The sequence below is a fragment of the Elgaria multicarinata genome, chromosome 1, assembly GCF_023053635.1.
Source record: "Elgaria multicarinata webbii isolate HBS135686 ecotype San Diego chromosome 1, rElgMul1.1.pri, whole genome shotgun sequence".
NCBI classification, from domain to species: Eukaryota; Metazoa; Chordata; class Lepidosauria; order Squamata; family Anguidae; genus Elgaria; species Elgaria multicarinata.
This window is the reverse complement of record NC_086171.1, coordinates 94,314,942-94,459,120: the sequence shown is the minus strand read 5'-3', so window position 1 is coordinate 94,459,120 and position 144,179 is coordinate 94,314,942. Positions and strand designations below refer to the sequence as shown.

The 144,179-nt window shown below is 41.9% G+C and overlaps 1 protein-coding gene across 3 annotated transcripts; it reads left to right on the top strand.

Moving 5' to 3' along the window:
- Positions 1-45,607: 45,607 nt before the first annotated feature.
- Positions 45,608-121,666, top strand: GJC1 (gap junction protein gamma 1). 3 transcript variants are annotated; one of them, XM_063133017.1, is made up of 4 exons: positions 45,608-45,623; positions 55,510-55,656; positions 77,905-77,990; positions 120,338-121,665. In XM_063133017.1, exon 4 carries the CDS (start codon positions 120,357-120,359, stop codon positions 121,536-121,538), a length of 1,182 nt encoding a protein of 393 aa, XP_062989087.1. In that variant the 5' UTR covers positions 45,608-45,623; positions 55,510-55,656; positions 77,905-77,990; positions 120,338-120,356; the 3' UTR covers positions 121,539-121,665. The 3 variants fall into 3 exon arrangements, 2 of the variants coding, with proteins under 2 accessions (XP_062989087.1, XP_062989079.1); XR_010025738.1 differs by lacking the exons at positions 45,608-45,623; positions 120,338-121,665 and adding an exon at positions 78,169-78,224 and having other exon boundaries at positions 55,503-55,656; positions 77,905-78,035; XM_063133009.1 differs by lacking the exon at positions 45,608-45,623 and having other exon boundaries at positions 55,503-55,656; positions 77,905-78,005; positions 120,338-121,666.
- Positions 121,667-144,179: the final 22,513 nt, after the last annotated feature.

The following is a 144,179-nucleotide window of genomic DNA, read 5'->3' as shown; positions in this document are numbered from 1 at the left end:
TCCACAATAAAACAGTGTCATTTGTAAGTCTCACACCACCAAGTGGGGATGGTGGGTGGGTTGTGTGAATGCATAGATGACCACTCGAAGAACTACAGTTACAGGTAAGCAACCTGCATTTCTTCTTCGTGGTCTCTATGCATCACACATATGGGCGAGTAGCAAGCTGACATACCTTTGGAGGTGGGTTGGTGCATCATCTGAAGATCTCTGAAAGCACAGTCCTCCCAAATGAGCAGTCCTGCCTCGCACGGGTGTCCAAACTGTAGTGCTTGACAAACGTGGATGGAGTGGACCACGTTGCGGCTCTACAGACTTCAGTCAGTGGAACACCTCTGGTGAAAGCCACCGACGTTGAAACAGCTCTGGTGGAATGAGCTGTTACAGGTTTCACTAACTCTAATTTAGCAATAGAGTAGGCCAATTCTATTGTCTCCACTATCCAGCGTGACAGTCGTTGGCAGGAGACAGGGAGTCCCTTAGAAGGCTCACCATAACAAATAAACAGTTGCTTTGTTTTTCTAAATGTCTCTGTCCTGTCTTTATAAAAAGCAAGAGCCCTTCTTACATCGAGAGTATGCAAGGAAGACTCAAGAGGTGTAGATGGATTAGGAAAGAAAGCAGGCAAAGTAATGTGCTGGGACAGATGAAAAGTTGACACTACCTTAGGTAGGAAGGCTGGGTCCGTGCGTAGCACAACCTTGTCCTTATGAAAAATAGTATACGGGACATCTATCCTAAGAGCTTTAAGCTCACTTGCACGTCTTGCCGATGTGATGGCTACTAAAAAGACAGTCTTTAACGTAAGCAGCCTAAGATCTGTCGAAGCCATGGGCTCGAAGGGCTTGCGTGTCAATGCTTGCAGCACAACTGACAGGCTCCAAGGCGGCACGATAGTCTTCACAGTCGGTATCGTGTTCTTCAGACCTTTCAGAAATTTCTTGGTTGTTGGATGGGTAAAAGGTGTAAAACCATCCACACCCCGATGAAAAGATGTAATCGCAGCAAGGTGAACCCTGATGGATGCGAGCTTAAGTCCCTGCTGGAAAAGTGTCAATAAATAATTGAGGATGAAGGATAAGTGGCAAGATTCTGGTATTTTGTCCTTTTCCAATGCAAAATTCTGAAATCTTTGCCACTTTGCCGCATAAGCCTTTCTTGTGGAAGGCTTTAGTGCTGCCAATATAATGTGGTCCACAGTCAAAACTCTGGTTCCAGAGGAGGAGTGGTTGCTATCCTCCATGCAGTCATCTTGAGGGTCGACAGATCTGAGTGTCGAACCCTGCCCTGATGTCGAGACAGGAGCTTCGGTATCGACGGAAGCCTGATGTAATCCCCTCTCGATAACCGAAGAGCGTGGGAGAACCACGTCTGTCGAGGCCACCACGGCGTGATCAGGATGCAATCGGAGTTGTCCATCTGGATCTTGGCTATCACTCTTGTCAAAAGTGGAAAGGGAGGAAACATGTACAGGAGATTTCCTCTCCAAGTCCTGGTGAAAGCGTCTCCTAGAGAGCGCCTTCCTTTTCCTGCCCTGCTGCAAAACTTGGCGCAGACTGCGTTGTCCTCGGTAGCGAAGACATCGACAACAGGGCGGCCCCAGTACCGAAAAAGGCTTTCCCGCACTTCGACGTCGAGCTCCCACTTGTGGTCGACATGGAAGGATCTGCTGAGAGAGTCCGCAATGACGTTTTCCTTGCCGGCTACATGGATCGCAGTCAGGTAAGTCCTTCTCTTTATGCACCAGTTCCATATCCTGAGTGCAGAACGGTTCAGAGGGTGTGATCTTGTTCCACCCTGCCTGTTGATGTATGCCACTACAGTAGTATTGTCTGTCGCGATCAAGACATTCTTGCCCTCGATCATCTGTGCAAATGCTTTTACTGCATTTTCTACTGCCAGGAGTTCGAGATGGTTGATGTGACGCTCCCTCTGTGATCGAGACCAACGACCCTGAGAGGTTAAGGAGCTGCAATGGGCTCCCCATCCTTCTAAGGATGCATCCGTCGTGATCGTTACCGAAGGCGCCTGTTGTTGGAATGGAACGCCTTCGAGAAGAGTCGACATCGAGAACCACCATTTCAGCGATGCCCTGACTTGCTTCGGTAACGAAAGGTAAGTTCGTCGAGCATTGAGCCTGAGATCGAAAGTTCTTAAAAACCAGGCCTGCAATACCCTCATTCTGAGTCTTGCAAACCTGATGACTGCCGTAGTGGCTGCCATCAGGCCTAATAGTCTCTGGACTGTCCAAGCCGATACTTTCCGCCGGCTCTCGATGTCGATGGCTAACTGCTGCAAGGTGTTTGCCCTGGTTGAAGGTAAGTATGCTCTCCCGTCTCGAGAGGATAGGGTTACCCCTATGAAGTCCAATCTCTGCTGTGGAGTCAAAATGGACTTTTCGTGGTTGACCCACAGCCCCAACGAGTCCAACAGGTTGAGGGTGGTTAGTATATCCGACTGGAGCGCCTCGCTGCTGTCCGCTACGAGAAGCCAATCGTCCAGGTACGGATAAACATAAATGCCTTTCTGCCTTAGATGGGCGCAAACCACCGCCATGACCTTCGTGAAGACTCTCGGTGCCGTGGCCAACCCGAACGGAAGAACGGTGAACTGGTACTGGGACGCTCCGATCGAAAACCGAAGGTAAGCTTGATGCGACTTCCTGATGGAAATGTGGAAGTACGCATCCTTCAGATCCACCACTGCAAACCAAACTCCTTTCTGTAGAAGCTGCAGAATTGAAGTAACCGTTGTCATACGGAACTTCCTCGGGGTGATGAACTTGTTCAGTTGTCTTAAGTCCATGATCGGTCGAAGACCTCCATCTTTCTTCGGGACCGTGAAGTAACGAGAGAAAAATCCCTGATTGAGTTCCTCTGTAGGTACGGGAGAGATGGCTCCTTTCGATAGCAAGGTCTGTACCTCGAGTAGCAGAGGAGGGGATGGAGTCGTTACTTTCACGCCGGAAAAAGGAGGAAGGGCATCGAGCTCGATGGCATAGCCCGAGTTGATGATAGTGAGCACCCAGGAGTCTGATGTTATTGACTCCCATTGATGGTAATGGGGTGCTAGGCGGTTCGCAAAAGGGGGTGGATCTGGAGCCGAGGAGTCAAACCCGCTGCTTCTTAGAGAAGTCGGGCTGACGTTTTTCCTGTTGGAAACGGCTCTGATAAGGCCGTTTCCTTTGAAGTTGTTGCTGCTGCTGCCTTGGTTGCTGGTATTGGGGCCGTTGTTGTTGTGGAGGAGGTCTTATCCATCTTTTCTGTCTGTATTGAGTCTGTGGAGGAGGAGCAGTAAACCCCATCTTTTTGGCTGTTGTTCTCGCCTTGTAGATAGAGTCCAGCGTCTCGTCGGTCTTTGTATTAAATAGACCTTCGCCATCGAATGGCATGCTCTCTGTCCTCCATTTCGTTTCTTGAGTAAGATTGGCTGATCTGAGCCAAGCGTGCCTCCTCAAAGAAATGGCCCCCATCATCGACTTTGAGTGGCAATCCACCTGGTGTCGAGCGGTAGACAATTGCTGCCTTGCTATGGCTGTCGCTTCATTCTGAAATACTCTTGCGAGCTCCTTCTTATCCTCCGGAAGATGTTCGCATAGAGAACCCATCTTTTCCCAAAGGAAAATCTGATATCTCGCCATAGTTGCCTCGTACGCCGATGCTCTGATGCCCAACGATGAGGACGAGTAAACTCTCCTGCCAGTTTGGTCCAATTTCCTCCCCTCTCTGTCGACAGGTGCAGAATGAGTCTTTTGTGACTGTCCCTGTGCCGATTCCACTACAATGGAATTCGGCTTAGGATGCTGAAGCAAAAATTGTGCATCCTCTTCCTTAACTTTATAGAGTGTTTCCAATCTCTTTGATGTTGCCTGTGTCACTGCAGGGGTTTTCCATGACAGTTGAGCCGTTTGTTTCAAGGCTTGAGGAACAGGAATGGCCAAACGTTGGTTCGTTGTCGACTGAAACACATCATAGATTGGGTCGACTACCGATTCATCTGTTTCCTGTATGTCAAGTCCCAATGCTTTGGACATCCTAAGCATATGGTCCGAAAAACGTACCATATCGTCCGAAGGCGAGGATGGATCGGCATCTTCGATTGCATCGTCTGGTGAAGGAGCAGCTGGGGCAACTGAATGTTGAGATTCAGAATCAGAAGGATAGCTATCCTCTGGTGATGATAACGTCACCACTTGCAGACCATGTTGTTCGTCTTGCGGCAGCACAGTAGCGGATGCAGCAGATGGTATTGCTTGCTGTGCACGGTGTCGAGGCGTCGATACCGTCGACATTAACTGAGCGGATGGAGAAGGCAGAGGCAACTGGCAGACTCTTGTTGTTGGAGGAGGTTGTGCATAATAACCTTCCTGCTGGTAGTAACCTTGATCCCCTTGAAAATATTGTTGAGGACGGTATCTTTCCCAGTCATAATATCTAGGCTGGGAATCAGAGTACTGCGATGCTCTGTCCCAATCTGTTCTTGAGGTCCGTCTCGGGGAAGGCTGTACGAGTTCTTGCGGCCTCATAGGTTGCCGAGCGGACGTTACCGACACTGAATCCCGAATTTCACCCTCTGATAAACTTGGAGGACATGTCGGTACCGTGGCCGTCGGTACTGACATAGATCTTGGAAACCGAAGGTGACCTCGGTATCGAAGTTGTCGGTACGGCAGGAGGCGTGGAATGGCTCTTGGCCGATTCCCGATGTCGAGGTGACGATACGGTGGATTTCTCCACATCCCTCTTTTTCTTCTTCTTCTTTTTCTTCTCCGGCTCAGAAGAAGATATCAGAGTTCTGGCTGTTTTAGAGATTGTCTTAGCCATAGAACTCGATAAAGACCGACCAGGCGTGAGGGGTATCTCAGCCCTATTTGCTCTGGTCTGCACTTCAGTGCTATGGTCTGACGGTTTCTCCACAACAGTCTTTGTAACTGCCGTTTTACGGGCAACAGACTTATGAACCGCCGTTCTTTCCATCGAAGGGGCCTCTGTGGCCTTGAGAGCCTTCTCCCAAAGTACGGAGCGGAGTCGGTCTGCTCGGTGTTTTCTGGTTTGTTTGGTAAAAGACATACAATGGTGGCAGGTCTCTACCACATGTCCCTCTCCCAAACAGATAATGCACAAAGAATGGCCGTCAGACGGAGGGAGCTTAGCTCCGCACTTGACGCACTTTCTAAATGGTGCTTTAATTGCCATAAAGGCCTCCCACAACCGAAGTCGCTGAGGAGAAATCTAACTACAAAAATCTTTTTTTTTTTATATATATAGATAAAGAGAGAAAAAGGACGAAAAAGAAGAAAGCTGAAGAAAAGGTAAGCTAGAAAAGTATTTTAAACAGATCAACAGAGAAAACGCTAGAGGTAAAGTTTTTCGGTCTAGGCACAACGGCGGACGACGAAGAACTGAGGTAAGGGCGGGAACCCCATGGACATGCGCGGTAGCGTGGGGGAGGGGTTCCCGCCAAAAACGTTCCACTCAGCTAGAGAAGGTTCCGGTCTGGTCTCTGCGCAGGCGCAAAGCCCATATGTGTGATGCATAGAGACCACGAAGAAGAACTAGTCCTTTTCTAATTACCTAATAGGGTTTATATTAGCCAATTCCATGTCTTATGAAATAAACTGATATATAAATTAGGCAAACAACGAGTACTAAAAAATCAGGGTATGTATAAAAGTACGTGAACCCCTGGTTGCCTCAGCTCAATTAAAGGGAATAATTAGAATCAAGTTTTTAAGTAATTAGAGAGATCTTCAGGAGTGAGTTTGGGAGGACACACTCTATAAAACTTTGTGAGTTTGGGCTTCACCATACGGTTGTGTGCAAACGCATCATGCCACAATCAAAAGACATCTCTGAGGACCTCAGAAAAGCAGATATTGCTGCTCATCAGTCTAGATAGGGTTACAAAACCAGTTCGAAGGATTTGGGGATCCACCAGTCCACTGTCAGACTAGGGCTGTGATCTGCTTCTCTTCGGTTCGGAGAAGCAATAGTGAATCGGGGGGCTTCACCTCCGTTATAGGGGAAGGAGAAGCGAGTCGGGGGCTAGCAAAGCATAGCGAAGAGAAGCGACCACAAGCAGATCATTCCGCTTTTCGCGAAGCGCTCCGCCGGCCATTTTGGATATTTTTCCCTATAGGATTGCATTCTGGAAAAGATTTGCATATAACTTTTTTGTTTTGAAACCCACATCTCTGAAACTTGCTGTGCTTAGAGAGTGGTGGTTGGGGGTCATTTGTGGAGATGTTCAGACATTTTCGTCCTGTGGTATGTTTGCTATTAATTTGTTTAGAATGGCTAAAAGCGGGAGGGGGTAACTTTTTTTAAAGCAATGACAGGCAAATTCAATTCCCAATTGTGATGAGAAGTGATCACCTTATGTGAAGCATCCTCCAATCCCACCCAGAGACCCTTTTCCTTTCTGTCTCTTTATAGGGTTGGACTTAGTGGAGAGAGGACTTAGTTCTGTGCTGCAGCTGTGTTTTGGAGGAGATATAAGATTATTAGGATTAGGATTTAGCTTGGGTTATGTGTGTTTGTTTGTTTCTGAGTGCTTGCTCTGTGCTTTTCCCTTACTTTGATTTATATAAACTTTTCATTTTTCATTTTTGGAATGTTCGTTTGTTTCGTTGGTTTTCCACCACACCACCCCTTCCCCCTCTTTTAAACCCTGTGTTCTTTGACTGTGTTTCATCTTCCTTCTTTCTTCTACATAAAAAAAGTTTACAAAAAATACCAATATATATATATAAATTATCCTCTCTTTCTGTCTCTTACTCTCTCTGTGTGTGTTTCTTTGGACTATTTGTGATTGTATGAGTGTGTTTGCCATGCACTGCTATTGGGTGGTATAGAAATGAAATAAATAAATAAATAAATAAATACACACTTGTCCCATTTCCCCAAATAATAAATACATTTATTATAATAATAATAATAATAATAATAATAATAATAATAATAATAATAATTCATCATGAGAAAAGGCAGCAGGCACCCGTTGGTGGCTGGGCATGCTGAAAGCCCATTTGCAAGTTTGTATCTGTAAAACTGTCGGAGTAAATCCCATTTCTGAAAATGGGGTGTAGGGTTTTCAAAAATTCCCCCAAAATCACTGGAGGCTTGAATTTCCTTTCAACTGGGCATGAATGTGGATACATGAATAAGCTCTCGTGGTGCTGATTTTGAGGTTTGTAACATTACCAGAAAAAAAGTTATAGGCATTTGGATTTCAATGCAAGTCTATGGGGAAAAGCAGAGCTACGATTTGGATCCGGAGCTCCACAGCGAAGCGGACCATAGGTGGATCGACGTGGAGTGGACCCAATCTGGAAGTTGCAGATTGGGATCCGGAGCGGATCGGGGGGTCCGTGCACAGCCCTATGTCAGGCAGTCTACAAATGGAGAAGGTTCAAGACCACAGTGATCAAGAACAGTCATCCTACCAAAATCTCTCCAAGAACAAACCAGTGCACAATCCAGGAAGTCAAAAAGAACCCCAGAGTAACATCCAAGGATCTGGAGGCCACTCTCACCTTGGCTAATTTGAGTAGGGATGTGCTCCGCTTCTAATCGGACCGGAGAAGCAGTAGCGGAGCGGGGGGCTTCGCCTGCCCTTAAGGCGGAGGCGAAGAGGATTGGGGGGCCGGCGGAGCGTGGCGAAGAGGATCGAGGTGAAGGCGGATCCTTCGCCTCGATCCGGAGCTCTGCCAGAAAGGTAAGTGGGGTTTACCGGGCCCTGCCGCTGTCACTGTCGCCCATGCAGTGACGGCAGCAGGGCCCGGTAACGCCCCCCGCCCTCCTCTCCCTTACCTGCCTCCATCCGCGGTCCGTCAGCGTCTCCAATTGAGCCCGTGGTTCCAGCAGGAAGTGGGGCCCAGACTTCCTGGTGGAACCACGGGCTCAATTGAAGACGCTGATGGACCGCGGACGGAGGCAGGTAAGGCCCCCCTCCCCCTTGGTCCCTTACCGGGCTCTGCCGCCGTCGCCGCATGGGCGGCGATGGCGGCAGGGCCCAGTAACCTCCCCGCCCTCCTCTCCCTTACCTGCCTCCGTCCGCAGTCCGTCAGCGTCTCCAATTGAGCCTGTGGTTCCAGCAGGAAGTCTGGGCCGCACTTGCAGCCCAGACTTCCTGGTGGAACCACGGGCTCAATTGAAGACGGCGACAGACCACGGACGGAGGCAGGTAAGGCCCCCCTCCTCCTTACCGGGCTCTGCCGCCGTCGCCGCATGGGCGGCGATGGCGGCAGGGCCCGGTAACCCCCCCTATGGGGGGGACCGGAGCTCCGATCCGGAGCGGAGTGGGCACAGGCGGAGTGGGGGCGGGGTGGAGCGGGCCGATCCGAAAATGGCAGATCTTAAAGTGAAGCGGAGTGGGGGGTCCGTGCACACCCCTAAATTTGAGTGTTCATGACTCAATGATCAGAAAAAGACTGAACAAGAATGGTGTTCATGGGGGGAACAGCCAGGAGGAAACCAATGCTCTCTAAAGAGTGGTTCCCCCGCCATGGAATTCGCTGCCTCTGGAGGTCAGGCAGGCACCAGCTTTGTACTCCTTCTGCACCTCGTGAAAATGTTGTTGTTCCTGGAAGCCTTCCCTTAATGACCAGATGCAGTTTATTTTGCACTTTGTATCTTTTAAAATGTACTTTTAATGTGTTTTATCCTGTTTTAATTCTATTTTATTTTGTTCACTGCTCCAAAATTTTGAATGGGGAGTGGTATATAAATATTGTAAATAAATAAAATAAAAATAAATAACAAGAACTTTGCTGCCCATTTGAAGTTCGCTAAGGATCACATAGACTTCTAGAACAATGTTCTCTGGACAGACAAGTCAACGTTAGAAAGTTGACCTCAACAAGAAACGTTCTGAATGGTGAAAAACAGACACTTAGTGCAAATAGAAGAACCTCATCCCAACTGTCAAGCATGGTGGTGGTAATGTGATAGTTTGGCCCCACTTTGCTGCCATCATTGACACAACCATAAATTCTGCAGTGTATCAGAAGATTCTAGAGGATAATGTGAGGCCATCCATCCATGAGCTGAAGCTGAACCCAAAGTGGGTCATGCAACAAGACAATGATCCTAAACATACAAGCAGATCTACAAAAGAATGGCTGTGGAAGAAGAAATTCCATGTTTTAGAATGGCCTAAAAGTCTGCACCTCAACCCTATTGAAATGTTGTGGCAGGACCTGAAGCATTTGTGTGTCATTTGTTTAATCATGTCATGTTTTTTATCTAAGATTATGAGGTTAGACCATCGACTATTTAAACCACCATTGGTTATCATGTTGTCTGAACCCAGTCTTTATTTGGAAATATGTGACAATCCTAAAGGGTTCAAAAACTTTTCCTCACCATTGTAGTGTGCCCACTTCTGATCAACAGCTTTGAGTGCATCTCAGCCTCCTGAAAGAACTTTGTATATGCATTTTATTTTTATACATTCATTGTTTTTTGTAGAAAGAGCTACAAAACTATGTTGTCATATATACAGATGGTGGACTGGAATAGATTAAAAATGTGTTTTAGCACATATCCCTTCAACAACTTTAGATAAACTTAGATCAAGCCAACAAAAGTTGGTGTTTAGGGTCTATTGAACACCCTTCAGGCTATACTGGAAAAATATCATTAGGAACCCATTTTGCTGGCATTGCAAAAGAATGGAGTACCCCGAAACATATGATGAGCAGTGGCGATTGGTCCCTACTGAGGCCAAGGGGTCACTGGAGGCAGAGCCAAGGGGCTCACCAGAGGTGGAGCAGTTTTTTGAATTTCCAACTGGAAGCAGCCCACATTACACCAACATTAAAATCACTCCACTGGCTGCCAATTAGTTTCCGGGCAAAGTACAAAGTGTTGGTCATTACCTTTAAAGCCCTAAATGGTTTGGGTCCAGGTTACCTGCGGGATCGCCTTCTCCCATATAGTCCGCCCTGCACACTCAGGTCCTCTGGGGTAAACTTACTTCAGTCAGCTAAAACTAGGCTGACATCAGTTTCCCAGAGGACCTTTTCTTCTGTCGCCCACAGATTGTGGAATGGCCTGCCGGAGGAGATTCATAAAATTAACTCTATGTGTGATTTTAAGGCAGCTTTAAAGACTAGCCTTTTCCGGCAGGCCTATCCAGATCAATGTTAAATCATGAATTTTTAAGATGTATTGATTCCTAATGTTGTTCTCCGCCTCGATCTAAAGGGAGAGGTGGGTAAGAAATAAATTTATTATTATTATTATTATATCACAGAAAGAGAAAACTGAGGCATATGAACTTTGAAATTGTAAGTGCAAAGCAATGTGTGGGAAATCACATGGCCATACAAAAGCACTCTTTTGGACCAACATTCTCCAGTTCCAGTAACAACTCCTAATTCACAAAGAACCAAGTGACTTTAAGAACATGAATACAAAGTGGGAAGTGGGCATTTCAGTTGACTGTATAGCACAGGTAACGTGGCACCCACAGGTGCACTAACATCTCTGATGCCTACAAGAACTGCAGACTTCCTGTTTCCTCACTCTGAGGTGAGCAGAAATGACAGCAGTGGTCAGTGGATGGATGTGCAGGCAGGCTCATGGGTGGGGGGAAGATGGGAGAAGTGGTGTGCAGTGGGTGTAGCCAGCCAAGTCCTTACGACTGCCTCCTAGCCACATCACCAATAGGGGAGGGGCTACAGGCGCAAATCACACCTGGGAGCAAAGAAACAACACACATGGCAAGTATTTTCAGCTGCAATTCTCCTTCTGACCACTGCATGGAGGTATTCTGCCCAGGCTTGAGTGACGTAACAGATGATGCGGGTCAATGGGATGTGAGCTAATGGTATGTAACATCTGGAGGTATATAAGCTATTGTCTTGCCTCGGTGCCGCGTGACCCTGATTCAGCAGCGTGAGTGCCAGGAAGTCACCTTATTCTTGAGAATAAAAGTTGTCAGCCCAACGCTTCGTCTGTGATCTTTCGCAAGTGTTCCAAAATTGGATTGTTGCACCTGTAGAACCAGCATATTTTTGCAATAACTTCACTGCAGTTAGGGTTTGTTCCAGTCAAAGCAGGTCACCACACATGCCAGCCCCAGCAACCTCATATGTGCTAGCCTTGTTTCTTCAATGCCTGACTCCCTGTGAACTGAGAAATCTAAAGGGGGCTTCTAATAATATTCTAGTCATGATAAAGCAGAGTTTAGGGTCACATGGAGGCTTCTACTTGTGTTCAAGTGAACAAGAAGGTAAGTCCACTGTAGACCTCCATTCAACAGCAGTTGGTCAGGGACTGAGTAGGGTGACCATATGGAAAGTTGGACAGGTCTCCTGTATCTTTAACAGTTGTATAGAAGAGGGAATTTCAGCAGATGTTATTTATATGCATGCAGCACCTGGTGAAATACCCTCTTCATCACAACAGTTAAACCTACAGGAGCCCTGCCTTCTTGAACAGATACAAAAGAGCCTTACATTCCTGGTGTGTATCTAGATGCTGCTTGGAAGAACAAATATCTAGGGCGGCTATAAAAAAAAATTATTTTGTTTATCATGTTGTTTGTCTGATCTCTATTTACCACCTCTGTGCTAACGCTAACTAAATATTTCTAAAATTGGCGCTGGATGTTTTACGTAGGAAGCTTCAAACATGGAAGCACTGAAAGATGGCATCTTGATGTCTCTCATCCTTTGGCCTATCAGAATCCACACCCTCCCCAACCTATCTTCAATTTTAAGACTCTTTCTTAAAACATGTGAAGTCATAATAAAGAAAAGTGACTTCAGACATATGCAAGATACATTCCCTCCCCACTGAGCAGTGCCACATAGCCCACCCATAAAAATATGGAATTGTGAAGGAAATCCAGGAGGCTGCCAATTCAAAGAGGCTGTGTGCTTGCCATGTGCTCCTGAGTGCTGAGTGAAGAAGGGAAGGGGGGTGGAGAGCTGCTGCAGGGCCTGAAGGAGGTGTGGCCTGATTGCTGATTGTTCTCAGCAATCAGTGGCCTGATTGCTGTTGATTGTTGTTGGCCTCCTGGTGACCTCATTCTGCTTCCTGATTAGGAGCTGAGCAGAAGCAGGGAAGAGCAGCTAGCCCAGCTGAACTAGAAGCTAGAAAAGAAAGCCAGCTCCCAGAGAGAGAGCGAACACAGACAGCAAACAGGAGTTCAGCAGGAGAGGTCAAGGGGGAGGCCTCTAAGAAAAGCAACAACAAAGAAAAAGAAAAAAGAGAATAAACCACCCCCAAAAACCTTCTTTTCTCTTAAGACATACTCATATAGTTGTGCACCTTCAGAGAGGAAAGGACAAAGCAAAGGCAATTCCACTATAATCAGAAAGGAAAAAACAAAGCAGAAATAGACAATATGGATGGAAAGGAGTCCCTAGAGGTGGTGACCTGCAAAGGGTGTGCAATGTTCGTGTTTCTGCCTGAATTCAACATGGCGTACACCTGCAACAAGTGCAAGCTGGTGGCACTTTTGGAAGAAGAAGTGAGAGGACTTGAGCGGCGAGTGTCCACCCACCAAGGAATAAGAGAAGACGAGGAGTTCTGAAACCAAACGGTGGAACTGCAACAGCAACAAGAAGCACATGAGATTGAAGAGCAACAGCCAGCTGAAGCAGAAGTGGAGTATGCTGAGGGGAGGAAAGCCAATGAAGAGGAAACTCCCTGGAAAAGAGTGACAGTTAGGAGCAGAAGAACTAGAAGGCTTTCTGCACCGGTGGAACCATTAGAGTTAAGCAACTGCTTTCAGCTACTGGAGGCTGAGACTGAAGGACAGTTTGCAGAGGAAGAAGTACAGGAGACACCGTGCAACAGTGAACAACAGGCAGAAGGTAGGTCAACCAAGAAGAAGAGAAGAGTAGTCGTTGTGGGAGACTCCCTACTGTGTGGAATTGAAACCCAAGTATGTCGTGAAGACCCATGGACTCGCCAGGTGTGCTGTCTCCCTGGAGCACAGATTAGAGATGTGACTGAAGGGTTATCGAATATCATAAAGCCCACGGACACATACCCCTTTCTCCTCATCCATGTGGGAACAAATGATGTCACCAAGCGGAGCTACGAAGAAATCATTTCAGACTTTGAAGCTCTGGGAAGGAAACTGAAGAACTTTGGGGCCCAGGTAGTTTACTTATCCATCCCCCCAGTTCTTGGAAGAGGATTAGAAAGGGAAAGAAAAATACTCCGGATCAATGACTGGCTACGAAGGTGGTGCAAACGTGAGAATTTTGGATTCTGGGACCATGGACTATGCTACTTGGAAGATGGACTGCTGGCAAGGGATGGGTTGCACCTCACAAGGGCTGGAAAGAATGTGTTCGACCACAGCATGAAGAACTTGATCAGGAGGACTTTAAACTGAATCTTATGGGGGCAGGAGACGTAAACTTCGAGGCAACAATGGATGAAGGCCCATGCACCACAGTACAGAGAACAGCTCCAATAGTGCCCCAAAATAGTGTCCACAACAATATTTTGGAATAAAGCCAGACTATAAAACACATGGTCTTCAATGTCTATATACTAATGCCCAGAGCATGGGAAAAAAACAGAACGAACTTGAACTCTTATTACATGAAGGCAAATACGACTTGATAGGTATAACTGAAACTTGGTGGGATGACTCCCATGACTGGAATATAGCAATTGAAGGATATAACTTGTTCAAAAAGAACAGAAGAAATAGAAAGGGAGGCGGAGTTGCACTATATGTAAAAATACCTATCCCTGCACAAAAATACAGGCAGATTAGACTGGGAGCCTCATCGAGAGCATTTGGATTAAAATATATGGGGCAAGGAATAAAAAGAACATGATAATCGGAGTCTACTACCGACCACCCAATCAAGGAGAAGACAAGGACAAAACTTTTGAGAAACAAATTGCCAGTGTTTCAAGGAAGTGTGATGTAGTAATGATGGGGGACTTCAATTACCCCAATATCTGTTGGGAGACAAATACTGCCAAAAGTGGCCCATTTGCTGACATGGGTGGGTGATAACTTTCTCCTACAGAAAGTGGAGGGAGGAACTAGAGGATCGGCAGTCCTTGACTTGATATTGACCAATAGGGATGACTTGGCAATTACAGGAAATATGGGGGGAAAGTGACCACATCATACTTGAGTTCTTGATTATAAAGAAAGCAAAGGCTGAGTGTAGCCATACACGTACTCTGGATTTTAGGAAAGCTGAAGGGCTGGAAAGAATGTGTTCGGCCACAGCATGAAGAACTTGATCAGGAGGGCTTTAAACTGAATCTTATGGGGGCAAGATTCAGAACTATGATAAGTGAGGTCCCATGGCATGTGAGCCTAATGAGAAAAGGAGTTCAGGATGGGTGGGAGTATTTAAAAAAGGAAATTTTAAAGGCACAATTACAAACAATTCCAACAAGGAGAAAAGATAGAAGACAACAGAGGAAACCAATGTGGCTCCACAAAAAGCTTAGAGATGACCTGAAAACAAAAAAGGATACATATAGGAAGTGGAAGGAAGGCCAGGCTACAAAAGAAGAGTACAGACAGGTGGCACAGAAGTGCCGAAACGGCGTCAGGAAGGCTAAAGCTGAGAATGAGCTGAGGTTAGCGAGGGATGCTAAAAGAAATAAAAAGGCTTTCTTCAGATACATAAGTAGTAAAAGACAGAGGAAAGAAATGGTGGTTCAACTGCTTAATGAGGATGGCAAATTGATAACAGATGACAACGGAAAGGCTGAAGTGCTCAATTCCTACTTTGCCTCAGTCTTCTCCCAAAAGCGGGTCTATGACCCCCTGGAGAAAGTGAAGCAGAAGTTGAGGGAGCAGGATTGCAATTTGAGATTGATAAACAAATGGTCAAAGAACACCTACAGTAATTTCCTTGAATGAGTTCAGATCTCCAGGGCCCGATGAATTGCATCCTAGAGTAATGAAGGAGCTAGCGGAAGAACTCTCAGAACCTTTGTCTATTATCTTTGCAAAATCATGGAAGACGGGTGAGGTGCCGGACGACTGGAGGAGGGCTAACGTTGTCCCTATCTTCAAAATGGGCAAAAAGGAGGAACCTGGGAACTACAGACCGGTCAGTCTGACATCCATCCCTGGGAAAATTCTGGAGCAGATTATAAAGAAGTCAATCTGTAAACATCTTGAAATCAATGCGGTGATCACTAGAAGCCAACATGGATTTGTCAGGAACAAGTCCTGTCAGACTAATTTGATCTCATTTTTTGATCGGGTAACCTCCCTTGTCTCCAGCAAAGGAGATTGTTACCTTGTCGTGGTGCTGGAGCTTGAGCACCTCAAGGATGCCATGAGCAAAACCGTGAAGGGACACCCAAGACGGGAAGGTCATGGTAGAGAGGTCAGACTAAATACGATCCCTGGGGAAGGTAATGGCAACCCACCCCAGTATTCTTGCCATGAAAACTAAATGGATCAGTAGAACCAGAGATATGTCGGTATACCATTGGAAGATGGGACCCCCAGGTCAGAAGATGGTCAAAATGCTACTGGGGAGGAACAGAGGATAAGTTCAACTAGCCCCAGATGTGATGACATAGCTAGCTCAAAGCCGAAAGGACGGCTATCCGCCGATGGTGCTGGTGGCAAACGACGAATCCGATGTTCTAAAGATCAACACACCATAGGAACCTGGAATGTAAGATCTATGAGCCAGGGCAAATTGGACGTGGTTATTGGTGAGATGTCAAGATTAAATATAGATATATTGGGTGTCAGTGAACTGAAATGGACTGGAATGGGCCACTTCACATCAGATCACCACCAGATCTACTACTGTGGACAAGAGGATCACAGAAGAAATGGAGTAGCCTTCTTAATTAATAATAAAGTGGCTAAAGCAGTGCTTGGATACAATCCAAAAAATGATAAAATGATCTCAATTCGAATTCAGGGTAAGCCATTTAACATCACAGTGATCCAAATATATGCCCCAACCACAGATGCTGAAGAAGCAGAAGTAAATCAGTTCTATGAGGATCTGCAGCACCTACTGGATAATACATCAAAAAGAGATGTTATTTTCATTACAGGAGACTGGAACGCTAAGGTGGGCAGTCAAATGACATCTGGAATTACAGGTAAGCATGGTCTAGGAGAACAAAATGAAGCGGGACATAGGCTGATAGAATTCTGCCAGGACAACTCACTGTGCATAACAAACACTCTCTTCCAACAACCGAAAAGACGGCTTTATACATGGACTTCACCAGATGGCCAACACCGAAATCAGATTGACTACATCCTTTGCAGCCAAAGGTGGCGGACATCTATACAGACAGTAAAAACAAGACCTGGAGTTGACTGTAGTTCAGATCACAAACTTCTTATTGCACAATTTAGAATCAAACTAAAGAGAATAGGGAAGACCCACAGATCAGTTAGATATGAGCTCACTAATATTCCTAAGGAATATGCAGTGGAAGTGAAGAATAGATTTAAGGGACTAGATTTAGTAGATAGGATCCCGGAAGAACTATGGACAGAAGTTCACAACATTGTCCAAGAGGTGCAACAAAAAACATCCCAAAGAAAAAGAAAACCAAGAAGGCAAGATGGCTGTCTGCTGAGACACTGGAAGGAGCCCAAGAAAGAAGGAAAGCAAAAGGCAACAGTGATAGGGGGAGATATGCCCAATTAAATGCAAAATTCCAGAGGTTAGCCAGAAGAGATAAGGAATTATTTTTAAACAAGCAATGTGCGGAAGTGGAAGAAGACAATAGAATAGGAAGGACAAGAGACTTCTTCCAGAAAATTAGAAACATCGGAGGTAAATTCCAGGCAAAAATGGGTATGATCAAAAACAAAGATGGAAAAGGACCTAACAGAAACAGAAGAGATCAAGAAAAGGTGGCAAGAATATACGGAAGATCTGTATAGGAAGGATAATAATATTGGGGATAGCTCAGAGGGTGTGGTCAGTGAGTTAGAGCCAGACATCCTGAAGAGTGAGGTTGAATGGGCCTTAAGAAGCATTGCTAATAACAAGGCAGCAGGAGACGACGGTATCCCAGCTGAATTGTTTAAAATCTTGCAAGATGATGCTGTCAAGGTGATGCATGCCATATGCCAGCAAATTTGGAAAACACAAGAATGGCCATCAGACTGGAAAAAAATCAACTTATATCCCCATACCAAAAAAGGGAAACACTAAAGAATGTTCAAACTATCAGACAGTGGCACATATTTCACATTCCAGCAAGGTAATGCTCAAGATTCTGGTTCCTGACTTGGAGCTAAGCAGAAGCAGGGAAGAGCAGCTGGCCCAGCTCAAGTAGGAGCTATAAAAGTAAGCCAGATTCCCAGGGAGCGAGCGAACAGGGAGCGAGCTAACAGGAAGAGCAAACAGGAGTTTGACAGGGGGAGTTTGGCAGGGGAGGTCAAGGGGGAGGCCTCTTAAAAAATAAATAATATAATAAAAAAATAATAAAAAATAAAAATAAAAAAGAGGTGGGGGAAAAAAAAAAAGAAAAACATAAAGAGAAAAAAACCCCACAAAACCACCACCAAACAAAAGCAAAAAACCCCCAAAAGATTACTTTCCCTTAAGACATACTCATATAGTTGTGTACCTTCAGAGAGGACACAACAAAGCAAAGGCAATTCTACTATAATCAAAAAGGAAAAAAACCAAAGCAGAAATCGACAATATGGATGGAAAGGAGTCCCTAGAGGTGGTGACCTGCAAAGGGTGTGCAATGTTCGTGTTTCTGCCTGAGCTCAACATGGCGTATACCTGCAACAAGTGCAAGCTGGTGGCACTTTTGGAAGAAAAAGTGAGGGGACTTGAGCAGCGAGTGTCCACCCTCCAAGGAATAAGAGAAGTCGAGGAGTTCTTAGACCGAACGGTGGAACTGCAACAGCAACAAGAAGCACATGAGATTGAAGAACAACAGCCAGCTGAAGCCGAAGTGGAGTATGCTGAGGGGAGGAAAGCCAATGAAGAGGAAACTCCTTGGAAAAGAGTGACAGTTAGGAGAGGAGGAATTAGAGGGCGTTCTGCACCGGTGGGGCCATTGGAGTTAAGCAACCGCTTTCAGCTTCTGGAGAATGAGACTGAAGGACAGTTTGCAGAGGAGGAAGTACAGGAGACACCATGCAACAGTGACCAAGGGACAGAAGGTAGGTCAACCAAGAAGAAGAGAAGAGTAGTCGTTGTGGGAGACTCCCTGCTGCGTGGGATTGAAACCCAAGTATGTCGTGAAGACCCATGGACTCGCCAGGTGTGCTGTCTCCCTGGAGCACAGATTAGAGATGTGACTGAAAGGTTACCGAAGCTCATAAAGACAACGGACACATACCCCTTTCTTCTCATCCATGTGGGAACAAATGATGTCGCCAAGCAGAGCTACGAAGAATTAATTTCAGACTTTGAAGTTCTGGGAAGGAAACTGAAGAACTTTGGGGCCCAGGTAGTTTTCTCATCCATCCTCCCGGTTCTTGGAAGAGGATTAGAAAGGGAAAGAAAAATACTCCGGATGAACGACTGACTTTGAAGGTGGTGCCGTCGTGAGAGTTTTGGATTCTGGGACCACGGGCTACGCTACTTGGAACATGGACTGCTGGCAAGAGATGGGTTGCACCTCACAAGGGCTGGAAAGAATGAGTTCAGCCACAGCATGAAGAACTTCATCAGGAGGGCTTTAAACTGAATCTTACGGGGGTGGGAGACGTAAATTTTGAGGCAACAATGGATGAAGGCCAATGCACCACAGTACAGAGAACAGCTCCAACAGTGTCCCAAAATAGTGTCTGCAACAAGGTAGGAACAAAGCCAGACTATAAAACACATGGTCTTCGATGTCTCTATACTAATGCCCAGAGCATGGGAAACAAACAGAATGAACTTGAACTCTTATTACATGAAGGCAAATACGACTTGATAGGTATAACTGAAACTTGGTGGGATGACTCCCATGACTGGAATATAGCAATTGAAGGATATAACTTGTTCAAAAAGAACAGAAGAAATAGAAAGGGAGGTGGAGTTGCACTATATGTTAAAAATACCTATCCCTGCACAGAAATACAGGCGGATGAGATTGGGAGCCCCGTCGAGAGCGTCTGGATTAAAATAAATGGGGCTAGGAATAAAAAGAATATGATAATCGGAGTCTACTACCGACCACCCAATCAAGGAGAAGACGAGGACGAAACTTTTGAGAAACAAATTGCCAGTGTTTCAAGGAAGTGTGATGTAGTAGTGATGGGGGACTTCAATTACCCTGATATCTGTTGGGAGACCATTACTGCCAAAAGCGGCCCTTCCAAGAAATTCCTGACATGTATGGGTGATAACTTTCTCCTACAGAAAGTGGTGGAAGGAACTAGAGGATCGGCAATCCTTGACTTGTTATTGACCAATAGGGATGACTTAGTGGATAAAGTGGCAGTTACGGGAACTCTGGGGGAAAGTGACCACGTCATACTTGAATTCTTGATTATGAAGGAGACAAAAGTCGAGCGTAGCCATACACGTACTCTGGATTTTAGGAAAGCTGATTTTAATAAACTCAGAACTATAATAAGTAAGGTCCCGTGGCAAGGGAGCCTAAAGAGAAAAGGAGTGCAGGATGGGTGGGAGTATCTAAAAAATGAAATTTTAAAGGCACAGTTACAAACAATTCCAACAAGGAGAAAAGATAGAAGACAACAGAGGAAACCAATGTGGCTCCACAAAAAGCTTATTGATGAACTGAAAACAAAAAGGGATACATATAGGAAGTGGAAGGAAGGCCAGGCTACAAAAGAAGAGTACAGACAAGTGGCGCAGAAGTGCCGAAATGGCGTCAGGAAGGCTAAAGCTGTGAATGAGCTGAGATTAGCGAGGGATGCTAAAAGCAATAAAAAGGCTTTCTTCAGATACGTGAGTAGTAAAAGACAGAGGAAAGAAATGGTGGTTCAACTGCTTAATGAGGATGGCAAATTGATAACAGATGACAAAGAAAAGGCTGAAGTGCTCAATTCCTACTTTGCCTCGGTCTTCTCCCAAAAGCGGGTCTATGACCCCCCTGGAAAAAGTGAAGCAGAAGTTGAGGGGGCAGGATTGCAGTTTGAGATTGATAAACAAATGGTCAAAGAACACCTAATTTCCTTGAATGAGTTCAAATCTCCAGGGCCCGATGAACTGCATCCAAGAGTAATGAAGGAGCTAGCGGAAGAACTCTCAGAACCTTTGTCTATTATCTTTGCAAAATCATGGAAGACGGGTGAGGTGCCAGATGACTGGAGGAGGGCTAACGTTGTCCCTATCTTCAAAAAGGGCAAAAAGGAGGAACCTGGGAACTACAGACCAGTCAGTCTGACATCCATCCCTGGGAAAATTCTGGAGCAGATTATAAAGAAGTCAATCTGTAAACACCTTGAAATCAATGCAGTGATTACTAGAAGCCAACATGGATTTGTCAGGAACAAATCCTGTCAGACTAATTTGATCTCATTTTTTGATAGGATAACCTCCCTTGTGGACTGTGGGAATGCTGTGGACGTCATATATCTTGACTTCAGCAAAGCTTTTGACAAAGTACCACATGACATTCTGATTAACAAACTAGCTAAAAGTGGGCTAGATGGAACAACTATTAGGTGGATCCACAGTTGGCTACAGAATCGGACTCAAAGAGTACTTATCAATGGAACCTTCTCAAACTGGGGAGAGGCAACGAGTGGGGTGCCGCAGGGCTCAGTCCTGGGCCCAGTGCTCTTCAACATTTTTATTAATGATTTGGACGAGGAGGTGCAGGGAACACTGATCAAATTTGCAGATGACACAAAATTGGGTGGGATAGCTAATACCCTGGAAGACAGAAACAAACTTCAAAGTGATCTTGATAGGCTGGAGTGCTGGGCTGAAAACAACAGGATGAAATTTAATAGGGATAAATGCCAAGTTCTACATTTAGGAAATAGAAACCAAATGCACAGTTACAAGATGGGGGATACTTGGCTCAGCAATACTACAAACGAGAAGGATCTTGGAATTGTAGATCGCAAGCTGAATATGAGCCAACAGTGCGATATGGCTGCAAGAAAGGCAAATGCTATTTTGGGCTGCATTAATAGAAGTATAGCTTCCAAATCACGTGAGGTACTGGTTCCTCTCTATTCGGCCCTGGTTAGGCCTCATTTAGAGTATTGCGTCCAGTTCTGGGCTCCACAATTCAAGAAGGATGCAGACAAGCTGGAGCGTGTTCAGAAGAGGGCAACCAGGATGATCAGAGGTCTAGAAACAAAGCCCTATGAAGAGAGACTGAAAGAACTGGGCATGTTTAGCCTGGAGAAGAGAAGATTGAGGGGAGACATGATAGCAGTCTTCAAATACTTAAAAGGTTGTCACACAGAGGAGGGCCAGGATCTCTTCTCGATCCTCCCAGAGTGCAGGACACGGAATAATGGGCTCAAGTTAAAGGAAGCCAGATTCCGGCTGGACATCAGGAAAAACTTCCTGACTGTTAGAGCAGTGCGACAATGGAATCAGCTACCTAGGGAGGTTGTGGGCTCTCCCACACTAGAGGCATTCAAGAGGCAGCTGGACAACCATCTGTCAGGGATGCTTTAGGGTGGATTCCTGCATTGAGCAGGGGGTTGGACTCGATGGCCTTGTAGGCCCCTTCCAACTCTGCTATTCTATGATTCTATGATTCTAAGATCCTGCAAGGTAGACTCCAGCAATTCATGGAGCGAGAATTGCCAGATGTACAAGCTGGGTTTAGAAAAGGCAGAGGAACTAGAGACCAAATTGCCAATATCTGCTGGATAATGGAGAAAGCCAGGGAGTTCCAGAAATACATCTATTTCTGTTTTATTGACATTCTAAAGCCTTTGACTGTGCGGATCATAACAAACTGTGGCAAGTTCTTGGTGGTATGGGGATACCAAGTCATCTTGTCTGCCTCCTGAGGAATCTGTATAACGAACAAGTAGCAAAGGTAAGAACAGACCACGGAACAACGGACTGGTTTAAGATTGGGAAAGGAGTATGGCAGGGTTGTATACTCTCAGCTTACCTATTCAACTTGTATGCAGAACACATCATGCCGGGGGCGGAGCCGGACGCCATGACTGGTATGATCTCTCCTTAAGAGCTTCCGATCGGGAAGATCTGGAAAGCTAATTATCTCACTTAAAAAGGCATGGGTTGTTAATGAAAATGAAGGTTGATGATTATGAGTGCTAAGAGAGGGTGAAAATCCTGTTTTCGGAAGCAGACTCAGAAAAAGGAGGGAGGAAAGCAGCCCGTTCTTTGGCTGTAAACAGACGGAAGGAGGGGGGAGTTAGAAAACGAAACTAACTTTGCTACAGCTCTCCCGTCTCCTAAGTCTGATAAGCGGTGATTTATACTCCTAATCTGAGAGAAAGGTTTATTTGGCAGTAAATTCACCCTTTAAAAAAGCACCGAAGAAGAAGTGTTTATTTGCGTAGGAAGAGAGATGGTGTGGACTGTAAACGGGACATTGACTCAGAGTTAAAAATAGACCCATGCCGTACGTTAGAAAAATAAATTAAAAAAACCCCGGGGAAGGCTACTTGGCAAAGAGTTCATCCTTCTAATCATAATTTGGCCCGTCTTGAGAAAGTGTCTGCAGAAAAAGACTCACAAAGTAGTGGAAGTGATAGCAACGGATTTGTCAAGATGGCTGAGGGATCTGGCACGGTGCCAATTTCAACTGCATTGGAAGAATTGAAGAAACTGATTCTGGATAGCACTGCCACTTTGAGCAAGAAGATGGATGTTAATGAAAAAAACGCAGCAGCACGGATGGGGGTGCTTGCAGATAAGATCACGCAAAATGACAGAGAGATAAAGAAGCTGGATGTGGAAGTAAAAGCACTTGTGAAAAAACAGGATGTCTTTGAAAAAAGTTGTGAGGTAAAATTTCAAGATCAAGATCTAAAGTTGATCCAACTTCAAGATCAGGATCGTCGTTGTAATGTACGCATTAAACAATTTGTTGAAGAACCAGCAGAGGATTTGAGAAAAATAGTTTTGAAGTGGTTCAACGATATGATGCCAGATTTGGATATAAAAGACTGTGATATCGAAAGGATCCATAGAGTGGGAGGAGCAAATTATAGAGGATCAACCAGAGACATTCTTGTGAGATTTGGCAGTTACTACAAAAAAGAGCAAGTGATGAAGAAATTGAGGTCTATGGTCATGATTAAATATAAAGGCAAAGCCGTGCAAGTATTCAACGATCTTTGTCAGCAAACACTCCAATGGAGGCGCAGCGTTAAGCAAATAACTGAAACGCTAACAAAAAATACAGTGAGATATTCTTGGGGCTACCCTGTTTTTTTAAAGTTTTCCTATGCTGGGGGCCAACACAGAGTAACCTCTTTGGAGCAGGGCAAGGAGCTGCTGAAGAGTTTGGGGTTATTTAAGGATGCAAGTCTTGGAGCTGGAGTTGGGAATGGAGCCAAAGCTGGGGCGTCTGGGACGGGGTAAAATGGGGAATGGTATTATGAGATAATAATATGTTAAGTAGTTAAGTATAGAGATCTTGCCGTTAGGGCGGGGCCCTGCCTCCCCCCTCTCCCCTAAGTTAGATAATGGCCGGAGTAATAGACTCACGGGGATATGGGGAGGGGGAAGGTAGTGGGGGGAAGAGGGGTTGGGGGGATTAATAGGGTGGGAGGGAGATGAAGGGGGGTTCAGGGTTTATTTTTATTTTTGTTGTTGTATATGTTTATGAGTTGCAGAGCACACGGGATCGGAAGGAAAATCAAAAGGGTGATTATGAATAAGAATATTAAAGTATCAATGCTTAATGTTAAAGGTCTGGGGGCAGTTGTGAAAAGGAGGAGAATAGAACAAATGTTAAATAAAGAAAGATCTGATATTATTATGATGCAAGAAACACACCAAAAATTTGATGGCGTAAATGAAATTCGGACAAGGTGGTCTGTTTATTATGAAAAGTCATTAGGGACGTCAAAAAAAAATATGGAGTAGCAATTTTGATTTCAAAAAAAAGTGGATTCATACTGAAAACTGTAAAAAAGGATGATAATGGTAGATATCTTATGATAAAGGGGCAAATAGAAAGTGAACAATATACATTAGTAAATGTTTATGCCCCTAATGAGAGACATAGAGAGTTTTTTATGGATTTATTTAATGAAATAGAGGAGTTTAGGGAAGGATATCTTATTTTAGCTGGAGATTTTAATTTGGTAATGGATAATAGAGTGGATAGATCAAACCCCACAAATGTGGAAAAAAGAAATAATATTACTATATTGAATAAACTAGTAAAAGAAAAAGATTATGTAGATTGTTGGCGTTTACTGAATGGATCGAATTCGGGATTTTCTTACTACTCCTCAGTTCATCAGACATACTCTAGAACAGATTATATAATGGTTTCAAAAGAGTTTGCAAGTAAGGTATGTAAAATGGAAATGGGGGTAATAAAGGTAACAGACCATGCATTGTTAAGTTTAGAGTTTACAGTTAAAAAGAATTATAAGGAAGCGTTTAGGTGGAAACTAAACACAAAACTTTTGAAGTATAATAAGGTGGTAGAAAAAATGCAAAGAGAATTGACAGAGTCTTGGGAAATTAATGAGAAGGGAGGAACGTCAAGGGCAGTAGTTTGGGATACCATGAAGGCAGTATCAAGAGGGATATGTATTAGAGAAATGTGTAATTTAAGGAGGCAACAAGTAGCAGAGCAGGAACAATTGGAGGAAGAGATTAAGAAAATGGAGAAAGATTATTGGCAATATAAAAATAAATATAAATTAATAGAAATACAAGCAAAGAAAAAACAATTAGAAAATTTAAATTTAGAGGAGGTTCAAAAAAATTTAATATATATGAAAAGGGAGTATTTTGAAAACAGTAATAGGAATTCTAGATTGCTTGCCAGGCTCACACAAAAAGAAAAAGCCAGGAATGGGATAGGGATTTTGAAGGATAAACAAGGGAAGTATTGTCATACAATGAAGGATAAAGTAAAGTTTTTCAGGAGTTTTATCAAGAATTGTATAAGGGAAAGGATATTCAAAAACAAAAGTTGGAAGCTTATATAGAAAAGTATATAAAGAAGAGAATAAAAATAGAGCATAAAGAGTTAATGGAAAAGGTAATAACTCAAGGAGAAGTAGAAGAAGTAATTGAGAACTTGAAGCCGGGTAAATCACCGGGGGTAGATGGTTTAGGTCCAGAATATTATAAGGTTTTTAAAAGAATTTTAGTACCAAAATTATTAAATTTGTATAATTCCATATTGGAAGGGGATAGAACGCCAGAATCATGGGAACATTCATTAATAATTTTAATACCAAAACCAGATAAAGATTTGACTGTCCCTGATTCATATAGACCCATTTCATTAATAAACCAAGATGCTAAGATTTTTTCAACTATTTTAGCAAGGTGGTTGAATAAATTTATAGAGGAATACATAGGGGAGGACCAATGTGGATTTGTGGCTGGTAGACAGATGTCTAATTTAGTGGGAAGAATATTAAATGTAATACAGGTGATAAATAAGTCTAGGGTTAAAGCGGGAATTCTGGCATTGGATATTTTTAAGGCTTTTGATTGTTTGAGCTGGCAAGCTTTAAAGATGGTTTTAAATAAAATGGGGTTTGGAAATAAATTTAAAGCGATAATAGAACAGTTATACTCTCAAAATACAGCCGTAGTGGTAGTGAATGATGGTGTGACAGATAAGATAAGACTAGCCAGAGGGACAAGGCAAGGATGTCCGCTCTCACCAGTCCTATTTGTAATGGTAATGGAATTATTGGCGAATGCAATACGAGAAGATGAGGAGATTGAAGGAATAGGTAGTAGGAAAGAAATTCAATTGAATATGTTTGCAGACGACACGTTGTTGACGGTAAAGAATCCAATAGAGAAGATGGGGAGAATTAAACAGCAACTGAGAGAATTTGAGGATATTACGGGGTTAAAAATAAATTGGTCTAAATCAGAATTGATGTTGTTTAATTATACTAAAAAGGAAGAGAAGGATTGGGAAGAAAAGGGAAGAGAAATGAGAGTTAAGAATCAGATTAGATATTTGGGAATAAAAATTACGCAGAAGCTAGAGAGTTTAGAGAAAGAGAATTTAAATGTGTTAAAAAAAGAGATTTTAGCAAAATTGGAAAAATATAAAAGGTTAAATTTATCTTGGTTTGGAAGAATAGCATTAATAAAAATGAAGATTTTAGCAAAGATTAATTTTGTGTTCAGGATGCTACCAATAAAAAATTCAGAATTAGAGCTAAAAAGTTGGCAAAGGATTATAAATAATTATTGTAATGGTGATAAGAAAGCGAGGGTAAATAAAAGTAAATGGTATTTGAGCCAAAAAAAGGGAGGATTGGGTCTCCCGAATATTAAATTATATTATGTAGCTAATAGATTACGATATATAGTGGAGGCAATTACAGGATTAGGGGAATTAGATTGGATAGAAGAAAAAATTACGAGTAATATAGAGACTAATTTGGAAAATGTATTTTTTATGGAAGGGAAAAAAAATGGGTGGAAAGTATAAATAACCCACTTTTGAGGTCTCACTGGGAAATTTGGAGTAAATATAAAGGGGAGCTGCTTCCAAGCAGCTCTCCTTTGTCACCGGTAATAATGTTGAAGAATTTCCCGGAGGAATTAAAGAGTAGATTAAGTAAAGTTTTAATAGAAAAAAATAAAATGAAATTAAGGGATTGGTTAAGAGGAATGAGTACAAGAGAGGATATGGAAGAGGTTTTAAAGGATAAAAAATTAACTTGGTTAAATTATAGGCAATTAGAACAGTGGACTAAAAAGAGGGTAAGAGATAATGGAGATTGTAGAGAATTAACAAAGTTTGAGGAACTAATAGTTAAGAAAGATAATGAAAGGGAGAAAAGAACAGTGTTAAAAGGGTTGATGAGTGAAATATACAGAATATTGGTGGAGAAAGGGACGGTGGATAATTCGGGTAAAATGGTTTGGGAGACAGATTTGAAGGTACAAATAGGACAACAGGGTTGGGAGGGATTATGGAAACAAAGAGCGTTGAGAAATATGTCAGTAAGAATAAAAGAGAATTATTTTAAAATTGTATGGAGGTGGTACCTAACTCTGGTTAGATTGAATAAGATAAACAATCAGCAATCAGAAAATTGTTGGAGAGGTTGTGGGGTTAAAGGAACGTATCTGCATATGTGATGGGAATGTAACTATGTTCAGAAATTGTGGAAGATGGTGTTTTTGGAAATTGAAGAAATTGTGGAAATGAAGATAGAACGAACACCAAAAGTTGCATTGCTGTCACTATTTGAAGAAGATTTTAAATGTAAAAAGGAAATTAAGGAACTGATAACGAATTTGTTGACTGCAGCAAGATTGATTGTAGCTAGGAACTGGAAGATTCAAGGGGAATATTCTATTGAAGAATGGTATAAAGAAGTATGGGATATAGCTATTAATGATAAATTGACAAGTAATATTAAATGGAGAAGAGGTATAGCTAAATCAAATGATTTTGAAGGAATTTGGAAACAGTTCCTAATATTTGTGTTTTCTAAAGGAAGTGGGAAACCACCAGCAGAAGAAAGTATGAGATTCTGGAATCAGGAATGAGATCCCGAGGTGGGGGGTGCACTTGTATGTTAATCTTGATTATGTTATTAAGATAAGATATTATGTATTCAACATTTCAACATTATGTAGTATGTTGTTGTTGTTGTTTTTATGTGAAAATGTAAATGTGTATGTTTAAGTATTGTAGAAAAATAAAAATTAAAAGAAAAAAAAAGAACACATCATGCGACGTGCTGGGCTTGACGAATCCAAGGATGGAGTTAAAATTGCAGGAAGAAACATTAACAATCTCAGATATGCAGATGACACCACTTTGATGGCTGAAAGTGAAGAGGAGCTGAGGAGCCTTATGACAAAGGTGAAAGAAGAAAGTGCAAAAGCTGGGTAGCAGTTAAACCTCAAAAAAACCAAGATTATGGCAACCAGCTTGATGGATAACTGGCAAATAGAGGGAGAAAACGTGGAGGCAGTGACAGACTTTGTATTTCTGGGCGCAAAGATTACTGCAGACGCTGACTGCAGCCAGGAAATCAGAAGACGTTTACTTCTTGGGAGGAGAGCAATGACAAATCTCGATAAAATAGTTAAGAGCAGAGACACCACACTGACAACAAAGGTCCGTATAGTTAAAGCAATGGTATTCCCCGTAGTAACCTATGGCTGCGAGAGCTGGACCATAAGGAAAGCTTAGCGAAGGAAGATAGATGCTTTTGAACTGTGGTGTTGGAGGAAAATTCTGAGAGTGCCTTGGACTGCAAGAAGATCAAACCAGTCCATACTCCAGGAAATAAAGCCAGACTGCTCACTTGAGGGAATGGTATTAAAGGCAAAACTGAAGTACTTTGGCCACATAATGAGAAGACAGGATACCCTGGAGAAGAGGCTGATGCTAGGGAAAGTGGAAGGCAAAAGGAAGACGGGCCAACCAAGGGCAAGATGGATGGATGATATTCTGGAGGTGACAGACTTGGCCTTGGGGAAGCTAGGGGTGGCGACAGCCGACTATTGTTGGGTGTTTTATTGTGGTTTTAATTTTTGTGAACCGCCCAGAGAGCTTCGGCTATTGGGAGGTATAAAAATGTAATAAATAAAATAAATAAAATAAAATAATCAAATTTGCAGATGACACAAAATTGGGTGGGATAGCTAATACCCTGGAAGACAGAAACAAACTTCAAAGTGATCTTGATAGGCTGGAGTGCTGGGCTGAAAACAGCAGGATGAAATTTAATAGGAATAAATGCCAAGTTCTACATCTAGGAAATAGAAACCAAAGGCACAGTTACAAGATGGGGGATACTTGGCTCAGCAATACTATAAACGAGAAGGATCTTGGAATTGTTGTAGATCGCAAGCTGAATATGAGCCAACAGTGCAATATGGCTGCAAGAAAGGCAAATGCTATTTTGGGCTGCTTTAAAAGAAGTATAGCTTTCAAATCACGTGAGGTACTGGTTCCTCTCTATTCAGCTCTGGTTAGGCCTCATCTAGAGTATTGCGTCCAGTTCTGGGCTCCACAATTCAAGAAGGATGCAGACAAGCTGGAGCGTGTTCAGAGGAGGGCAACCAGGATGATCAGGGGTCTGGAAACAAAGCCCTATGAAGAGAGACTGAAACAACTGGGCATGTTTAGCCTGGAGAAGAGAAGACTGAGGGGAGACATAATAGCACTCTTCAAATAGTTAAAAGGTTGTCACAGTCCTCCCAGAGTGCAGGACATGGAGTAACGGGCTCAAGTTAAAGGAAGCCAGATTCCAGCTGGACATCAGGAAAAACTTCCTGACTGTTAGAGCAGTATGGCAATGGAATCAGTTACCTAGGGAGGTTGTGGGCTCTCCCACACTAGAGGCATTCAAGAGGCAACTGGACAACCACCTGTCAGGGATGCTTTCGGGTGGATTCCTCCACTGAGCAGGGGATTGGACTCGATGGCCTTGTAGGCCCCTTCCAAGTGTGCTATTCTATGATTCTATGATTAGATTTGAGGCTCTAGAAGTTAGGCAGGGCAAAGTATGATGGTACATGATGCAGCTCCTGTTGATGGACTGGATTGGTCAATGTCTGCCTGGATAGGAGATTTCCTGAGAAACTCATGTATGCTACTTTTAGTTCATGATGGAATTAGTTGGGATGTAAATGTCCTAAATCAGCTTTCTCAAATCAAATTTTTTTTAAGGCAACCCAGCATGGGTTTTAGCCAGATACAAGAGCAATGATATAAAAACATTACATTACATTACATTACAGCATTGTATTAAACATCAAATATTGAACTTTTACATATAAAACATCATATATAGTGCTGGGATTTTTACCAGCAATCTTAGTTATCATCAGGGGACACTAAGGGCGTTCCTAGATGAGGCCTTAGCGCGCCTTGAGAGCCGGTTTCCCTGCTGTGCTTCCACATGACGCACAGGGGAATCCGGCTACAGGCCGCACTGAAGCCTCCTCTAACGCGCCATAAGCGAAGTCGCTTATGGCGCGCCTTTTCCGCAGCTCCGGCCTGAGGCCGGAGCTGCGGAACGTCTAGAGACTTCCGTGGCTTTTTGCGGCTACTCGCTTACTCGCGAGTAGCTGCAAAAAGCCACGGACTGGCCACAGCGCTGAGCGCTGTGCCCATCGGGCCAGGAGGGAGGATCCCGGGGGAGAAGATGGGGGCTGGCACAGGGCGACAACGGAGAGGGTGGAGGGCGGCATGGGAGACGACGGGGGCTGGCACAGGGCGACGACGGAGGAGGGTGGAAGGCTGGCACAGGGGGCGAGGGAAAGGCAGCCGGGCACGGCACAGGGGGCGAGGGAAAAGCAGCCGGGCACACGGGGCTGACACAGGGGCGAGGGGAGGCCACGCATCGGGCACGGGGGGGGGGGGGAGGATGGGCGAGCGAGGAGGGAGGGGGTCATCAGGCATTGGGAGGGGGGAGATGGGGCGGGCAGGGGGCCTTAATTTTTTGTAAAAAAAACCCTTACCTTGCCTTCGGCTTCGGGCCGCCCGTGGCCCCTTTAACCAAAAAAAAAACCATGGCCGACGCTGCAGGGCTTTCGTCGTCCCTACGCGTCAGCCGTCTAGGAGGCTGGGCAGCGCGCTTTAAAGTTAGCGCGCCGTCGCCCCGCCTCCCTGCAGGTCTAGCAAAGCCCTCAGTCTTTCCTAATTTTTGCCGCTTTCACTGCAAAGCAAGCCAGGTTTAACAAGATGGATTTCGCAGTGTTTTTAAATAAGTAGCCAATTTTATCCAGATCTGTATAATGAGTAATTGAAGCCAGAAATCTCGCTAGATGTTTATCCCTAGGGGTGTTGTATAGTTTACAGTATAGAACATAATGAACTGTATCCTCTACTGCTTGGTCACCACAAATACATAAACGTTGTTCTCTGGGGATGTTTTTGAATCTCCCTTCTCTAAAGTTGGATGGCATTGTCTGGAATCGCAGGCTAGTAAGCGCCTTGCGAAGGCCAGGAGTGGTAATTTCTGTCAGATATTTTTCTTCCCTATGGGTTAATTTTATGAGCCGAAAGCTATCGGAAAATCTAGAGACTTTAATTGCAGCCATGTCTATTTTACAAAAATAGCTCTGCAGTGCTTGTCTTATTGCATCACGTTGATGTTGTACATCTCCACCTGAAATTACTTTAGGATCGAGGCCAAAGTTTCTTAGTCTGATTTCGCATCGGTCTTTCCAATTATTTCTGAAGGGAGAAATTCTCTGTTCATTTACACAGAGGCTTACTAATTTATTTATCGGATGTTGTATTCTAAGATAATAGAAAAACATAGTCTTCCAAATATAGTATGCTATAGGCAATACCCCAAGTTCCGCCCTTGTATAGCAGGTGGGAGTTCCTGGTGGGAGACCTAGCAGTGTCCTTAAGAAGTTATTTTGGACAACCTCAAGTGGGCGTACATTCGTGCCCCCCATATTTCAGCACCGTATGTTATTTGGGGTACCACTTTCTCTATAAATACTCTACTAGCCGGGGCTACCAGCTGACCACCTCTAACCTTAGCAAATCTTAACACAGTATGCGTTGATTTTTTGTGCTTTCAGCTTTGTTGCCACCAAATGACTGGACCACAAGCCATTTTGCTTGAAGCAAATACCTAGATAATTAAATTGGATGGTTTGTTCCAGAGGATGACCGTTTAACATCCATTTATGTTTAGGGGGGCGAGCTCTGAATACCATTACTTTAATTTTTAAATAGTTTATACACAGATGTTCCTTCCTGCAGGCCTCTCCAAAAGCTTTAAGCATTCTTCTCATTCCTATTAAATTTTGTGATAATAACACCATATCATCCGCATACATCAGTATGTTCAGTTTTCTCGAACCAACGGCTACAGGAAAGTTTGAATTACCAGACAGATAACCAATAATATCATTTACGTATATATTAAACAGGATAAGTGCTAATAGGCAACCCTGTCTAACCCCTATGGATGTTTTAACTTCCTTCGACAGTTGTCCTCCCCTTCCAGCTCTAACTTGGATGGTCGTATTTGTATATAGTTTTTTTTATCAAAATCAGAAGACGCCTATCCATCCCAAGATGACATAACTTGTACCATAATCTTTCCCTATTAATCCTATCAAAAGCTGAGGTTAGGTCTACAAATGCGGCATATAGATGTTTTTTTGGGTGCCCAGAGTATTTCTCTCTAAGATGGTTTAGAATGAAGCACTGGTCTATTGTCGATTTGCCACGACAAAAGCCCGCTTGTTCATCTCCTATGATGTTATTTTGAGCAACCCAGTCTTCAACTTTTATTAAGAGTAGCTTAGTATATAGTTTGGAGGCCACATCTAGCAGACTAATGGGTCGGTAATTGGCCGGTGATGATTTGTCGCCCTTCTTATAAATTGGTACAACTATACTTTGGGCCCAATCATTGGGAAATTTACCATGTTGGTTGATAAAAGTAAACATTTTAGCCAGAATAGGGGCCCACCAGAGCTCGTTTTCTAGAAAAATCTCTGGGGGTAACATATCTTCCCCTGGTGCTTTCCTTCTTTTTAAACTAGAGATTAACCTTTTAACCTCACTAGTGGTAACATCTGGCCATGGGTCTGTCTCTAGAATGTTGGGGAGTACTATCTGTGTCAAGTAGGTTGTTCCCTCCGGATTATACATTTTTTCAAAATATCCTTCCCATTGTTTGATCATAACCGGTGCCGACAGCTCATAGATGGGTTCCTTTAATTTACAGGCAACCAATTGCCAAAATTTAGTTGAATCCCAATCTCTGGAGGCTTGTTTGATATCAGCCCATAATTGGGCGAGAAAAGCATTTTGTTTTTGTTTAAGGAGCTTCCTATACATTCACCGATTTGTCACTAAGTCATGCAGGGCGTGGGCCTGAGTCCCGTACTTGGCCTGTCTGCTCAAGGAGCAGAGAACACGCCTAGCGTCTCTGCACTCTTGATCGAACCAACCATCTGGATGGGGTCTTAACTTAGGGGGGGAAGTGGTTGAACATATAGAGCCCAATTGCTGTGTCATGTTAAGAAATAGGGACAGAAGGTCATATTGGTCTGTTTTCAAAAAGCTGGTTCTTAGGGCTAACCACTCCCAACTGAACAAGACGTCCCATGTCTCTCCTGTAGATTAATGTCCCATCTTAATCTCCGTTTACCTTGTTGGGTGTATGACATTTCGGGGGGCTTCATTGCTTATTCCCTGCATTCCAAAGAGTTCCAGAAGCACTGGCTGGTGGTCGCTCGCAGGTTTAGTCCCTATCGCGAAGTTTTTTACATTCGGGGCAATTTTTGAATCTATCAGGAAACAGTCGATAACACTTCCCCCTTTCCAGGAGGCAAAGGTGAAATTTGCCGTTGTATCGTCTGAGCTCGTGCCGTTTAGGATAAACATGTTAAATTTATATATAAGTTTAAATAGGTTGGCGCCAGCTTCGTTGAATGTATGGTCTCTAGATTTCCTTGTGGGGAGGTGTGCCAAATCGTCCTTGGTTAATGCAAATTTCTGTTGTGCAATAGTATATCCATCACCCATCCTAGCGTTGAAATCCCCCATCACTATCATCGCGCAGGGGTGGGTGGGGTTTGTTGACTAATTGTGTCCATAAGGGATTCAAGAGTATCCCACATATCGGGGGTATAATAAATTGAGCCCCTAGGGGGGATATAAATATTTATACACACCAGCCTGATATTTCTGTATTTAGTCAATTGGATAGCCTGCAAATTTTGTGAGGGAGTGGATATTTCCTTAATTTCAACATTCAGGTTTACAGATATCCCCAGGGCTAATCCACCACAACTCCTCCCTTTCTTAGCAATCTTTCTGGTGGGTTTAATGAAAAATTGATAGCCTGGAAGCTCTAGGTTTTTTTTGTATCCATGTTTCTTGTAGCCTCACTATATGAAATTTGGATAGATATTGTTTGAATCCTATGTCCATCAGTTTATTATCCCATCCTGAGATATTCCAGGACAAAAACCTCAGTGGGGCTAAGGGTGGGCTTTTTCAAAGAGATAGGAGGAGCACTTTTCTTTATTCATTTTACTTCTAGCAGTTCTTTGTCAGTCGCTGGGGGGCCTAGGCTTTAAAGGACAAGATGGCTTAGCTGCCGCGACTTTCGCCACGGATGTTTCTGTTATTGGGCTCAATGATAGCTTCCCTGCATAGACCGCAGGGTTAGTGTTTGTCTTGGTGCATTCCCCCTCTTGATCCCTATTATCATTGACTGTAATATCTAGGGGTGTGCACGGACCCCCCGCTCCGCTTCACTTCCAGATCCGTGATTTGTGGATCGGCCCGCTTCGCTCTGCCCCCGCTCTGCCCATGTCTGCTCCACTCCGCTCGGAGCTCCGGATCCGGATCGGAGCTCCGTTTCCCCCCCATAGGCTTGCATTAAGCTAAAAAAGTATACAACTTTTTTTCTGTGAAAGTTAGAAACCTCAAGTTTGGCACCATGACACCTCATGGAGGTATACACACGCACGCCAAGACTCAAGGCAATCCCATCATCCCCTGATTTTTGGGGAATTTATGAAAATCGGGCACCCCATTCATACCCCTTTCCATAGCTCCGTCAATTTGCACGTTAGAAACCTCAAACTCACCACCATGACAGCTTATCCAGGGATACACATGCATGCCAAGACTCAAGGCAGTCCCATCATCCCCTGATTTTTGGGGAATTTATGAAAATCCAACACCCCATTCACACCCCTTTCCATAGCTCCGTCAATTTGCACGTTAGAAACCTCAAACTCACCACCATGACAGCTTATCCAGGGATACACATGCACGCCAAGACTCAAGGCAGTCCCATCATCCCCTGATTTTTGGGGAATTTATGAAAATCCAACACCCCATTCACACCCCTTTCGATAGCTCCGTCAATTTGCACGTTAGAAATCTCAAACTCGCCACCATGATAGCTTATCCAGGGATACAGATGCACACCCAGACTCAAGGCAGTCCCATCATCCCCTGTTTTTTGGCGGGGCTTAAACCTGCAGACATCTCAATGGGGCCATTTCAAAGGAAATCCCAACATGCCATGAATTGGGGAGTATGAATCTTCTTCCACACTTGAAAAATGGATTTGGAACTTCCAAAACTCCAAGTGAGTGCAGGTAGGACTTCTCCCCTGAGTCAAAGCCAGACACACACAACATTTTAAATGTTGTAAACCGCCCAGAGAGCTTCGGCTGTGGGGCGGTATATAAATGTAATTAAATAAATAAAATAAAATCCCTGCGAGGCGGGCAGGGGAGGAGAGAGGGAAGGCAGGCAGGCAGGCAGCAGACATTTCTGGGGGCATAAGGAAGTGAGCCAAGGATAAGCCAGTAATGCATATAAAATGGAATAAATAAATAAATAAACAAAGGAGGGGTGGAATTAAAAGCAGCAGTGTTGCTGAATAAACAACAAGAAGAACTTTTTTTAAAAGGCTATATCTGTCTTTTACCAGCAATAGAGGGACGTGCCCAGGGGAGGGGGAAGCAGCAGCTGCCAATCTGACTGGTCAACCAGTCTTTTAAGAAGCAAGGCTGTCAGTTCAACTCATGAAAGCCATTGCTCCACCACGAGAGCTCTGAAAAGTGGAACTGTCACTTCAACTCATGATAGGCATTGCTCCACCGGTTTACTCTCTTTGGAAGGCTCTAATGGCCCTCCAAGTACAGGAGAGAGTGGGGGCACGTCCACATGGGATGCCCTAGGGGAGCTCATCCTCTTGCACCACATCTTTTCAGTTGTTCCCCAAAGTTAGGGTGGGTAGCAGTGCTGTGTTTCTATCTCTTATTATTGGCTTAGTATATGATTTCAGGTTGTGTTTGTGCATTTGGTGGAACTACTATTTTAAAAAACACTGGGAAAAGTCCGTTCAGACTTAGAAAGAGAAGTTCCCAGAATCCCAAGTTACCCGTTTTGCCTATCCCCTCCTCCAACTTTGGGATCATGTGATCATGACCGGGAGTTGACTCTGCCCCTCAGCCCTTCGGAAAAGGTATTTTTCCCGCCGGTTTTTTAAAAAATTCTAGCGCACGACCAGCACCACGCAGAGAGGTGAGAGTAGTCTCAAAATGACCCCCATCCATGACTCTCCAAGCACAAGAATTTTTAGAAAGATAGCTTCAAAAGCAACTCAGTTATCCCCCTTTCTTTTCCGCAATGCAATCCTATGGGCGAAATGTTTCAAGATGGCAATAGAAGCGGAACGCGGAAACCGGAGCGCTCCGAAAATGGGCGCTTCTCTTCGCCTTGCTTCTAGGGGTCCGCGGTCCACTTCTACTCCGCCTCTGGGCAAGGCGGAGCAGGCCAATTCGCTCCTGCTTCTGCGCTTCTAATCGGAGCGGAGCACATGCCTAGTAATATCATATTGTCTTATCTCGGCCCCAGGTGCTACAGTTGGATTATCTGAGTGTATCAATGGGTGGCCATCAAGCGCCCTTTTGATCACACTAATGTTAGGGTATAGTATACCTGTATTGTCTGTTGGATTTAAAGGCATGACCTGGTCTCTAATAGCGCTGGTTAGATCTACCATTGGGGTGTATGGACCATTGGGGATATGACCTGTTTTTGGTTGACTTTCCTTAGGGGGGTGTATGGAAATATCGGGGGCTGAAGTATTCACTCCGCCATCCACCTCACTTGTCTTCTTTAGGGGTTGCAGGACTTGTTTATTAAGCCTATCTTTGCCAGCAGCCCTTTCTTTTTTGATTTGCGGGGTTTCAACCCGTGATTTCACCATATGTTGGGATTTTTGAGGTTTAAGTATTTCCAACAGAGCTCTTAGTCTAGAAAGGGTTTGATGTTGATATATGCTAGGTAAGGCATCAAAACTCTCTATGAGCTTTATCTCTTCTGGGTAAAGTTGTTCCAAGAAGCCACTCCTATCCTCCGTCTCAAAAAGTCTCATGTCCCTCTCTTCTTTGTTTCTGGGAAGTGTTAAAGGATTTTTGGGTTGATTAATTTCTGGTTGAAGTGCATCAAAAAGATCCCCCAGGTCCCCCAGCCTTATGGGTCCTGTTTCTCTGACTTCGCCGTGGTTGCATAGTGTTACGGAAGTCTTGGGCGAATAATCAGAAACGATTGTTGAGGCTGTATCCTCGAAGTTGATGAGATCACCAATCCTGGGATCCGATTGAGGCAAGTTACGAATATGAACATTCGTGTTGCTGGAGGATCCCAATGAGGACGTTGGGGAGATATCTTTGAAATATCTATTCACTGTCAATCCCCGTCTTAGGTATTCTTCTTTGTTTCTATATATCTTAGCCGCCAAATCCGAAGAAGCGAAGGTAACCTGGGCTCGTGCTGTTTTGTAGTTATAGTAGAGATATTCAATTTTTCGGATTGTTTCCATATTTTGCCCAAGTGGGTTTGCATCCCAGATTGATATCAACTGTAGGAAATGTAATTTTCGCTCTTGTTGCGTTAGAATGCCCCTTGGTTTGGGGTAGTTGGAAAATACCAAGGTACAATTCATTAATTGCAAATTCCATGAGGATTTCCTCCCAAACAGGAGCGTTGGTGCTGATGTTCTTTCCTTCTCAACCGAAGGCTTTTTTTTTGTTTGGGCTTCATAGCCAAGCAATGCCCACGGGTCCTGAATTTCAGTTATATTTACTACGTTGGAGTAGAAAGCCTGGTTTTCGAGCATCAGTTTCCTCTCTTCCGGATCGGTTATCTGCGTGGTCCTTTCCTTCTTTGGCATCAATGGCTGTGCTGCTCTGTTCTTGTCTTGGGCATCCAGGAATAGTTTATTATAATTCATTTTAGGCTTGTTTTTATACTTGGATGGTTGTCTCATATTTTCTGTTTTCTTTCTCCCTTTATGGTTTATAGCCTTTAATTTTTTTGATTTCAGGCCCCTATGATTGGAAGGTGGGATGTTGTCTTTCTTTCTCCTGTTAGCTTGATTGGTCTCCTCTACACTGGGGTAGGCTGTCTCTGATATATCTGTCACGGTTGTGTTCAAATCACTAGCTTTATAATTTAGTTTAATTCGTTTATGTTCCAGCTTGTCCTCTTTTGCTTGACCACTCTTGACTTCCTTTATGTTTTTGGCCAATACAAAGTTAGTGAGGGTGATTAGTAGGTCCTTACTTTCAGATAAGTAGTTCTTTATTAATGTTATATCCTCTGCCCAGCATCCAAATAGAGCTTTAATCATCTCATGCTGGGATCTAAGCAGGCTGGGCCACACCTGGGGATCGCTATTCCTGTTCGATGGAGAATTTGTATAGCCATCTAATTGGGGGAAAGATAAGTTGGGTTGCGAAGGGGATAGACTACTACCCACTGATATTTGTTCATTCATAGGAAGTATAGTCGTTATCTCTACTGTGTTGTCTTGAGATATACAATGGGGTTGTCTATTACCCATTAGACCCTCCCCAACTGTAGAAAATTCGGATGCCAAACTACGTCTGCTTTCTTTTGGGAATTCGGGTTCTGGTGGCATCATTAACATGTTTGGACCCAATGACCAGTCCAAGATCTCATTTGTTGTGGTGGTGTGGGAGTGCCTAGTGTCTTTATTTGTTGTTTTAATTCCCTCTGAGTTAACTGAAAAAAAGCTGGTTATCTTGGATTGTTTGTGCTTATGTTTCCTCCTACGGGGGACATATTCCCCTGTCATTGGAACGATACCCTGTTTTTTGTACTCTCCTCTAGTTAAAACCATTGTGTTATACACTGTGTGACTTTACAGGCTCTGCTGTCTTGTTCAAACTTCCTCCTCCACACTCCCCTTTCGGTTATCAAATGTTCAGACACGTGCTGGTGCTAGCTTTTGTAAAAGTAGGGTGTAACACTGGGAAGCTGTTGAGGCAGTTAGGAGACCCTTCGTTTCTTTCTTAACACGGTTTTCCAGTAATTAACTGCTATATTTTTGTTCATGCAGTCAGCTGTTTTGTCTTGCTAAGTTACTCCCTTCAATAGTTCAGTGATTCGCTCACCAATCAGTGCTGTTTACTGTGATTATCTTAATTGTCCTACACTTTGTCTGGCCTACTGGTTATTGGCAGCTAGCTGACGAGCAACCTAATGATTAAAGGGTTGTCTCCTGTCTTATTGCCACGATCAAAAATGACACCCCTCAGATCTTATGGTCTTAGGTTCTTTGGTTCTTCACCTCATCTGGACCTTCTCCCAATTGTTCATTCCTTGCCCTGCAACTTTTCTTTTTCTTTCCTTTCCTTTCTTTCTTTTATGATTAATTATCTGTATCTCTGTGGTCCTCTATGGTGCGGCTGTCTGACCCATTAAGCACACAGGTACAAATTGCAATTAAAATTTAAAAGATAAGTGTCAAAAGTTTAAAAGGTTAAAAAGGTTTTTTTTAAAAACCACACAACTGCTGATATCCAGAGTAAAATGGGAGAGCTTCGGCTATTGGGCGGTATAAAAATGTAATAAATAAATAAATAAATAAATAAATAGGCTTCTTTAAAAAGTCTAAAAATAAAATAAAAGAGAAAGGCTTCTCAAGCCTTGACAAACCACCAACCTTGAGAGCAGCGTTTCAGTTTGCTTCCCAAAATACACATGAGTGCAAAACAGATTCCCAGTTTGATAGTAAATGAGATAGAAATAAGTTAAAATGTCCGTATAAAATTAAAGTTAAAAACTCTTATCTTTGGGAGGCAATGTTTGGAGCTCCGTCTCTGCAGCCTCCTCAGGCTCCTCCCCCAACCTGATGTCCTTCAGACTACAACTCCAAACGTTCCTGACCTGTGACCAAGCTGGCTGGGTGTGATGGGAGTTGAAGTCCAAAACATCTGGAGGGCTGGGGAAGGCTGTCCTAAATAAATAAATAAATAAATGTAAACATATCCCCATGAGAGCTCTATCCAAGTAAAAATTCTCTCCTAGCCATACTGTGTAGTAGCAGAGAACGCAAAGAAACAAGGCCTCTGCAGTCTTTTGTTGGTAGTGCCTCTGTCTGTGCATTGCCTGACCTGAAACAGAAGAGCAAATGTTCTCAGATGCCTTAAAAAAAAACCTTTATTATGCCTTTCATGCTTCTCAGGCATAATAAAAGTTTTTTCAGACACCTGAAAATATTTTCTCTTCTGTTTTGGGACACTTAAGTTGTTTCTTTGCACATTGCCTGACCCATTTACCTTTCCCCAAAGAATAAAAACCCACCACTAAGCCCACTTCTTGCATTCTGAGGCTGTTCTCATCCATCTCCCTCATCCCACCCACCCTTTTTAAAGTTTTAATTTTGGTTAGCAACTGGTGCTCTAGGCCATGCCATTGGCTGGCATGTGTTTGTGAGTGACCCCTGCTGTGGCGGCCTAGCTTGTTGGAGCAAAGCAAACTAGCAGATCTGATAGCTGCCTGGAGCACTTGGCGCAAGCTGCGGAGCTGTGCTAAATATAGGCTTCTTGGGAACAGGCTGCTCTGTGTGTGTGTGTGTGTGTGTGTGTGTGTGAGAGAGAGAGAGAGAGAGAGAGAGAGAGAAAGTTTAAAAAATAGTGCTGTTTCAGTTTGTGTTATCATTGTTGCCAGCAATGATAGCTTATTTCAGTTAATAGAGCTTTCCCTCCTTATTTGTTGCTTGCCTTGTGAGAAGAGTTTATGGTGGGACAGCTCCAGAACCTCTTTAATGTGCAAAGGAAGGGCTATGTCATAATACATAAAACAAAAAACAAAATACATAAAACAAAATAATAAAGAGGAGAGGAACTTCTAAGCATGTGCAGAGTACAGATTTTAATTTTCATAAAGGTTCATCGGAACCTGTAATGTTTGTTTTTCTGATCTCTTTTCTAAAACAATTATTTTGCATAAAGGGATTCCTTTAATCCTTGTCCATGTTATACACACTACTTATCTTCAGTTTTCCAGGTTTTCCAGGTTATTAAGGCAAATGCAACCATAGCTGCAGAGAAAAAATGGTGAAACATATGGTGAGGAGTTAGTAGGTACAAATAAATTGTGGAGTGACCTAAAGGTTTGGTGAAGGAAAGATCTAAGGTCATGGCAAAATAGGAAGAACCTAAATGCAAGTAGTGCATTTAAAGTTGTTCAGTTTATTTCTATATATTTATTTGTGCAGTCAGAGCCAGGTTTGGATCATATGTTAGACCATTTATCATGGTTATAGAGAGATTAATTAGCTATGGGTTTTTGTCTATCTGCTTAAAAAATTAAACAAATTAAACAAATACAATGTGTAAAAGAAGCGTGTTAGGAAAATGCAGCCTGTAGGCACTGAAACCTATTAACTGGCTTGATAATACTTTAGTGGATCCTAGCCCAGCCTTTCTTAACCTGGTGACCTCCAGAGTAAGCCAGCATAATTGCTGACCATGCTGGCTGGGGATGATATAAATTGTCTAAACACACAGTCTGAATATCAGACATAGAAGGAATTATTCCAGAAGAATTTTTTTAGGTCAATGTACTAGGCTTAAGGACTAATTGTCATCAGGGGTGTGGGGAAAGAAGGAAAAGAGCACTATTGCAAAGGTTACTAATCTTGTGCACATTTACTTAGTAATAAGTTCTACTGAGTTTCATTGGTCTTACTCCCAAGGAAAGTGTACATAGAATTACAGCTCAAATGTGTGACTTGAGCCCTATTGCCCACAAATAATCAATTGTAGCAGAACGTGGATAAGAAAGATGAAAATAGCCAAGGAGGCAGGAACTAGATTTATGGTTGCTATAAGGGGCAAACATCCTAGGGCCAAGTCCAATTGGGAATGTGGTTAAAAATGTCTTCCCAGCCCGTCAAGCAGCATTTGACAACTATACCATAGAAAGACATGCAGAAAAGAAAAGAGCATTTAATTAGAGAGGAAAAGTAAGAAGACCAGAAAACACTGGCCAGCTCCTGGGCAAGGTCCTCACAAACAGCCCACAAGTAGACCATAGGGAAGAGGTTCCTTCTCAGGTCTTCTCCAAGCTCTGCCCAACATCCAGAACTGGCTGGTCTAGGAGGATCCACATGGGCTGCAGTACAGCCAGACAGCCAGGGCTGATGTCTGTTGCACCAGCACCCAATCTCCTGTCCTAGGCCGTAGCTAAACCTAAGGTTTATCATGAGATAATCTGGGGTTTACCCCTGCCTGAGCACTGGATCCCCTGTGGGTCACCTAGATGAACAGGTTTGACCCCTGGATGATCCAGGGATATACCTTAGGTCTAGCTATGGCCCTAGTCTCCTGCTTTCTGCCTGTTACAGGCCTAAAGTACAAAGTGTTGGTCATTACCTTTAAAGCCCTACATAGTTTGGGTCCAGGTTACATGCGGGATCACCTTCTCCCGTACAATATGCCCCGCACACTCAGGTCCCCTGGGGAGAATTTACTTCAGCAGCCAAAACTAGGCTGCCAACTGTGCTGAGAGCTTTGGCTATTGGGCGGTATAAAAATGTAATAAATAAATAAATAAATAAATAAATAAACTGTTACCCAGAGGACCTTTTCTTCTGTTGCCCCCAGACTCTGGAATGGCCTGCCAGAGGAGATTTGTCAACGTAACACTCTCTCCGAGTTTAAGACAGCTATAAAAACTAGTCACTTCCAGCAGGCCTACCCAGATGAATTTTAAACCTAAGAATTCTAAGATGTCCTGACTGTTATTTTAATATTGTATTGGTTTTATGTGTTCTTTTAATTAATTTTATGTATTTGACTTCTACTGTATTGTACTAATGTTGTATTAATGTATTAATGTTGACACAAAGGGAGAGGCGGGTAAGAAATAATAATAATAATAATAATAATAATAATAATAATAATAATAATAATAATTTAAAAAGTGGGAAGCCTAGCTTGTTTGGTTATTTCCCTTTTTAAACATGAGTTTAAATGAAGACATTTAAAAATAGTTTATTTATTTTTATTTATTTAAGGATTTTTATGCCGCCATTCAGCCAAAAAAGGCTCTCATGGCGGCTTACAAAAGTATTTCTTGACAGTCCCTGCCCACAGGCTTACAAACTAAAAGACATGACACAAAAGGAAAGGGGATTGGGAGGGAGGAGGAGGTGGGGGAAACGGAAAGCAAATTCAGGCACTACAATCTTAGTTGGAAAGTTCAGCAGTTACAGGTGACAGCAGGAGGGAGAGGTGCTCTCAGCTGGAGCTGGACCCAGGCACGGTGGAGAGGTGCCCAGCTGCTGCTTCCTCCCTCACTGGTGGCCTCTGCAGAGACAGTTGGTAGCAGGAGGGAGGGGGCTCTCAGCTGGAGCTGGACCCAGGCACGGTGGAGAGGTGCCTGGCTGCTGCTTCCTCCCTCACTGGTGGCCTCTGCAGGGACAGTTGGTAGCAGGAGGGAGGGGGCTCTCAGCTGGAGCTGGACCCAGGCATGGTGGAGAGCTGCTTCCTCCCTCATTGTTTGTTGTTCTTCTCAAAACTAAATTTTATGGAAGTTAATAATAATTTGTGCTCCTTTCAGGGACAGCTGGTTGAGCTTGTGGGGAACATTGCAACCTCATGTGCAAGTTGCAGGAAGGGGGCAATTTGGCAGTTAGCTAGTTAGTGCATAGAATTTTGGCCATAGCTAGCCTTAGGATCTCTATAGCCAACAGTTTCCAGCTCCTCCCCTTCCTTTTCCCATCCCCCCCACCTTCCTCCATTGCTAGGAGCACGTGTTGTGCTTGCTCTCAATCCCACCTGTGTAATGGGACAAATGTGAACCGCCCAGAGAGCTTTGTGAACCGCCCAGAGAGCTTCGACTATTGGGCGGTATAAAAATATAATAAATAAATAAATAAATTGATTGATTGAAAAACTTCTGTTTTGAAATTTATTTATTTATTTATTTATTACATTTTTATACCGCCCAATAGCCGAAGCTCTCTGGGCGGTTCACAAAAAATCCTATGCTGTATCTGCATTTATGCAAGATAATGTTGTGAATAAACTATTTTTTCTTCTTTCACTAAAAGAAAGGTGTGGTCTCTCTCTTTTTAGCCTTTTGTGTGTTGTGGGGCTCGTAAAACACTCATTCCATTTTGTAGATGACCTGCCGCCCCAGAACATGACTTTAATGCTGCAACTGGCCTAGGACATACTAAAACATAGTCCTCCTAGGTAAGCAGAATGCATCCCCCCATCCCCAGCACCCAGGTTCTCCCCACACATCTGGACCTGGAAAGAGTTTTCAAGGCAGAGCATGTGACTTAAAGGCCAGTGTGAACCCCAATTCAGAAAGTAAGCATGGTTCAGAGGTGTGTGGGACAAGAGAGAGAGAGAGCAAATAAGATAGTACTTTGGATGTGATGAGAGCATAGCAGAAAAATGTCTTTAAATGGGACATGTTAATGTATCTGATAAGCCGAGGTTATTTCTAGACATTTTTAATGGACTGGGGATAGAATTGTGCAGTTTTCAAGGTTCTACAGTCACCTAAAGGCAGCCACTGTGGGGCTTTCCCACAAAGCTGCGAATTTAAAAAGATTGGGGACTTATTCTGACTTTTTCAATTGTAATGACTTTAGTACAGCTCTTCTGCCATCTGACCTAGTTCCGGGGCCAATTCAGGGGAGGTGCCTGGTGGAAGGCAACCAGCAATTGGTAGCTATCGCCCCGTCCATTCCCCCCAAAAGTTAGGTGTATATTCAATGGGTGTATATTATATTATATTTGGTTGTGGGTAGGATTTGTAAAGTATTGGAAGGTATACAAATACTGTTAATAAATATTTTTTGTGATTGTGGTGTTGAGATATTGAATGTATTTTCTAACACTTGTCCTCCTGCTGGGGGTATGATGATATATTTGATTATCCCCTTAGTACCTAACTTAATTCCATAATGGATGAATAAATGTGTTTGTCTTTCACTGTCTGCACATGAGGATCTCAAACAGCCTTCTCCCACCTTTGGTATGAATACAAAAGGATTTTGGAATCTGCATGGGAAGTGGAGTATTTCAACTTCCACCACGTCTCTGTGGTTTTTATGTATGTTCCAACCATCCTAAAGCAATTCAAATTAAAAGGTTTTGTAATTTTAAAATGGTTTTGGGGTGTCTGGGTTGTACAGCAAAAAAATAAAAAAAATAAAAATGGCATTAAGCATCAATGATAGGACACGAGGATTGCACCCAACTGTGTTTGAGACACCAGATGCCAGGCTTTTGCAAATCGATTTAAAGCAGCAATAGTGGGAGTTACAATTTGCATTGCGTGTCGGATAAGCTTCTTCAAATGTTTATATATATTGCAATGGGGAATAATTTTGCAAACAACAGTGAAGTGCGTTGCTTGCGATTCGCACTATTAAATGTGTGCGCGTATGAACCCGAACGAAATCACTTAGGTTTTGCAATTTTTTTTAAAAAAAGGGGGGGCAATGATAAATCAATTCGCAATCTGTCAGATTAAGATGCTTTGAGTGGGGCAAGCTGCTTTTGCAACCCCCAATTTTGTTTCTTTTCCTTGGGGACTGGGTGGGGGGTGGGGCGGGGGGAGAGAGAAGCGCGGGGGAGGGAAATCCTAGTGGTAGTATCAGGCTCGCTGTCTCCAGAACAGACGCGAGAGCGGCTGCGGAAAGCAGGCGGAAGTGGAGGGGTCCCGCTCCCTCAGGATCCGGAGACCCCTCCACCACTCTCACAAGGGGAAATGGCGTGAGAAAGGCGGGTGAGTCTAAGGGCAAAGAGGTGGGAAGCTGCGAGGGCGGGTGCGAGACTTGGGTGTTGGGATGGGGAAGGGGCAGATAAGTGAGGGAAGTCGTGATATTTGTGGGGGGCTAGAAGAGGGGGGAGAAGCCCAGCTTGAGGCCATTTTAGGGTTATGTAGAGGGGTTCTGGGGCGGGACATCATATTCTGCCCCTAGAAGCAATAGAATGGACAGGTAAGGTAAGACGAGTTCTGCTGGATCAAACTAAGGGTTTGGAACGGTGTCCAGCGACCAGATCATGTGCAGAAAGCTGGCTTATAAATGGTTCTCTCAGCTTACTCATGCTTATGGAAATCCCACAAACAGGGATTGAAGGCAATAACCCTGTACCATTATATGCTTTCCAGCAACTGGTATTTAATGTTCTGCTTCTGGATGTCATAATACCATTTAGCTATCATGCAAATAGCCACTAATGATAATATCTTCTGTGAATATGTTTAATACCCGTTTAAACCAGCGCCCCTTTTCATTTTGTGGCAGAAAATTCCACAAATTAATTATGCACCGTGTGATGAAGATGTACTTAATTTTGTCTGTCTTGAATCTCCTACCCATCAGTTTCAATGTGTGATTCCAAGTTCTAGTATTACAAGAGTTGGAGAAAAAATATCTGTAACGACTTCGTACTTTTATCCACAGCATTTATAATTTTTTAAAACCTCTATTTTTAAAAAACTTCCCCATCCCTCATTCAGTCTCATTGCCACAAAAGGGCAGTTGGGGCACCAGTCTTTTAGCTTTCAGTCCAGCTGCCTCAGTCTTCTTAATAGGGTTGGAAAACTTAAATTCCATATCAATCCCAATCCAAAAACACCCTGGTCTCCATCTGGCATTGTAATTTGGCTTTGGAGTAGTCTTTGTATCTTCCTTCTGTATACATCTATTGCATTTGTGGGGATACAACAATTCCTATATATGCATGTAAACTATAGTGTCTGTAACTTCGCATTCCCCCCTTCATCTCTAGATCTTTTCAAAGCCACTCTGTGTACTAAAGGGGTTTATTAAGCCTAAATTGTAGTCGTAGTAGTAGTTACAGCGTTAATGTACATGGCACTTTATAGAGTAACATAAGCAGGGTGGGTAGGAAAGGATAGGTAATTTTTGTGGACCGCCCAGAGAGCTTCAGCTATTGGGCGGTATAAAAAATGTAATAGATAAATAAATAATATTTGCCCCAAGAAATTCACAATCTAAATTATAAAAAAGAAAATCTGCACACACAGCTCCACTTCACATATTACAAACATTCAATGTCAAAGTCTCTTCTATGTATGAATTTCAGTCTGCCATATATATAGGTTGTAACTTGTGATGTGTACATTGTTGTATGCATACTATACATTGGAAGCTGCAGTTGGCCATAACATGTATAGAATTATTAGACATTAGAATCTATACACACATCACTTACTGATTCTTATACAAAAGCACAGGGCAGCCTTCCCCAACACTCTAAATGTTTTGAACTACATTTCCCGCTACACCCAGTCAACATAGCCAATGCCCAGGGATGATGGGATGATGAGAGTTATTGTCCAAAACATCTGCAGGGACCAGGTTGGGGAAGGCTGGTATAGAGAATTTGTAATGTGTGAATCCTAAAGCCTAAACTTTAAAAATAGAAGAAAAAATACTAGTTGTCAAAGGAAGTATAGAAGTGAAGTAGTTTTAGTGGAGGAATTTGGTATGGGGAGCAGTTCCTTCCCATGGTTTAAAATATATACATCATAAGAAGAGCTGTGCTGAATCAGACTAAAGATCTATCTAGTCCAGCATTCTGTGCACACATTGGCCAAAGAGCTTCCTCTGGGAAGTCCACAAGTAGCACATGAGTGCAATAACACCCTCTCACTCACGTTCTCCAGTAACTAGTATAAAGTGGCATACTGCCTCTGATACTGGAGGTAGCATATAGCAATTTAACTAGTCGTAATTATCCTCTATGAATTTGTCTGTTCAAGTATTATTCACTTTCTCCACACCATGCATAATTTTGTACAGCTTCATTATGTTTCAATGGTTTTCTAAGCTAAACAATCCCAGAAAGTGGACTCTTAATGCTACAAATCAAAAGGTAATGTGCACCTATTCCATCTTTCCCTCCTTAATGGATTTTTTTTTCAGTAAGAAAAAGGACAGAAGTGGTGGTAAAAGACGGAAAGGTTACAAATTGAAGACGTTGTTGAAGACCCCATAAAATTACATGAATGAGGCAAAGTAAACTGGTCTGGAAGCACTCTTCTAGTAAAATCCTTAGGATTGTAGCTATTGTCTCACTGGATTTTTCATTTTAATGTCCCTGATTTGATTTTCTCTTTGGTAGTTGGCTGGAGCACACTGGATGAGACATTTCCTTTAATTGCATGGGAGGAGGGAAGGGGGAAAATGAACAAGATGTTTTATCAAAACAATTTTAGTGAAATAATCAACTTACCAAGTAGGGCAAGGCACATTTCACATTGTTGTTACTCATAAAATTCCAGTGTCTAAGAAGAACCTTATGTCCCCTGCTGAGTGGTCACAATGCATATAATATTCATGCTCTGTAATAGGGGGAGGAGAAAAGGATTGCGCTGGGCTGCGTTAAACAATAGCAGGCTTGGAATGTCTTTCTCAACTGTCAAAACTTGTTTTCTCATGAGCAGAAAGCATTCAGCCTTCACTGTCATAATGGTGGTTTTGTCACCTTTAGCAACATTCTCATGTTTAGCATCTTTCTTTATGGTCTGTTTTCATTCCATATTTCTTGTGCTGAGTTGCTCTTTTCTCCTGGAAACCACTGGAAACCGTATTTATTTGTGTTATTTAGACTACCTTTTTCTTTAAACAAAAGAAGCATCAATTCATTGGGAAAAACTTTAAATCTTTCAGGTGAGTTCTGGTTTCAAGAACAGATGAGAGGGTTTTTCTTAAAAGGAAAAATATTAAGTATTAGTTTAGTATTTGTTTTTTAAGTTTTACTCTACATTTGAGTATAAGCAGTGTATTGATTTGTAGATCTTTTCTGGGTTTTTTAACAGAGTGCAAAATGCTGCCATGAACTTTTTTAGTTTGAACTCAATGATGTCAAACCTTTAATTGAAGCTAAGTGTTTGAGGGGTGGGTGTTACGTGGAAATTTTAGGAAAGGGAAATTAACTAACAGAGCATAACAACTATGGCATGGTATTCTTTATTTCTGATTATGACTTTTGAAGAGAAGCAATAAATTGAGCTTCAGAGAAATATAAATTTATTTCACCATATTCATTTTATTTATTTATTTATTTATTTATTTATTACATTTTTATACCGCCCAATAGCCGAAGCTCTCTGGGCGGTTCACAAAAATTAAAATCATCATAAAACAACCAACAAGTTAAAAATACAAATACAAAATACAATATAAAAAGCACAACCAGGATAAAACCACGCAGCAAAATTGATATAAGGTTAAAATACAGAGTTAAAACAGTATAATTTAAATTTAAGTTAAAATTAAGTGTTAAAATACTGAGTGAATAAAAAGGTCTTCAGCTGGCGACGAAAGGAGTACAGTGTAGGCGCCAGGCGGACCTGGAGTTAGTGCCTTTTTCCTTTTTGTCTCCTTATTTTTTCTGGGATTAGAAATTTCAGATGAGATACTGACATCCACTGTGTGGGCCATTTGTCATTTGAAACATTTGAAAGCCTTAGTTAGGTTTTTTTAAAAAAAAAAATCATGGACACTAGTTAATATAGATGATAGGGTTTCAGCAAAAACTACTGTTATCTAATTAAATTGTCAAGTATGTATATTTTCTAGCTCTAGAGATTGGAATCCAAATTTATCTCTGAAATCAAAGCTGAGTTGTTGTTTTCAAGTCTGCTTCTCTCTCTGTTCCTTAGACATCTAATTATTTGCATTGTATTGCATTTATATTTATTGTTTGATTGTTTGCTAGTTTGAAATAAAGGAAAACCAGAGAATAACTTGGCAATATTTCTTTCTACCTTTGTGGATTTTACAGAAGAGCTAAAAAAAAACCCAGTTCCAGCTAATAAATAAACACAAATAAAAGGACAACAGTTGGAACAAAAGGCTGCAAAACTGTAGTTCGTTAGTAAATTTGACTGTGGTTCTTAGGATTTGCATTAAGAATCACAGAACATCATTCATCTGCTTTTATTGCACCTGGAATTTACTGTTTAGTGTACCACCTAAAATTTTAGGTTATATTGTCTAGATTATGTCTTAGATAAGGTGGGGATTTTGTACTATAGACAGAAAACTAATTACACTTTTATGGTCCCACTAGTCTTGTCTTTTTTTGTTGCTGATTTTCTAAGTATGTTTTTCTTATGTACAGTATTTACATTATCCTTGTTTAATTTCATTTTCCTTTTACCAGCCCAACTCTCCTTTTATCAAGATCATCTTGTAACTTTAGTCTCTAAAACATTTGCAGTCTCCCCCAGTCTATGCGGTGTGACATAGAATCATTGAATCATAGAATAGTAGAGTTGGAAGGGGCTTATAAGGCCATCGAGTCCAACCCCCTCCTGAATTCAGGAATCCACCTTAAAACATATAGTGCAACTCCGCCTCCCTTTCTATTTCTTCTGTTCTTTTTGAACAAGTTATATCCTTCAAGTGCTATATTGGGTGCTCATGGGAGTCATCCCACCAAGTTTCAGTTATACCTATCAAGTTGTATTTGCCTTCATGTATTAAGAGTTCAAATTCGTTCTGTTTGTTTCCCATGATCTGGGCATTTGTATATAGACATCAAAGGTCTGGCTTCTTTCCTGCATTATTGTGAAGACTATTTTGGGGCACTATTAGATTTCTTCTCTCTGTTATGGTGCATAAATCTTCATCCATTGTTGCCTCCAAGATTCTGTCACCCTCCTCCATAGGATTCAGTTTAAAGCCCTCTTGATGAAGTTCTTCATGCTGTGGCCCAGCCCTTGTGAAGTGCAATCCATCCCTTGCCAGCAGTCCATCTTCCAAGTAGCTGAGCCCATGGTCCTAGAATCCAAATCTCTTACGTCAGCACCACCTTTGTAGCCAGTCGTTCACCTGGAATATTTTTCTTTCCCTTTCTATTCCTCTTCCAAGAACTGGGAGGGTGGATGAGAAAACTATCTGGGTCCCAAAGTTCTTCAGTTTCTTTCCCAGAGTTTCAAAGTCTGACGTGATTTCTTTGTAGCTCTGCTTGGCAGTATCATTTGTTCCCACATGGATGAGAAGAAAAGGATATGTGTCAGTGGGGTTTATGAGCTTTGGCAACCCTTCAATCACATCTCTGATCTGTCCTGCAGGGAGACAGCATACTTCACGAGTCCATGGGTCTTCGCAACATACTCTGGTTTCAATCCCACCAGCAGGGAGTTTCCCACAGTGACTATTCTTCTCTTCTTGTTATAGGCCTTGGTATTGTTGCCTCTGCTTGACTGACCTTCTGTCTCTTGCTCACAGTTGCACGGGGTCCCCGTAATTCTTCCTTTGCAGGCTGTCCTCCAGTACCTGGAAACAGTTACATACCTCTAGTGGTTCCACGTGTGCAGAATGTCAGTTTTTGCTCCCAACTGTCACCCTTTTCCAGGGAGTTTCGTCTTCTTCGGCTTTCCTCATCTTAGCCTTCCTATTTCTGCTTCAACTTGCTGTTGCTCTTCTACCTCCTGTGCTTCTCTTTGCTGTTGCAGTTTCACTGTTCTGTCTAAGAACTCTTTGTCGTCCCTTATTCCTTGGAGGGTGGTCACTTGCTGGTCAAGGACGCTTACTTTTTCTTCCAATAGTGCAACCAGCTTGCACTTGTTGCACATGTACACCAAGTTGATCTTAGGCAAGAACACAAACATTGCACACACTTTCCAGGTCACCACCACTAGAGAATCCTTTCTGTTCATTATATGCTATAGAGGAAGAAAAGAAAAAAAAGTAGATTTGTTATCCTTCGCGTGCCTAACGGCACACGGGCTGCTGTCTTGAGCCAGACAGTCAAAGTCCAACTTCTCTGCTGCTCGTGGTGACTTCTGCTCACTTCCCAGAATTCCTCAGGAGTATGCAAATTATCTTCAGGAGTGTGCAGCATCACTTGGTACCTTTTGGACTTTAATTATTAAATAATGATTTAGTGCCAACAATATTCTGAATTGTGAGACGTTTAATAATGGGTTGCTCAGTGCTGCCAGCCACTAGGTTTAAAAGCAGAACTGGGGTACAGGTGGATAAGACCAATCCGGATAGCCTGGGTTAGCACCAGTGGTCCCTCCTGGGGTGCATGGTTCTTTGGGAGCTGCCAAAGAATGTGGAGTGCTAATACTGACCCTGTTTTGGCTCACAAGTAGTCCCCGAATTGGCGAACAGTTTCATAATAACATGAATACAAAGGCTGCAATTTACCTGATGGAAGTTCTTCTGTGTGAGGACCATTGAAAATATTGAAGTTCTCATTCATTTCAATTGAAAATGCACAGAAGAACTTAACCAATAAAACAAATCATAAAACTATTAACATGATAGATACAAACCTAGAAATAATATAATATGGTTTTATTTTATGTTAGAATTTTTACTGATGTTATTTTAAATATTTTTTTTTGTTTATTCATTCAGTCGCTTCCGACTCTTCGTGACTTCATGGACCAGCCCATGGTAGAGCTTTCTGTCGGCTGTCGCCACCCTTAGCTCCCCCAAGGTCAAGTCTGTCACCTCCAGAATATCATCCATCCATCTTGCCCTTGGTCGGCCCTTCTTCCGTTTGCCTTCCACTTTCCCTAGCATCAGCGTCTTCTCCAGGGTATCCTGTCTTCTCATTATGTGACCAAAGTACTTCAGTTTTGCCTTTAATACCATTCCCTCAAGTGAGCAGTCTGGCTTTATTTCCTGGAGTATGGACTGGTTTGATCTTCTTGCAGTCCAAGGCACTCTCAGAATTTTCCTCCAACACCACAGTTCAAAAGCATCTATCTTCCTTCGCTCAGCTTTCCTTATGGTCCAGCTCTCACAGCCATAGGTTACTACGGGGAATACCATTGCTTTAACTATGCGGACCTTTGTTGTCAGTGTGGTGTCTCTGCTCTTAACTATTTTATCGAGATTTGTCATTGCTCTCCTCCCAAGAAGTAAACGTCTTCTGATTTCCTGGCTGCAGTCAGCGTCTGCAGTAATCTTTGCGCCCAGAAATACAAAGTCTGTCACTGCCTCCACGTTTTCTCCCTCTATTTGCCAATTATCAGTCAAGCTGGTTGCCATAATCTTTTTTTTTTTTTTTGAGGTTTAACTGCAACCCAACTTTTGCACTTTCTTCTTTCACCTTTGTCATAAGGTTCCTCAGCTCCTCCTTGCTTTCAGCCATCAATGTGGTGTCATCTGCATATCTGAGATTGTTAATTTTTCTTCCTGCAATTTTAACTCCAGCCTTGGATTCGTCAAGCCCAGCACGTCGCATGATGTGTTCTGCATACAAGTTGAATAGGTAAGGTGAGAGTATACAACCCTGCCTTACTCCTTTCCCAATCTTAAACCAGTCTGTTGTTCCGTGGTCTGTTCTTACTGTTGCTACTTGTTCGTTATACAGATTCCTCAGGAGGCAGACAAGATGACTTGGTATCCCCATACCACCAAGAACTTGCCACAGTTTGTTATGATCCACACAGTCAAAGGCTTTAGAATAGTCAATAAAACAGAAATAGATGTTTTTCTGGAACTCCCTGGCTTTCTCCATTATCCAGCGGATATTGGCAATTTGGTCTCTAGTTCCTCTGCCTTTTCTAAACCCAGCTTGTACATCTGGCAATTCTCGCTCCATGAATTGCTGGAGTCTACCTTGCAGGATCTTGAGCATTACCTTGCTGGCATGTGAAATAAGTGCCACTGTCCGATAGTTTGAACATTCTTTAGTGTTTCCCTTTTTTGGTATGGGGATATAAGTTGATTTTTTCCAGTCTGATGGCCATTCTTGTGTTTTCCAAATTTGCTGGCATATGGCATGGATCACCTTGATAGCATCATCTTGCAATATTTTAAACAGTTCAGCTGGCATACCGTCGTCTCCTGCTGCCTTGTTATTAGCAATGCTTCTTAAGGCCCATTCAACCTCACTCTTCAGGATGTCTGGCTCTAACTCACTGACCACACCCTCTGAGCTATCCCCGATATTATTATCTTTCCTATACAGATCTTCTGTATATTCTTGCCACCTTTTCTTGATCTCTTCTGTTTCTGCTAGGTCCTTGCCATCTTTGTTTTTGATCATACCCATTTTTGCCTGGAATTTACCTCCAATGTTTCTAATTTTCTGGAAGAGGTCTCTTGTCCTTCCTATTCTATTGTCTTCTTCCACTTCCGCACATTGCTTGTTTAAAAATAATTCCTTATCTCTTCTGGCTAACCTCTGGAATTTTGCATTTAATTGGGCATATCTCCCCCTATCACTGTTGCCTTTTGCTTTCCTTCTTTCTTGGGCTCCTTCCAGTGTCTCAGCAGACAGCCATCTTGCCTTCTTGGTTTTCTTTTTCTTTGGGATGTTTTTTGTTGCCACCTCTTGGACAATGTTGCGAACTTCTGTCCATAGTTCTTCCGGGACCCTATCTACTAAATCTAGTCCCTTAAATCTATTCTTCACTTCCACTGCATATTCCTTAGGAATATTAGTGAGCTCATATCTTCCCTATTCTCTTTAGTTTGATTCTAAATTGTGCAATAAGAAGTTCGTGATCTGAACTACAGTCAGCTCCAGGTCTTGTTTTTACCGTCTGTATAGATGTCCGCCACCTTTGGCTGCAAAGGATGTAGTCAATCTGATTTCGGTGTCGGCCATCTGGTGAAGTCCATGTATAAAGCCGTCTTTTAGGTTGTTGGAAGAGAGTGTTTGTTATGCACAGTGAGTTGTCCTGGCAAAATTCTATCTGCCTATGTCCCGCTTCATTTTGTTCTCCTAGACCATGCTTACCTGTAATTCCAGATGTAATTTGACTACCCACCTTGGCGTTCCAGTCTCCTGTAACGAAAATAACATCTCTTTTTGGTGTATTATCCAGTAGGTGCTGCAGATCCTCATAGAACTGATCTACTTCTACTTCTTCAGCATCTGTGGTTGGGGCATATATTTGGATCACTGTGATGTTAAATGGCTTACCCTGAATTCAAATTGAGATCATTCTATCATTTTTTGGATTGTATCCAAACACTGCTTTAGCCACTTTATTATTAATTATGAAGGCTACTCCATTTCTTCTGTGATCCTCTTGTCCACAGTAGTAGATCTGGTGGTGATCTGATGTGAAGTGGCCCATTCCAGTCCATTTCAGTTTACTGACACCCAATATATCTATATTTAATCTTGACATTTCACCAATAACCACGTCCAATTTGCCCTGGCTCATAGATCTTACATTCCAGGTTCCTATGGTGTGTTGATCTTTAGAACATCGGATTCGTCGTTCACCACCAGCACCGTCGGCCGCTAGCCGTCCTTTCGGCTTTGAGCTAGCTATGTCATCACATCTGGGGCTAGTTGAACTTATCCTCTGTTCCTCCCCAGTAGCATTTTGACCATCTTCTGACCTGGGGGTCCCATCTTCCGATGGTATACCGACATATCTCTGGTTCTACTGATCCATTTAGTTTTCACGGCAAAAATACTGGGGTGGGTTGCCATTACCTTCCCCAGGGATCGTATTTAGTCTGACCTCTCTACCATGACCTTCCCGTCTTGGGTGTCCCTTCACGGTTTAGCTCGTGGCATCCTTGAGGTGCTCAAGCTCCAGCACCACGACAAGGTAACGATCTCCTTTGCTCTAGTTAAATATTTTGTCACTGTTTTACAGAGCAATCCTATGGTCCCTGGGAGGTAATTCCTGCTCTCCCTTGCAGCTGCCATGTAAAGAACCGTAGCAGCTGCTTATGATCTTGGATGATGTCAGAGAGGTCAAGAAGGTGGCATTCCGGTGGGAGGGGAGAGGAGAGGTGTGGATCTGCAGAATTCTGCAGCTTCTCCATCGCTGTCCCCATCCACCACTGGTAAGTGAGCTAGATAGGTTTAGAGGCCTACCTAGCTGAATATTTTTTTGAGGAGGAAAGGGAAGCTGAATCACCTCTGTTATCCCTCCTGCCTGGCCTAGCACTTGCTGGCAGGGCATGGAATAGACAGAAGGGCTCTGGTCTTGGAGCCGTCCATCTATTGGGAACTCAGTGCCTAGAATGGTGCTCTTAGCTTTATTTTATTGCAATTGTGACACTAGTTTCAGAACAAAATTTTAAGCTAAAAACAGGATTTTTAACATTTAAATTAGTTTTTAGTATTTAATTTTTTTAGTAACAAGAAGTATGATTTTTAAAAAATAAATCTGATATTTACATTAAAAAATATATTTTAAAGTCTAGGTGTGATCATAAGATAAGTTAAGGCTGCAATCCTATGGTCCCTGGGAGAATCAAAGGTCTTCCCTCAGAGGTGGAAATCTGACCTCAGATCTGTCCTCTAGCCCATGCTGAAGCATCCACAGCGCTTACCTCCCTGAAGTCAGAGTTCTGATATCAGGAAAAGAAAAAAAGGGGCAGATCAGGTGCATGGTATAAGAGGATCACGGGAGCAGATCCAAAATTCTAACAGTCCCTGAACATGCCTCCAACCTGGAAATTTACATCAGCATTGGAGCTGGTGTAAATAATTTCCCTCCCAGATGGAAACAAAAACAAAAAATACCAAAACATGAATAAAATCAACAACAAACATCTCTTTTCCACTCTGCTGGGCTTGTGCCAGCCAGGCTTTCTGTATCTTGGAGGCTCCAATGTTGCAAAAGAAAAGTTCATGGAAGGAAAGTTTCCTGACCCCTTTTGAAGGCTTTCAAAAGGCTTTTGAAAGGTTGCAGCAGGGAGGAAATGTATCCTCTGTGAAATTCCTTAAGTTACATTCCAAAACACCATGTCTTATTTATTTACTGCATTTATATACTGCTCAATAGCCAAAGCTCTTTAGGCGGTCTACAAAAAATAAAACCATAAAATTATTTATTTATTTATTTATTGCATTTTTATCCCGCCCAATAGCCGAAGATCTTAAGTGTTTGTATGTTTTGTTCTATTGGCTGCTCTATTCTACAACTTAGGTATAAAATTTAAACCACAATATAAAACTACAATTTAAAAGTACAACCAGAATAAAACCGAGCAGAAATGCAGAGATTTAAAATACAGATTTAAAACAGAAAGATTAAAAAATAGGATGGTAAAATGTTGAAATACTGCGAAAATAAAAAGGTCTTCATCTGGTGTCGGAAAGAGTATAACTTAGATGCTTGGTGAACCCCTCTGGGGAGGTCATTCCACAGCCAGGGTGCTACAGACTAAAGGCCCTCCTCTTGGTAGCCACCCGCTTCACTTCCTTTTGAGTGAAGGACCACTTTATGTAGAAGGACCTCAGAAGATGATCTTAGGGTCTGGTACATATAGGAAGAGACATTCATAGAATCATAGAATAGTAGAGCCGGAAGGGGCCTAGAAGGCCATCGAGTCGAACCCCCTGCTCAATGCAGGAATCCACCCTACAGCATAGTTGACAGATGGTTGTCCAGATAACCTTCAGATATTATTATATTATATTATATTATTCCTTCATATAACCTGACCACAAGCCATTTAGGGCTTTGAATGTTAATACCAGCACTTTGAATTATGCCTGGACCAGGACTTCATAGAATCATAGAATCATAGAATAGCAGAGTTGGAAGGGGCCTACAAGGCCATCGAGTCCAACCCCCTGCTCAATGCAGGAATCCACCCTAAAGCATCCCTGACAGATGGTTGTCCAGCTGCCTCTTGAATGCCTCTAGTGTGGGAGAGCCCTCAACCTCCCTAGGTAGCTGATTCCATTGTCGCACTGCTCTAATAGTCAGGAAGTTTTTTCTGATGTCCAGCCGGAATCTGGCTTCCTTTAACTTGAGCCCGTTATTCCGTGTCCTGCACTCTGGGAGGATCGAGAAGAGATCCTGGCCCTCCTCTGTGTGACAACCTTTTAAGTATTTGAAGACTGCTATCATGTCTCCCCTCAATCTTCTCTTCTCCAGGCTAAACATGCCCAGTTCTTTCAGTCTCTCTTCATAGGGCTTTGTTTCTAGACCTCTGATCATCCTGGTTGCCCTCTTCTGAACACGCTCCAGCTTGTCTGCGTCCTTCTTGAATTGTGGAGCCCAGAACTGGACGCAATACTCTAGATGAGGCCTAACCAGGGCCGAATAGAGAGGAACCAGTACCTCACGTGATTTGGAAGCTATACTTCTATTAATGCAGCCCAAAATAGCATTTGCCTTTCTTGCAGCCATATCGCACTGTTGGCTCATATTCAGCTTGTGATCTACAACAATTCCAAGATCTTTCTCGTTTGTAGTATTGCTGAGCCAAGTGTCCCCCATCTTGTAACTGTGCCTTTGGTTTCTATTCCCTAAATGTAGAACTTGGCATTTATCCCTATTAAATTTCATTCTGTTGTTTTCAGCCCAGCACTCCAGCCTATCAAGATCACTTTGAAGTTTGTTTCTGTCTTCCAGGGTATTAGCTATCCCACCCAATTTGGTGTCATCTGCAAATTTGATAAGCGTTCCCTGCACCTCCTCGTCCAAATCATTAATAAAAATGTTGAAGAGCACTGGGCCCAGGACTGAGCCCTGCGGCACCCCACTCGTTGCCTCTCCCCAGTTTGAGAAGGTTCCATTGATAAGTACTCTTTGAGTCCGATTCTGTAGCCAACTGTGGATCCACCTAATAGTTGTTCCATCTAGCCCACTTTTAGCTAGTTTGTTAATCAGAATATCATGGGGCACTTTGTCAAAAGCTTTGCTGAAGTCAAGATATATGACGTCCACAGCATTCCCACAGTCCACAAGGGAGGTTATCCTATCAAAAAATGAGATCAAATTAGTCTGACAGGATTTGTTCTTGACAAATCCATGTTGGCTTCTAGTAATCACTGCATTGATTTCAAGGTGTTTACAGATTGACTTCTTTATAATCTGCTCCAGAATTTTCCCAGGGATGGATGTCAGACTGACTGGTCTGTAGTTCCCAGGTTCCTCCTTTTTGCCCTTTTTGAAGATAGGGACAACGTTAGCCCTCCTCCAGTCATCCGGCACCTCACCCGTCTTCCATGATTTTGCAAAGATAATAGACAAAGGTTCTGAGAGTTCTTCCGCTAGCTCCTTCATTACTCTTGGATGCAGTTCATCGGGCCCTGGAGATTTGAACTCATTCAAGGAAATTAGGTGTTCTTTGACCATTTGTTTATCAATCTCAAACTGCAATCCTGCCCCCTCAACTTCTGCTTCACTTTTTCCAGGGGGGTCATAGACCCGCTTTTGGGAGAAGACCGAGGCAAAGTAGGAATTGAGCACTTCAGCCTTTTCTTTGTCATCTGTTATCAATTTGCCATCCTCATTAAGCAGTTGAACCACCATTTCTTTCCTCTGTCTTTTACTACTCACGTATCTGAAGAAAGCCTTTTTATTGCTTTTAGCATCCCTCGCTAATCTCAGCTCATTCACAGCTTTAGCCTTCCTGACGCCATTTCGGCACTTCTGCGCCACTTGTCTGTACTCTTCTTTTGTAGCCTGGCCTTCCTTCCACTTCCTATATGTATCCCTTTTTGTTTTCAGTTCATCAATAAGCTTTTTGTGGAGCCACATTGGTTTCCTCTGTTGTCTTCTATCTTTTCTCCTTGTTGGAATTGTTTGTAACTGTGCCTTTAAAATTTCATTTTTTAGATACTCCCACCCATCCTGCACTCCTTTTCTCTTTAGGCTCCCTTGCCACGGGACCTTACTTATTATAGTTCAGAGTTTATTAAAATCAGCTTTCCTAAAATCCAGAGTACGTGTATGGCTACGCTCGACTTTTGTCTCCTTCATAATCAAGAATTCAAGTATGACGTGGTCACTTTCCCCCAGAGTTCCCGTAACTGCCACTTTATCCACTAAGTCATCCCTATTGGTCAATAACAAGTCAAGGATTGCCGATCCTCTAGTTCCTTCCACCACTTTCTGTAGGAGAAAGTTATCACCCATACATGTCAGGAATTTCTTGGAAGGGCCGCTTTTGGCAGTAATGGTCTCCCAACAGATATCAGGGTAATTGAAGTCCCCCATCACTACTACATCACACTTCCTTGAAACACTGGTAATTTGTTTCTCAAAAGTTTCGCCCTCGTCTTCTCCTTGATTGGGTGGTCGGTAGTAGACTCCGATTATCATATTCTTTTTATTCCTAGCCCCATTTATTTTAATCCAGACGCTCTTCACTTGTCAGCCAGTGAAGGTGGAAAAGTACTGGTGTACTGTGTTCTTGGTGGCCAGTCCCCGTTAACAATCTTGCTGCTCTGTTTGGGACCAGCTGAAGTTTCCAGACCGTTTTCAAAGGCAGCACCATGTATAATGTATTGCAGTAATCCAGACGAAAGATTATCAGAGCATGGATAACTGTTGGTATATCAGCCTAAGCTGATCAAATGTGCTCCTTGCCACCAAGTCCACTCAAGTGACAGTTCTGGATCCAAGAGTACCTCCAAACTACGGACCTGATCCTTTAGGGGGAGTTCAACCCCCTCCAGAACTGGTTGAACATCAGACGGACAGACAAACCACCCACTAGCAGTGCCTCCGTCTTATCTGGATTGAGTCTCAGTTTGTTGGCCCTCATGCAGTCCATTACTGTGCTCAGGCACTGATTCAAAACAGCCACTGTCTCACATGAGTTTGATGCAAAAGAGACATAGAGCTGGGTGTCATCCGCATATTGATGAAAGTTAAACAGATAGTGCCAAAGGCACACAACTAGAAAAATACAGTATCAAACTGGAGGTATGCAATTCTTATTAATGTGTAACAATTCTTAAATTACAATTTACGTATATTTTCACACAATATCATCACTATGACAGTGAGAAAAAGTAATACAATTTTTATTACCAAGCTTCAACAGCTGAGTAAAAGATATATGAAACTATTAGTTAAGCAATTATAAAGAGCAACCAGCTGATACTACAGTCTTGTGAAGAAGTATGACAAGTTAAACAGATTTCAGAGTTAAACAAATTTATTCAGTGTTGTACATGACTTATACAAAGTTAGCAAATTTCTTCAGTGTTATTAACGAACAGGCATCCGGTATACTTTCACTGTTTCACGAATAATGGCTTCTTCAGCAAAGTATAGTTTAACAACACCGTCTAACAGGCAATTGCTGTGGATAATAATAAGGAAACACTTGAAGTCCCGGCCGAACTAGTAACGCCTCAGATATGGTAAACTCTTCAGGTATCCAAGTAGGAGTGAAACCACTGCAACACAGTACCTCCAATTCCCAGCCAAGACAACCTATCCAGAAGGATACCATGGTCAATGGTATTGAAAGCTGCTGAGAGGTCTAAGAGAATCAACAGGGTCACATTCCCTCTGTCCCTCTCCTGGCAAAGGTCATCCCACAGGGCGATCAAAGCAATTTCTATTCCAAAACCGGGGCTGAAGCCAAATTGAACTGTATCTTGATAATCCATTTCATTAAAGAGTGCCTGGAATTGTCCTGCAACAACCCTCTCAAGCACCTTCCCCAGCAACAGGATATTAACCACTGGCCTATAATTGTTAACAGCCACATTAGGCTTTTTCAGGAATGCCCTGATTACTGCCTCCTTTAAAGGGGACAGCACCGCTCCCTCTCTCAGGGAGGAATTTACAACCTCCTGGACCCAGCTGGCGATCCCCTCTTTATTTGTTGTAATGCACCGTGAAAGGCAAGAATCAGGCACATGGGTGGTTGGCCAAACACCTTGTCTTGCATCCTTGGTCCTCAATAATTGAAACTTTCCCAACAAAACTGGACCAGACGGTGCTCTGGACGCCTCTATCTTAAAATTGAATCCATGGTGCTCTGTCCAATACTGTATGTGCAAAAGTAGGGAGATGCTGGATCTGGTGCTGGTGAGAAGATTCTTTATTTTTTTATTTCCTTCCTAAAAAGGTTTTTTAAAGAGCTCCACAAATAGCCCAACGTTTCGGATGGTGACCCTATTGCCTCTCTAAGCTGCAATGTCGAAATGAAGTGCAGCTTCATCGTTTCTAGCATCCTTGTCTCCAGTCTTTATTTATTAGCAATAAATCTTGTTAGTGTTGGGTCCAACACTAACAAGATTTATTGCTAATAAAGACTGGAGACAAGGATGCTAGAAACGATGAGATACAAATGTCCACAACAAAAATCTATAGTTTGAGCCTCGTTATCGTATGTGTTAAGTCCTAACAGGATCACTACAAAAAAAGAAAATACAGAAAGACTAGCGCCAGCTATAAAGTTGCTGTCAATTAGTTGCACTTCATTTCGACATTGCAGCTAAGAGAGGCAGCAACTCCCTTGAAAGAAATCGCCAGCATAGTTTTGTGGCAGAAAACTTCACTGTGGACGCTTATCAACCAACTTTTCTTACAGGTCAGTTCATTACACGATTACAAGTCCTATAAAGTGCCTACAAAGATTTAACAACTAGACATTTGCAAGAGCATTGGACTATTCATGGAATAGAAGACCATGCCAAAATGACTCCTGCTTTTGGTTCATGTTACAAAAGAAATTTAAAGCAAGTCCAATTTTCTAAAAAGGAAACCTGCCATTTCTCCAAAGGACCTTTTTAAGGGGGTTGTTTAAGAATCATAGAATCATAGAATAGCAGAGTTGGAAGGGGCCTACAAGACCATCGAGTCCAACCCCCTGCTCAATGCAGGAATCCACCCTAAAGCATCCCTGACAGATGCTTGTCCAGCTGCCTCTTGAAGGCCTCTAGTGTGGGAGAGCCCACAACCTCCCTAGGTAACTGATTCCATTGCCGTACTGCTCTAACAGTCAGGAAGTTTTTCCTGATGTCCAGCTGGAATCTGGCTTCCTTTAACTTGAGCCCGTTATTCCGTTCTTAAGTTTAAAATATGGGGATAATTAGAATAAACAAAATGTCAAAAAATATGGTATTTGCTATTTACAACAAGCCTTGTTTAAAAATTAAAATGGAGTTTTTTGAACAGATTGAGTTTTCTTTTTAAAAAAATGCTTTTGAAAGCTAGACTTGTCTCGATATAAATTTCTTCAGTGCATTAGATAGTTTCCTTCAGGTCTTTATGTCAATATCCTATAGAGATAAATATCACAATGCTCTAACAACCCTTATGTAATGGTATTGTCCCTGTTGTATTTGGTTATGCATATTTATTAGTTTGTAATTAAATACTAATACACATATATATTCTGTGTTAAATACAGCCCCTGAAGAAGGATTGTCACCATCCGAAACGTTGGGCTATTTGTGACGTTTTTTTCAATAACCTTTTTAACGAGAAAAATAAAAAAATAAAGAATCTTCTCACCAGCACCAGAGCCAGCGTCTCCCTCCTTTTGCACATGTTCTGTCCAATACGCCAAGTTAAAAGGCATCTTTTATATAAACAAAAGAATTATGAGGGAAAATACATGACTTTGATGTCAGTTATTAAAAATATAATAAAATAGGGGGAGCCAGGTTGAATTCCTATTTTATCATTAAGTAGAACTTAGGCAGGAAACCATTATCCCTCCTTCCGGGCTTGTTCTAGGCTCTTAAAATAGCACAGCATTAAATCATATCAGCTAAAGATGTGGAATAAGCTATAGCTCTTTCACTATATAAAAATGTACGGAAATATTAATTATACATACACACACAGAGTGACATTGGGACAATTAAAAGGGTATTTCCTCTGGATTTTCTCACACTTTTCCACCATTTTATGTGTGGAAGGCAGAGAGTCATTGAGTAGTTAAGATCAGTGGTAATTATTCTAGATTGTGTCCTCTTTGTGTGCAGGTTTAGGGTCTGGGTCTAAATTGGCTTTTCACATAATTTGGTTGCTCTTGAGCTTTTGTAAGAGGCTGTCAGCAGTCAGTAGATCACACAGTGGCCAACCAGCTCTTGACCAGGGACCAACAAACAGGACACAGTGCAACAGTACCCTCCCACCTATGATTCCCAGCAACCAGTGTATACAGACGTACTGCCTCTGTTACTGGAGATTGCACTTAACCATCAGGACAACAAGCCATTGATAGCCTTATCCAACCACCTTTTAAAGCCATCCAAATGGGTGGCCATCACCACAGCTTGTAGTGAATTCCATAACTGAACTATGCACGGTGTGAAGAGGTACTTCCTTTTATCTGTCCTGAATCTCCCACCAATCAGCTTCATGGGTATTCTGGGAGAGGCAGAAAAATGTCTCACTATCCACATGCTCCACACCATGCATAATTTTGTACACCTCTATCATGTCTCCCCTTATCCACCATTTTTGTAAGCTGAACAATCCCAACTTTTGTAACCTTCTCTTGTAGGGGAGATGCTCCAGTCCCTTGATCATTTTAGTCGCTATTTATTTGTTTGCTTATCACATTTGTGTTCTGCCCATCCTCCGAGGCCATCAAGGCAGCTGGCACATTTTAACTTCACAATAATGCTGTAAAATAGCTTGGGCTAAAATATAGTGATTAGCCTAAGGTCACCTAGTGAATTTTATGAATGAGTGGAATTGCTGGTTTGTTTCTGCATGGCCATGGTTCTCCAGGGTACCATGAATGGAAGCTGGGGACGTTGTGAGGATAGTTGCACAACTGCTAGGCTGATCACAAAGCAAACCACTTCCATAGGTTCAAAGTTGGGAGGAAGGTTGGGCATTCATCATGCTTTCAGAGAGTGGTGCCGGATTCATCATGGCAAGTCCTGTACTAGGAATTCACGCTCGTATTTATTTCTAACACTACATTGGTGTATAAATATCAGAAGCATTTGGATATTCCGTTCCAATGCTCCAAAACTAATTTAGGGATAAGAACATGCTATCTTCCTCCAGACCAAAATGCTCAGGATGACATTGAGATGGAAAGTGAAATCAAGGAGCCCAGCAAATGAGGAAGTGCTATTATTTATTTATTTATTTATTTATTTATTACATTTCTATACCGCCCAATAGCCGGAGCTCTCTGGGCGGTTCACAAAAATTAAAAACATTCAAAGTATAAAACAACAGTATAAAACCATAATATAAAATACAATATAAAAGCTCAACCAGATAAAAACAGCAGCAATGCAAAATTACAAATTTAAAACACCAAGTTAAAATTTATTTATAGGCTGTTAAAATGCTGGGAGAATAAAAAGGTCTTCACCTGGCATCTAAAAGCATATAATGTAGGTGCTAAGCGAACCTCCTTAGGGAGCTCATTCCACTGCCGGGGTGCCACAGCAGAGAAGGCCCTCCTCCTGGTAGCCACCTGCCTCACTTCCTTTGGCAGGGGCTCGCGGAGAAGCTATAATAATGGGTTACATGAATTAACTCTACATTGACTGGATAAATGCGTATTCCAATCATGATAGAGGCTAAATTTCTGGCCTAAATGACTGTGTCCTAGAACAGTTGGCCATGAAACTGACCAAAGGGGAGGCGACCCTGGATTTAATCCTAAATGGTGTCACCCAGAATCTAGTATGAGATGTACATGTTGTTGAGCCAATTGGAAAAAGTGACGAGAGTGCTATCAGATTTAATATATGTTAAGTAGAAAATTGCCAAGGAAGTCCAACATAGTTACATTTGACTTCAAAAGATGAAACTACTCTAAAATGAGGGAACTGGTAAAAAGGAAGTTGAAAGGGGGAGTCAAGAGGATTAAATCCCTTCAAACTGCTTGGAGATTACTGAAAACCATAATAAAAGAAGTTCAGTTAAAATGTATACCACAGTTTAGGAAAGTTTTTAACTGTGCATATTTATTGTTTTATACTGTATGTTTTTATCTGAGATCTTAATGATATAGGGCGGGATATAAATGTTTTAAATAAATAAATAAATAAGTCCAAGAGGTCACCAGCATGGTTAACAAGCCCTTTTCTGAAGGGTTTCCTCCAGAAAATGGAAGTCTTGCCCAAGTGAGTTAAACACTTGCACAAAGGTGATGCAAGTAGACAATAAGAGATGCAAAAAAACATTTTCAAGAACATATTACTATGTCGTGATTCCTGATCACACAAGCTCGTGTTCTGGAAAACTGACACGAGACTCCCAAATCAGTGAGACTTGCAGGAAATCCACAATAAAAGCTACATGCTTCAGAAATTCTTATAGCAGACGGTCAGAGCTATAGGCTCCAAAAACAGTCAAAAGCTAATCATTACAGCAGCAACATGGTTTCCCTCTTGTCAACTCCATGGTTCCAAAAATGGGTTCCAGACCCAGGGTGGGTGTGGGTGGAGAGAAAGAGTCCTAATATGATCCTTCAGGCAATCACAGTGGAAAATTCTTGAAAGGCTTAACAAACCATCTCAAGGGAGCTAGTCCCGTGGGTCATTCATTGACAAATTGAGGGAACATGGTCAAAGCCTAAACCTCAGGCACTGGGTGTCCTGTGCTTCTGCTTTAGCACTGGGAACTCCCCGCTGGCTGATTCGGCAGAGGAAAGGTCCAACAGTCAAAATCCAGCCCAGTCTGCCACTACACTGAGCTGTTAACCAACAAGAACACACAATCCACAGCAAACAAGAGTTCAAGTCTATGAAAAGGCTTACAGTTCTTTTCATTCATTTATTTATTTATTTATTACATTTTTATACCGCCCTATAGCCGAAGCTCTCTGGGCGGTTCACAAGAATTAAAACCATAATAAAACAAACAAAAGGTTAAAAGCACAAATACAAAATACAGTATAAGAAGCACAACCAGGATAAAACCACGCAGCAAAATTGATATAAGATTAAAATACAGAGTTAGAACAGTAAAATTTAAAATTAAGTTAAAATTAAGTTAAAATACTGAGAGAATGAAAAAGTCTTCATTTGGCGACAAAAAGAGTACAGTGTAGGCACCAGACGGACCTCTCTGGAGAGCTCATTCCACAACCGGGGTGCCACAGCGGAGAAAGCCCTCCTCCTAGTAGCCACCTGCCTCACTTCCTTTATTTATTTATTTATTACATTTCTATACCAAGAGCTGGAGCTCTCTGGGCGGTTCACAAAAATTAAAACCATTCAAAGTATAAAACAACAGTATAAAACCATAATATAAAATACAATATAAAAGCTCAACCAGATAAAAACAGCAGCAATGCAAAATTACAATTTTAAAACACCAAGTTAAAATTTATTTATAGACTGTTAAAATGCTGGGAGAATAAAAAAGTCTTCACCTGGCGTCTAAAAGCATATAATGTAGGTGCCAAGCGAACCTCCCATGGCAAAGTCCTTAGTAATCCAAAGTCCAATCCATGTGCAGATGGTGATGGATCCAAACAGGGAGGGGTTTCAGGCTATGCCAATAAGATGTTCCTAGCAAAGGCTCCTCGCCTTTGCTCCAACTTAAAAAGGAAGCGTAGGCCTCCTCCAGACCACTTCACAGAAAGGGACTTTGGATTTTCAGCTATGTCCATGTCCAAACAGGGCGGCACTGCTCAGCCCACCAAGATGACACTATAATCTGAGTGACTCCTTCAGCAAAGCCCCCACCTCTCCTAAATTGCAAGGCCTGACAGCCATACTGAAACCTATACCTGACACACTAACAATATCAAGGCCAACAATAAAGAATTCTTTAAATAGATCAGAAGCAGGAAGCCACCTAGGGAGCCAGTTGGCACACTGGATGGCAATGGAGTTAAAAGAACAACAAAGAGAATGCAAACAAGCTGAATGAGTTCTACTTGTTGGTCTTCGCTGCAAAAGATATAGGGCAGATACCTGTACCTGCATGGATGTTTTCAGGAAGGGAATCTGGAGAACTGAGGCAAATAATGGTGACAAAAGATGAAGTTCTTAACCTTATTGATGAACTGAAAGCAAATAAATCACTAGGCCCCAGATGGTATCCATCCTAGAGTTCTCAAAGAATTCAAATATGAAATTGCTAAACTTCTAACCAAAATTTGCAGCATGTCCCTAAGATCAGCCTCTATACCAAAGGTCTGGAAAATGGACAATGTAACACCATTTTTAAAAAAGTGGTCTAGAGGTAATCTAGGGAATTACAGGACGGTTAGCTTAACATCTGTTCCAAGCAAATTGGTTGAAAGCATTAATATAGACAAAATTAGTAAGCAGGACAAGCCCTGCTGAAAAAGAATCAACATAGTCCTCATCTACATCAAGCAGGATATTGCACTATGAAAGCAGTATGAAAGTGGAATATAAAAGGCAGGATCCACACCAAGCAGGATATAGTGGTATGGAAGCAGTATATAGTATGGGCGTTGCTAGACCTGCCGGGATAAGCCAGCAGGGAGGCGGGGCGACGGTGCTAACTTTAGCGCGCACCGCCCAGCCTCCTAGACGGTCGACGCGCAGGGACTACGGAAGCCCTGCAGCGTCGGCCATTTTTTTGGGGGCCACGTGCGGCCGGAAGACTCCGGACAAGGTAAGGTTTTTTTTTTTTACTTAAGCCCCCCCATCCGCCCGCCCTCCCTGTCCCCGTCCCGTGTGTCGCCCTCTGCCCTCTCGTGTGTCGCGTCTGTCACCCTCTGCCCCCCCTTGCCCTCCTGTGTGTCGCGTCTGTCTCCCTCTGCCCCCTCGCCCTCCCTTGTGTCGTGTCTGTCACCCTCTGCCCCCCTCGCCCTCCTGTATGTCGCGTCTGTCACCCTCCGCCCTCCAGTGCGTCGTGTCTGTCACCCTCCGCCCCCCTCGCCCTCCCGTGTGTCGCGTCTGTGTCCCTTCGCCATCCCCTTCTCCTGCCGGTCCGGCCTTCCCCCCCATCTCCCCCCCCCGGATGCCCCTGGCCCGATGGGCACAGTGCTCGTAAGCGCGCTGTGCCAGTCCGTGGCTTTTTGCGGCTCCTTGCAAGTAAGCGAGTAGCCGCAAAAAGCCACAGAAGTCTCTAGACGTTCCACAGCCCCAGCCTCAGACCGGAGCTGCGGAAAAGGCGGGCCATAAGCGACTTCGCTTATGGCGCGTTAGAGGAGGCTTCAGTGCGGCCTGGGGCCGGATTCCCCTGTGCGTCATGTGGACGCACAGCAGGGAAACCGGCTCTCAAGGCCTCGTCTAGCAAGGCCCTGTGTGTCTATGGGCACCAACAGTTGTCAGTGTACTTCAGTACTGCTATAAAGCAGTAGTGTGGCTCCTGCCTCTTATATACGGCTTTCATACCACTTTCAAAGTGCAATATCCTGCTTGGTGTAGATGAGGCCATAGTTTCCACAGAAGTAAGTCCTGTCTTACTAACCTTTTAGAGTTCTTTGTGAGTTTTAATTAAAAAATGTTGACAGAGTGATCTGGTAGACATTGTTTACTTGAAGTTCAAAAATGCTTTTGACGAAGGCCCAAGGATCTCTCCAAAATTGGAGAGTGATCATCTAAATGGCAAATGTGGTTCAATATTAGTAAGTGTAAAGATGCGAATTGGGAAAAAAAAAACCCAACTTCAAGTATAACCTGATGGGATCTGAGCTAGTAGTGATATCTAAGAAAGAGAACTTGGGGTTGCGTGGAGAGCTCGATGTGCAGCTGCGGTAAAAAAAAGAAAAGAAAAGAGGAAACTCCATGTTAGGCATAATTAGAAAAGGAATAATAGCTAATACCATACTGCCTTTATACAAATCTATGGTAGGACCATACTTGGAATACTATGTACAATTCTGGTCACCATACCTTAAAAAGGGAAGATATTGTGGAGCTGGTAAATGCAGAAAAGGCCAACTAGAATGATCAAGGGCTGGAGCATCTCCTCTATGAGGGAAGGTCACAACAGCTGGGATTGTTTAGCTTGGAAAATAGGAGGTTAGGGGGAGATGTGATAGAGGTGTACAAAATTATATATGGTGTGGAGAATGTGGACAGGGAAACATTTTTCTCCGTCTCTCAAAATACTAGAACCTGTGGTGATTCCCTGAAGCTGATTTGTGGGAGATTCAGGTCAGACAAAAGGATGTATTTCACATAGTGCATAGTTAAATTATGGAATTTGCTACCACAAGATGTAGTGATGGCCACCAATTACTATGGCTTTAAAAGGGGTTTGGATAAATTCCTGGAGGAGAAGGCTATGAATGGGTACTTGTCCTGATGGCTTTGTGCTACCTCCAGTAACAGAGGCATTAAGCCTATGTTCAGTAGTTGTTGGGGAACATGGGTGAGAGGGTGTTATTGCACCTGTGTCCTGCTTGTAGGTTCCTGGTTGGCAGCTGTTTGGCCACTGTGTGAACAGAATGTTGGACTTGATGGAGCTGCGGTCTGATCCAGCATGGCTCTTATGTTCTTAATGTCTGTTCTACCGTTTTATTGTGAAGTTTGCTAGGCACCCCACAATTCTCACAGTTTCCTCTGTAGTACCCAGGTTCTTATCTTTAGCATTTACCTTTGGGCTTACTTGTGGGCTTTTGTTTCCACCTCTGACATGATTTAGTTTAAAGCCCTCTTGGTCAGATTTGCCATGTTTGTGCCAAACGTATTTCCCCCACTCCTTGTGAAGTGTAACAACCCTGTCCATTGTCCTTCGTTAAGGAAGCTTAGGCTATGATCCCAGAACCAAAACTACTCTGCTCAGCAACATCTGCTTAGCCAGTCATTCACTGGAAGTATTAGCTCTCTTTGTATAATCCAGATATTTGCCATTTGGATTGAGAGCTAAAACCAGGCCTACAGAGATACAGGACAAGTGCATTCAAGGGGCACTAAAGAGTCAGGTGCTGCAGAACTCAGATCTGAAGAGTTCACCACAGACAGTTCATGCTAGGATATAATTACCATGAATCAGAATCATCCTGATATTGAGAGTCAGGTGATCCTAGGTGCTCAGTCCTGTGACACTGCCTACTATAAAGCTCTAAGACCTGCTGTGCCTCTGTAGGCTGGGCAACTTCCTGCTAAGAGAAGTCATTAGGATGCCCCTCTGCTCTTTGTTCATCTTGCCTCTCATCAACCTCCTAGGGCTCATCAACGCCAAGAAGGATATTCCACTATGAAAGCAGAATATTATTATTATTATTATTATTATTATTATTATTATTATTATTATTATTATTTATTTATATAGCACCATCAATGTACATGGTGCTGTACATATATATAAAAGGCAGGAGCCACACAAATGCTGCAGGATCTACACTACTGCTTTATAGTGGTACTGAAGTGCACTGACAACTGTTGGGGCCCATGACACATCTACACCAAGCAGGATATAACACTATGAAAGTGGTATGAAAACTGTATATGTTATGTGTCATAGGCCTCAACAGTTGTCAGTGCACTTTAATATCACTAAAAAGCAGTATCATAGAATCATAGAATAGCAGAGTTGGAAGGGGCCTACAAGGCCATCGAGTCCAACCCCCTGCTCAATGCAGGAATCCACCCTAAAGCATCCCTGACAGATGGTTGTCCAGCTGCCTCTTGAATGCCTCTAGTGTGGGAGAGCCCACAACCTCCCTAGGTAGCTGATTCCACTGTCGCACTGCTCTAACAGTCAGGAAGTTTTTCCTGATGTCCAGCCGGAATCTGGCTTCCTTTAACTTGAGCCCGTTATTCCGTGTCCTGCACTCTGGGAGAATCGAGAAGAGATCCTGGCCCTCCTCTGTGTGACAACCTTTTAAGTATTTGAAGAGTGCTATCATGTCTCCCCTCAATCTTCTCTTCTCCAGGCTAAACATGCCCAGTTCTTTCAGTCTCTCTTCATAGGGCTTTGTTTCTAGACCTCTGATCATCCTCGTTGCCCTCTTCTGAACACGCTCCAGCTTGTCTGCGTCCTTCTTGAATTGTGGAGCCCAGAACTGGACGCAATACTCTAGATGAGGCCTAACCAGGGCCGAATAGAGAGGAACCAGTACCTCACGTGATTTGGAAGCTATACTTCTATTAATGCAGCCCAAAATAGCATTTGCCTTTCTTGCAGCCATATCGCACTGTTGGCTCATATTCAGCTTGTGATCTACAACAATTCCAAGATCTTTCTCATTTGTAGTATTGCTGAGCCAAGTGTCCCCCATCTTGTAACTGTGCATTTGGTTTCTATTCCCTAAATGTAGAACTTGGCATTTATCCCTATTAAATTTCATTCTGTTGTTTTCAGCCCAGCACTCCAGCCTATCAAGATCACTTTGAAGTTTGTTTCTGTCTTCCAGGGTATTAGCTATCCCACCCAATTTGGTGTCATCTGCAAATTTGATCAGCGTTCCCTGCACCTCCTCGTCCAAATCATTAATAAAAATGTTGAAGAGCACTGGGCCCAGGACTGAGCCCTGCGGCACCCCACTCGTTGCCTCTCCCCAGTTTGAGAAGGTTCCATTGATAAGTACTCTTTGAATCCGATTCTGTAGCCAACTGTGGATCCACCTAATAGTTGTTCCATCTAGCCCACTTTTAGCTAGTTTGTTAATCAGAATGTCATGTGGTACTTTGTCAAAAGCTTTGCTGAAGTCAAGATATATGACATCCACAGCATTCCCACAGTCCACAAGGGAGTGGCTCCTGCTTTTTATATACTGCTTTTATACCACTTTCATAGCGGAATATCCTGCTTGGTGTAGATGAGCCCCTAGTCTCCATGACTGAGCTCTGAGAATAGGGAAACTGATGTGTGAGGAAACAGAAGCACTTTGCAACATGGACAGAAGGTCAATTTCAGTAACTGGCATTGGATTAGCCTCCTGTCCAGGTTCCTATTTGCATCTCAACCTACCATCTGTGTTTCTAGATAACTGCAGCCTCTTCAGCCTTTTGGGGTTAGACCCTGAGTTGAGCAGTGGGTGCAGTGAGAAGTAGACAGTGATGTGTGAAGTGGATTTTTTAAAAGTTTTCATTTCATAAGTTATTTAGTAATAAATGGATTGCAATTGCAAATATAATATTTGGCGAATTTGGCTGTTTCAAAGTTGTAATTAAAGTTTTTCAAGTGACTATATCCCTATCAGGTATGTGGGAGAATAAAATTATGTCACTGAAATACATGTCTTAGTGTAAAATGGAACAGAATGGAAAAAGCCCCAACAACCTCAGTGGAAGAGAGTTGAACTGTGTCATCCACAGCACTTTGGGTTGCTGAAATTAATTAGTGCAAGTTTTCCCAACCTGGTGCCCTACAGATGCTTTGGACTACAACTCCCAGCATGTCTGGAGGGCACCAGGATGGAGAAGTCTGGAATTAGTGTGTCAACAGTTATTATTATTATTATTATTATTATTATTATTATTATTATTATTATTATTTCGTATCCCAATACTGGGGCTCAGTTTTCAGTACCATTGCTTGTTTCTTACATTTAAACAATGTAAGGGAAGTGCATGTTATTATCTTTAATTATTATTACAAGTATTCCAACAAAAAATATAACATTTAAATCATATTAAGTGTGATTTAAATCATATTCAGGTCAAATGCTTGGTGAATTGGGACAGAAAATTAACATGGGATTTTTTTAGCTTTGTTTGCTAAGTTCCATTGCGTTCAAAGGCAAGTGGTTATAGAATTGCCAGTAACAGAGGAAGATGTACGCTGAAAATGTTTGACTTCTCTTTTTCTTTCCAGTGTTGCTCCTTGTTTCCCACTGCCCCTGTGCAGCTCATCCTCACAAAAACAGTAACAGACAAAAACGAAATGCCCATGACTGATAGATCAAGCAAGGTTTGATCATTACTGACCAGACTATAACAGACTTTGGGGTGAGGGAGAGGATTGAAAAGGTGTATGGGAATGACATAGTATTAAGTAAAAGAATTATTTTGGATTATTTCTTTAAAAAGCATGTAGTCAAATGGGCTTAATGAAAACTTAGATTTTTCTGGGCTAAAATAGAGAATACATTGTATTTTGAACACCAATTGAAAACATAAAAAGAAATGCTGATTGTAAGTAACAGCAGGATCAGCAACTGAGCTCAAATGAGGTGTAGTCTAATTAGGAACCATCTGCAGTACGTAAGACACACCAAAGGTTTTTTTTCTGCTATGAGTTATGAAAGCTCAAAAAACAGCATTCACAGCACTCAAAAAAGAAGGAAATGTTATATTTATTTATTACATTTTTATACTGCCCAATAGCCAAGGCTCTCTGGGCAGTTCACAATTAAAACCATAAAGTACAGCAAAATAATCTACACTGCCTGTGCTGGCTTGATCCCAGATGGGGTGAACACACAGTCTGCCACTGTGGTTGGCAAGTATGAGACAGGAATGTAGAAGAGCTTTGCATCCTAGCCAGGAGAGTATTGAGTGTGAGGGTAGCAGGATGTCAGGGCATGTTCTATGCACTCAGTGACCAGGTGGAGGTCCTTGCTGCTTGACTTCCAGGGGAGTTGTAATGATTTCTGAAAGTTATTGTACTTGGAGACCAGGAAACTCAAAACCAATGTAAAACAGGTAAACTTGTGCTTATGTTTATGGGATTGTTAGAAATATGGCAGGTTCTTGTCCCTGACCTTAGGTACGAAAGACGAGCGTAGAAAAACATTGCAGAGGACACCACGTATCAGTATACTGAGGTGCGACTCGAACAGGGTCGGACCCTGATTGGAGCTTGCACACCACTTTTATTCACATAGGGTCAGCTGACAATGGAAAAAGGGGAGTGGAATGAAGGGGGTGGGATACACAAAGAAAAAGGGGAGTGGAATACATTTACACAACCTGTGTGAGAGGAGTGGGATACATTTCTAAACAGGATACCTTTACCTAATCCCATCAGGCATACTACCCCCTATTCTGGTAGGTGTGAGACAGATGACATCGCTACATCTTCTTGCAGCAGTTCACAGAAAGCAGAAAAAGCAGCCTAAAACTCAATTAACCCTTTCATTTCCTACAGGATCTTCGGAGGGTACTGGCTTAGGTTTATGTTTGTGGGTAGCGGGAGAGTAATGATTTGTGTTGAAAGTGAAACAAAAGGGAATGTTTTCACTACTGTTAAGAAATTTGATAGGAGAAAAAACATGGCAGCCATATAAAAAAAGTGGGAATTAATTATGATGATGATTTTTTAAAAATTACTTTTTAAAGTTGTTTAAGAAAATGTAGTATTCTTTTGTTGAAAAGTCCCTTAAAACTTTGTTTAAAAGAATTAAGGTGTTGTCAACAAGATACTACTCTTATAGTTAATTTTTGTATTTTATCTCCCAAAGAAGGAGGTAATTCCTCCATAACATGTAGAGCATAATAAATTTATTTCTGTCATATGTGGCTGATAACTTTCTCCTACAGAAAGTAGAGGAAGGAACTAGAGGATCCTTGAATTGATACTGACCAATAGGGATGACTTAGTGGATGAAGTGGTAGTTACGGGATCTCTGGGGGAAAGTGACCATGTCATACTTGAATTCTTGATTTCAAAGGAAACAAAAGCTAAGTGGATTTTGGATTTTAGAAAAGCCAATTTTAATGAACTCACAACAATAATGAGTAAGTTCCCATGGCAAGTGACCCTAATGAGAAATGGGTGGAAGTCAGGAAGGCTCAAGATGACAATGAGCTGAGGATAGCGAGGGTTGCTAAAAGCAACAACAACAAAAAAACTTTCAGGGGGAGTGTAACCCCATCCAGAACTGGTTGACACACTGCCAAACCTAGGTTGTGGCCTTTGACAGCAAGCTATCAAGACTGATCTCTCCTGGCAGGCCTATCCAGGGGGATTTTAGGATGTTTTTAGGATGTTTTAACAATGTATATTATGTTCTTAATTCAGTTTTATGTATTTTATATTTACTGTTGTTCCCTGCCTCGATCAAAATGGAGAGGTGGGTAAGAAATAATAATAATAATAATAATAATAATAATAATAATAATAATAATAATAATTCTTTGATTAGTTAACCTCCCCTGTGGACTGTGGGAATGCTGAAGACATAATATATCTTGACATCAGCAAAGGTTTTGACAAAGTACCACATGATATTCTGATCGGTGGGCTAGATGGAACAACGATTACGGTAGATGGATTGACAGTTGGCTACAGAATCAGACTCAAAGAGTGCTTATCAATGGTACCTTCTCAAACTGGGGTAGAAAGAGAGGCTGGCTCTGGTGCCATACAGGATAATGCTTTTATTTAAAAGTTCAAGAAGGCTCAACTTTTTGGATTGTCAGATCCTTCATCAGGAGCTAAAATTAAAATATAATACAAATACCATATCAATATACATATCAAATACCATATCAATATACACAAAATACTCGTATTTTAGATAATACACATGACGTTTCTCAAAGATTGATCTAATTGTGATTTTTATTAATGAATTCTTTTATGTTAAAATATAGCATGATTCCTGTCTTGGGAACATGCCTGTTTACTATTATATGAAAATGCTCAGTATTAGCAGCTGACCAAACTAAACCATACTGAGCAGATAAGAGACACTGATGTGTAGTGCTAAACAGAGATAATCTATTAGTCATAAAGAATAATCGTAGAAAACTATATTTGACTTGTTGACAACTTTTTGTTGTTGTTAGGAACAATGATTTTAACTTATTTTCCGAAGCTTAGCATTTTGTCTATGGGGGTACTAGTAAAAGGTACTGTTGCATAAAATTAAACATGATTCCTATCTTGGAAATGTGCCCATTATAAATTATATAAAATGCTCTGTACTAGCAGCTAACCAAACTACAAAGCAATACGCATATTTTTATATAAATTTTTACAATGATTAGCATTGTATGGTTAGCATTTTTACTATGATTAGCATCTATGGGATGGTGCTACATCTTTGCTGCTTGTTACCTTTCCTTATAAATAGGTTATTATCACAGGCTATCCCCTCTTTTCTTTTTTGACCTCCTTTCAGATTCAGCCTTGTAAATAAGAATAATGTGTAGAAGTCCCATAATGACTCACTGATGACGAATGCAGTGTGGCATTATCTTGCTCCAACTTTGCTATACTAAACCTTGAATAAATAATTAAAGTATTGCTAAGCAGTGCTAAATGCTATGATTAGAAATGTGGTTTTGCCTAGGATATAGTCCTTAAATGGCTAGTTTTAAATCTGTATTTTGAATTTCCAAGTAATGTACTTGGAGCATACTATTATTGAAGAACTAAAAAAAAAAAAAAAAAAACCGAACCAAAAACCCCAAATGGATTCCTATTTTAAGAGCAGGTTTCCTAAAAACTCTTGTAAGATGTTTTTGTGATAATAATTTCTTGCAGTCTGAAACAAACTTTATTGGAATGCATGGCCACTCCTAACACACATTTTCCCCACATATCTCCCTATAGAATCATAGAATAGCAGAGTTGGAAGGGGCCTACAAGGCCATTGAGTCCAACCCCCTGCTCAATGCAGGAATCCATCCTAAAGCATCCCTGACAGATGGTTGTCCAGCTGCCTCTTGAATGCCTCTAGTGTGGGAGAAAAAGTGTGATGTGATACTACTGCAGTCAGCATTTTCTTTAGTGGTGGGTGAGTAACTTTCATACCCATATACATTTTAGTCTTCAATGTGATAGAATATTGGTATTTATTTATTTATTTATTTATTTATTTATTTATTTGTGATATATTGAACACACCCAATTACCAATGTTCCCTGGACAGATTAAAAGCAATTAAAAGACTAAAACGCCATACAAACGATTAAAAAAGATAAAATACAATACAAATATTTAAAAGAATGCAATGCAGTACAAAACATACATGAATAAACAGCACGGCCATAAAAATTTAGAACTGTTTCCAAAATGCCTTGGAAAAGAGAAAAGTCTTTGCTTGCTGGAAAAAGAAAATATTCTAGGTGCCAGGCAACCCTATTTGGGTAGGACATATAAGTGGGATCCAGCAACTGAGAAGTCTCTCTTCCTTATAGGTGGGTGAGCATCCAAGATGTACATGAAAAAGGAGAGAAGTTTCAGGATGCTATAGAAAAGTTTATACAAAAGCCCGACGAGTTTCGGCCTCTTGTTTTTTAGGCCTTCTTCAGGGGGCTGTAAAATGACATATATAAAGCAAGAATAAGTCAACACAGAACTTAAAACCTTTTACAATTATAAGAGCACATTGCAAGCACAGTGTGCATCCACATAATTTCAGTAAAACACATGAAAAGCCTTTTTAGGGCACATTGCAGATAAGGCCTGTGCATATATCTAATAATACAAAACAGTTAAAATATTGTGTACTTTTTATAATGATTGCAGAAATTATTAACATCAAATTGTCTTGTGATGGCAACTAGACAGGATGTACTGGAAGCAATGTATTTTATATACTATTACACATTTTTTTCTGAATTTCTTACAGGCGTTATCATAACAGGGCAATTCCATCAAGGTCTTCTCATATCTGGACAGAGCTACAAGCACCAGGGAATGTCTCAAAACTACAGGGTAATTATAGGAGTGGTAAGAATTCCAGTTCCTCATGTAGCCCTAGTGGAGACAAAGGCCTTAGCTAGACCTAAAGTTTATCCCGGTATCGTCCCAGGGTTGACCCTGCCTACTCCCGGGATCCCCCATGTGTCATTTACATGAACAGGGATGATCCCGGGATAAACCTTAGGTCTAGCTAAGGCCAAAGTCTTTAATTTCAAAATCCACTTAATTTCTTTTTTCAGCAGCTGCTTCTCATCCTTATAATTAAGTTTTTCCAGTGACCAAAACTTAAAATCTGTTAAAAGATGTTCCTTTTCCCAAAGTGGGATATGAGTGGAGCAACTGGTCTATTGTTTTTGATATTACACAGGTGCCTATTTGTTTTTTAAGGGGTCTGATGGTTTTTCCCACATAAATTTTTGGACACTTACATTGGATGGCATAAATAACATAAAACTGCTGCAGGTCGAGAAATATCTTAAAGTGTAGGAATCAACCTAGCTTCCTTTGGTGGGGACTCCTGGAGAAGAGCCTCCGAAGATGACCAGTTACATATGGGAGAAAACGTTCCTATATTTCCAAGAACAGTTAACTGTCAAAATGCTAGAGTGGATGCAAAAGCTTTTTCACCAGTTTACAACAATTTCCATAGGGGTATCCTTTGTCATGTTCACCAGCTTGTTGAGTATACTTTGTAGGAAAAATGCATCAGGGTCACTCAAATTCTGCACTATGGCAAGTCTAAATTCTGTGACTTGTATAAGGTACGTGCGGTTAGCAAATTTGCTAGATCTTCTTGACTTATATAATTGATCCATTTTCTCATGATGAGGGGAAAAAACAGTGTGGAAGGCTTCAGGTCTGCTAATAGGATTTCACTTTGCATCGTTCACATTGCTATGAAGCCTTACTTTCAGAGTCTTTGTGGTTAGTGACTTGGCTTTTAAACCAAAGACAAAGAAAAGAGTTTTACCCTTAAATACAACCTAAAAATAATTCTAAATAAATAAGAAAAAGAAAGCCAATGTTCAAGGACTGCTGAATTCTGAAACTAGTACCAATTTATGAAATTGGAATTGCTCACATTTCTGCCCACTAGACTGTAAACAGTGCGGTTGATTAAGCGGATGTGGACCTTGTGAATTTGTGTTATGAGTTTGGGATTCCTTTCCAAGCTATAAATAAAACAGAAGGGGGAAACGAACAACTCTATTTATTCAAATGCAATGGAAAATTTGAATCAGATGAGTTGATGCAAGATGCATTTTCCTGTGGAGTCACTGGGCTGCAAAATATTTTATTTGCTTAAACTCAAACAGATGCTTTCAAATACTCACAGAATGAGTGTTTCAGTGCCAGTTTAATATAAGCAGTTCATTCAGCCCTGTGATTTAACTTATGAACACTTTCTGTTGGTTTTCTACTCAACATCGTGGTCAGCAGAGTGGACAGGTTGTACCTGCAGCATTGCTACCTCCTCCACTTGAATTGATTCTTGTATTTAAACATTTTTTTAAAAAAAACTTTCAGAATAGAAAAGAACCTAAAAGTCATATGGGTGAGATCTGCTATAGAACTTTAAAGCTAAGTATTGTCTATATCTACAAGGATTATTCTTGTACAACACTACCACCACCACTACTCCCTCGTCTGTGTGGAATTTCTGGTTGCCTATGGTGACCAGAAGAGTTGTTAGATTCAAGGCAACTTTTGTGATAGTAGAACCCAGGGAACCCAGTGAAATTGATTGGCATTAGATTCAGTATTGATAAATGAAGATATAGAACAGATATTCACACAATGCTTTATTAATTTATCATAGAATCATAGAATAGTAGAGTTGGAAGGGGCCTATAAGGCCATTAAGTCCAACCCCCTGGTCATTGCAGGAATCCACCTTAAAGCATACCTGACAGATGATTCCTAGACATAGAACTTGGCATTTGTTTATCAATCTCAAACTGCAATCCTGGCCCTTCAGCTTGTACTTCACTTTTTCCAGGGGGTCATAGACCCACTTTGGGGAGAAGACTGAGCCAAAGTACTAATTGAGCACTCCGGCCTTTTTTTTGTCATCTGTTATCAATTTGCCATCCTCATTAAGCAGTTGAACCACCATTTCTTCTCTCTGTCTTTTACTATTCACTTCTGTGCTACCTGTCTGTACTCTTCTTTTGTAGCCTGGCCTTCCTTCCACTTCCTATATGTATCCTTTTTTTTTTCCAGGTCATCTCATAGTTATCATAGTTCTGAGTTCTTTAAAATCAGCTTTCCTAAAATCCAGAATATGTGTATGGCTACACTCAGCTTTTGCTTCCTTAAAATCAAGAATTCAAGCACAACGTGGTCACTTTCCCCCAGAGTTCCCATAACTACCACTTTATTCACTAAGGCCTTAGCTAGACCTAAGGTTTATCCCGGGATCATCCCATGGTCATCCCTGTTCATGTAAATGACACACAGGATATCCCGGGAGCAGGCAGGGACGACCCCAGGATGATCCCCGGATAAACCTTAGGTCTAGCTAAGGCCTCAGTTATCCTTATTATGAGCAAGTGAAGGATAGCTGATCTTCTGGTTCCTTCCTCTACTTTCTGTAGGAGAAAGTTATCAGCCACACATGTCAGGAATTTCTTGGAAGGGCTACTTTTGGCAGAATTTGTCTCCCAACAGATGTCAGTGTAATTGAAGTCCCCCATTATTACTACATTGCACTTCCTTGAAATACTGGCATTTTGCTTACCAAAAGTTTCATCCTTGTCTTCTCCTTGATTGGTGGTCATTATTCCTTGCCCCATTTATTTTAATCCAGATGCTATCGATGGGGCTCTCAGAATCATCCTGCATTTCTGAGCAGGGATAGGTATTTTTAACATATAGTGCAACTCCGACTCCCTTTCTGTTTCTTCTGTTCTTTTTGAACAATTTATATCCATTTTCTATATTCTAGTCATGGGACCCATCCCACCAAGTTTCAGTTATACCTATCAAGTCACATTTGCCTTCATGTGTTGAAGGAAAGGAAAGGAACCTCTTGTGCAAGCACTGAGTCATTACTGACCCTTGGAGGGACACCAGCTTTCGCTGATGTTTTCTTGGCAGGCCTTATAGCGGGGTGGTTTGCCGTTGCCTTCCCCGGCCGTTATTACCTTTCCCCCAGCTAACTGGGTACTCATTTTACCGACCTCGGGAGGATGGAAGGCTGAGTCGATCCGAGCCGGCTGCCTGAAACCAGCTTACGCTGGGATCGAACTCAGGCCGTGGGGAGAGTTTCAGCTGCAGAAACTGCTGCTTTACCACTCTGCGCCACACGAGGCTCTGTCTTCATGTGTTAAGAGTTCAAATTAGTTCTGTTTGTTTCCCATACTCTGGGACCATGTGCTTTGGAGTCTGGCTTCATTCCTACGTTGTTGTGAACACTATTTTTAGGCACTACTTGAACTGTTCTCTATGTTATGGTGCATAAGCCTTCATCAATTGTTGCCTGGAATCAGATTGGTTCATGCCTTCATTTTTAGGATTTTTTTTTAAGTTTGCCTTTTTAAAAACCCCTAAAAATCAATTTAGAATTTAGAAACTTCCTAATGCATGTTTTTTTATTATGTTTTGAAATTACAATAAAAATGCATTTGCAAAAAAAAAACCACCCCCAATGTTATTCTAGCGCAGAGCATCTAAATGAATGGATGCTGAAAAAGAAGTGACACTGTAGTTAACATACGTACATGCCTTGAATGATGAATGAATCTAATTGAATTTAGGAAACATAATCAGATATGGTTGCTGCTGAAACTTCTTGAGTATTTCTAACATTAGTCATTGCTTGTTTATTAGCTCTCCTATTGTATTAAATAAATATGCAAAGCGCTTTTTTCCCTGCCTCCCCTGCGAGCTTCTATTGTTCTTCTTCATGGTCTCTGTGCACCTGTGCGGAGCCTTGCTTTGGAAACTTTGATAGCTGAGGAAAACTTTTTTTGGGGGGGGGGAACTTCTCCCACCGTCATACTGCACATGCTCAGTATGTTCCTGTCCTATTCCTCAGTACTCTTTCGACACTATCACTCTGTGCTGAGGACTTACCATTTTTCTCTGTTAGAGTATTTCCTTCTTCGTTGGACTCCCTTTTTCTTCGTTTACCATAATAATAATAATTTTGTGCCCTCAGGCTTTTCTGAGGCACATGACCTTAAAAGCCTTGTTCACTAAGTGGGTTCAGTGTGGCAGCAAGCTACCCCCCCTGATGGTTACACTTCGTGCCTTTTGTGCCTCAGAGAGGCCCATATTGTAGAGACTTGCCAGTTTTGCATGTCTTTTTCAAAACAAGTCAGACAAAATAGAGCCAATAGGCTGAAGGCTATTTTGTGGCATTGAGCATTTATCTAAAACATTTATATCCCACCCTATATCATTAAGATCTCAGAACGGTGTACAGATAAAAACATACAGTATAAAACAATAAATATGCACAGTTAAAAACAAATTAAAGCATTGTAAGACTCTCAGATCCCTCTCGCCTAATCCAAGACAATGTCTGCACCTGAAATTCCAAGCCCTTCTACAAAAGTTCCCCCTACTTCAGGGCGATCACTCCTACTATCAGTGGTTAAGAAAAAAGCTAAGAAGCTGAAGACATCAGCTGAGGCTTTTCCTAAGAGGAAGAAAAAGGCAAAGGACATAAAGTAATCAATGCTGCTTCCCTTGGATCTGGCGATTCTTCCCCACTTGCTGAATTCACCTATATAATTCTAGGGACAAACTTCAAGAATTTTTGGTACCATGCCAATTGGATGAGAGGATGCAGTCTCCTCAATACCAACAACTACCATCAACTTTGAGAGACAGGGAGATGAGTTCTCAGTGCTGATCTCCAGAGTTAGCTAAATAATAATAATAATAATAATAATAATAATAATAATAATAATAATAATAATTTTATTTCTTACCCGCCTCTCCGTTTGGATCAGAGAGGCGAGTAACATAGCAGAGGCAATGAGACTGGCAGTGAGACTCCGAGATCAATCCCCACATTGTGATTGGGACTGATTCTCAGGTTGGTCTTTGCTGCCTCAAAGATATTGGCACTATGATGTTTGGGGACGGTGTCATGACTGAGAGTTGTATTATTAACAGACACGATACCTAAGGGGCACCTCACCTGGCTACAGACTGAGCCCTTCAACATCACTTCCTTGTCTGCCACCACAAGAAGCATTCTTACCTCCCCATCCAGTGCCTCTTCGCTCAACATCGCTGGCTTGGGACCATCACCCATGAACTCCGCCTCCTCAGATTCAAATGGACATTACAGAGCAAGATCATCTTTGCCCTTTCCACCTGCTGTACAAACTTCTGCTTCTGAGCAACCTTTGGCTGCTGGGAACTCTCCAAACTCAGCGGAACATTATCAATATGATTCATCAGGTTACTCTTCAGTCTCCTCTCTGGATGAAATAGTGGATTCCTGGGAAAGAGCCTCTCCATCGGAGGATGTGGGTGTTTTCTCTGATCAGGTGCTTAGTGGCACAAACCCTAGATATTGAAGCTCAGCAACAGGTGGAACATATTAAAGACCCTGCCTATGATGCTGTTTATACTGATTGCACAGTACCGGTAGCAATTCCTTTTCTGCCAGTGTTGCTTCAAATAGTACGGCAATCCTGGATTGCCCCCTTTTCTTTGGCTCCTATGTCAAACGTTTAAAATCCATATATTGGATTCAAGAGAAGGATGCCTCCTTTTTTCCTCCCGCACCTGAGACCTAACTTGGTAATAGTTGAATCAGCACAGGGTTGATTTTGAAAACCTCACACCTTCCCTGTGGATAAAGAAGGTCGCAGGCTGGATATTTTGGGCCATAGATTATACTCATTGGCAGCCCTGGGACTCCATGTTTCAAATGATGAGGCCGTGATGTCTCATTATCAGCTATTTATTTAGTTAGTTATTATTGCATTTATATCCTGCCTTTTTTCACCAAGGAAAAACATAATCCTCCTCTTCTCCATTTTATCCTCCCAACAACAACCCTGTGAGGTAGGTTGGGCTGAGAGTCTGCAAATGGCCCAAAGTCACCCAATGGGTTTCCATGGCTGAGTGGGGACTAGAACCCGGATCTTCCGACTCCCAGTCTGACACTTTAGCCACTATACCACACTGACTTCTGTAGGAGAAGATGAGCTCATTATGTGATTATTTACCTGATGAGCAAAGGGAGCTCACTTAAGTTTTCCAGGTGGTGGCTGTCAAACTTTTTCGCCACTAGATCAACACAGTGTGACATCAGAAAGATTGTAGGGCAAATCTCCTCAAGCCAGGGTGATAACAACATCCCTCTTCAGGGATGAGGGGCCCACTGTGGTCCTCTTTGGATCCAAGGATATTGGTCAAAGCAGGAAAGCAATTATCATATCAATGCCTTGGAATTTCTAGTTGTATGGAAGGCACTCATCACATTTAAGACAGATATTGGGGAGATATATACAGATTCTGATGGACAACACATCTGTCCTTTGGTATCTCAACAAGCAAGGGGGGGACCCATTCCCCCTTGTTAGTGGATTTAACTCTGAAGATCTTCGCATGGACAATCCCCAGACGTATTTGTCTTTCGGCACTGCACATCTCCAGAGTAGACAATATACTAGCAGATTCCCTGAGTAGGTTCACAGAGTCATCTCATGAATGGGAACTGTCACCGTCGGTCCTGAAGCACATATTCCGACTATGGGGAACCCTGACTAAAGACTTTTTTTCAAGGAGGAAGAATCAGGTTTGTTGAAAATTCTGTTTGAGAGCAGGGATAGAGACAGTGTCATTGGGGGACACTTTTGTACTACAGTGGTCAGGGACATTGTATTACCTCTTTCCTCCAGTTCCTCTCTTAGCGCAAGTGATTGCAAAGATCAGAGGGGAACACTTCAATTACATCATGATTGCCCTGTGGTGGCTGAAGCAAACATGTTTCCCATTCTCCTACATCTGTCACAACGGAATTTCCTTCGACTCCCAGTATGTTCAGACCTCATATCGCACAACAATGGTCTGGTCTGACACCCAGACATGTGGGCCTCGAGGCTCACAGTGTGGAGAATCTGGTGATACTGACATCTCCCTCAGTCCTGACAGAGGTGCAACATGTTGGATGCAGCAGAAAAAACAGCTACAAAAAGATCTTACTCTGCAAAATGGACAGCCTTCGTCAACTTTGCAGGATTTTGACCCATTAATTTGTTCCATTCAAGATGTTCTTCATTTTCTTACTTACCTTGATACTGACCAATAGGGATGACTTAATGGATAAAGTGGCAGTTACAGGAACTCTGGGGGAAAGTGACTATTTAATACTTGAGTTCTTTATTTTAAAGGAAACAAAGGCTGAGTGTAGCCATATGCATACTCAGAATTATGATAAGCAAGGTCCCATGGCAAGTGACCCTAATGAGAAAAGGAGTCCAAGATGGGTAGAAGTTTCAAAAATGGAAAATTTACAGGCACAATTACAAACAATTCCAACAAGGAAAAAAGATAGACGACAACAGAAGAAACCCATGTGGCTCCACAAAAAGCTTAAAGATGACCCGGGGGGGGGGGGGGGAGTCACATATAGGAAGTGGAAGGTAGGCCAGGCTACAAAAGAAGAGTATAGACAGCAGTTTTGGAATGGCGTCAGGAAGGCTAAAGCTGAGAATGAACTAGTGAGGGGTGCTTAAAGCAACAACAAAGCTTTCTTCAGGTACGTGCATAGTAAAAGAAAGAGGAAAGAAATGGTGATTCAACTACTCAATGAGGATGGCAAATTGATAACAAATGACAAAGAAAAGGCCGAAGTGCTCAATTTGTACTTTGGCTCAGTCTTCTCCAAAAAGAGGGTCTCTGACCCACCCATCCCTGAAAAAGTGAAGTACAAGCTGAAGGAGCAGGATTGCAGCTTCAGATTGATAAAAAAATGGTCAAGGAACACCTAATTTCTTTGAACATGTTCAGATCTCCAGGGCCCAATGAATTGCATCCTAGAATAATAAAGGAGCTGGCAGAAGAGCTCTCAGAACCACTGTCTGTTATCTTTGCAAAATCATGGAAGAAGGGTGAAGTGTCGGACGACTGGAGGACAGCTAATGTTATCCCTGTCTTCAAAAAGGTGAAACCTGGGAATTACAGACAAATTAGTCTGACAAAACCTGGGAAAATTTAGAAGCAGATTATGAAGAAGTCAGTCTGTAAGCACCTTGAAAACAATGCAGTGATTACTAGAATCCAGCATGGATTTGTCAAGAACAAATCCTGCCAGACTAATCTGTTCTCATTTTTTTATTAGGTAAGCTCCCTTGTGGACTGTGGGAATGCTGTGGACTGGTTCCTCTCTATTTGGCACTGGTTAGGCCTCATCTTGAGTACTGCATCCAGTTTTGGGCACCACACTTCAACAAGGATGAAGACGAGCTGGAGGTGGTTCAAATAGGGGCATCAATTTTTTAATTTTGTAAGGCCGCCTTGAGGCCCAGTACTGGGCAAAAGGCGGGATACGAATAAATATAATCATCACCATCATCATCATCAAGGATGATCAGGGGTCTGGAAACAAAGCCCTATGAGGAGAGACTGACAGAACTGGGCATGTTTAGCCTTGAGAAGAGAAGACAGGATCTCGTCTTGATCATGCTAGCACTCTTCAAGGTTGTCACACAGGAGGGCCAGGATCTCGTCTTGATCATCCCAGAATATAGGACATGGAATAATGGGATCAAATTACAGGAAGCCAGATTCTGGCTCAACATGAGGAAAAACTTCCTGACTGTGAGAGCAGTACAACAATGGAACCAATTAACTAGGGAGGTTGTGGGCTCTCCCATACTAGAGGCTTTCAAGATGCATCTGGACAGCCATCTGTCACATTTCCTTTAGGTGAATTCCTGCATTGAGCAGGGTGTTGGACTTGATGGCTTCATAGGCCCCTTCCAACTCTACTATTTTATGATTCTATGACCTGTTACATAAGGGCCTCAAGCATTCATCCATGCAAGTTTACTTGGCCGCCGTTTCTAGTTTTCATACTTCAGTCACAGGCTTTACGGTCTTTATGTACCCCATGGTCAGAGGGGTTGAAGAACTTGGTGCCATCAGTATGACCTGCAGTTTTGGCTTGGGATCTATCCTTGGTTTGGAAGTGTTAACGTTAAAACCTTTTGAGCTGATGGCTTCAACTCCTCTCCAGGAACATAGCCTTCCTCATAGCAATCACATCGGCCAGGAGAGTCAGTGAACTTTCTTCACCTTATCTTTCATAAAGAGAAGTAGTGCTCCAATTGGACTTCTCCTTCCTATTAAAAGTGCTGTCCAACTTTCATATCAATGAGCCTATCGCGTTACCTGCTTTTCCTCCTTGTGATTTGGAGAGAATGTTACATACACTAGATATTTGGAGAGCTTTGGCTTTTTACTGATCTAGAATTGAAACTTTTTGTAAAACTCAAAAGCTCTTTATTTGCTACGGAGAACCATTTCAGCGCTTGGCATCTTAGATAGTACAGACTGGCATATTGAATCTCAAAAATGGGCTACCCATCTCATATTAAGGCTCACTTAATCCATGGAGTTGCAACATCCATTGCCTTTGCAAGAGGAGTCCCACCTTTGGACTTATGCAAGGCTGCTACATGGTCTTCTCTGTCAACCTGTGAAGCACTACAAGCTCGATGTCCAAACCAGATTTGGCTGCAAATTTGGGTGAGCAATTTTATCATTGGTGCTTCAATAGGACACCTTACCCACCTCCGGTAAGTGAGCTTGTTAATTGCCCATATGTGTGATGCAGATAGACCTTGAAGAAGAAAGATAGGTTGCTTCCCTGTAACTAGTTCTTCAAGTGGTCATCTGTACATTCACACAAGCCACCACCACCCCGGTCCCCTCTTCGGTGTCGATATTGAGGATGTCAGTACTGATAGTGAGACTGTCCTTGGATTCAAGGTCGCTGGTGGTCTCAAGGAACTGAGGAGTAAGGTGGGAACATACTGAGCATGTGCAGTATGACGATGGAGGAGAAATATTTTCCTCAGCTATGGAAGTTTCCGAAGTGAGGCTCTGCACAGGTGCAGAGTTCATATGTGTGACCACTCAAAGAACTAGTTACAGGTAAACAACCTGTCACTCCTGTCATTGCTCAGTTAATTGGCAGCATGTTCAGGAAGGTGTCAGAATGTATTTCTTCTTAAAACACATCATTAAATTAAGAAATCCATCACCACTAAATGAAGTTATGACTTTAAAAATTCCCTCCACGTTGTGCAAATATCATCAACATAATGGGCATCCCTAGACACTCTTCTTACTTTAGATAATTTTCCCATGAGAGTGATTGTCCCTACCCTGATTGTGCACTATTGAATGCTTTTCAACAGTGTTGTTGTATGCTTTTCCAACACAGATGTTTCCAACATGTCTGCTACCCAAAATAATGTTAACAGTCTTTGCTTTGGCGATGTCTATTTGCCTTATCAAACGCTGAAAGTGGATCTATGGCAAGGAAGAAATGAATCATTTGATTTGCAATCCCAGCAACTTGTCTAAACACCTCCTGCCAAAATTCTTTATTATGCATGACCACCACATATGAAAGAGCTACCTAACTTTGGTACATTTCCTCCAGTACAGTGGGGAGGCTTTCAAGGTGTAAGATACCACCTGTGGGTGACTTTAATCTTATTTTCTTTGATTTTAACAGATTTCATTTGGGCTTGTAGCCATAGTTTATCCCAGTGAGCCTTTTCAAAAATTGTACCAGACTTTTCTAGACTTGTCTAATCGTGCCCATGGTACTAAATTATGCATCTAATACTTGTGCATATATAAATGAAGTTAGTCCTTTTGTTGCTGTATTGCCCAGTGTTAATAGGTTTTCAAAATATATTTTTGAACACATTGTTTGAGCCCTTATGACCAGATTATTGGGGGGAAATGGTTTTGACATTTTGTAACTGAGAGCATCATCACATGGGGAAAATTGTGTTTCCTTACCGTTGCTTCTCCACCTGTGCATTTGTCCCTCATTACTCCCTCTTTCAAAAGAGGAAGTAAACAACATGCATGTGGCCCATTCAGTGGGTCGTTTGGATCGCGCTGCTTCTGGACATAGTGGCAGCTTCCGTCTTTAAAAATAAGTCAGACTTACAGGGATTTTTTTGGTCATGCAAAGAAGACTAGAAGGGTCAAGAGGCATGCAGGATGCAGACGACATCATAAGAAGGATCCGTTAAAATCTGTGAGCGCCCAGCAATAAGCGTGCAATAAAACGCTTGTCTGATGACACCCTGAGTTCTAAGTTATTTTAGGGGTTAGCCCTGCATGTAAATCCATCAATCTAAAAAGATCGTTTTCCTCCTAGTGCTGAAATTGCCAATTTTTTCTTCACTATTGGACAGGAGGTTAAATAAAAGGGAATAATTGGAGATGGATCTGGCATGTGCTTAGTTCTCCATTTATGTCATATTAAATAAGTTTAAAAGGGACTTCCAATTCATTAATTTTCTGGTTGATTGTTTAAAATTAGCATCAGAGGCCTAGGTTGACATGCTGCTCATATCTTGATATTCAGTACCCCAAAGCTCTTTTTTTTTTTTTTTTTTTTTTTTTTTTGCTAGAAGTCTGGGGTTTTTATTCCTTAGTTTTTTATTTCTTAGTTATTTCTCTGACAAATGTATCTGGAGGTTCTGAAAAAGATAGCTTAGTTTTGGCAGAGCTACCATCTTTGCTGATGGTTTTTTTTTTTTTTCAAAACCAGGGCAAATTAAACTTTGTACATTTATGGAACATGTACCAATTTGTCTATGAAGAGGTTTGTAATTGAGCTTAATAGGTTTTTTTCAATTGCCTTTGTATCTGGATTCCTAGATTTTTGATGCATGCAGTGTGGGCATGTTACAAATCCTGCTTATCTCTGATTTTTCCTCTTGTGACACATTCAGATTGAGAATGTTCAATTTCTGGTAATTAATTTTCAGACTTAATTGTCCACTATGTCAATTATTTGTAGGGCTCTTGTCAACTCAGTTTTAGTATGTGTCAGACAATGTCATCAGTATATAAATTCAAGATGTGCCGGGTACTTAAATTGAGTTCATTTGCCAGAAGTTGAATTGGGAAGGCAAACGATAGGGGAGAGAGGAGACAACCCTGTCTTATTCCTTTCTGTGTGTCTATTAGGCATGTGCTCCGCTCCGATTAGAAGCGCAGAAGCAGCAGCGAATTGGCCTGCTCCGCCTTGCCCAGAGGCGGAGTAGAAGCGGACCGCGGACCCCTAGAAGCAAGGCAAAGAGAAGCGCCCATTTTCGGAGCGCTCCTCTTTCCGCGGTCCGGTCCGATCGCCATCTTGAAACATTTCGCCCATAGGATTGCATTGCGGAAAAGAAAGGGGGATAACTGTGTTGTTTTTGAAGCTATCTTTCTGAAAATTCTTGTGCTTAGAGAGTCGTGGATGGGGGTCATTTTGAGCCTACTCTCAGCTCTCTGTGTGGTGCGGTTCGCGTGCTAGAATTTTTTAAAAAGTAGAGTAAAGGCGGGGAAAAGGTTACCTGTTTCGATTGCTGAGGGGCAGAGTCAACTCCCGGTCATGATCACATGATCCCAAAGTTGGAGGAGGGGATAGGCAAAACGGGTAACTTGGGATCCTGGGAAACTTCTCTTTCTACTCTGAACGGAGTTTTCCCAGTGTTTTTTTAAAACAGTAGCTCCACCAAATGCACTAACACAACCTGAAATCATACTAACAGATAGGAAACACACAGCAGTGCTACCCACCCTAACTTTGGGGAACAACTGAATACATGTGGTGCAAGGGGATGAGCTCCCCTAGGGCATGCCATGTGGACGTGCCCCCACTCTCTCCTGTACTTGGAGGGCCATCAGAGCCCTCCAAAGAGAGTAACCTGGTGGAGCAATGCCTATCATGAGTTGAAGTGGGAGCTTTACTCCTTAGAGCTTTCGTGGTGGAGCAATGGCTTTCAAGAGTTGAACTGACAGCGTTGCTTCTTAAAAGACTGGTCACTAGGACCAGTCAAATTGGCAGCTGCTTCCCCCTCCCCTGGGCATGTCCCCCTATTGCTGGTAAAAGACAGATATAGCCTTTTTTAAAAAGTTCTTCTTGTTGTTTATTCAGCAACACTGCTGCTTTTAATTCCACCCCTCCTTTGTTTATTTATTTATTTGTTCCATTTTATATGCATTTTTGGCTTATCCTTGGCTCACTTCCTTATGCCCCCAGAAATGTCAGCTGCCTGCCTGCCTTCCCTCTCTGCCCGCCTCGCAGGGATGTTGTGTGTGTCTGGCTTTGACTCAGGGGAGAAGTCGTTCCTGCGCTCACTTAGAGTTTTGGAAGTTCCAAATCCATTTTTCAAGTGTGGAAGAAGATTCATTTAGGTTGATCTCTACTCCCCAATTCATGGCATGTTGGGATTTCCTTTGAAATGGCCCCACTGAGCTGTCTGCAGGTTTAAGCCCTGCCAAAAAACAGGGGATGATGGGACTGCCTTGAGTCTGGGTGTGCGTGTGTATCCCTGGATAAGCTATCATGGTGGCGAGTTTGAGATTTTTAACGTGCAAATTGACGGAGCTATGGAAAGGGGTGTGAATGGGGTGTTGGGTTTTCATAAATTCCCCAAAAATCAGGGGATGATGGGACTGCCTTGAGTCTTGGCGTGCGTGTGCATCCCTGGATAAGCTATCATGGTGGCGAGTTTGAGATTTTTAACGTGCAAATTGACAGAGCTATCGAAAGGGGTGTGAATGGGGTGTTGGATTTTCATCAATTCCCCAAAAATCAGGGGATGATGGGACTGCCTTGAGTCTTGGCGTGCGTGTGCATCCCTGGATAAGCTATCATGGTGGCGAGTTTGAGATTTTTAACGTGCAAATTGACAGAGCTATCGAAAGGGGTGTGAATGGGGTGCCCGATTTTCATAAATTCCCCCAAAATCAGGGGATGAAGGGATTGCCTTGAGTCTTGGCGTGCTTGTGTATAACTCCATGAGGTGTCATGGTGCCAAACTTGAGGTTTCTAACTTTCGCTGAAAAAAAGTTGTATGGGGGGGGAAATGGAGCTCCGATCCAGATCTGGAGCTCCACAGCGGAGCGGAGCAGACATAGGTGGAGCGGGGGCAGGCGGAGCAGGCCGATCCGCAAATCGCGGATCTGGAAGAGAAGCGGAGCGGGGGGTCCGTGCACACCCCTAGTGTCTATAGGAGGTGAGACATAATCATTCATTTGAATTATAACCTGGTCTTTCAAGCACATTTATAAAGTTTGTAAATCGCCCAGAGAGCCTTGGCTATGGCTATAAATGTAATAAATAAATAAAAAACACCCATCCCCAGGCAGGCAGGCCTTGAGCATTCTAATTTGTCAAATGCTTTTGTAACATTGAGAGCTAATTACAAAAAGAGATGTTTTATTTTTAGTACTGTTACTAGCTGATATGCCCAGCATTGCTCGGGTCTGTGAATAATGTTTATAACATTTATTTGATAAATAATACATTTCTCTGCAACTTATTCATCTTTAGGTTGGTTAGGGTTTTTTTAGTTTGTTTGAGTTAGTAAATAGTTTTGTTAAAATCAACGGAAAATTATGTATTTTAAATTAGAGCTTCGTGATAAACCACATTTTTTGTTTTGTTTTACCTGAAATGCCTACACCTCCCATCATGCCTTAGCTGGAGCAGCCGTCTAAACTTCAAAAACAATCAGGACACACAACACCTTGTCTACCAGATAAAAAAAGATGTAAACCTAGAAATGAGTTTTCAAAATATACACGGCATTGCCCAGATATCTGAATAACATATAGTAGGGAAGCAGATCTCAGTTGATGTGGGGAACTGTTGTATGCATGTGCTCTGAAATTATTATGAAAAAAGGAAAGCAGCCAGAGCACAGAATACTTTATTGGCATAATTTACTGTATAATATGTACATTTAACAGGGTTTGGCAGAGAGCCAGGATGGTCAAGGCCACTGCTGACTTGGGCCTTTTAGCTGACATACCTGTGCTCTAAAGACACACCATGGCATTTTTTAGTTAAATGAACTTGTGTATAAATTAACCATCTGCACTACAGTAAGGAAGTGAAGACACAGAGAATGATACAGCCACTGATTAAGAGCCAAACTGCATGTGGCTTGAATTGTGCTTAAATAGCATGCTTAAGATTGACCATACCTCTTTCTTAACAAAAAGCAGCTGTGGGGACCCAATTTTGTTCAGGGCTGTAGCACGGGAGAATTTAACTCACCCACCCATTCTGTTTCTTGTTCAAAATTCCCCAAAGCTGCTATTTGACCCTGATACTGTCATTAACAGCCAACAGCACATGACCCTGGTTAATGGTCAACCCACCACCTTATGGTGCTGGTGGCATTATGCCACTGCTATGGAGCCACATAGAAGATAAAGCAATATCTCCTGCTGAAGAAATTTTATTTGTGGAATGTCCTGAAGGAATAATAGCAATTTGTACTGGTCATGACCATCAGTCATAGTTTGGTGGCTCTTGGAAGTTCCACCTAAGGCATTCTGGGAGTTGTAGACATAACCTTCGGTTTTTTATTAAATTCTTTAAAAATACTTAAAATACAAAATTTCATGTTTTTAGATATTTATGGTACATTGTACAGCCAGACCTATCAGCGTGCCAAATTTCAACTTTTTACCTGTCATTGCTCAGGTGCCCTAAGATATGTGTCTTCAAGATAATCATCTGAAACTAGTAGGGAAGTGCTAGGCCTTTGAGTTAACTTTTAAACAAATTAAATCTGTTTCTTTTTTTCCTCTCTCATCCCCACAACAAACCTGCAAGGTAGGCTGGTGCTAGGCCTGTGAGGTAACTAAATGAATTAAATACATTACTTTCTTTTCTCTCTCTCTCTCTCTCTCTCTCTCTCTCCCCCAACACAGGCCAGGGCCGCCTTGAAGCTGCAGCTCTCAGCCCACTTGACCATTTCCTGCTTGAGGCTCTTGGCAAGCAACTAGGTCAAAGTGCGTCCTGCCTCAGCCCACACTTCTCGCTGACCAAGTGCTCCAGCAGGAGGCTGTACCGAAGCTCTGGGGCCTGCCTAAGCACTTGATCCCCTTCGTTGGGCCTACTTGGGCCTGAGGAAGAAGCCACTGCCATGATTTTCCTTCTCCTTGCACAAAACAAAAACTACAACTTCCAGCATGCTTTTTGGCATTGTGCCTGACTTGCCCAGTGGGACTCCTGCTGCCGAAGCTCATGGGAAGTGAAGTCTGGCCAATCTGGTCCATGCTACACTGCGCAAGCTGTGCCCGTAGGTAGGCTGTGAGGGAGCTGGCTGGCTGACTGACTGACTGTTAGCTCAGTTGTTGCCTGGAGCTGCACCCTCCATCCCTACTGCTCCTGATGGAGCTTAGCGACCAAGGCAGCTGGCCCCAGGCACTCTCTCTTCAGGCCCAGGATGGTGAGCCACTTCCATATGATGGCTGCCGAAGCCTGATAAATCTTCCCTCCCACCCAAGGCATGCTGGGAGTTGTAGGAATAAGCCTAGGTCCCTGAATAATGTGTTAATCTTTGAACATCATCTGAGGTGTGGAAGACAACTGGAGAGCAGACCATCTTAGTTGTGGCACCCTGCTTATTTTTTTTTATTATTTATTACATTTTTATACTGCCCAATAGCTGAAGCTCTCTGGGCAGTTCACAAAAATTAAAACCATGAAAAGCATAATAAACAAACAACAGTCTAAAAACACAAATACAAAATACAATATAAAAAGCACAACCAGGATGAAACAGCAGAAATTGATATAGATTAAAATACGGAATTAAAACAACAAAGTTTAAATTTAAGTTAAATTAGGTGTTAAAATACTGAGAAAATAAAAAGCTGGCGACGAAAAGAATACAATGTAGGTGCCAGGCGGACCTCTCTGGGGAGCTCATTCCACAGCCGGGGTGCCACAGCGGAGAAAGCCCTCCTCCTAGTAGCCACCTGCCTCACTTCCTTTGGCAGGGGCTCACGGAGAAGGGCCCCTGTGGATGATCTTAATGTCCGGGCAGGTACATATGGGAGGAGGCGTTCCTTCAAATAACCTGGCCCCAAGCCATTTAGGGCTTTGAATGTTAGTAGCAGCACTTTGAATCGGGCCTGGACCTGGATTGGCAGCCAATGAAGTTGTAAAAGGACTAGCGTGTTGTGGTCTCGTTGGCCAGTCCCTGTTAGCAGTAGTGCTGCCCTGTTTTGTACCAGCTGAAGTTTCTGGACCGTTTTCAAAGGCAGCCCCATGTATAACGCATTGCAGTAATCCAAATTGCAGTAATCCAAACTGATAAAAGGTGCTCTTTGCCACTGAGTTCACCTGTGCCTCAAGTGACAGTTCTGGATCCAAGAGCACCCCCAAACTACGAACCCTATCCTTTAGGGAGAGTACAACCTCATCCAGAACAGGGTAAACATCACCCCGCCAGACAGATGAAGTACCCGCTAACAGTACCTCCGTTTTGTCTGGACTGAGTCTCAGTTTGTTAGCCCTCATCCCGTCCATTACCGTGCCCAGGCACTGGTTCAAAACAGCCACTGCCTCACCTGGGGTTGATGAAGAGGAAAGGTAGAGCTGGATATCTGCATATTGAGGACACCTAAGTCCACAACTCTGGATAACCTCTCCCAGCAGCTTCATGCATGTGCTTATGGATTTCTATTCCCAAGCAGGCTTGCCTAGTGTCTGCAGTAATGGCTTTTAAGTGCGAAGTTGTTATTTTTTATTTCCCCTCCCCAAGGCCTTTTAACTTGATGAGACTTTTTATGCTGCTTTTCCCCCCTGTTATAACTAAACTGCAACATTCCAAGACAGATGCAGGGATTACTGAATAAAGTTTATGATTTTTATGTAAAAGCCTGACTTTACTATTGAAACAGAAGAGTAAATGGAGGAATGACTGATAGCTGAGGCTAGAATGAAATGGTGGGCAGAGTTAGTAGCAGTTGGGGAAAGTCAGGTAGTAGGAGAACAAAGACAGTTAGTGGTCAGGAAATCGGGGGGGCTGAGTTAAGACTGAGAGATAGTGACATACTGACCTGGTTTGCTAACCCATGCTTTATTTAAAATCAGCCACTCTATATTCCAGTACTATACCTCCCAGCATGCCTTTGGTGGCCCACAAGTGTCCATGTCCTCAGAGAGGTGCTTCCCTCCTCTCATTGCTGATGCTGCTCTTTGATAGAGGATTGAGGAGTAGCATTGCGAAGGAGGGGAAGTAAGCAGCTGTCATTGGACATGCCCAGCTCCAGCCAAGTCCTGCCAGGACTGCCCTGGCCTGCACTTCTTGCCCACCAAGTGCTCCATCAGGAGCCTGTACTGAAGGGTCAGGGCAGGCCCACCTACTTGCCCCCTTTTGTTGAGCCTATTTCTGGACATGCGCAGAGTACTTCTTTTTCCTCCCTCCCTCTTAAGGGTGAAGGCTGTGTGTGCACTTTCCCCAGTTTCTGAGAAAACAGCGATATCAGGATGGGGTGCCTTTGAGCATGTCAGAGTTTGGCCTCTCAAAGTCACGTTATTGTATCTAGTTATGATTTTAAAACTACACATGGCAGGTGGGAGAAGGCACCACAAGTGGATGCAGCCCGTTTATGTGGGTTGTTTCCTTTTATGTGGAATTGGGTTGACTGCTCGAGACTGACCTTAGGAATCACAATGGCTGCCAAAGGCAGGTGAGTCTGGCCTTCTGCCCAAGGCATGCTGGGAGTTGTAGGTGTAAATCTAGGTTTTTATTAAATTCTTTAAAATACTTAAAAACCCCAAATTGTGTTTTTAGATTTTTCTGGTACATTGTACAGCCAGACCTACCACTGTGTTAAATTTCAAGTTTCCAACTCATCTGGAAGTGGGTTAGAACATATATGGCACACATATACTTTCCGGACATACATGGCACACATATACTTTGCACTTTATAGGTAGAGTTAAATGTTATTAGGAATTCTTATTAGACAGGCAATTCGCCTGCCTCCACCTGCTCTATCCAGTTAGCCATTCTAGCCTAAGAACATAAGAGCCATGCTGGATCAGACCAAGGGTTTATCTAGCCATAGTGGCCAATCAGCTGTAGTCAGGAACTCAGAAGCAGAATGGAGATGCAACAGCATCCTCCCGCCCATCTTCCCTAGCAACTGGTGTATAGGCTTACTGCTTCATCTTTGGCCACAGCTTGGTGACATTTCACAGACTAGACGCACATCCTTCACCTCACCAGTTCAAAATATGCTGCAGGTGAAATCCAGGCACAGTGCTCTGCTGCAGCCATTTTAGGACTTTAGCAGTTTATAAGGTTTCTCCTTTTACAGAGAGAAAAAGACAAGATTACACACAGTCCTCACTTCTTTCTTTTTCAACACCACCATATGTGCATCAAAAGCAAAATGGTTCACATACACGGCTCAGCTCCTTTTCTTTGAATTGGTTGCCTAGCATATTCTATTGAGACCAGAAGTGTTAATATAATTTTACTGAATGTGCAACCTTTTATGATATTTGTGTGATATTGCTACCCACCCTGAGACCAGACATGAGAGGGGCTCTAGATCTGAATGACTAAGGCTGCAATCCTGTGCATCCTCACCTGGGAGTAAGTCCATTGAATTCAATGGGGCTTACTTCTGAGTAGACATGTACAAGGTTGTGCTCTCAGACCCTTTTCACACAAGATACAAACTGCACACACACACACACATTTTTCTGAAGTGCCTTGGAGCCTCTCATACGTTATTTGTAGCCAGATTTGACTATAATTAATTCAGGATAGAACGTGGAAATCCAATCTAAATCCTTTGTCCCTGTTGTAGACTTTATAGTTACTCATTTAAGGGAAAAAAAATACTGTTTAGCCTCATTTGTGGCTGAAGTTGAAGCCTTTGAAGGGAAACTCCAAAGGAAGGAGAACCCATAGTCTTACTGGGCAGCTTTTTCCATTGTTGAAGTAGTCTTGGAAGTAGGAATTTCTTCCACAAATTTAAACTTTATCCTAATAAGGCATCTTAGCCTGTCTTCTACAGGCTTTTATGTTTAGGATGACCATATGAAAAGGAGGACAGGGTTCCTGTATCTTTAACAGTTGTATAGAAAAGGGAATTTCAGCAGGTATCATTTCTATGCATGCAGCACCTGGAGAAATTCCCTCTTCATCACAACAGTGAAAGCTGCAAGGGCCCTGCGGCTCCTGCGGCTTTAACTGTTGTGATGAAGAGGGAATTTCACCAGGTGCTGCATCACCTGTGGAAGATCATTAGCAGCTGGAAAACCATCTGTCAAGTATGCTGTAGGGTGGGACTCGATGGCCTTTTAGGACCCTTCCAACTCTACTATTCTATGATTCCATGATCATACAAATCACGCCTAATGAAATTCCCTTTTCAGCACAACTGTTAAAGATACAGAAGCCTTGTCCTCATTTTCATATGGTCACCCTATGTTGTTTTTTAAGGTCATTTGACTTCCTTTGAGTTCTGGGGGAATAGGAATCTGGGAGATAAGGACCTAGGATGAGAGAATATTAGTTTGCATTTGTCCTTATTTGGATTGTGATATGTGCTGATTTTAGCATAATGGTTTTCCTGTTAAACGTTTTTTCAAATGTTTGACGAAGTCACAGCTTTTATTTAGGGTGACCATATGAAAAAGAGGACAGGGCTTCTGTATCTTTAACAGTTGCATAGAAAAGGGAATTTCAGCAGGTGTCATTTGTAGATATGGAAAACCTGGTAAAATTCCCTCTTCATTACGACGGTTAAAGGTGCAGGAGCTATACTAGAGTGACCAGATTTAAAAGAGAGCAGCTTTAACTGTTGTGATGAAGAGGAAATTTCACCAGGTTCCCCATATATACAAATGACACCTGCTGAAATTCCCTTTTCAATACAGTGGTTAAAGATACAGGAGCCCTGTCCTCCTTTTCATATGGTCACCCTATTTTATTACTTTAAAGTAATAAAGGATCCTCAGGGGTCCTTCTCCGCGAGCCCCTGCCAAAGGAAGTGAGGCAGGTGGCTACCAGGAGGAGGGCCTTCTCTGCTGTGGCACCCCGGCTGTGGAATGAGCTCCCTAAGGAGGTTCACTTGGCACCTACATTATATGCCTTTAGACTCCAGGTGAAGACCTTTATTTTCCCAGCATTTTAACAGCCTATGAATAAATTTTAACTCAGTGTTTTAAATTTGTAATTTTGCATTGCTGCTGTTTTTATCTGGTTGAGCTTTTATATTGTATTTTATATTATGCTTTTATACTATTGTTTTATACTTTGAATGGTTTTAATTTTTGTGATCCGCCCAGAAAGCTCCGGCTATTGGGCGGTATAGAAATGGAATAAATAAATTATTAAATAAATAAATAAATAAAATTATATTTTTAACCTACCCTTCTTCACAGAGCTCAGGATGCAGCATATGTGGTTTCCCCCCTTCCCTGCCCATTTTATCCTTACGCCTATGAGGGAGAGTTAAGTTCATGGTGTCACTGGCTTCAGAGGATTTGGAACCAGGCCTTCTTCTTTGTGGTCTCTGTACATCACACATATGGGCTTTGCGCCTGCGCAGAGCTAGTTCCGGAGACTTCACAAGCTGAGAAATGTTTAGGCGGGAAACCCTCCCCCACCATCCACTGAGCATGCCCAGGGGTTCCCCCACAAACTCCCCAGTTCCTTTTCGACCGCTATGAGTTAGCAGCTCCGTGAGACTTCACTCCACTTTTTGCTTATCTTTACTTACCTTGCTGAGAACTCGTTCTTACTCCTTCTGCTTTTCCTTTCTTCTCTTCACATTTTCCTCCTATATAGAAAAAATATATATAGAAATATATATATATTTCTGCCTACTTTCTATTTCTCTTACTCTGCTTATGGCACAAAACGCCTTATTTAAAAAGTGCTCTAGGTGCTCCCAAAAGATCTCCTCTACCGATGGACACTCTCTTTGCCTAGTCTGCCTGGGTGAGTCCCATAAAGTTGAATCCTGCGGTTTCTGCCTCAAGTTCTGCAGACAAGCTCGCAAAAACCGAGCAGACCGCCTCAGGGCGATACTTTGGGAGAGGGCATTGGTGGCAGTCCACACTGCTAAAATTTATTTATTTATTTATTTATTAAACTTATATACCGCTCCCATAGCCAGGGCTCTCTGGGCGGTTTACAGAAATTCTAAAATTGAGGTAAAAACAAGTATACAAAATTTAAAACTCTAAAACACAGAACATACACACATAAAGCATTAAAAACCGATTAAAAACTAAACATGTGGGTAATTAGGATGTACCGCCATATGCCTGGGCAAAGAGGAAAGTCTTAACCAGGCGCCGGAAAGATAGCAGCGTTGGCGCCTCAACTCCATCCAGCCGGCATGCAATGGAGTCCCTGCACCAGTCACCTCCGGAGATGATCTCCCGGAGCTCTGCCCCAACAGAAATGCCAGCCCCTAGCCGAGCTTTGCCTCCTCTTCTGGCTAAAAAGCCATCTAAGAGGCCAAAAGAGAGCCGCCCTGCAGAGGAGCCGAAAAAGAAAAAGAGTAAATCCAAACATGTGGAAAAGACTATGACTCTTCCTCCGCCGTCGCTACCGAGCCCCTCCATAGCGACATCTCCAATGCGAATGCCATCGACACCGAGGGCTTCGGTATCGAATACTCCAGTACCATAGGCGTGCGCAGCACATTTCATTAGGTGGTTCGGCCAGGGATACTTTTTTTAAGGTAAACATTGATTGAATATACAGTAATAAAGGACTTTTTTTCATTCATCGAACAAACGAAATAAACGAAAACTGAAGTAAACTGGATTTTTTTTAATGAACAAGTAATCTGTACTTTAAAAATACACATTTTTATTTTTTTATTAACACAAATTAAAATACATCAACATAAACAATCAATCAAAACAAACTTAGAAAAAACAAAAAATAAAACAAAGCTTATCTGTTAACATTTGTAATTTTTCTATTCATAATAAACAATACAATACAATACAGTTGCTCCCCTTCACCCTTTGGGATCTATTCCTGCTTCCAAAATCTCATTACTTCTTCTGGTGGTGGTTTTCCACTTCCCTTAGAGAACACATATACCAGGAACTGTTTCCAAATTCCCTCAAATTCATTCGTGTTTGTTATGCCTCTTCTTACTTTAATATTACATGTCAATTTATCATTAATGGCAATATCCCAAATTTCCTTATACCATTTTTCAATATGATAATCTCCCTGAACCTTCCAGTTCCTAGATATAATTAATCTCGCTGCTGTCAGCAGGTTTGTTATCAATTCTTTAGTTTCTTTGTTAAATCTCCATGTAGTGATAGTAATGCCACACTGGGTGTCTCATCAATCTTCATTCCAACAATTTCTTTTATCTCATTCAACACCATTTTCCACAGTTTTTGTACATATTCGCATTCCCACCACATATGTAAATACGTTCCTTTTGCCCCGCAGCCTCTCCAACAATTTGCTGAATACAGCTTATTTATTTTATTTAATCTCACTGGGTTAGATACCACCTCCATATAATTTTATAATAATTTTCTTTAATTCTCACCAACATGTTACTCAACACTATTTGTCTCCATATTCCCTCCCAACTCTGTTGCCCTATCTGTACCATCAAATCTGTTTCCCACACCATCTTTCCTACATTCTCTATCTCCCCTTTCCCAACCAGTATTCTATATATTCCACTCATTAAACCTTTTATCCCTTTATTCTCTCCCTTTTCCTTTCCTTTTTTAACAATCAGCTCCTCAAATTTTGTCAGTTCTCTACATTCACCATTATCTCTTAACCAATTCTTCGTCCATTGTTCCAATTGCCAATAATTTAACCAGGTTAAATTCCTCCCCTTTAACACCTCTTCTAATTTTTCACGAGTGTTCATCTCGCTTACCCAATTTCTTAATCTCATTCTTTTATCCTCTATTAAAATTTTACTCAAACTATCCTTTAAATTTCCTGGGAAAGTCCTTAACATTATCACTGGTGTTAATGGAGATATACTCGAAAGTAACTCCTTTTTATACATCCTCCATATTTCCCAGTGAAACTTTAAAAGAGGATTTCCTATTCCTTCACCCTATTTTTTATTACCTTCTTTAAAAAATATATTTTCCAAATTCCAATCTCTTTCCATTCTTCTTTTATCCTCCATCCAACTCAAATCTCCTACTCCTATCATACCTTCTACTATGTGTCTTAACCTATTGGCCACATAATACAATTTTACATTTGGGAGTCCCAATCCTCCCTTTTTTTGTGCTAAGTACCACCTATTTTTGTTTATTCTCGCTTTCCTATCTCCATTACTGTAATTATTTATAATATTTTGCCAACTTTTTAACTCTATTTCTGATATACTTATTGGTAACATTCTTAAAATAAAATTGACATTTGGTAATATTTTCATTTTTACTAATGCTATTCTTCCAAACCATGATAAATTCAACCTTTTTTATTTATCTAATTTATCTACCTTTTTCAGCTTATTTAAATTTTCCTTTTCTAAATTCTCTAAATTTTTAGTAATTTTAATTCCCAAATATTTAATCTGATATTTAACTCTCATTTCCTTCTCCTCACTTTCCCAATCCTTCTCTTCCTTCTTAGTATAGTTAAATAACATTAACTCTGATTTCAACCAATTTATACTTAACCCCGTCACTCCTTCAAAATCTTTCAGATGTTGCTTAATTCTTCCCATTTTCTGAAGTGGGTCCTTAACAGTTAACAACATGTCATCTGCAAACATATTTAACTTTATTATTCTATTTTTACCTTCTACTCCCTCTAATTCCCCATCACCCCTTATTGCATTTGCCAATAATTCCATTACCAGTACAATTAGGACCGGTGAGAGTGGGCAACCTTGCCTAGTTCCTCTGGCCAGTTGTATCTTATCCGTTGATCCATAATTTATCACAACTGAAACTGTGTTCCGAGAGTATAATTGTTCTATTATACCTCTAAATTTATCTCCAAAACCCATTCTATTAATTATCTTCTTTAGTGCTTGCCAGCTCACACAATCAAACGCCTTAAACATATCGAGAGCTATTAACCCCGCTTTTATCTTTAGCTTTTTACCTCGTACGTTATATTTATAGCTCTTCCAACTAAGTTGTGCATCTGCCTCCCTGCTATAAAACCACATTGATCTTCTCCAATATATTTAGCTATAAACGTATTCATTCGCCTTGCTAAAATAGCTGAGAAAATTTTTGCATTCTAATTTATTAATGAGATAGGTCTATAAGAATCAGGGTTTGTTAAATCCTTATCTGGTTTTGGAATTAATATAATTATTGATTGTTCCCACGATGGTGGTATCTTCTCTCCTTCTATTATTCCATTATATAATTTTAATAATTTAGGTACTAAAATTCTTTTAATTTTTTTATAATACTCTCATCCCAACCCATCTATCCCGGGAGATTTAACCCCTTTCAATTTCTCAATAGCTTCCTCAACTTCCCTTTGCAATATACTTCTTTCCATTAACTCCTTATCTTCCCTTACCAATCCCTTCTTTATATACCTATCAATATAACTTTCCATCTTCCTCTTCAACATATCTTTTTCTTTATATAGTTCTTGATAAAATTCCTGAAAAACCTTTATCTTCCCTTTCATTGTGCTACACAGATTCCCTGCTTTATCTTTCACTATCCCTATCGAATTCCTGGCCTTTTCCTTTTGTGTGAGCCTTGCCAGCACCTTAGAGTTTTTGTTACTGTTCTCAAAAAACTCTCCTTTCATGTATATTAAATTCTTCTGTACTTCCTCTAAATTCTTATTTTCTAACTCTTTTTTCTTTGCTTGTAATTCTATTAATTTTTGTTTATTTCTACTTTGTAAGTACTCTTTCTCCAACTTCTTTATTTCTTCCTCCAACTTTTTCTGTATTATATCCTGTTGCCTTTTTAAATTACACATTTCTCTGATACATATCCCTCTAGTCACAGCTTTCATTGTGTACCAAACCATTAATGTTGAAGTTCCCCCCTTTTCATTAATTTCCCATATTTCTGAAAGTTCTTTTTGCATCTTTTCCACAATCTTATCATATTTCAAAATCCTGGTATTCAGTTTCCATCTAAATGCTTCTCTATGGTCTCCTTACTTACTTATAAATCTAAACTTACCACCGCATGGTCTGTTACTTTGATCACCCCAGATCCATATTACAGACCTTAGTTGCAAAATCCCTTGAGACAAAAATATATGTATGATGAAGAGATAGAAGGAATTGGAGAGGTAAGGGAAATAAAGTTGAATATGTTTGCGGATGATACCTTATTGACTATTAAGAACCCAATAAGAATAATAGATAGAATTAAATATCAACTGAGGGAATTTGAAGAAGTTACAGGATTAAGAATAAATTGGTCTAAATCAGAGATGATGTTGTTTAATTATACTAAGAAGGAAGAAAAGGAATGGGAATATGAGGGAATAGAAATGAGAATTAAGGAGGAGATTAAATATTTGGGAATTAAACTTACAAAAAATTTGGAGAACCTAGAAAAGGAGAATTTAACGAGGTTAAAGAAAGAGGTATTAGAAAAACTGGAGAAATATAAAAGACTAAATTTATCTTGATTTGGAAGAATAGCTTTAATAAAAATGAAGATTTTAGCTAAAATTAATTTTGTGTTTAGGATGTTACCAATAAAAATTTCAGAAACTGAGATAAAAAGTTGGCAAAATATTATTAATAAATATTGTAATGGAGAAAAGAAAGCGAGGGTAAATAAAAATAATTGGTATCTAAGCCAAAAAAAGGGTGGATTGGGTCTCCCAAATATAAAATTATACTATGTAGCAAATAGATTAAGACACATTGTAGAAGCAATTATAGGAGTAGGAGATTTACATTGGATGAAGGAAAAAAATACAAGTAATATAGAGATGAGTTTGGATAATGTATTTTTTAAGGAAGGAGGGAGAAAGTGGGTTGGAAGTATAGATAATCCACTCCTGAGGACTCAATGGGAAATTTGGAGTAAATTTAAAGGGAGGTTGCTTCCGAGCAACTCTCCCTTATCACCGGTAATTATGTTAAAGAATTTCCCAGAGGATCTGAAGGGTAGATTGTCTAAAATATTAAAAGAGAAAAATAAAATGAAATTAAAAGATTGGTTAAGAGATATAAAAACAAGAGAAGATATGGAAAATTTGTTAAAGGAAAAAAAATATCTTGGTTAGAGTATGGGCAATTAGAACAATGGAATAAAAAGTGGATTAAAGACAACAGAGATTGCAGAAAGATGATGAAGTTTGAAGAGTTAATAGTAAATAAGGAAAAAGGTAAAGGAGGTAGTATAGTTTTAAAAGGGTTAATGAGCGAAATATATAAAATATTGTTAGAAAAGGAGTTAAGGGAAAGCTCAGGGAAAATGGTATGGGAGACAGATTTGAAGGTGCAAATAGAGCGACAGAGATGGGAGGGACTATGGAAACAAAGAGTGTTGAGAAGTATGTCAGTGAGAATAAAGGAGAATTATTTTAAAATTTTGTGGAGGTGGTACCTAATAAGATTGAATAAGAAAAATGATCAGCATTCAGCAAATTGTTGGAGAGGATGTGGGGAAAAAGGAACATATTTACATATGTGGTGGGAATGCAAATATGTACAAAGACTTTGGAAGATGGTGTTTTTAGAAATCGAAGAAATAGTGGGAATGAAAATAGAACAAACACCAAAGATTGCATTACTATCACTATTTGAAGATTTAAAATGTGGAAAAGAAACTAAAGAGCTGATATCGAGTTTGTTGACTGCAGCACAATTGATGGTAGCTAGGAACTGGAAGATTCAAGGGGAATATTTTATTGAAGAATGGTATAAAGAAGTATGGGATATAGCTATTAATGATAAACAGACTTGTAATATTAAGTGGAGAAAAGGCATAACTAAAATAAATGAGTTTGAAGGAATCTGGAAACAGTTCCTAATATTTGTGTTTACTAAGGGAAGTGGGAAACCGCCAGCAGAAGAAACGATAAGATTTTGGAATCAGGAATAGATCCTGAAGTGGGGGGTGCACTTTTATGTTAAGAACGATTATGTTGTAGTATGATAATTTATAGGTAATATCTATTCAACATATATGTACTCAACGTTTCTTCAATGTGTATGTAGCAGTTGTTTGATGTTTCTTTTCTTTTATTATTGCAATGCTGTATGTTTAATTAATGTAGAAAATAAAAATATTAACCAAAAAAAAAAGAGAGAAAAATATATTCTAGAGTAAGATTTGTGAACTGGAGAATAATACGTAAACCCAGGTTCCCCACCTTTAACTAAACGCCATCCGTGCATATAATCATTTTCCTTTACCATTTTATTTAAAATTGTAATATTATTTCTCTTTTTAAATCCAGTGGGGTTAGACTTGTCTACTCTATTGTCCATAACCATATTAAAATCTCCAGCTAAAATAACATACCCTTTTTTAAATTCCTCTATTTCCTCAAATAATTTTTTATAAAATTCTTTTTGTCTCATTTGGGGTGTACACATTAATAAAGGTATAAAAATTGCCTTCCACTTGTCCTTTTATCATAATATATCTACCTTCCTCATCCTTTTTTATTTTTTCCATATTAAAACCACTTCTCTTTGATATTATAGCTACCCCATTTTTTTTAAGTCCCCAAATACTTTTCATAATACACTGACCATTTCAAACGTATTTCATTCGTACCATCCTTAACTTGATGTGTTTCCTGCAAAAAGATAAAGTCAGATCCTTCTTTATTTAACAATTGTTCAATCCTTTTCCTTTTTACTACTGCCCCCAAACCTTTGACATTGAGTGTTGATATCCTTATTTTCTTATCCATATTCCTTTTGTTCATTTTCTTCTAGATCCCTTATACACACCCTTGATAACCACAAACACAAAAACTTTAACACATAACATAATACTACTTTTTATTTTTATCTACCCCTCCCCTTCCCCCCCATCCCCCCTATTTCTTTCCCCCCCTCTATTTCTCCGTAGGTCTAATACCCCGGTCATGGTAGTAACCTTAAGGGGGGGGGGAGATGAAGCCCACAGTCCCCTTACAGCAAGCCTTCTTCTTTTAAGTAATCATTGGTTCAAATTATTATCTCACTGGTAATGAAAGTTATTTTCTGCTTGGACCAGCTCTTTCTTCTCCTCCTTCTTCTTGTTGGGATGCCAGATCCTCATCCATCCCCAGGCTCCTCAGCAATTCCATCCCTTGCTCCAATGAGGTTACTCTCTGCTGTTTTCCATCATGCGTAAATCTCAAAAACACCGGGTAACCCCATGAGTAGGCAATGCCCTTTCGCTTGAGGATAGCTAAAATCGGCTTGACACTGCTCCTCCATGAGATGGTTTGTTGACAGAAATCATTGTAGATTTGTACTGTTGATTCTTGAAACTTCAACGTGGTGATTGGTCTTAATTTCTTCATAAGTTGCTCTCTCTTGTAATAACTGCCAAATTTGACCAGGATATCTTTTGGAGTTATTCTGGATCTGTTTCTTGCTACTCTGTGGATTCTGTCAATCTCCACCTCTGTTATCAGAAAATCTGGGGTCAGCTCTTTAAACCAACGCAGTATAATTCCCCTCAAATTTTCCCTTTGGCTCTCAGAAAAGTTCTTAATTCGAATATTGGCACGATGATTTTGGCCTTCCAAATAAATCAGTCTCTTTTCATGCTGCTCAAACGTTATGTTATGATCTGCTACCTGTTGTTCAAGTTGATCTACTTATTTTGAGAATTGATTCATTTCTGTTTTTATTTCTCCCACACTTTTCTCAATTTTATTCACTGCTGAGTTTACTTCCTGAACTTTCTGAAAAACATCAGGTTTTATTTTCTTCACTTCAGTCAACGTTGTTTCATTAGCAGTTATAAAAAACTGTTTCAGCTCTTCTATCACAGGATTTGGCTTCTTTCCAGCTTTAGCTGCCATTTTTTTGTCTAATTGTTTATCACAATCCTGATCGCTCCCGTCCTCGCTACTAAATGAAACCTTTGTTAAACGTGCAAATGAGTGATTAGAAGGATGAGCCCTTGATCTGGTCCAGGTAGTTTTTCTTATCTTATTAATATTTATTTTAAGTTTAGATTTCGGCATTTAGTTCGGTCACCTAATTACCAGGCGGAAGTCAGCCACTTTGATAAATCTTCACTTTCTGACCCTTCCTTCGCCTTAGCAATATAAGTGACTGCTTTTAATTGATGATAAGCAAAGTCAGATAACGTCTCTGCACTCCGACAAGCTAGATTTCTTGTCAGCTAACTGAGCCAAGTTAAGTTAAAAATGAAAGTAATCTATTTTCGTCCTTCTGGCTCACAGCGTCGCAGTTCAAAGCTTGCCTCTGGCAGACATTTTTTGACCAAACATTTAGAAAGAATATAGTTCATAAATCTTGCCTATCAGTTGAGATAATATCACGTTTAGGCTTCCCTTGCGGGGACAAGAAAGGCTTACCGCTCCATGGTCTGTCAGGCTCCGCCCTGCGTTATCAGCTATTCTTATGGGAAAAGATGTCTCTTTGCAACTACTTACCTGATGAGCAAAGGGATTTAGCCCAGATCTTCTACACAGAAGCCATGAGACTTTCCAGACAGGAAATCAATACAGCACGCCACGCCACTGATTGCGCATCAAAAGCTATGATAGCATCTGTTGCCCTTCAGAGGCATGCATGGCTTCGCTCTGCTGGCCTCTCTCAAGAGACACGCACACGAATTGAGGACCTCCTGTTTGATGGCAACGGCTTGTTTAATTCTACCACCGACAAAGCCATGGACAATATACAAAAGGCTAGAAACACTGCAAAAAAAATGGGTATTGGGCACCTCCCACCAACCCTCCTTCCGTCATAAATGCTGGTTTCGCAGCCAATCCACTTCGTTTCCCGATCCAATACACAAGAGCACAACCACCCCCTGAGATACTACACTCAAAACCAATATAAGAGACAAAAATTTCCAAACCACTTCAGACAAGTTAAGAACAAACTTTGACTCGCCAAAGTCATTCTCCTCACACCCATATTCGGAAACATTCTCGCCCCTCATTTACACACATGGACTCTCATCACTACAGACACCTGGGTGCTACACATCATTCAACATGGTTGCAAGATCACCTTCTCCTTTCCTCCCCCTCTCGGAATCATGAAAAACACCCAGCCTTCCCCTCCACTGACACAAGAAACAACATCGCTACTGGAGAAGGGAGCCATCCAACAAGTGCACCCCAATAACATCAACAAAGCGTTCTACTCTCGATATTTCACAGTTCCAAAGAGGGATGGCGGACTACACCCCATTCTGGACTTGAGAGACCTCAATTCCTACATCATAACAACAAGGTTTCGCATGACCACCCTCGCAGCCATCCTTCCCCTACTACAACAAAATTCCCGGTTCACAGCAGTGGACCTCAAGGACGCCTATTTCCACATATCCATCCACCAAGATCAACGCCACCTAGTCTGATTCATGATAGGTTAGTAAATCTTCCAATTCCAGGTATCATAGAATCATAGAAAAGCAGAGTTGGAAGGGGCCTACAAGGCCATGGAGTCCAAGCCCCTGCTCAATGCAGGAATCCACCCTAAAGAATCCCTGACAGATGCTTGTCCAGCTGCCTCTTGAAGGCCTCTAGTGTGGGAGAGGCCACAACCTCACCAGGCAACTGATTCCATTGTAATGCTTTAACAGTCAGGAAGTTTTTCCTGATGTCCAGCTAGAATCTGGCTTCCTGTAACTTGAGCCCATTATTCCGTGTCCTGCACTCTTGGAGGATCGAGAAGAGATCCTGGCCCTCCTCTGCGTGACAACCTTTTAAGTATTTGAAGAGTGCTATCATGTCTCCCCTCAATCTTCTCTTCTCCAGGCTAAACATGCCCTGTTCTTTCAGTCTCTCTTCATAGGGCTTTGTTTCCAGACCCCTGATCATCCTGGTTGCCCTCTTCTGAACACGCTCCAGCTTGTCTGCATCCTTCTTGAATTGTGGAGCCCAGAACTGGACGCAATACTCTAGATGAGGCCTAACCAGGGCCGAATAGAGAGGAACCAGTACCTCACGTGATTTGGAAGCTATACTTCTATTAATGCATCCCCAAATAGCATTTGCCTTTCTTGCAACCACATCACACTGTTGGCTCATATCCAGCTTGCGATCTACAATTCCAAGATCCTTCTCGTTTGTAGTCTTGCTGAGCCAAGTATCCCCCCTCTTGTAACTGTGCATTTGGTTTCTATTTCCTAAATGTAGAACATAACATTGATCCCTATTAAATTTCATTCTGTTGTTTTCAGCCCAGCACTCCAGCCTATCAAGATCACTTTGAAGTTTGTTTCTGTCTTCCAGGGTATTAGCTATCCCACCCAATTTGGTGTCATCTGCAAATTTGATCAGCGTTCCCTGCACCTCCTCGTCCAAATCATTAATAAAAATGTTGAAGAGCACTGGGCCCAGGACTGAGCCCTGCGGTACCCCACTTGTTGCCTCTCCCCAGTTTGAGAAGGTTCCATTGATAAGTACTCTTTGAGTCCGATTCTGTAGCCAGCTGTGAATCCACCTAATAGTTGTTCCATCTAGCCCACTTTTAGCTAGTTTGTTAATCAGAATATCATGGGGCACTTTGTCAAAAGCTTTGCTGTAGTCAAGATATATGACATCCACAGCATTCCCACAGTCCACAAGGGAGGTTACCCGATCAAAAAATGAGATCAAATTAGTCTTACAGGACTTGTTCCTGACAAATCCATATTGGCTTCTAGTGATCACCGCATTGATTTCTTTATAATCTGCTCCAGAATTTTCCCAGGGATGGATGTCAGACTGACCAGTCTGTAGTTCCCAGGTTCCTCCTTTTTGCCCTTTTTGAAGATAGGGACAACGTTAGCCCACCTCCAGTCGTCCGGCACCTCACCCGTCTTCCATGATTTTGCAAAGATAATTGACAAAGGTTCTGAGAGTTCTTCCGCTAGCTCCTTCATTACTCTAGGATGCAGTTCATCGGGCCCTGAAGATTTGAACTCATTAAAGGAAATTAGGTGTTCTTTGACCATTTGTTTATCAATCTCAAATTGCAATCCTGCCCCCTCAACTTCTGCTTCACTTTTTCTAGCGGGGTCATAGACCCGCTTTTGGGAGAAGACTGAGGCAAAGTAGGAATTGAGCACTTCAGCCTTTTCTTTGTCATCTATTATCAATTTGCCATCCTCATTAAGCAGTTGAACCACCATTTCTTTCCTCTGTCTTTTACTACTCACATATCTGAAGAAAGCCTTTTTATTTCTTTTAGCATCCCTCGCTAAACTCAGCTCATTCTCAGCTTTAGCCTTCCTGACGCCATTTCGGCACTTCTGAGCCACCTGTCTGTACTCTTCTTTTGTAGCCTGGCCTTCCTTCCACTTCCTATATGTATCCTTTTTTGTTTTCAGGTCATCTCTAAGCTTTTTGTGGAGCCACATTGGTTTCCTCTGTTGTTTTCTATCTTTTCTCCTTGTTGGAATTGTTTGTAACTGTGCCTTTAAAATTTCCTTTTTTAAATACTCCCACCCATCCTGCACTCCTTTTCTCATTAGGCTCACTTGCCACGGGACCTTACTTATCATAGTTCTGAGTTTATTAAAATCAGCTTTCCTAAAATCCAGAGTACGTGTATGCCTACACTCAACTTTTGCCTCCTTCATAATCAAGAATTCAAGTATGACGGGGTCACTTTCCCCCAGAGTTCCCGTAACTGCCACTTTATCCACTAAGTCATCCCTATTGGTCAATATCAAGTCAAGGATTGCCGATCCTCTAGTTCCTTCCTCCACTTTCTGTAGGGGAAAGTTATCACCCACACATGTCAGGAATTTTTTGGAAGGGCCACTTTTGGCAGTATTTGTCTCCCAACAGATATCAGGGTAATTGAAGTCCCCCATCACTACTACATCAGACTTCCTTGAAACACTGGCAATTTGTTTCTCAAAAGTTTCGTCCACGTCTTCTCCTTGATTGGGTGATCGGTAGTAGACTCCGATTATCATATTCTTTTTATTCCTTGCCCCATTTATTTTAATCCAGACGCTCTCGATGGGGCTCCCAGTCTGATCCGCCTGTATTTCTGTACAGGGATAGGTATTTTTAACATATAGCGCAACTCCACCTCCCTTTCTATTTCTTCTGTTCTTTTTGAACAAGTTATATCCTTCAATTGCTATATTCCAGTCATGGGAGTCAACCCACCAAGTTTCAGTTATACCTATCAAGTCGTATTTGCCTTCATGTAACAAGAGTTCAAGTTCATTCTGTTTGTTTCCCATGCTCTGGGCATTAGTATATAGACATTGAAGACCATGTGTTTTATAGTCTGGCTTTGTTCCTACATAGTTGCGGACACTATTTTGGGGCACTATTGGAGCTGTTCTCTGTACTGTGGTGCATTGGCCTTCATCCATTGTTGCCTTGTGGTTTACGTCTCCCGCCCCTGTAAGATTTAGTTTAAAGCCCTCCTGATCAAGTTCTTCATGCTGTGGCCGAACACATTCTTTCCAGCCCTTGTGAGGTGCAACCCATACCTTGCCAGCAGTCCATGTTCCAAGTTGCATAGCCCGTGGTCCCAGAATCCAAAACTCTCACGTCGGCACCATCTTCGTAGCCAGTCGTTCATCCAGAGTATTTTTCTTTCCCTTTCTAATCCTCTTCCAAGAACCGGGAGGATGGATGAGAAAACTACCTGGGCCCCAAACTTCTTCAGTTTCCTTCCCAGAGCTTCAAAGTCTGAAATGATTTCTTCGTAGCTCTGCTTGGCAACATCATTTGTTCCCACATGGATGAGAAGAAAGGGGTATGTGTTCGTGGGTTTTATGAGCTTCGGTAACCCTTCAGTCACATCTCTAATCTGTGCTCCAGGGAGACAGCACACCTGGCGAGTCCATGGGTCTTCTTCTCAACATACTTGGGTTTCAATCCCACGCAGCAGGGAGTCTCTCACAACGACTACTCTTCTCTTCTTCTTGGTTGACCTACCTTCTGCCTCTTGTTCATTGTTGCACGGTGTCTCCTGTACTTCTTCCTCTGCAAACTGTCCTTCAGTCTCATCTTCCAGAAGCTGAAAGCGGATGCTTAACTCTAATGGTTCCACCGGTGCAGAATGCCTTCTAGTTCTTCTGCTCCTAACTGTCACTCTTTTCCAGAGAGTTTCCTCTTCATTGGCTTTCCTCCCCTCAGCATACTCCACTTCTGCTTCAACTGGCTGTTGCTCTTCAATCTCATGTGCTTCTTGTTGCTGTTCCACCGTTCGGTCTAAGAACTCCTCGTCTTCTCTTATTCTTTGGAGGGTGGACACTCGCCACTCAAGTCCTCTCACTTTTTCTTCCAAAAGTGCCACCAGCTTGCACTTGTTGCAGGTATATGCCATGTTGAACTCAGGAAGAAACATGAACATTGCATACCTTTTGCAGGTCACCACCTCTAGGGACTCCTTTCCATCCATATTGTCTATTTCTGCTTTGTTTTTTCCTTTCTGATTATAGTGGAATTGCCTTTGCTTTGTCCTGTCCTCTCTGAAGGTACACAACTATATGAGTACCCCCCTTCAGGTTAGCAACAGCTCCCAGAATCTTCATCAAGTGCATGGCACCAGTGTGTGCTTTCCTCAGAACCCTAGGCATCGAAATTTACCCATACCTAGACAACTGGCTGCTGGTAGCCAAGTCCCACACAGAAGCAGTAAAAAAATACCAGAACCACAGTCAATCTCCTCAGATCCCTTGGGCTCTGCATCAATGAGCAAAAAGCCACTTTTCATCCTACCCAATGCATCAAATTCCTAGGAGCAATTTTGGACTCCACAGTAAGCAAAGCCTTCCTGCCTCCCGACAGAGCGTCTATACTATCCCTTCTTGCTCAATCTCTATGCCAACACAGGACTGTGTCAGCATTCAAAATTCAAAGACTACTAGGCCTTATGGCAGCGACTGTCTATGTAGTCCCCTATGCGTGCCTCCACATGAGGCCCCTTCAGCTATGGCTTCTCCAGAATTTCGACAATACTACTGATGCCCATTGTTGCAGTCTTTCTATACCGCCTCATATCCGCCAATCCATCCGCTGGTGGACAGCCATAGACAACATCACAAGGGGCATGGACTTTGCACCACCAATCCCCTCGAGAACGGTAAACACAGATGCCTCACAGCTCGAGTGGGGTGCCCACTGCAGACATTTCGACCCAAGGACTCTGAAGTCCCATAGACAGACAGAAGCACATCAATGTGCTAGAACTACTAGCTGTCAAAAACACACTCATATCTTTCCAGCACATTGTATCCAGCCACAACGTTCTCATACTCACAGACAATATGTCCGTAGTATGGTACATAAACAAACAAGGCGGAATATGCTCCACGGACCTCATCGAGTTGACATTGGAAAATTTTCAATGGGCCATTGCACGAGACATCTCCCTCTCTGCACTACACATCGCACGACAAGACTGCTTTGGCCGACAACCTCAGCCGCCATTTTGTCAATGACCACGACTGGCAGCTATCCCAGAAGATCCGATCCATGATCTTCCGCTGTTGGGGCCAGCCCATCATAGACCTCTTTGCCTCTGCAAAGACCCTCAACATAGACCCTCAACACTGTCTGCGCTCACTTCTGCACGAGAGCAGGCCTCAGACGCTTCTCCATGGGAGATGCATTCCAATTCCATTTGTCAGGTCCCCTACTCTACCTGTTCCCACCTATACCTCTCCTGCAAAGTGTTATAGTAAAACTACAAACAGACAACTCCAACGCTATCCTCATTGCACCCTGGTGGCCCAGACAACCTTGGTTCATGCCTCTACTCAGACTATCCCTAGAGGAATACATCAGGCTGCCCAGACAACAGAATCTGATCACCAGGGACTCAGGTCACATTCTCCACCCAGATGTTCACACATTACAGCTAACGGCTTGGAGAATCTGACGCCGCATCTAGGAACCGATCTTCCACAGGTCATACTTAATGTCCTAGACTCTGCCAGAAAGCCGGCCACACAAAGATCTTACTCCCGTAAATGGAAACTTTTCGCCGAGTTCACTCTCACTAAAGCATCCAATCTGGCATCAGCTCCCATTCCGGTCATCCTGCAATTTCTTTACTCCTTATTCAAGAAAGGCCTTAAATTCTCTTCCCTTTGTGTCTACCTAGCAGCCATTTCCGCCTCCCACTCCACCATTCGTGGTTTTACCGTCTTCATGCACCCTCTAGTCAAACGATTCATGAAAGGCATGAAAAATATGCTCCCACCGGTGCGCTCAATGGTACCTCAGTGGAGCCTCTCAGTAGTACTAAAGGCACTCTCATCAAAGCCGTTTGAGCCTCTTGCAACAGCTAACCTACGGCTTCTCACCCTCAAAGTAGCTTTCCTTATTGCCATAACATCAGACCAGAGAGCGTCAGAGTTAGGCGCTTTAAGGATAGACACCCCCCCCTTACCTGATCTTCCACCACGACAAGGTAGTCCTACGGCCGGACCCTGCGTTCCTTCCAAAGGTAGTCTCCTCCTTCCATCTTAATCAGGACATCACTCTCCCAGCCTTCTTTCCGTCACCTTCTTCCACGTTAGAAAGCACCCTCCACTCTCTAGATGTCAGAGGGGCCCTCTCCTTTTACCTGTCAAGGACAGCACCAATTCGTAAATCACAACGTCTTTTTGTGTGCTACGGAGGACAACAAAAAGGGCAACAAGTCTCTACCCTAAGACTTTCTTCCTGGATAACCCAGGCTATCAAACTGGCCTACAAAGTCGCTAACATCCCTCTTGAGGGACATATCCGAGCTCATTCAACCACTTCAGCAGCTTTTGAACGAGGGGTCTCTATCCCTGACCTCTGCAAAGCAGCTACATGGTCCACTCCACTGACATTTATCCATCACTACCGCTTGGATCTCAGGGCCCGGAAGGACTGTGCCTTTGGACGTGTCGTCCTCTCCTCCATCCTGTGACATCCCTGCTTGACACCACCCTCCTCCGGTAAGTCTGCTTGTTATTCGCCCATATGTGTGATGCACAGAGACCACGAAGAAGAAAGACAGGTTGCTTACCTGTAACTGTAGTTCTTCGAGTGGTCATCTGTGTATTCACACAACCCACCCACCCTCCCCACTATGTGTCAACCTGGCACTTAGTGTATATATTTCTCCTCAGTGGGACTCTTGCGGTCTCGGAACTGGGGAGTTTGTGCGGGAACCCCTGGGCATGCTCAGTGGACAGTGGGGGGAGGTTCCCGCCTAAACTTTTCTCAGCTTGTGAAGTCTCCGGAACTAGCTCTGCGCAGGCACAAAGCCCATATGTGTAAATGCACAGATGACCACTCGAAGAACTACAGTTACAGGTAAGCAACCTGTCTTTCTTCATCCAAGATTCTGCCTACTCCACTACATTGGCTCTTCCCACACTTAGAGGGCAATCCTATGCATGGTTAGAAAAAAGAAGTCCCCATGCTGGCTGGAGAATGCTGGCAGCTATAGATTTTTTTCCTATTTAAACATGAATAGGATTGCACCTGCAATTATCTCTCCTATCCATAACATTTATTCTATTTGTTGTTTACTGTCCAAAAACTTTCAGATGGGGAGTGGTATATAAATATTGTAAATAATAAATAAATAAATAAAAGCTAAATGCAGAAGCAGTAGTATATATATAGTTCTGGATGCTCAGAAAAACAAGGAGAGGCAGATACACTTGGCCAATATCCAAGGTGGATTAAAAAATTGATGATAAAAAGTTGTATTTTAAAAATGTAAATCAGATTTTGTTTTAATTAAATGAGATGCTTTTTAAAAAAAAAATCACTTCCATTGTGCCCCTTAAAAATCGTCTGGTTTAAACATCTGTTTAAATTGTATCTGAATGTACTAGAAACAGACATTTTAAAGTCCACACTCACTGCGGAGATTTGAACTCATTCAAGGAAATTAGGTGTTTTATTTATTTTTATTTATTTAAGTATTTTTATGCCGCCATTCAGCCAAAAAAGGCTCTCATGGCGGCTTACAAAAGTATTTCTTGACAGTCCCTGCCCACAGGCTTACAATCTAAAAGACATGACACAAAAGGAAAGGGGATTGGGAGGGAGGAGGAGGAGGGGGGTTCAAAGGTGTTCTTTGACCATTTGTTTAGCAATCTCAAACTGCAATCCTGCCCCCTCAACTTTTGCTTCACTTTTTCCAGGGGGGTCATAGACCCGCTTTTGGGAGAAGACTGAGGCAAAGTAGGAATTGAGCACTTCAGTCTTTTCTTTGTCATCTTGATAATAGATAACAAAGGAAAGGCTGATGTGCTCAAATCCAACATGGATTTGTCAGGAACAAGTCCTGTCAGACTAATTTGATCTCATTTTTTGATCGGGTAACCTCCCTTTTGGACTGTGGGAATGCTGTGCGCATCATAGATCTTGACTTCAGCAAAGCTTTTGACAAAGTGCTCCATGATATTCTGATTAACAAACTAGCTAAAAGTGGGCTAGATGAATCCAACTATTAGGTGGAATCACAGCTGGCTACAGAATCGGACTCAAAGAGTGCTTATCAACGGTACCTTCTCAAACTGGGGGGAGGTAACGAGTGGGGTACCGCAGGGCTCAGTCCTGGGCCCAGTGCTCTTCATCATTTTTATTAATGATTTGGATGAGGAGGTACAGGGATCGTTTATCAAATTTGCAGATGACACAAAATTGGGTGGGATAGCTAATACCCTGGAAGACAGAAACAAACTTCAAAGTAATCTTGATAGTCTGGAGTGCTGGGCTGAAAACAACAGAATGAAATTTAATAGGGATCAATGCTATGTTCTACATTTAGGAAATAGAAACCAAATGCACAGTTACAAGAGGGGGGATACTTAGCTCAGCAAAACTACAAATGAGAAGGATCTTGGAATTGTTGTAGATCACAAGCTGAATATGAGCCAACAGTGTGATATGGCTGCAAAAAAAGCAAATGCTATTTTGGGCTGCATTAATAGAAGTATAGCTTCCAAATCGCGTGAGATACTGGTTCCTCTCTATTCGGCCCTGGTTAGGCCTCATCTAGAGTATTGCATCCAGTTCTGGACACCACACTTCAAGAAGGATGCAGACAAGCTGGAGCATGTTCAGAGGAGGGCAACCAGGATGATCAGGGGTCTGGAAACAAAGCCCTATGAAGAGAGACTGAAAGAACTGGGCATGTTTAACCTGGAGAACAGGAGATTGAGGGGAGACATGATAGCACTCCTCAAATACTTAAAAGGTTGTCACACAGGAGGGCCAGGATCTCTTCTCGATCCTTCCAGAGTGCAGGACACAGAATAATGGGCTCAAGTTACAGGAAGCCAGTTTCCGTCTGGACATCAGGAAAAAACGTCCTGGCTGTTAGAGCAGTACAACAATGGAACCCATGACCTTGGGAGGTTGTGGGCTCTCCCACACTAGAGGAATTCAAGAGGCAGCTGGACAACTATCTGTCAGGTATACTTTAGGCTGGATTCCTGCATTGAGCAGAGGGTTGGACTTGATGGCCTTATAGACCCCTTCCAACTCTACTATTCTATGATTCTATGTGTCCTGGGCCAGAACAGTTGTCAATACTGTTATAAACCATTATAAAGCAGTAGTGTAGCTCCTGTCTAGGTTTCATATCCAGATTAGTAAACTGGGATTATGTGATAGTTTCCTGGTTCAGCTGTAAAGGAAAACTGTGGTTTAAACTAATTATGGTACAAGTGATGAAGAGGGGATGGGAGTGGGAAGCAGATGACCCCAATGCTTATACTTGGCTTAATTAACCTATGTCTGAATCAGCCCTTACCATCCATATCATGGAGGAATACTGTTTTTCTCAGTAGCTATCAGTTGTTCTGGAATGTTCTGGAAACTTAGGCCACAGCTAGACCTAAGGTTTATCCTGGGATCATCCAGGTTTCGCCTCTGCCTGAGCACTGGATCCCCTGTGTGTCACCTAGATGAACAGGTTTGACCCCTGGATGATCCTGGGATAAACCTTAAGTCTAGTCTTCAAGTAAGTGATCTTTAGGGTCTTTCTACATGTATAGAGAGAGCCCACCAATTTTACCATTGCTTCCCTAAACAAATATAAATTCTGTAAGTGCAAAGATTATGTAGGTTACTTGAAAAGAGATTTTAGATTATGGTTGTTAATAGAAATAAGAGTTTAACATTGTTATAATAATGTGTGTGTGTGTTTTCAGGTAAAACATGAATTAGAAAATTTGATACATGATTTAAATCAGCCGTCTTCTTGATGATTTCAAACATGACTTAAACTCTACTCCGTGATGTTCATAACTTGCTTGTTAGTGCCCAAGAGTATCTTGCTGGCCACTGTTGGAAACAAAAAACTGGACTAGATGGAACTTTGATCTAATTGAACAAAGTAGATATACAATACTTTCTACTGAAATGCAGAATCTGTTTAGATAATGTTCTCTTTATGTAGTCTTCTAAGAGGGGAAGAAAAATACCAAAGCTAATTGCATATATTATCAGTCTATAGGACAAACTAGGTGAGACAATGGAGATCCATGGTCCATACATAGCTTTGGCTATGTATCGGTATATAAATGTAATAAATAAATAAGAAATAAAAAATAGCCATGGCAGGACTAATCCTGATTAGAGGTTAACACTTCTTCTTGCACTATTTTCCTGATGAAAATCCCCACTCCCTTTTAGCTATTTGCATGTATATCTGGGCAGATAAAAGCTTCAGCAGGAGGTGGGGTAGGATTTTCATCAGGAAAATAGCACATGCATTGCAGTTTTGATATGGATCACCCTATAGCTGCTTATAGATGAAACATCTATCCATAGATCTCATGAACCTCCATCCATTGTCATTTACTTTCATCTTGTGTTAATAAATCTGATCAAACACACAAATCTACATTTTTCTTTATTTGTATATATGTTAAGAATACAAGATGAAACATACATTAAGCACAATAGCATTTTGTTTAAAAATGCTAATTGGCAATATCAGACATGTCCTTTATAGTGGAGCAGAAAACAGTTACTTTTTCAAACACATTTGTCCCAGAGAATTGCTGAGAGTAGAGGCATGTAGGTGTAAAATGTTGGTAGATAAAAGTTATGTGGAACAAGAGAATTATTTTTACATATATTTTCATTGTTTATTCAGGGTACAACAAGATAAACCTGTTTCTTTGAAGTGTTCATATTTTTAACAAATGTTTTAACATTTCCTTAATCTTCCATTGTTGAAATCAATATATTAAAAATCATACTCTTCCCCCCACCCGGTTTTTTTTTCATTCCTAGATAACAGTTTTTGACCACGATGAGTTGGAGTTTCTTGACACGTCTATTAGAGGAAATCCACAACCACTCCACGTTTGTTGGGAAGATCTGGCTGACAGTGCTGATCGTATTCCGCATTGTCCTCACTGCTGTGGGAGGGGAATCCATCTATTATGATGAGCAAAGCAAATTTGTATGCAACACGGAACAGCCAGGTTGTGAGAATGTTTGCTATGATGCTTTTGCCCCCCTCTCTCATGTGCGGTTTTGGGTTTTTCAGATCATCCTAGTCTCCACTCCCTCAGTGATGTACCTGGGTTATGCCATTCACAAAATTGCTCGGATGGTGGAACATGGTGAAACAGAGAGGAAGTTCCGGAGTAAGCCTTTCCCAATGCGCTGGAAACAACATCGGGGCTTAGAAGAGGCAGAGGATGACCAAGAGGAAGATCCAATGATGTACCCAGAGATTGAGCTAGAGAGTGACCGGGAAAACAAGGAGTATCCACCCCTAACCAAAGTGAAGCATGATGGTAGGAGGCGAATTCGAGAGGATGGGCTTATGAAGATTTATATACTACAGCTTCTAAGCAGGACTGTGTTTGAAATTGGTTTCCTTGTTGGCCAATATTTCCTCTATGGGTTTGAAGTTAGCCCCAAATTTCTTTGTAGCAGGAAGCCATGTCCACATACAATAGACTGCTTCATTTCAAGGCCCACTGAAAAAACCATATTCCTGCTCATCATGTATGGTGTGAGTAGTTTATGTTTACTTCTGAATATCTGGGAAATGCTTCACTTGGGATTTGGTACCATCCGGGACACACTGAACAATAAGCAGAAAGAGCTGGAGGATTCAGGGACCTATAATTACCCTTTTACTTGGAATACACCATCCGCCCCTCCAGGCTACAACATTGCAGTGAAGCCTGACCAAATACAGTACACAGAACTAGCTAATGCTAAAATAGCCTACAAGCAGAACAAGGCCAACATTGCACAAGAACAGCAATATGGTAGCAATGAAGAGAACATTCCAACTGAGTTGGAGAACCTCCAGCGAGAAATCAAAGTTGCTCAGGAACGCTTAGATCTTGCCATCCAGGCTTACAATAATCAGAACAACCCTACCTGTTCTAAGGAGAAGAAGCCCAAAGGCAGCTCAAACAAAAGCAGTGGCAGTAGCAAATCAGGGGATGGAAAAACCTCTGTGTGGATTTGATGCTGCCCACCTGGGAATTACTGTCTTGCTACTTTCCCCTTGCAGTTTATGCTGACTAGAAAATGTATTGAATAAAAACTTCCTTTAAATAAATACTTACCTTTGTTTAAGTTCAGGGATATTTAGGGCTGCCAAGTAACACTCTCCAAAATGGTGGGAAGTAGAAGTGATTACGTTCACATCCTGATGTTTCCAAAATATGTATTCTTGTTTCTTCCAGGTGAGGAAAAGACCCAGGTTTATTTTTTTTAGAATCATTCATGTTGAACTGTTTATGTTGTATATACAGCATTGTGTTACATTGTATTATGTACAGTTTTTTGTATTTATACAGTCGATATCTCAGTTATACTTTTTATATTAAAAGGAACAAATTTTGGTGTTTTTATAAGGTTTCCCTCCCCCTCTGCTTACTTTCATCAGCCAGCAGATCAAATACATGTTTTTCATGCAGTTTGAATTAGGGAGCACATAATTCTAGTTTAGTCTCATGAATAAAGGTAAAAACATGCTTCCCTATTGCCCCCCACCCCAGTCCTTTCCTTGACAGGGTTCAAGAGATTTTCCACTTTGGGATACAGACAAATTTCTTCATAGGTATTATAGTGGAGTTTCTAGAATCAATATTGGAGCAGTAACAACATAATCAATTGGAGGGAATGTTAGAATGCCTTCTGGTACATCTGCTCATATTCCCTGTATGGAGCTGCTGATATTTCAGGTATTACAAACAGTCTCTGCCTCTGAAGATAATTTTTTAGGAGTTCCACAGCGGAGAGAATGTTATGATGATTATTTTGATTTATCCTCACAAAAAGTCCAGGATAGCCTTTAAAGCAAAAATTGATTGCTTAAGTAGGCAATGTGGTAATTTAAGAAACTCTAATGGGTATCACCACAAAGTGGCTGCAATGGGAGGCAAATGATAACTAACATGGGTAAAAGGCTTGAGTACAAGCTAGAAGTGGAGCTAAGTCCCCAACACACTAAACATTTATTTTGAACCCAAACTTTTCAGTGTGTGTGTGTTTAAAGTGGGAGGAACAGCTGATGCTTAGAAAAATGTCCAGGGCACGTTGGTTTCCATGGGCACGACATTGCCTACCCTTGGCTTAGGTTGTGTCCCTAACAGCTTTCCTTTCCTAAATTTCCACAAGATGGGCACTGGTGGACAAAAATATTTGCATTTGATGAAGTGGCAATTGCCACTTTTAAGGAGATGATTAGCAGTGTGATGCACAGTACAATTCAGCACTTTCCAAGATCAAACTTGCTCATTGGTCTAGTATAGGGGTGCAGATCGCTTTTGGGCCCAAGGACTGAATTCAAATTTTGGAACAGACTTGGGGGCCACATTTCAGAGATTTGCATGGCCTAAATTGAAATAGACATGCCTACAGTTAATGGGGGCAGAGTCTATTAACTTATTGACATGTACCCTAGTCTCTTCTCTTTCACAAGCTTTGGAATATCTGGTTGAATAGATGATACTGTAACTAGCAATTGTCGGGAATGAAGGTGGTTTTTGGCAAGAGTCAGATTTGAGAATAACTCATCAGCAGTAAGTTGTTACAAAGACAGATGCTAGTCTCATTGCATCTCTCCTGACTTTTGGAATATCTTCAGTAGTCACACAGATTATAAAATTAAAAAATACGCATGTTGTGGTATTTTGCCTTCATATGGACATAAGAAGAACCAACTGCATCAGACTATGGGTCCATCTAGTCTAGCACTCTGTTCACACAGTGTCCAACTAGCTGTTGGCCAGGACACAAGTGCAACAGCCCCCTCCCACCCATGTTCCCCAGCAACTAGTGTATACAGGCTTACTGTCTCTGATACTGAGGTAGCACATGGAAATCAGGACTAGTAGCCATTGATAGCCTTCTCTTCCAAGAATTTATCTAAGCCACTTTTAAAGCCATCCAAATTGGTGAACATCACTACATCTTGTGGTAGAGAATTCCATAGTTTATGTGCTGTGTGAAGAAGTACTTTCTTTTATCTGTCCTTAATCTACTACCCAGCAGCTGCTAGTATTATGGAAGAGGGAACAAATGTCTCCCCATCCACATTCTCGACACCATGCATAATTTTGTAAACCTCTAGCATGTCTCCCCAGGGGGCATGTCCACAGTGGAGAAAGCTCCATTCTGAATTGCCAAAAAACCCTCTGTAAGCAAGCATAAAGTATGTAAGCGTTGCTTATTTTTCTAAAAACTGACAGGAGTTTGTTAGCTGATTCCACCAAGGGGAAAACCAGACTATTGCAGCTTGTAAAGCATGAAACCACTGAACGGCAAAAGAGAATTAAACAAACTAGTGAGCATTGAGAGCACTTTTGGATTGCTGATAACATCTTGAACCTTGTGGAAGAATGCAAATTGGCCCCACTAAGAAGAAACTTAGTGTCATTACTGATTTTTTCAAACTATTAGAACATTGTGTCAGGGTGGCTCTAAAAGGGGATACGGCTGTGAGTGAATCAAACATGGCGTCTGATACAGCATCTTCTTTACAAACACAAAGCCTCCCAGCAGGGAGATTCAGCTTTAAGAGCAGAATTTCAAAATTAGTCACATTCCCTCAAGCATATACTGCAGGAAATGTGGAAGGAACTCCTGCATCCTTTAGAAAAAGAAATAAAAATGGAAACAAAGATTAGTAGGGTTGCAAAGACTGCCTCAAATGCTGGCCTTTTGACAACCTTGGAAATTGAGCTTCCAGACAGAATAGGTAACATGGGGATGCTGCTGAAAAAGAAGATTGCCCCCCAGAAGAAAGCTGGGAAACAGTCCAGAAGGATGGATTCTTGAATTGTTTATGTTATTCGTTAGGTTTTTGTTTGATCTATTATTGCTGAAAAATTGGCCCCATGATATCTCAAGCCACGGAAGGGCAGGAACAAACATATCCTGTACCACAAGCTGTGGGACACCCCCCCCCCAGCCACCAAATTAGTCTTGACAGGGTGGGGAAAGGTGGGAGGGCTGGGTGGGGGTTACTTTGTTTTTCGGACAATTTAAGGTACGCATTATTTTATGCTGTTCACTTCATTTATATGTTTATTGCTATAAGAATCAAGCTACCTATGCTCTATGTTACAATGCCAAGGAACTTTGGGCTTAACAACCAATCATGTTATGAATATGACTGACTTACAGTTAATTACTCATAACATTCGGAGGTTGGGGATATGGTTAAAAGGTGGAGGGTTTCTGATCACCTTCGGACCCGGAAGCCCTCCATCATCATAAATCATAAAATAGTAGAGTTGGAAGGAACCTATAAAGCTACTGAGTCCAACCCCTGGCTCAATGCAGGAACCCACCTTAAATCATCATCATTTATTATACGGTCACAGAACCAATAAGAAACTGGCAGACATTAAGACTGTAAAAACAATCATTAATACATTATACAGAAGGCTGAGAAATTATTAAAACATACACATGTTTAAAATATCTTAACATAGTTAAAAAACGGGGGCGGAGCCTGACGGACCATGAATCGGTAGGTCTTCTTTAGGCTCCTGAATAGGAAGCCAATAAACTCTATTATCTCAATCAAACGGGCAAGATTTTATAATGAACTTGTTTATGAATCTCTCTGCCATCGGCTGGTAAAAGAATAGTGCTGTTTAAGGCAGTATAGATTTTGTTCTATGAGGTTTAACAGCACTGGCGCAGCAACTGTTTGCCGGAGCCATCGGCTTATCAGTGTTGTTAGATCAATGTTCTTTTCACCCAAGGACGAAATCCAAACAGCCCTTAAGCACGACTCCACCATTCCAGCGACAGAGGGTTCAAAAGCACTTTATTGATTAGTAATCAAGGCCTGGTCTCTTCAAAGGGAGCAATCAGACAAAAGACATAGGGAATACAGTACAGTATTTGAGTCTGCAAGGGGCAGGGCCCTGTTGCAGCATTAACCAATCAGAACATAACACTGGGGCATAGCTAATTATTATTATTATTTATTTATTTATTTATTTATTTATATAGCACCATCAATGTACATGGTGCTGTACAGATTACACAGTAAATAGCAAGACCCTGCCGCATAGGCTTACAATTATGCTAAACAATTCTCTCTGTTCTGTAAACAATACCTTTGGCCTTACAGTAAGTTACAGAAAGTTAACTTTGACACAGGAATATTGGAGCCAGAGCTCTTGTTGGAATATTGGAGCCAGATGCAAGGATGCACACAAGGAGATATTTTCGCATACATGACATTATGACATTTTGCCTGCAATATGGCTACTTTACAGTTTCCTGTTAAAAATGGAGAGACTTCTGCTAACAGTGTGGCTAATTAGCGAGCAATAAAACTGACAGTCGGAGTGCAGAGGGAGAGAGAAGATTGAGCAAGGTTGTGAATCTGTTTGTCTTAACATCAGACAAAGAAAGAACTTTAAAAATCAGCTGATTGTTGCCCGGCAATGTAAATTACGATTTGAATGTCTAACCCTAAGAGGCAAAAAGAAAAAAAAGAATTTAAACCTACTTGGCAAAGATCTCGGCCCCATCCTTCTAATCACTCTTCCGCTAGACTTACAAAACTATCTTTAACAGATTTTGAAGCAGAAACAGACTCAGGCGACGACATTAAAATGGCGTCAAAATCTAGCAAAAAGCCAGCAGACATGGATGAGATCAAAGAATTTATTCTTAGCAACAACAACACACTGTTTGAAAGAATGGACAAAATTAGTGAAAAGGTTGACAAAAGAATCGATGAGCTTACTACTAAGATAGCTCAAAATGATAAGGATATCAAATTACTTTCTGTAAACCGCCCAGAGAGCCCTGGCTATGGGAGCGGTATATAAGTTTAATAAATAAATAAATAAATAAATACTTAAATCAGAAGTAAACTTACTGGGGAAGCAAATGGGTCAGCTTGAAGAGAAGCATAATGTAGAGTTTGATATGCATGAAAAAAGGCTGATTCAGCTAGAGGACCAGACTAGACGTTCTTCGATTCGAATTAAGAATTTTGTAGAGCAATCAGAAGATTTGAGAACAACATTATTGCATTGGTTTAAAGAGATGATACCAGATCTGTCAATCAATAATGAAGATGTGGATAGAGTGCATAGAGTGGGTGCAAACAGATCCAGAACCTCACCAAGAGATATCCTGATGAAATTTGGCAATTACTTTAAAAAGGAGCAGCTTATGATGAAGTTAAGACCTATAATATTGATGAAGTTTCAAGATTCTTCAGTCCAAATTTACAATGATCTTTGTCAACAAACTGTTAACTGGAGACACAGTGTTAAACCAATTACAGAAAAGCTCAAGAGAAGAGGAGTGAAGTATTCATGGGGGTACCTGGTTTTTTTGAGATTTATGCATGCTGGCAAGCTACGCAGAGTAACCTCCTTGGAGCAGGGTGAAGAGCTTTTAAAAAATCTGGGTCTGGATGTGGATGCCATGTCAATTCAAGCGGAAGGAGGAGATGAAGGAGCTGGAGCAAGTGGGAAGTGACATTTATACTACTGAGGTGATAAAATAGAAGTAAATTTAAAATAGAAGGCTTGCTATTTCAGGACTGTGGGCTCGTCTCCCCCCAAGGGTAAATAAAATGGCTGGAGTAATAGACTCACGGGGATTTAGTGGGGGGGAAAGAGGTAGGGGAGAGTGGGGGGATGGGAAGGGGACAGGGGGATGGAGAGGGGTAGCTATAAAAAAAAGATTGGTGGGATATTATTGGTTGGGAGGAGGGTTTTGAAAGGGGTTTTGATGTGTGTGAATTTGAGTTTGAGAGCACAAGGGATCTGAAAAAATATCAACAAAGTGAACATGGATAAGAATATAAGGATAACAACACTTAATGTCAAAGGTCTGGGGGCAGTCTTGAAAAGGAAGAGAATTGAACAACTGTTAAATAGAGAAGGATCTGACTTTTTTTGCAGGAAACTCATCAAGTTAAGGATGGTGTAAATGAAATTCATTTGAAATGGTCAGTCTATTATGAAAAGTCATTAGGGACTTCAAAAAAATGGAGTGGCCATTTTGATTTCTAAAAGAAGTGGACTTAATTTGGAGAATATAAAAAAAGATGGGAAAGGTAGATATCTCTTGATTAAAGGTCAAATTGAAGGTAAAGCATATACGCTGGTTAATGTTTATGCCCCAAATGAGAGACATAGAGAATTTTATAAAGAATTATTTAAAGAAATAGAAGAATTCAAAGAAGGATATGTTATTTTAGCTGGAGATTTCAATATGGTAATGGATAATAGATTGGACAGGTCGAACCCCGCTAGTGCTGAAAAGAGGAACAATATTACTATTTTAAATAAATTGATAAAAGAAAAAGACTGTGTTGATGGGTGGTGATTACTTAGAGGGGTGGAGCCTGGATTTACATATTATTCTCCAGTTCATAAATCTTATTCTAGGATAGATCATGTTTTTGTCTCTAAGGAGTTTGCAACTAAGGTTTGTAGAATGGAATTGGGGTAATTAAGGTAACAGATCATGCACTGGTAAGTTTAGATTTCACAGTTAGAAAGGACTATAGAGGAGTGTATAGGTGGAAGCTGAATACAAAGATTTTTAAATATAATAAAGTGGTGGAGAAAATGCAAAAGGAATTGTCAGAAACTTGGGAAATTAACGAAAAGGGAGGAACGGCAATGACAGTTGTTTGGGATACTGTGAAGGCGGTAACAAGGGTGATTTGTATCAGGGAAACGTGTAATTTAAAGAGGCAACAGGTTGCAATGCAGGAAAAGTTAGAGGAAGAGATCAAGAATTTGGAGAAAGAATATTGGCAATCTAAAAATAAACATAAATAGAATTACAAGCAAAGAAAAAAGAGAGAATAAAAACTTAGAGGAAGTTCAGAAAAATTTAATTTATATGAAAAGAGAGTATTTTGAAAATAGTAATAAAAACTCTAAGATGCTTGCTAGACTCACACAAAAGGAAAAGGCGAAGAATTGGATAGGTATAGTGAAAGATAAACAAGGGAATTATTGTCATACAATGAAGAGTAAAATAAAAAAAATTAAGGAATTTTATCAAGAGCTATATAAGGAAAAAGACACTCAGAAGAAGAAGATGGAAGTTTATATGGAAAAGTATATAAAGAAGGGATTGGAAATAGAGCATAAAGAGCTAATGGAAAGGAGTATATCTCAAAGAGAAATTGAAGAAGCTATAAAGAACTTGAAAGTGGGTAAATCGCCCAGGGTAGACGGTCAAGGACCAGAATATTATAAAAAAATTTAAATGTTTTTGGTACCAAAATTATTGAAGCTATATAATGCTATAATAGAAGGAGAGAGGATCCCAGAATCATGGGAACATTCGTTAATAATTTTAATTCCAAAGCCAGAAAAGGATCTGACTGTCCCTGATTCATATAGACCTATTTCATTAATAAACCAAGATGCAAAAAATTTTTCAACTATTTCAGCAAAATGATTAAATAAATTTATAGCTAATTATATAGGGGAAGATCAATGTGGATTTGTAGTAGGCAGACAAATGCATAATTTAGTGGGAAGGGTTTTAAATGTAATACAGGAGGTAAAAAAGAAAGACTAAAGGGGGAATATTAGCGTTGGATATTTTTAAGGCCTTCGATTGTGTGAGCTGGCAAGCATTAAAGATGGTTTTAAATAGAATGGGATTTGGAAATAAATTTAAAGCTATAATAGAACAATTATAATCTCAAAATACAGCCTTAGTGGTAATAAACGATGGATTTACTGATAAAATATGACTGGCCAGAGGAACAAGACAAGGATGCCCACTCTCGCCTGTCCTGTTTGTACTGGTTATGGAACTATTGGCAAATGTAATAAGAGATGATGGGGAGATAGAAGGGATAGGTAGTATTAAAAAAATAAAATTGAACATGTTTGCGGATGATACTTTATTAACTATTAAAAACCCAGTTGGAAAGATGGGAAGAATTAAACAACATTTGAAAGAATTTGAAGAAATTACTGGATTAAGAATAAATTGGTCAAAATCAGAGTTGATGTTATTTAATTATACTAAAAAGGAAGAGAAGGATTGGGAAGGAAAAGAAATGGAAATGAGAATTAAAGAACAGATTAAATATTTGGGAATTAGAATTACAAAAAATTTAGAGAATTTAGAGAAGGAAAATTTAAGTAGTTTGAAAAAAGAGATTTTAGATAAATTGAAAAAATATAAAAGGTTGAATTTATCATGGTTTGGAAGAATTGCATTCATAAAAATGAAAATTTTAGCAAAGATCAATTTTGTTTTTAGAATGCTACCAATAAAAATCTCAGAATTAAAGTTAAAAAGTTGGCAGAATATTATAAATAATTATTGTAATGGGGATAAGAAAGCGAGGATAAATAAAAACAATTGGTATCTAAGCCAAAAAAAGGGAGGTTTGGGTCTCCCAAATATTAATCTATATTATGTAGCCAATAGGTTAAGGCATATTGCAGAAGCAATTTTAGGAGTAGGAGATTTAGAATGGATGGAAGATAAAACTAAAAATAACATAGATTTGAATCTGGAAAATGTATTTTTTACAGAAGGAGGTAAAAAATGGGCTGAAAGTATAGGTAATCCTCTTTTAAAGTTCCATTGGGAAATTTGGAGTAAATATAAAGGGGAGTTACTTTCGAGCATCTCTCCTTTATCACCGGTAATAATGTTAAAGAATTTCCCTGGGAATTTAAAGAGTAGATTAAGTAAAGTCTTAATAGAGAAAAATAAAATGAAATTAAGGGAATGGTTGAGAGGGATGAATACACTTGGGGAGTTGGAAGAGGTTTTAAAAGATAAAAGACTAACCTGGTTAAACTATTGGCAATTGGAACAATGGACCAAAAATTGGATAAGAGAAAATGGAGATTGTAGAGAGTTGTCGAAGTTTGAGGAACTAATTGCAAAAAAAGAAATTGATAAGGGAGAAAGTAAAGTAATAAAAGGTTAAATGAGTGAGATATATAGAATATTGCTCGAGAAAGCGTTGACGGACAATTCAGGAAAATTGGTGTGGGAGACAGATTTGAAAGAACAAATAGGAAAACAGAGTTGGGAAGGATTATGGAGACATAAAGTGTTAAGAAATATGTCAGTGATAATAAAAGAGAATTATTATAAAATCATATGGAGGTGGTACCTAACCCCGGTTAGATTAAATAAGATAAACGAGCAGCACTAAGCAAATTGTTGGAGAGGTTGTGGGGGGAAAGGAACGTATTTACACATGTGGTGAGAATGCAAATTTGTGCAAAAATTGTGGAAGATGGTGTTCTCTGAGATTGAAGAAATTGTTGGAATGAAGATAGAAGAGACACCAAGAGTAGCATTACTTTCATTATTTGAAGATTTAAAGTGTAAAAAAGAAACTAAGGAATTGATAACAAATTTGCTGACTGCAGCAAGGTTAATTGTAGCTAGGAACTGTAAGATTCAAGGTGATTATTGTATTGAAGAATGGTATAAAGAAGTATGGGATATTGCTATCAATGATAAATTGACGTGTAACATTAAAGTAAGAAGAGGTTAATGAATGAATTTGATTAAATTTGGAAACAGTTCCTAATATTTGTGTTCTCTAAGGGAAGTGGGAAACCTCCATCAGAAGAGGCGTTAAGATTTTGGAAACAGGAATGATCCCGAATGGAAGGGGGAGCACTTGTTGGATTATGTTGGATTATGTTATGGATAAAGTATTATATGTTAACATTTATATATTCAAGTAATCTGTTATGTATCTGATTTTTTTTTCTATGTATGGTATGTTAAATTGTTATATTTGTTTGTTTTTATTTAGTAGTCTAATAAACTTTTTTTAAAAAAATAGTTAAAACATCTCAGACAAAGAAAAAAAATTAAAACCTATTTAAAATAGAAGTTGCAATTACAATGGGGAAATTGTCTTAAGAGACCTTTGTGCAGGGAAAAGGAGCCCAGAGCCACTGCCTATGTTGTTGGTTTGTTCATCCCTGCCCGGAAGTCTTCCAAATACTACTCAGATGACTTTCCAGGGCATTTCCTCATGATAAGGCCAAGAAGTCTATTTCATTCCTCCCTGTGGAGGCTGCATTAAAAAAAAATATGCCCTAATGATTCAACTGCTTCATCACCACAGCCACACAAGCGATCCTCATATGGTGTGCCCTGAAAGCGCCCTACTAATATTGCAGAAGGGAGGCAGTTAAATCTTGCCCTTGAAAAAATGTGGTGGTACTTGGGGATGGTCAAATAGTCCAAATATCTGGCATATCTAGGAAATTCAAACATTAGACAAGCGTAATTGAGAGCAGGTTCTACATGCTTTTGACAGCATATTGAAGATTAATGTCCTTAATCCGTTGTTCTACAATAGATTTTGCTACAGAGTAAACTTGTGTATAGAGAAAATCCATAGATAAACCTAATAAACACACTTTGACCGTGAAACCTTTGGACCATGAGCTTGTGAAAATATCCCTTTGCAGCAGATAAAGATAGCTTTGGGATGGATCAGCATATATAACCTTTAGCCAATATCGAAAGGCAAGGCACCAAGCTGTCTTCTATAGATGCAAGGCCAGCTTCCAACCATAGTCCAGCAGATAGCACACACCTTGGCATTCCTAGGGAGCTTGTGGGCTCTCCCACACTAGAGGCATTCAAGAGGCAGCTGGACAAGCATCTGTCAGGGATGCTTTAGGGTGGATTCCTGCATTGAGCAGGGGGTTGGACTCAATGGCCTAGTAGGCCCCTTCCAACTCTGCTATTCTATGATTCTATGATTCCAAAAAGTGAGTACAGGAAGTTTGAAAGGACACTTTCAACAGTCAGATTAAATCCCTGAATCCATATTGGAATTACATACAACAGCTGGGCCAGAGTTTTAGCCTTAAATACTTGTAAGGCAGCAGGAATAAATCATGCTCCCTTAGTTAATATTCTTACTAACTTTTGTGATCCGCCCTGAGAGCTTCAGCTATTGGGCAGTATAAAAATGTAATAAATAAATAAATATTCTGGGCAGCCTGAACTGCAGACTGCCTGTGGGAGGCCCAGGAGCTTGTAGAGGAAAACATAATACCAAAATATCTAAACTTCTTGACTTGTTCAATGTGCTGTCCTTCTATTGACCACTTTTTTTGTTGCTCTACATCTGGAAAATACCATAATTTTTGTTCCACTGAAGTTGACTGACAGCAGATGTCCTTACAGTAAGACATAAAGGCTCAAAGTAAGCTCTTAAGGCCTATTTTGGACAGTGACATTAGAATAGTATCATCTGCATACACCAGTAACAGAACTTTGGTCCCTGCCATGTTGCTGTGGCAAAGGCTGGAGTGGAAATGCAGCTCTTACATAGCCCTTTCCGGGCTGCTCCCAGCTGGTCTGCATCAGTCCATCTGGGAGTGCCTGCTGATATGAGCCTGGATCCTGCAACTACTCAGCAGCCACAAAGGTGCACTGCGGCCATCAGGTGGTGCTGTAGGACAGAACCTGACAGGGTTGCACCCCTGTCCATCAGAGCGACCAAGACTGATTCAGGTTTCATCTTGACAAGCATGAGAGGAAAGCACATTGCTCTTATCTCCGCAGTATGATGAAATTGGCTCTGCTCTCTCAGCGTCATACGGCAGAGCTAGCTGTCCCTGAAACCAGATTTTCAGTGCTGGGGAAAACATACTTCCAGATGGCAGAGGGTGCACAGGAGTAATAGCTCCAACCCCCTTCCCCATTAAGCCCACTGTTCTGAGAAGAAACAAAAACCCCAAGTTAGCTAGGACAGGATATGAAGGGAGGATCTGCACATTTGTGGATGGAGTTTTTATCCTTTACTTTTGCTGATGCATAGCTGTGCATCTCCAGTTTATCAAAATAGAGATCTTATTATTATTATTATTTATTTATATAGCACCATCAATGTACATCTGCTGTATACCCTGCTGCAATGGGGCAAAGTGGGGGTGCTCTCCCTGACCCCAATTTCACCCCATCAGGCTGTGGTGACCGTGCTTTGAAGAAAAAAGTTGGGTAAGTTCCCAACTTTTTTACTGCACAGCTTTGACAAAAAGCCCCACAGTGGCTGCGAGCCTGCAGCTGCATTGGATAACTGAGCCAGTGACACTGTACAGCAATTGTGGGATTTAGAAGAAGTACAGACAGCCCCTTGGTTCCATAACCAGGTCATCACTCAGACTGGAATGGGTCTAGATAATCAGTATCCTTCAAGAGTGTCTGCAGTTTCTCCACCAAAACCCTCTTAAGTAACTTCCCTAGAAAAGGGGGTGTTTGTGACTGGGCAGTAGTTGTTTAGTCGTCTGAAAAAGGCGGGCTTTTTCAGGAGTGGTCCAGACTACTGCCTCCTTAAGGACAGAAGGGATCACCCCTTGCTGAAGGGAAGCATTTCTCATTGCCTAAACTCACCGGTGACACCCCCTCGACTAGCTTTTATTAGCCAGTTTTGGTATATGAAAGATGCTAAACATTTTCCTATCAAATCATTTAAATAAAGATTGAACAATGTAGGGGCTAAAATTGAACCCTCTTGTTGGCTAAGATAGGTTTTGTCAGATTGCCCTCCAAGCCACATCTTACTCGGAGCATGGTACATTGATATAAGCATTTGATAAGATACAGCAATCTTTTATCTATAGTAGAGTGTTGTAACTTAGCCCATAATCTTTCTCCTGTTATTGTATCAAAGGCAGATTTAAGATCTATAAAAGCAACAAAGAAACTATTTCCGTAAGATGGTTTAGGACTAGACAATGGCCAAATTTATTTTTATTTATTTATTTATTTATTTATTACATTTATATACCACCCCATAGCTGAAGCTCTCTGGGCGGTTTACAAAAGTTAAAACAGTAAACATTAAAAAAAAATCCTTCAATTTTACTCATTAAAATTTCAATTCCCTTTAAGGGATTTTCCAAGGTAAGTACCAAATCATCCGCAAAGGTTCTCAACTTGTATGACTTTTAAAAAAAATCTTTACTCCTTCTATTCTTTCATCTTGCCTTATATCTCTGTTTAATACTTCCAACACTAGAATGAATAACAAAGGTGACAATGTGCATCCTTGTCTTGTTCCTCTTTGTATTTCACATAGTTTTGACAAGTCTCCATTGATAATCATTTGTGCATTTTGCGAGGCATAAATTGACTTAACCCATTTTATAAAATTTGCTCCAAAACTCATTTCTTCCAAGATTTTAAATTAAAAATTCCAGTTAAGATTATCGAAGGCCTTCTCTGCATCCAGGAAGATCAGTGCGGCTTGCTTTTCCGGATATTTTTCAAAATACTCCAGAACATTTAACACAGTTCTAACATTATCTCTCATCTGCCTTTTAAGTAAAAGCCACTTTGATCCTTGTGGATAAGTTCTTGTAGAATTTTTTAAAATCTTTCCGCCAATATCATTGTAAACAGTTTATAGTCATTATTATAATTAGGGCTGTGCACCATTTCAGACCCGAACCCTGAATCCTAAACGAATAGGGGTGTTTCGGACCATTCCGAAATGGATCCGAAATGGTTCACCTGAGGTCCGAAACGATCTGAAGTGGTTTGGATCAATCCAAAACACTTCGGAAGTATTCAGACACCATTTTAGCTCAAACCATGTTTTGTTTTGCTATAGGATTACATTGGCCTAATAGAACAATGAAATTTGGTGAGCTTACAGATACCTTGGATATGCTTATGTGTCCAATTTTAGACAGATCTGTCCATCAGTTTTCTTGCAATGGATTTTTTAAAATGTGAGTTCCAGTCAATTCAAAGTGCAATAACTTCCTCATTTTTCAAGAAACACACATGTAACTTTGCATTGTGATAGAACCTAAGCAGGGCTTGCTTGATATATGACAATTTTGAAGCACATCTGCATATTTTTGGGATTATTTTTAAGATTTTACCCTCAAACCATCCCATTTACAAAAATGCATTTATCTCTGTCACTTTTAAAGGTAAAGACACGTAACTTGGCAACATGATGATTCTAAATATATCCTTAGACATGGCAATTTTAAAGCACATGGCTTCATCTGCTGATTTTTAGGATTTTTTTTAACTTTGAAGTTTTAAAATTATTATTCTAAAATGCGCTGTCATTTTTCAAGATACATACCTGCAACTTTGCAATGTGATAGATCCTAAGCAGGCCTTGATGCTTGGTAATTTTGAAGCACATAGGTTCATCCGCTGATTTTTAGTGATTCTTTAAAGGTTTTACCATTCCCGCTTTACAATTTTTGTTTTTTTAATATTCATCCATTCTTTCCAATAACACATCATGTCTTTTATATAGATTTATATAGTATTGATGAAAAGTTTTTTGTATCGCCACATCATCCATTAATTCAATATCACCCTCTTGTACTTTTTTCACTATCGTTTTCATTTCTTTTTCTTTTTGCAATTTATAGGCCAACCATCTTCCTGGTTTATTTGCAAATTCAAAGTTCCTTTGTTTCGCATAATATAATTTTGTTTCCATCTCTCATATTGTCAACATAGATAGTTGTTACTGTAATATTTTAATTTGTTGAAATATATTTGTCCTTCTAGATGAATTCTTTAAGTCTTCTTCCTTTTTTAATATCTTTGAGAATATTTTGAGATTTTTCTTGTCTTTTTCTCTTAAACTTCTTATTTTGTTGTATAAAATAGCCTCTTATATAGGCTTTACTTGTGTTGCAAACCATTCTCTCATCCGTGCCCTTATTTAGATTCATCTTGAAAAATTCTTTTAATTTCCTTTTGGTATCTTCCACAATAGTTTCATTCAATCTCCATCTAAGAGTATTTGGTTTCCTTGTATAGACCATAATTATCGAGTTTTCACTGCTACATCTCAAGGGACTGTCAAAAGGCAATATTCTGGGTAATGAGGAGGGCTGCCCAGAAGAAATCACACCCATGGATTTACTTACAGTCACTCCAGTTCAATAGTATTTCACAGAACACATTGGAACCCAAATACTTCCAAGCAATTTGTTGCTGCTTGTTGTGTTACATCATTACAATTTCTGTAAACCACTCAGAGAGCCCTGGCTATGGGAGTGGTATATAAGTTTAATAAATAAATAAATAAATAAATAAATAAATAAATAAACAGCAGTACAAGAACTTAGCAGAACAAAGGTGCAGAACCCCCACCTTGAGGGCTATATCCAGTAGCAGGTTTTAGGGTGAATAAACAGAAGACAAAGATGTTAACAAAAAATATGAAACCTCAAGAGCAAATAAAGTTGTGGATAGAGGGAGAAGAGAGGAAATAACAACTCAGACACTAGAGCTGGGGTATAACTAAGGCCTCTTTATTAATAGGTGGAAAACTCACCCCTCCCTGGATCTGCTTGTGAGAGTGCAGGAATCCAAACAACCTGTCTCCGGGCTAGCATGCAAAAGGGCGGACCACTCAGCCAAGCCAGGAGTCGGATTGAAACCCAGCTCTTTTCTTAACCGCACATTTGTGCTTGGCAGGAAACCCCACCATGTCACTCCCACATTGGAGCCCCATAGCCCCAAGTAAGTGAGACAGTGAGGTCCCCAAAGGCAGGCCGTATCCTGGGTCGAGAGCCCCACAGCCCCTCAGACCTGCCCATCACCATAAAGGTGCCCAACATGTGCTCACCAGCCTCAACTGATATCTGCAGATTCCCCTACAACCCCCACCAATGAAGGGCATTAAGCCTCTGCTTCAACGCCCTACACCCACCCGGGATAAAATCCTGCAGAGCCGTATGCAGATCCCACAGGAAAATGCCATTCCCTGCATCAGAGAGGTGAACTCCATCGGCCCTATAAATTTCCCTTCTGGAAGGCAAAATTTTTGGATGAGGGATCACACCTCTCCTGCGATCCAGTAGGAACAACCAAATTTCCCTATTAACCTTTTTCAGTGCCCTATTTAAACCTCAGGCATCTCCACCCTCGAGCCAAATGTGCCGAGGGAGCATATTGGACCAAATGATACGTGTGTCCAGCCAATAACTCCAGACAGTGTCAAAATCTGCCCTTGCCTGTAATATCAGGGCTTTCCTCTTGAGAAGCCCCATGTCATTTCCCCCCAGGTGAATCACCAACACCTGCGGTGGGACACAAACCATGCCGGAACCAAACAATGTGTGGAGTAGCTGCCCCCATCGCATTCCTCTCCTGCCAACCCAGTGGATGGAGGCTATTTGACCCAGACCCAGCTGGGTGCCAGCTGTCCGCGATGCTCTGCGGCTGGCCCAAAAGACCATGCTGTGTCCACAAATAACGACCCTCAGCTCAGCTCTCCTCCAACCATCTGCCAAACAAAACACAACTGTTAACAACCTTAAACTGGAACTATTAGCCCTTACTTGCAAGTATATTTCTTAAAGGCTCCAGACTGCCATCTACCAATGGCTTGAATTCTGGTATCTCCCAAGCCTGCAGCGGTAGCCGCAGAGGCAGCTCCAATCCTGAAAGAGGGTACCAAACTGTTGGTCTCCAAGGCCTAAGGCTGGAAGAGCCTTTTTGGCAATAGTCCAAAATTGTTACCTTGCCAATGGCCGCTGATCCCCATGACAAAACAGGAACCCGCTCTCTTTCTCACGAAGGGCAATAAAGGTAGGCAAAGCACATACAGGGCAGATCTCTGCTCGTGGTGCTGAGGCTAGTGTCACCATGGCACCCCGTTGTCATTGGTCTGTCTTAGACCGCCTCAGGTGTAAGGCTATCCCATCCCCTTGGAATGGAATATCCAAAAGCTGTAAAGCACTCCCAGATTTATCTGATCCCGAACTGGCTAACACCTTGCTAATCCTAAAAGCCCCCCAAAATATGGTGAGAGCCATAGTATGGATCAGCCTCTGCTTGTAACTGGAAAAGCAGAGGGCCACCCACTGCTCTCTCAGTCCTGCTAACATTTCTGGGGTAATAGGACGGCGCTGATCGGGTAAAGAGAGGGAGGCTCACATCCAGCCCTCCAAAACTTTCCTAATGCGTCTGTTGTGTTATCCTGAAACCCATTCAATTTAGAAAGAAAAGACACACCTGCCAGCTTAACCCGTATGATACGTGTGGCTAGCCCCTGACAGTGTAGTGCCACACAAAATTCCAGTAGGTGGTCAACTAGAATTGGCCATGAAGCCCCGAGCCCATTCTTGACCCTGAAAATGCAGAACTCCCTAACTGCTCTTTTGTAGGATGAACATGTGCTGGGGGCCAGGGAATTCATCATGGCTTCCACTGCCTCACCTCTCCAAGATCCCAAAGCCCCCGGGGCATTGGATCTGGAAGCCATCTGGCCGTAGGGGCCAATTGCTGGAACCTGGACATCTGGTTGCGCAACAAAGCATCTGCAATTCCGATATCCATGTAATTCCGTTACATGGCAGAATTCTGTTACATGCTCACTATGTAATTCTGTTACATGGCAAGCAAAAAAGGTAAGGTTAAAGTTCCGGCAATGGCTAGTAAGGGCCCTCACAAGGCCCATCACCCAGGGATTCTTTGATGTTAAGGAGTTCACTATGTGAACAGTGGCTAGGTTTTCGCACCAAAAGTGCACTGCTGAATTTATTTATTTATTTATTTATTTATTACATTTTTATACCACCCAATAGCCGAAGCTCTCTGGGCGGTTCACAAAAATTAACAGGTCTGCCCACAGAGACTACAATTGGAAAAAGTTCCAGGAAGGTGAGATCTTTACAAATTTCTGAGTTCCTCCAATGAAGGGGCTACTGCTGAGCACACCAGCGGGCTCTGAAAATAACACCAAAGCCGTGGGCACCAGATGCATCAGAATGCACCTGGAGTTGTGCTTCCAGCAACAATTCCTGCCTTGAAAAAGATACTCCATTGTACTGTTCCAGAAATTTGCCCCAAACCTCTAGGTCGGCCTTCATCTCGGCAGAGACACGTATGCAATGGAGGGGGCATTTTGCGAAATTGAGGTGGCCAACCAACTCCTGGAGCTGCAACAGGATGATCTTGCTGGCTGCCCGAGCCTAAAAGATCAGACATCAAAGGGTGTCTAGTTTATCCCCTGGTAGGCTACAACATTGTGATACCAAATCCAACTGTATGCCCAGGAAAGACAAAACTGCTCCAGGGCCCTCTGTTTTTTCCTGAGCTAGCAGGACACCTAACACGCATGCGAGTACCGCTCCTAAACCCGCCTCCGAGGCATCCGTTTGAACTACGAACGGCCGATCGAAGTCGGGCGCTCGGAGGACCGGGGCCTATTTCAGCTTTCCTTTTAACCCTTCAAATGCCCACTGACATGCTTCTGTCCACTGTACTCGTATCGGCTGTCTCTTTCGACACAGCTCGGTCAGGGGGGGCTACTAGCTGGCTAAAGTTAGGGACAAACCTCCGATAGTACCCTGCCAGTCCCAGGAAGGATTGGACCTGTTTCTTAGTCCGGGGAACGGGCCATTGTTGGATTGCCTCTACTTTGGCCTCCATAGGCTTTAACGCTCCCTGTCCCACCCTATGGCCCAGATAGGCTACCTCCCCCCTCCCAAACTGACACTTGGAGGCCTTTGCAGTTAACCCAGCCTCTCTTAGTCTGCTTAACACCTGGGATAGATGCAATAAGTGCTGCTCCCAAGTGTCACTGAACACCGCAACGTCATCCAGGTAGACACATGAAAAAGCCCCCAGCCCCTCCAGAACCCGGTCCATAAGTTTTTGGAAGCCCCCCCGGTGTATTCGAGAGCCCGAATGGAAGCACCACAAACTGATAGTGCCCCCTGGGGGTGGAAAAGGCAGACTTCAACGCTGCGTCCTCATCTAGGGGATCCCCCCTCCCCACTTGGCACACACACACCCCTCACTCGAGAAACGGCTTCATCATGTTTACATGATATACCTTGGTGCAGCGTTGGCGGTCGGGGTCCCTTAGCAAATAATTGACTTCATTTAGCTTCTTCTCTACCACCAACGGGCCCTCCTACCTAACCACCAGCTTTTCTGGCTTCAGTGGCTTGTCGTCCTATCGTACCATCTCTTCTGGGTTTGCTGCGCCTGAGCCAGATTCTCTTGGGCTGCCTCCCCCACCTCCCACAACAAATTCTGTAAATTTTGCATATAGGCCACCACTGAGACTGGAGTAGGAGCGGTCCATCCCTCCCAACCCTCTCGTAATAATTTTAAGGGGCCTCTTAGTTCCTGCCCGAAAACCAATTCGTTGGCTGAAAACCCCAAGCTATCACTCTTAGCATCCCGAGCCGCAAAGAGAAGGTAGGGCAGGGCCTGATCCCAATCCGCTGCATGTTTAATGGCATACGCTTTCAACATCCTCCCCAAAGTCTGATTGAACCGTTCCACCAGCCCATTCCCCTCGTGATGATAGGCGGCAGAGGTGCACTGTTGCACTCTGGCTAGCTTCCATAACTCTTTCAACAATTGCGACATAAACCCTCCTCCTAAATCATGGACCAGCACTTTGGGGACCCCCACCCTGGTAAAAATCGTCATCATGGCTTTCGCCAATTGCGGGGCAGAAATAACCGTAAGAGGTACTGCTTCCACGTACCGGGTAGCATAGTCTACCAACGTCAGGATGTACTTTTTCCCCGTCCGGGTGGCCGGGCTAAAGGGTCCCAATATATCCACCGTCGTTTTTTCAAACGGCACCACGGTAATGGGTGATGGCCGGAGGGGGGCCTTTGGATGATCTTTAGGGAACCCTACTCGCTGGCAGGTGTCGCACGAGGAACAAAAGTCCCGTACCTCTTGGGCGACCCCGGGCCAATAGAAGTCCCGGCTCACTCGTTCCAGCATCTGGCGAATCCCCAAATGCCCCCCCACAGTAACTCATGGGCTGCTTCCAACACTTTCCCCCGGGAGGATTGGGGCACCACCAGTTGTTTCCTTTCTACCCCCCCCCACCTCCTTTGGGCGAGAACTGTCTGTAAAGCCTTCCCCGTTCCCAAGTGAACACCGCCATCCCCACTTTCCCTCTTCCCTCCGTTGGGCCACCCGCTGCCTCCCGACACTCTTGTAGAGTGGGATCCTGCTGTAACTCTTGGCGAAACTCCGGCGTGTCCAAGCTTGCCGGGTCGGGGTTGCTGCTTTCCCCTCCCTCCTTGGAAGATTCGGTATTGGAAGGTTTGGTTAAAGGGCCCACTAAATCTCCCCCCCCAGCTCTTCCTTTTGTTGGGCTGCTTTCCTCCAGGTCGTCACCGCGAGCTGGGTAACTTTAAAACATAAGTCGTTACCTAAAAGGAAGGCTGGCCCTTCCGTATGCATGAGGATAACTATCTCCCCCTTCCACCCCCGATATTCAATGTTCACTCGAGCCAGCGGCGCCTCAAATGGAGGCGCCCCATACGGGGTCACAGTTACGATTCGACCCACAAGTTTTTGTCCTGGCTTGAGCAGACCTACATGGGCACTGCTAAGGTCCACGCCGGTATCTCTTTGAACCCGAACCAGCTTCCCATCGACCACTACGCACTCACAGCATTTCCTGCGACTCCACTGGAGCTGGGCCGGGGTCACCAACCGCATGGAGACAGCCGTCGCGGAACCGGGATTCCCTGGACCTGCCGTGGCCTGCGCCACTCCGGCTGGTTTGGTGCGCATGTACTCCCACTCCAGGTCAGCCACCTCTCCTTCGCTGTCGTCGCTCCAGTTAGACACTGGGGATGCCGGAGCCGGTGGGGCCGCTGCCGCCCGAACCACCGGCCGAGGGCATCCAGAGCTGTGCAACATGTCACCTCCGGGCCCTCTCCTCGGAGCCGGGTGTCCCCTGCATCCCCCACTTGACCGTGGCCAGACTGGACTCCCCCTTCACTCCCTCCAGAGAGGTCGCCCCCAATAACTCTACTCCTGGAGCTACCGCTCCCCGATTCTGAGACATCCTTGGCTGGCTTACTCGACCTTGCTTAATCTGGGTTCAATCTATACTTCATCACTCTCCCTTTCCTACCAGCGCCTTATTCCTCCAGATCTGTGTCGAATCCCAGTGCTGCCCACCATGTAAAGGAAGCATGCACCAGCAAAAGCTGGCCCTTGGACTGGATTTAGCACAGATCCCTGGAAAGAACGCTCACAGCTCACAATTTGGAGGTTTAAGACCATTTATTTCAGGAAATGGGTAGGTTACATGGGATTAGCAACTAAAACTATTAAAACATGCATATATCTAAGAACCCAGAAAAGGCAAACCAGAAAACTAAAACTACAGTTCATACATCATCCAGCCTTGGAGTCAGCCAGTCGCGCTGAACTCCCCCCACAAGTATACTTTATAGTTTCTTTTCTCCAACTCCTTCTCCCCTCCCCTTGGCTTTTCATACGTAGATCTTTCACACCTCCGTCTGAGATGTTAATGTCTCTCAAGGCCAAGCGGACATGCCTCAGGCAGTTCCTGGTTGCACCATTCTCCCCCATGCAGCTGGGCCGCTTATCTCCCTCTTCCTATGAACCATAATAATAAAATTAACATGTTAAAAGACAAACCAGCCCCAGTTCTATTCACCCATCCCTTACAATTGTCACCTGTGAGCGTTTCCAGGGGCAACAGGAGGGGAAATAATTCTAAACATCTGATATGAAAATCATAAAGTTCTTTTGAACCATGGGCATTGCTGAAAGCCCACATAGATGGGGTTATAGGTATTCAAGGAATGCCTGTTAAATATGTGTGTAGGAGGTGCAGTACAGGGGATTCGATGAAAGCCAAGCCCCCCTAGTAAGCCATACAAATCAATGAGTATCCATATTCAATCTGGGTGAGGGGAGCAATCTGCCCTTGTTAGACGACATTGAATTCCAGCCCTTCTATTGTGCCCTCGAGCAGTTGACCAATCTGGAGAGTGGCCACATGAGCCCATGGGGGTGTCATCTGTAGCAAAGTCTGGAGGATCCAAGTGCAGGCTTTTCAATAAGGCAATCGCCTGGGTTCCAGATGAGGCTGTGTAGAAACGACCATCTTGCTGAACCACTAGTTTAAACTAGAACCACTAGTCTAAACCACTAGTTTACCCCACCAGTAACAAATGTTGGCCATACGGAGAACATCTGTGAAAGGTTTAAAATGCTTACAATGTGCTAGGGTGTCCGGGCATAAGTCTTGATAAATCTGAAGATCTACGCCCTCATATTTGATTGTACAGAGATTGCGCAAAGCTTTGTATATTTGCTCTTTCTTTGTATACCATTCAAAGCACATAATAATGTCTCTCGGGGGACCACCATTGTTGTTTGCCCTTCCCAAGGATCGATGTGCCCTCTCTATGTTTTCTCCTGAAATCTGGGTTCCTAAATTTAAGCCAGAAAGCCAGGTTGTTATGAACTTGATCATGTCTTCCCCCCTCTTCTTTTTCTGGGATCCCATTTACCCTAAAATTTCGACGTCTGCTGTGATCTTGTTGTTCCTCCAGCTGAATGTGCAACTCTCTCACTGTGTCTGTCATTTTCTTAATTTGGGATTGTGATTTCATCCCCATTTCCAGGGCTGTATTTGCAGATACGGCCATTTCAGCTTGTTTGTTGGCTAATTCTTTTACTGTGACTTCTAGCGCTTTAAAGGCTACAGTCCAGCTTTCTGTTAAATCATGTTTTAATTGCTTGATGTATTGAAGGAGATCATGATTGCTAACAGTCTCCTCTGATTCTCTCCTATTTTTCCGGCCTTAGACTTTGTTGCTGCCATTATGGCCTTCTCGGTTTT

Coding starts and splice junctions, on each gene's coding strand:
- GJC1 (XM_063133009.1), top strand. CDS start 120,357: ATGAGTTGGAGTTTCTTGACACGTCTATTAGAGGAAATCCACAACCAC.